Raw genomic sequence first — 144,179 nt, forward strand, 5'->3', positions numbered from 1 at the left:
ACATAAATGCCGTAAGAAAGAAGTATATTTTCTTACAAAACCTGAATATATTGATGAATTATTGTCCATAGCATAAAGTTGAGGGTGTTTGAACAGTGAAAACAGAAAGCATTCATAGTTATTCAACCCTGAATACTTAGGACATTTCAGTTCTTTTTACAGCAGCCGTATTCAGCCAATAAAAAATCAAATGCTTTTGGTTATTGGACTGAAAAAAATCAAATTCTCCAAACTTTTAGCACTTGATGTTCCCTCAGTATTTGCTCTCAGCTATAGCTCATTAAATAAGCTGATCCACCACTTAGTCTATAAAATGAAACAAAGAAAAAGGACATTTTTTCCCCCAAAGTAGATGGCATCAAACTGAAAAGCACTTAAGTCTGGATTGTTAACACATTTTTCAGGCACATAGTGGGTATTCTGTGGAATAGATACACATCGTTAATCTGGAAATTTTTCAACAACAATCCAATTGGAACTTCCTTGGGGAGGAGTGCTAGAGTCATGAACATTAACTGATAACTGGATGAGATTGAAGAAAGATTATGTAAAAGTGAAGTGAAGCTGGACAAATTTGGTATTTTGAAAAGGCATGACTTGCATTTATTTAATAGTTTTCATTGGATTCTATTTCATTTCACTTAAAAAGAACAGTGCTAGACATTATCCTAGGCATTTTGTAAATAGAGTATACCCATAGAAATAGAGAATACAAACCACTCTATGAAATAGGCATTATCACATATCCCCATATTAAAGATAATAAACTGGGGCACAATGCTTACAGAGCTTGCCTAAACATACAGCACCATAAGCAACACAGTTAGAACTTGAACACAGCCTTGAGTTTATGCTCTTAGCCACTCCACGCCATTACGTCTTGCCTCTTTCTAAAAGGATGTTAAATGAGGAGTTGAGAGTTTAGTAAAGTGTCCGAAGGAATTTGAAGTGTATTGACCAATAGATAGTAGTCCAGGCATTCACACCACCCATCTCTGCAACTTTTCCTTATATCTCAGACCCTATTAGATAAAATGTAAATCTAAGGTCCTCCAAATTTTGACCATAGGAAAACTCATGTGTGCTGATTCATTCATTTTTTACCAAATTTCTGAGAGGTAATATTGGTAACATTATTCATTTTCAGTTACAATTATTATTTTTACTTTATGCCCAAAACCAAAGGAAGGGTTTTCAGCAGTTGTTGGGTCTTAATCAAGCCAAGAAGGTATTTTAGCAATAGCTCTGCAATTTTCTCTAATCAGAGAGCTTGGCTGAAAAGCTAGGTTTCAGTAGTAAACTCCACTGTCCTTACCTTAGGAATCTAAATTTATTATTAGTTATTTGTATGATCTGGGGGAACAAAACTACTGAAAAAATTTCAAATCTGACTAATTGTGGATTGACAATCACTATCCCATTACAGAAAAAATAAAATTCAATCATTCAAAATAAATAATTTTCAAACACCCACTAAAAACTGGGCTTATCATAGTGATCTATACACTCTATCAAAGCCCCAGTTGATGGATTACAGTGATAGAAAAGTCACACTGACTAAGGGTAGGCTTGCACAGACAATTAATGTAATTGCTGTCAATGACTTGTACACCTATAAAAAGCTGCATTGGCAAAAGTTGTGTGATGTATTTATAACAATGACAGAAAAAAAAAAAGTAGATACTGAGGGTGCTTATGTACAACAAAAACCTCACGGGATTTGCTTCCTTGGTTTGGAGATTTTCTTAGGCTAGTTTCCCTAGAGAAGCAAAACCAGTAAAGTGTATAAGTATGTAGAGAGATTTATATAAGGAAATGGCTCACACTATGGAAGAGGCTGGAAAGTTCCAAGGACGTGTGTTAGGCTGGAGGCTTCTCCTGATTCACATAGCCTCGGGGGCTGGGAAACTCAAGATGGGCAAGTCAGACAGCAGGGCTCTGGCTTACAGACTGCAAAGACCAATGAATCCCAAGATCAGCAGGTAAGCTGCTAGCTCAAGTCCCAAGAACTGGAGGTCAGACAAACAGGAGCCAACTATAGGATCCAGAGTGAGCAAAAGCCCAGCAGACTTGCCAGAAAGTCCACCTATACTGAATGCAGGCCACACCCTAAGGAAATTCCCTTTCAGCTCATTGGTACTCAAAGCAAATCCCATCGCGGAGACAATCATATTCTATCAAATCTCATCATAGAGGTGATCACACCATTATATGACAGCCAAGCTATATCGTAGCTGCCAAACCACTGAGAATCATATCCCAGCCAAATTGACACAAAAACTTAATGATCACATAGGTTTAGGGTCATGGTTTTATGGAACATCCCAGTTAATTGGCCTAATAACATGTTTAGTTCTTCTGTTCCACCTCCGAGTTTGTTGCGTAATGCCTGAGGTCTTAAAGCCTTGCAAGTGGCCATCCTAGGCACATCAGTCAGTCTCTACCTGGAGCAACAGAGAAAGGAGAGTCAGAAATAGGAGGAAGAAATGGAATGTGTGGTTAATTGCCTCCATGAACAACTGCCTCCTTTGCCATGAGACCAGAAGAACTGGATGGTGTCTGGCTACCATTACTGAACATTTGGATAAAAGATTATATAGAAGAATCTTGTTCAAAAGGGGAAAAATATAGACCATAATTTCAAAATCTCATGGACACGAGACCTTCTGGAGTCATGGAAGCTGGATGAAGCCCTGAAACCATTGCCCTTAGATAATCTTTAAACCTTAAGCCAAAAGTATCCCCTGAAGTTTTCTTAAAAGCAAACAATAGTTTCACTAGTAAAGAATGTATGCCTTGAGCATTGTACTTTTCTAAGATATGTTTATATAGATCAAATTGGCAACAGCAACTCAAAAGATTAAATAGGAAACTTAGAGGACAGTGAGTTCATGTTAACGAGGAAGAAACAACTCCAAAGGAGGATGAGAATGGTTGTACAACTTGAAGAATATACTCAGTGTCACTGAATCGTACTTGAAAAAACTGTTGAATTGGTGTAGGTTCTGCTATGTATAGTCTCAACAACAACAATAAAAAATAAAGTAATATATATTTTCTAAAAAAAAGTTGACTTATTTACAGAAATTGACATGCTAGTACTAAAATTCATATGGAAATACGAGGGTCTCAGAATAGCCAAAACAATCTTTAAAAAGAGGAACAAAGTTAGAAGATTCATGCTTGCTAATATCAACTTTACTGCAAAGCTGCAGTAATCAACACAATATAGTGCTAGCATAAGTATAGACATATAGATCAATGAAATTGAATTAAAAGTTCAGAAATAAGCCCTCATAATTACAATCAACTGATTTTTAACAAGGGTGCCAGGACAATTTAATAAAGAAAGATAGCCTTTTCAACAAATGGTGGTGGGACAACTGAACATCCACATGCAAAAGAATGAAGGTGGACATTTACTTCACACTGCACACGACATGCAAAAATTAACTCAAAAAGTCAAATGTCTAAATGTAAGGGTTAAAACTACAAAACTCATAGAGAAAAACTTAGTAGCAAATCTTCATAACCTTGGATTAGGCATTGGTTTCCTAAATATGACACCGAAAGTACAAGCAACAAAAGGAATAATAGATAAAGTGAACATCATCAAAATTAAAAACATCTGTGCCTTAAAAAACACCTTCAAGAAAATGAAAGGGGGGCAGGGCCAACATGGCTTGTCTAGGTGGACGCTAACTCGGATCCCTCTTGCAATAAAGACTCCGAAAAACAAGTGAATCGATCACATACATGACAGTCTATGAATCCTGACCATCAAACACGGATCTAAAGAGTTGACCTGAGTGACAGGTGAGTGAAAAGCTGCACCCTCAACCAACGACTGCTTCTGGAACCCATGACCCACTCCACAGCCTTGAGCCCTCACGGTTCCCTGGTGCAGAGTGGCAGGGCTGATAGCAGCTTGCTGAGGCTGGGCAGGCACTAGACACAGCCCTAACCCCTAGCCCCCTGGGGTAACCTCCATAGAGACTCAGCCAGCACAAGCAGATTGCACATTAACGGGGCTAACAAGAGAACAAAGAAGCAACCATGGGGAAGCAGCGACTGTTTTCGGAGCCTGGACCCAGCACCCCAGTCAGAAAACCTTGGCACCAGGTTTTGGACTGAGCGCAGGGGAGCTGAGCATGGCATCCTGAGATGGCACAAACACGGGACACAGCCTTAGCCCCCTGAAGGTACCTCGGGGGAAGCCCAGCCAGTGCACACAGGCAGTGCAGTGACGCAGCTGACAGGAGGAGAAGTCACCAGGAGGCAGCAACTAGTTTTGAAGCAGGGAGTGCGGCATCCCAGCGGGGAAACTGTGGTGCTGGGCTTTGGACCGGGAGCAGAGGAACTGACCACGGCTTCTGAGACAGCACAGGCACAGGACGCGGGCCTGACCCCCAGGGGCAATCTCGACCCAGCCAACACACAGGCTACCTGCCCCTCGGGAATCTCAGATAAAATAGTCTTCACCAAGCAAGATAAGTAACTTTGTCTATATTCCTGGATGCTACTCTCTCCTACCTATCTGATCCCTCCCCTCCCTTTCCCAGGCAGCTTCATTAACATTGGAATTTCCTGGGCCAGAGAGTGAAGAGCTTTGCGGTTTTTTTTGTTTGTTTGTTTTGTCTTTTCCTAACCCATTCTCCTGGCCCGAGAGAAGCAGCTACAAAAAACCCAGGACCAAGAATCCTTCCCTGACTTCCCGAAATTGGACTTAAAATACAGAACCAGCTTCAGCCAAGCATATGAGATCCACAGTCTTGGGCTTTCATCCCTACAGGGAACAAGGTGGCTATTATGATGCAAAGGCAATTCTGATAGTGATCTGACTGTAATTGTATTAGCAGATTACTGGAAAGACAAGTTTCCCAGGTCTGATATCTCTGCGTATTCAACAGAGCCCTCACTGACCCACAACGGGGAACTGAGGGCTGAAGCTCCACCCAAACCACCTAACCTCCTGCCACAGGGGCCTGAGGATAGTGACATCTGCCAATCTGTAGAGGAACGTGCATTGGGTGCCTAAGGTACAGCTGCAGAGCTCACCCACCAAAGTGCTTTAGGGATAGAGACACACCTACCTCACTGGCATGTAGGGGAAGCCTGTCAGCATCCTGCCCCCCGGAATGTGACCACCTGCTGCTACTAGAATCCGGTGCACAAAACTATCACCAATACTCCTCTAAGCGAATAGGTGACAGTCTACCCCACACACTTGGTGACCCAAAATCAGATTCTACTCAAGAATAGTGAATGGACTCTTAGGCTTATATTTCTGGTAACTGCCCAAACTAGCTGGTAAGAGGACTTAAGTGATTCAAAGGCTACAGCAATCAAGACAGGGCAATCTAGTAGCCCAACTGCGTATACTGAAAGAAAACAAAACAAGATAAGACTCAGTGAGCACATATAAGATAAATCATTACAATACCTTATAGATGGCTTGGAGACAGCAGTCGATATCAAACCACATAAAGAAGCAGACCATGATTGCTTCTACAACTCCCCAAATTAAAGAATCAAAAGCTTTCCCAAATGAAGATACAATCCTGGAATTGCCAGATGCAGAATATAAAAAAACTAATTTACAGAATGCTTCAAGACATCAGGGATGACCCCAACAATGAAATAAGGTAATCTACAGAAAAAGCCAAGGAACACACTGATAAAGCAGTTGAAGAAATCAAAAAGATTATTCAAGAACATAGTGGAAAAATTAATAAGCTACAAGACTCCATAGAGAGACAGCATTCAGAAATCCAAAAGATTAAGAGTAAAATTACAGAATTAGACAACTCAAAAGGAAGTCAGAGGAGCAGAATTGAGGACTTGGAATGCAGAGTGGGGGAGCTGGAGGATAAGGCAATTGACACCAATATAGTTGAAGAAAAATCAGATAAAAGAATTAAAAAAAATGAAGAAACCCTAAGAATCATGTGGGACTCTGTCAAGAAGAATAACTTGCGTGTGATTGGAGTTCCAGAACAAGGAGGGATAACAGAAAATACAGAGAGAATAGTTGAAGATCTGTTGGCAGAAAGTTTCCCTGACACCATGAAAGACGAAACGATATCTATCCAAGATGCTCATTGAACCCCATATAAGATTGAGCCAAAAAGAAAATCACCAAGACATATTATCATCAAACTTGCCAAAACCAAAGATAAAGAGAAAATTTTAAAAGCAGCCAGGGATAAAAGAAAGGTCTCCTACAAAGGAGAATCAATAAGAATAAGTTCAGACTACTCAGCAGAAACCATGCAGTCAAGAAGGCAATGGGATGACATATATAGAGCCCTGAAGGAGAAAAACTGCCAGCCAAGGATCATATATCCAGCAAAACTCTCTCTCAAATATGAAGGCAAAATTAAAACATTTACAGATAAACACAAGCTTAGAGAATTTGCAAAAACCAAACCAAAGCTACAAGAAATACTAAAGGAAATTGGTCAGAAAATCAATAGTGTCAGATAATGACACAACACAAGGTCACAAAGCAGAACATCCTGATATCAACTCAAATAAGGAAATCACAAAAACAAATTAAGATTAATTTTAAAAAGAAAAAAAATGCTCAAAACAGGGAATCATTGAAGTCATTATGTAAAAGATCACAATAATCAAAAAGAGGGACTAAATACAGGAGGCATAGAACTGCCATATGGAGGGGAAAACAAGGTGATATAGGATGGTACAAGTTAGGTTTTTACTTAGAAAAATAGGGGTAAATATTAAGGTAACCACAAAGAGGTATAACAACTCCATAACTCAAAATAAAAACCAAGAAAAACATAATGACTCAGCAAACAGAAATTCAACTACTATGAAAATGAGGAACACACAATTTACAAAGAAAAACATCTCAGCACAAAAAAGTAAGTGGAAAAATGAAATTGTCAACAACACACACAAAAAGGCATCAAAATGACAGCACTGAACACATACTTATCTATAATTACACTGAATGTAAATGGACTAAATGCACCAATAAGGAGACACAGAGTCTCAGACTGGATAAAGAAACACGATCTGTCTATATGCTGCCTACAAGAGACACACCTTAGACTTAGAGACACAAACAAACTAAAACTCAAAGGATGGAAAAAAATATATCAAGCAAACAACTATCAAAAAAGAGCAGGAGTAGCAATATTAATTTCTGACAAAATAGACTTCAAAGTTAAATCCAACACAAAGGATAAAGAAGGACACTACATAATGATTAAAGGGACAATTGATCGGGAAGACATAACCATATTAAATATTTATACACCCAATGACAGGGTTGCAAGATACATAAAACAAATTTTAACAGAACTGAAAAGTGAGATAGACACCTCAACAATTACAATAGGAGACTTCAACACCCCACTTTTGGAGAAGGATAGGACTTCCAGTAAGAAGCCCAATAGAGACACAGAAGACCTAATTGCTACAATCAATCAACTTGACCTCATAGACCTATACAGAACACTCCACCAAACAGCTGCAAAGTATACTTTTTTTTCTAGTGCACATGGAACATTCTCTAGAATAGATCACATATTAGGTCATAAAACAAACCTTTGCAGAATCCAAAACATCGAAATATTACAAAGATCTTTTCAGACCACAAGGCCATAAAAGTGGAAATCAATAACAGAAAAGTCAGGGAAATCAAACACTTGGAAACTGAACAATACCCTGCTCAAAAAAGACTGGGTTATAGAAGGCATTAAGCAGGCAATAAAGCAATTCATAGAATGCAACGAGAATGAAAATACTTCCTATCAAAACCTCTGGGACACAGCAAAAGCAGTGCTCAGAGGCCAATTCATATCGATAAATGCACACATACAAAAAGAAGAAAGAGCCAAAATCAGAGAACTGTCCCTACAACTTGAACAAATAGAAAGCGAGCAACAAAAGAATCCATCAGGCACCAGAAGAAAACAAATAATAAAAATTAGAGCTGAACTAAATGAAATAGAGGACAGAAAAACAATTGAAAGAATTAACAAAGCCGAAAGCTGTTTCTTCAAAAAAATTAACAAAATTGATAAACCATTGGCCAGATTGACTAAAGAAATACAGGAAAGGAAACAAAAAACCCAAATAAGACACAAGATGGGCCACATCACAACAGACCCAACTGAAATTAAAAGAATCATATCAGATTATTACGAAAAATTGTACTCTAACAAATTTGCAAACCTAAAAAAAAAAGAAATGGATGAATTCCTAGAAAAACACTACCTACCTAAACTAAGACAATCAGAAGTAGAACAACTAAATAGACCCATAACAAAAAAAGACATCGAAAAGGTAACCCAAAACTTCCCAACAAAAAAAAGCCCTGGCCCAGAAGGCTTCACTGCAGACTTCTATCAAACTTTCAGAGAAGAGTTAACACCACTACTACTAAAGGTACTTCAAAGCATAGAAAATGATGGAATACTACCTAACTCATTCTATGAAGCCACCATATTCCTGATACCAAAACCAGGTAAAGACACCACAAAAAAAGAAAATTACAGACCTATATCCCTCATGAACATAGATGCAAAAGTCCTTAACAAAATCCTAGGCAATAGAATGCAACAACATATCAAAAAAATAATCCACCATGACCAAGTGGGATTTATACCAGGTATGCATTTTATGCAGGGTTTTTATGCAGGGTTGGTTTAATATTAGAAAAACTATTAATGTAACCCACCATATAAATAAAATAAAAGACAAAAACCACATGATCTTATCTATTGATGCAGGCAAGACATTTGACAAAGTCCAACACCCATTCATGATAAAAACTCTCACCAAAATAGGAATTGAAGGAAAATTCCTCAACATAATAAAGGTATCTATACAAAGCCAACAGCCAACATCATTCTAAACAGAGAGAGCCTGAAAGCATTTCCCTTGAGAACGGGAACCAGACAAGGATGCCCTTTATCACCGCTCTTATTCAACATTCTGCTAGAGGTCCTAGCCAGAGCAATTAGGCTAGACAAAGAAATAAAGGGCATCCGGATTGGCAAGGAAGAAGTAAAATTATCTCTATTTGCAGATGACATCATCTTATACACAGAAAACCCTAAGGAATCCTCCAGAAAACTACTGAAACTAATAGAAGAGTTGGGCAGAGTCTCAGGTTACAAGGTAAACATACAAAAATCACTTGGATTCCTCTACATCAACAAAAAGAACATCCAAGAGGAAATCACCAAATCAATACCATTCACAGTAGCCCCCAAGAAGATAAAATACTTAGGAATAAATCTTACCAAAGATGTAAAAGACCTATACAAAGAAAACTACAAAGTACTAGTGCAAGAAACTTAAAGGGACCTACATAAGTGGAAAAACATACCTTGCTCATGGATAGGAAGACTTAACATAATAAAAATGTCTATTCTACCAAAAGCCATCTATACATACAATGCACTTCCGATCCAAATTCCAATGACACTTTTTAAAGTGATGGAGAAACAAATCACCAACTTAATATGGAAGGGAAAGAAGCCTCGGATAAGCAAGGCATTACTGAAAAAGAAGAAGAAAGTGGGAGGCCTCACTCTACCTGATTTTAGAACCTATTATACAGCCACAGTAGTCAAAACAGCTTGATACTGGTACAACAACAGGCACATAGACCAATGAAACATTATTGAGAACCCAGATATAAATCCATCCACATATGAGCAGCTGATATTTGACAAAGGCCCAGTGTCAGTTAATTGGAGAAAAGACAGCCTTTTTAACAAATGGTGCTGACATAACTGGATATTCATTTGCAAAAAAATGAAACAGGACCCATACCTCACACCATGCACAAAAAGTAACTCCAAGTGGATCAAAGACCTAAACATAAAGACTAAAATGATAAAGATCATGGAAGAAAAAATAGGACAACGTTAAGAGCCCTAATACAAGGCATAAACAGAATACGAAACATTACCAAAAATGACGAAGAGAAACCAGATAACTGGGAGCTCCTAAAAATCAAACACCTATGCTCATTTAAAGACGTCACCAAAAGAGTAAAAAGACCACCTACAGATTGGGAAAGAATTTTCAGCTATGACATCTCTGACCAGCGCCTGATCTCTAAAATCTATATGATTCTGTTAAAACTCAACCACAAAAAGACAAACAACCCAATCAAAAAGTGGGCAAAGGATATGAGCACGCACTTCAGTAAAGAAAATATTCAGGCAGCTAACAGACACATGAGAAAATGCTCTCGATCATTAGTCATTAGAGAAATGCAAATTAAAACTACGACGAGATTTCATCTCACTCCAACAAGGCTGGGATTAATCTAAAAAACACAAAATAATAAATGTTGGAGGGGCTGCGGAGAGATTGGAACTCTTATACACTGCTGGTGGGAATGTAAAATGGTACAACCACTTTGGAAATTTATCTTCCGTTTTCTTAAAAAGTTAGAAATAGAACTACCATACAACCCAGAAATTCCACTTCTTGGAATATACCCTAGAGAAATAAGAGCCTTCACACGAACAGATATATGCACACCCATGTTTATTGCAGCACTGTTTACAATAGCAAAAAGATGGAAGCAACCAAGGTGTCCATCAATAGAGGAATGGTTAAATAAATTATGGTACATTCACACAATGGAATACTACACATCGATAAAGAACAGTGACGAATCTGTGAAACATTTCATAACATGTAGGAACCTGGAAGGCATTACGCTGAGTGAAATTAGTCAGAGGCAAAAGGACAAATACTGTATAAGACCACTATTATAAGTTCTTGAGAAATAGTATAAACTGAGAAGAACACATTCTTTTGTGGTTACGAGAGAGGGAGGGAGGGAGGGTGGGAGAGGGTTATTTACTGATTAGTTAGTAGATGAGAACTACTTTAGGTGAAGGGAAGGACAATACTCAATACACGGAAGGTCAGCTCAACTGGACTGGACCAAAAGCAAGAAGTTTCCGGGATAAACTGAATACTTCGAAGGTCAGCGGAGCAAGGGTAGGGGTTTGGGGACTATGGCTTAAGGGGACTTCTAAGTCAATTGGCATAATAAACTCTATTATGAAAACAATCTGCATCCCACTTTGAAGAGTGGCGTTTGGGGTCTTAAATGCTAACAAGTGGCCATCTAAGATGCATCAGTTGGTCTCAACCCACCTGGATCAAAGGAGAATGAAGAACACCAAGGCCACACGATAACTATGAGCCCGAAACAGAAAGGGCCACATGAACCAGAGACTTACATCATCCTGAGACCAGAAGAGCTAGATGGTGCCCGGCCACAACCGATGACTGCCCTGACAGGGAGCACAACAGAGAACTCCTGAGGGAGCAGGAGAACAGTGGGATGCAGACCCCAAATTCTCATAAAAAGACCAGACTTAATGGTCTGACTGAGACTAAAAGAATCCCGGAGGTCATGGTCCCCAAACCTTCTGTTGGCCCAGGACAGGAACCATTCCCGAAGACTACTCATCAGACATGGAAGGGACTGGACAATGGGTAGGAGAGAGATGCTGATGAAGAGTGAGCTACTTGTATCAGGTGGACACTTGAGACTGTGTTGGCATCTCCTGTCTGGAGGGGAGATAGGAGGGTAGAGAGGGTTAGAAACTGGCAAAACGGTCACGAAAGGAGAGACTGGAAGAAGGGAGCGGGTTGACTCATTAGGGGCAGAGTAAATGGGAGTATGCTATAAGGTGTATATAAGCTTATATGTGACAGACTGACTTGATTTGTAAACTTTCACTTAAAGCACAATAAAAATTATTTTAAAAAATTAAATAAATAAAGAGATAAACTACAAAAAAGGAAAATGAAAGGACAGCTCATAGCTTGGGAGAAAAAAGGTAACAATATGTGACAGACTGACTTGATTTGTAAACTTTCACTTAAAGCACAATAAAAATTATTAAAAAAAATTAAATAAATAAAGAGATAAACTACAAAAAAGGAAAATGAAAGGACAGCTCATAGCTTGGGAGAAAAAAGGTAACAAATCATACCATAAGTCTCCCAAATTCCCTACAATCATTTTATACTCACTTCTCTAAAAGTCTGGATGACTCTAGATTTTTCAGCATGAGGACAAAAATCCGTTGCAGTCAAATCGAATTCCAACTCATAGCGACCCTATATAGGACAGAGTAGAACTGACCCATAGGGTTTCTAAGGCTGTAATCTTCAAGGAAGCAGACTGCCACTCTCCCGTGGAGCTGTTGGTGGGTTCCAACTGCAAACCTTTTGCTTAGCAGCCAAGAGCTTAACAGCTGTGCCATCAGGGATTCTTTACATGGGGACAGACCTGTTTATATGTTGCCCTTTGAGCCTCAGATGTCTTATATAAATGCTGGGGAAATCTCTCCACTTTTACTTACCTGATATATATATATATATTTTTTAATTTCATTTTTCTGCACTAGTTTCTCATGTGCTTCAGTAGTTCTCTTATCCTCCTCAGAGCCACAAAATAAAATGTATATCTTAATTTCACAACCAAAGAGTGGTGGGGAGGAGGCCAGAAGAATCACATGTGCTCATTTTTACATAGCATACAGTGCTAGAACCAGCAGCAAAGCAAATTCATCTGCTCAATTGTATAATCTTTTTCAGGTATTAGTACCTTACTTGTTAAAAACAAATGGTTCAAGGTTCTTTCCTGGAAGTTGGTAGAAGTGGGACCTGCATGGGAACATTTATTTAAATTTTTCAAATAGTTTGAAAGAATTGAAGCATAAATAAAAAGCTCAGTGTCAAAGGTCTGTGTTTTCCAAGCATGTCTGGAGAAATGCTCAGACATACAGAATTACAAGGATGCCTGCTCATTTAGGGTGTCTGTGAAAATCAAAGAACAGTGGAAACCATTAATTGTCCGAGAAACAATGTTGCCTTTGAAAATCTCTTCATCACAAAGTCATGCCCCTCCTATAGATGAAAAAAGCCAACCTGGGCATTATGGTGAAGCTCAAATGTCTTGCATTTTCAGTACAAAGCTAGAAGACATTATTTCAGTAAAAACATTTAAAACGATGAAAGTTAGCCTTCCAAAAGAGTTTATAAGAATAATTTGCTCATTTGACAAATATTTGTAGAGTCACTACTCTGTGCAAAGCAGCCCACAAAACAAGGGAAACATACTCAGAAGGACATTTAAAAGACACCAAGAGGTAAATGACATAAAAAAAAAAAAAAGTAATTTTGTAAGAGTTCTTAGAGGGAAGGAGTATGCTCCTCTCAGTAGATATGATCAGACAGGCTTTGCCAACACTGTGTATCTCATGTGTCCAGCTTGATCACAGATGAATATACCACCCATGGAATGGTTGATGCCAGTAGGTATATGTACCCCATTCTTAGTAGTTATGACTGCCTGGAAGTTTGTGGCACAACATGCCTGAATATGCAATGCAGGTAGACAGGCAATGCATACAGTTTTAGACATGGTGCATTTATGAAGAATATGCTAATGTGGTGGATCAGACAGACATGCAGGCAGAAGAGAGACCTGGACTGGACAAATAGACTTAAGAGTTATCGAATGTGTTTCAACGTAGGTGAACCCATCAGCATGGATGCCATTCCCTGGGAAAGCATGTCATGTGGAAAGAGAAGAAAGAAAATGTGGACAGATGGGAGACACTAGCATGTGGTATGCAGTCGGAAAAAGAAGGCTGTGACTAAGACTGTGCAGTATTCAGAAAGATGGGAAAGAGGTGACACAGAGGCCAAGTGAGAAAGCACTGTCAAGAAATGAGGATTATGGACAGGAGTTACAGAGGGTCAAAGATGTCAGAGAAGGAAATCGAGATAAGGATGAGAGGGTATACACTGGGATCGGTCACTGGGCTGTTTTTAGCCACAGTGGCAAGACCAAATTCAGCTCAGGACAGAGAAGAGAGGGTTGACAAGTGAGTATACAGCAAGAGAAAGAGACTTGTTAGAAATGTGACAGGAAAAGGAAGAAGAGAGAGGGTACTGTAGGTGAAGGAGCATGTGAGTTTGTGGGAGACTTGAGCATGCCAATAGAACATGAAAGAGCCACTAGGGAAAGACTGTAGATACTGCAGAAGGAGGATAATCTAAGAAATAATGTCCCTGGAGAGACAAGAGGAGATGGGTTCCAGGTGATATGTGGGAGACTAGCTTGTATGTGTGAAAGCAAGAGAGATCGAGGGTGGGCAAGAAGATGAAAGAATTCCTGACCTAAGGCTTTGGTTTTCTTCAGTAAAATAAGAAGTGGGGTTGTCTTCTCTGAATGAAGAGTAGCTAAAATAGGGTACCAAAAAAAAAAAAGTTTTAAAATACCTAGTGTGAAGTAAGTGGGAAGGAAGTACCTCAAGCCAGACAGGGAGAAGGATTACAGAGCAGAACTGAGGAATCAGTTGAGCCTCTGAATTTATTATGTCACCAAATAATTAATTGATTGTTTTAGTAAATATTAATTGAGTGCTTCCTATGTCCTGGGTAGTGTTGGTGTTGAGGATTCAATGAGGCTTAATGAAGATTCAGATAAACAAGCAGACAATTGTCACTGAGATATGGATAAGATACAAAAGTCTACCTTGAAGGAAGAAGAAAACTTCCAGGATACGCAAAGGCCAGACAAAAGAGTCAGGGAAAGCTTAGCTGAGGATGTGAAGCCCAAGCTGAGCTCTGATTGGTAAGTAAGTAGGAGTTAGCCAGGAAGACAAGTGTTACTCCCGGGTAGATTTCCCAAGTCACACAAACATGCAAAAAAAGCTAGGTATATGGCATTACAAGCCATACCAATATTTTAGTGGTTGTTGGAAAGTACAAGCAGACTTTCTATTTGAACTAATGTATTTGTTTGCTGTGTGCACATAAATATGTGAAAGACACTAAATATTTAATATTTAGCTGGTTGGCAAATAGGGAAACAAAATATTTATAATGATCTACGAAAACTACATAGTTTCAAGGACAAGCAACTTTGAAGTCATCTCCTTGTTTTGATTCCCAGGAGATCATCTAGTTTCATGAAAGCAAAGAAGGGAAGGATTGGAATACAATGTGCTCTTTCCACTTCCTTTGCTCACTCACCAGCACATTTTGCCCCTCACCTGCTCAGAAAGCCAACAAGCCAGGAAACTGCTGGGCCGGGGACCAAGAACTGGCATCCACTTGAACCCTTGGACAGGAGTCAGACCAATTAAAGGTTGTAGAGACACTGCAGGTTGTTTGAAAATATTAAGTAGGTCAAATCATCCTGTGAAACGTAGGTTGCCAACTTCTTTATTAGTAAGAAGACCATTTATTCAATTATTCATGCACTCGACATCTGTTTCTTGAGTTCAAGGCAGTTTGATGGAGACTTTGGGTCTGACCAAAATCATTCAGAGGCTCTGTCCTCTAGGGGAGATAGACACAAAAGGGCAACACAGGACAGCAGTGTCATGGGTCATACAACACTAATTTCACAATCACAGCTTAAACAGCCCATTGACATTTTTTTGGATACTTATACTGGCAGCAAAGGTCAGGAGTGATGAAACAAATGCAGCAAGACATTGTTCTCAGCCGGGAACGAGAATTTCTAGGCCAGGATCCACTTGCTGAGCTGGCCTATGACACTATATATAGTTTAAGTATTTCAAAACCATGCTTCAAGAAATTCAAATATCACACCACTTTTTTTTTTTTTTTAACCATACATAGAAAAAATTTAGTTAAAATCACAGTGATTCCCTGTGTGAAGGGAGCATTAAAGGCTAACCTAACTGGGATCAATGGAAGTCATCTGCTAATCGAGAAGCAGGCAAAATACCAAAGCGTGCCATGAGGCAAGTAGAAAGATGAAGCATCATAAGGGGCTTTAGAGATCAGGCAGGTCCCTGCCACACAACGTGTGGTCTTAGCAGAGCATTGGCAATCAGGCTGACAAGTCCAGGTAACTTCTCCGTGAACAAGATGAGCTGTAGCAGGGGCACAGATAGTGATGAGGATTCTAAGTACGAAAATGATCACTCCCAGAGTCACAAGAAAGGGCTAGGGCTGAGGTTCTTCCATCCTGCAGGTGGATGCTATTGACAAAGCCTGAAGGTAGTGCCTAAGATACACAAACCGGAGAGCCTAGTGAACATGCTGGTACCTATTGCCATTGAATCAATTTTAACTCGTGGCAGCGCCACGTGTTAAAGAATAGGATTGCTTTATAGGGTTTTCTTAGCTGTAATCTTTACAGAAGCAGATCGCCAGGCCTATTTTCCACAGTGCTGCTGGGTGGATTCTAAGTACCAATCTTTAGGTTAGTAGTAGTCAAGTGCAAGTCACTTGTGCCACCCAGGGACCTATGGGAACATACTGGTAGCAGAACCTAAATGATACCATGGGGCATAGAAGAGCAGGTAGCATAGCTTCATTGATGACCAGAAGAAGGGGAAAGGGACCAGCAGTCAAAACTATTCCTATCTGTTCCTACCTGGTCTAGATTGAAGGAAGAAATCTTCACTGCCACCAGGTAATGATTCCTTCCAGCCAGGATAAGTACCCTTCCTGGCATCCCCACAGCATACTGAATTGACCCCTCTCAGAGCACGCACAGGATTATAGTTGTCAGCTGACCTATATATGCTCTTGGCTAGACTATAGCCCAGGAGACTATTTCCATTTCCCAGCATAGAGCTTAGCATATAGGTACTCATTAAATGTTTGCTGAATGAGACAATAAGTGAATGATTTACTGTCAGGTTTTGTTGGAGTAGAAGCTATAAACACATGAGTAGCAAAGCATTAGTTCAGAAGGACAGAGCAGAGCCTGTAATGAATATTTGCCTTTCATTCATCATTTAAACCACCCCCTTTTCCTTTGAGGGGTTCCCAGTTTCCTCTGTAGAACTCACCACTTTTGAGTCATGGAAGGAGGCAGAGCCCACCTACAATTAAAGATGGCCAATCTGCCAATCTCCCTTGCAGCTAGGTCATGGTCACGTGACCTAAGTTCCGTGAATTAAATGCACCCATCCCCCTGACTTCATGATGCCAGAAGCAGGGACAGAAAATAAAAAATCACTGTGGTGTTGGTGACAGCTGCAGGAGGACTTAATGCTTGAGGCAGCAGTGAGCAGTGGAAGAGAGTGCCCACAGCAACTACTTGGTGCGCCTGAGTCTCCAGCCCTCCCAGCGATTCTGTGAGCTACCCAACATCCTTTTTTAGAGATTTCTTTTTAGCTTAAATCAGCCAGAGTCAGTTTCTGTAACCTGCAACTTAGAACCCTGACTGAAGTAGGGCTGAATCCTGGGGGACAAGGTTAGAACTTTCCGATATTATTTGCAGGCAGCAGGGAACCATTTATGATTTTCAAGGGGATTGTGACAATCACAGAAGTGCTCTAAGAAGATCAAACTGGTGGCGGCATGTAGCGTGAACTGGAGGAAGATGAGTCTAGAAGAAGAGAGAACAGGTAGAAAGTGTAGCCCCAATACAGGTGAGAAGTAATGAAGTATTGAGGGACTGAGCTAGGGAATTTGTAACTACTTAGGTCATGGGCAAACAGAAATAGATCTGTTTCTAATTCCTTCTCCAGTTTCCCCCAGGGCCTTTGGTCTAGTCAGGGAAAATTTTTTCCTCAGTGGAAAACTATGCATAGCTTATTTTGCAACTCTGTAAGTTATAGACTACTGATAAAAAATAGCAATGCAAAATAATTCTTGCCTATACACACACACATACCAGTTCCCATAGAGTTGATTCCAATTCACGTAAATTCTGTCTAGTAGAGGTTCAACTGACTTCCTTCCAAATGTGGAACAAGCCAGATTTGCCTCCATTTGCACCTTCATTTTATCATTTCTGATCTATAAATGTGATCTTTAAAAAAATTCTTCCTTGAAATGGTTGAAACAGCTCACCAGTTTCCTCACTAATGAATTAAAATATATAACGTGTTCATTTTTATGTGTGTATGACAGTCATGATTTTACCTTCATTAGAAAATTATCTTTTAACAGTCTTCATTTCTTTCTTTGTAAATTGTTTCTGGAAACAAAAGCTCCAAAATGCATAGGTTGGCATTTAGTGCTGGGGAAAGTTTCCATCTAGTTAGAATTCACCTCAAAGGAGTCACTTGCCAAGAGCAAATTCCAGTGTTTTGAAAGCTAAGTACAAATAGAATAACAAAGGCCTGGTGCCATCTCTGCCTTCCAGAAGGACTCTGAGAGTTCGCAGTTCGACCTCATTTTCATTTTCCACTTTTTTTTTTTTTAGCCTAATCTTCAAAATAGTGCTTTTCTAATTGAAGAAAAATCAACATCATATTAGGTGGCAGAAAAGGAATCTTGACTTCTTTCATTTTATGTTGAGGGAGTTGCCAAAAAGAAATGGATATCTACTTTTTAAGAAGTGAAATCAGGCAAATATTTATTTTCCACAAAGCTGACTTATTCACAGTATAAAGTATTTGATACCCACTGTCCTAAGTGCATAGAAGATCCATGTGGAAATGTGTAAGGGATTAAAATCATTGCATCATTGCGTATCCAATAGAATTCAAAGTAGATCTCAATTCATATGAATGGTTGGATGGGTGATTATGTTTATAGGGTCAGTCTTAAGGCTGCAAGCCAAATACCTTTCAGTGGACTGACTACAAAGAAGTGACCGAATTCTGTGGTTGTATTAAAATTTTTCTATATGGAATACTGCTTAAAATAAGTGGACCATCAGCTGGAAGTAAGAAATCTTCAGGTCCTGTAACTATTTCATTGAAATGGAATTGGATTTGTACCACAATCGTAAAATGTAGTCTCGAAGAGCAAGATTCCCTTCTATGAGTTCATGAATACTGATCTATTTTTTACACAGATATATCTCAGAAGCTAACATTCGGAAATGTGCTCACGCAATATGTCACAATATGTTGTTTAACAAAAATATAGAAAAAAGTCATATCTGCCACAAATGAGGAATGTCATTAATGTGTCAGCTGCAAGTTGTTCACAGGCTTCTGACTCGGCAGTTGGCTGAAAAGATCCACTTATTTAAGCAATTCCTCACTATTAGATTTTGCTTGTTGCTCTTGGCTTCAGCACAAAACTGCTTTCAAAAGCAGGTGACAAAAGGAATTCCATAAAGGCCCAAATATACGACCTTATTTCAAGTCATTCGTAACTTCACAGATTATTGGTAGAAAGTGTTCTGCAAAGACCATTAATGGAAAGGCTGACGAGAAAGGACTTGTGTAGTTTTCTTAACCCACTGAATGAAAGGTTCACAGAATGAACCACGGCATCCATAAAGCAAGGGCTCCCGAGCCAGGCCGCCTGGTAGCGAATTATGACTCCACCACCTCCTTGCTGTTTGAGCAAATTATTTAAGCCTGTGTCTTCGTTACTCATCGGTAAATTAAGGAAACCATCAATACCTACCTACCAGAGTTGTTATGAACAGTGAACACGTACAACGCTTAGAATAAAGTCTGTTACACTGTAATGATATACAAGTGTTTGCTGATATTTTTATGACTATTCAGTGGCTAAATAAAGGCATTCCTTCACATTACAATGGTTCTGGCTATTTTTCAATGTGAGGAGAAGAGGGGGCAAGTCCAACAGCTGGAGAAGAACAAGATGACCGACTATTCACTTCTCTATTCTGATGTGCCCTCTCTCCCCTCCACATTTCCCACATTTCTGGGAAAAGTGCCTGCTATGAGAACAATTTGTTTGCAGGAGCTTCCCATAAAAGTAATGAGATGCGAGTGGGATGGTACCGAGTCTGAGCCTACTCTTCAAGGGAAATTTTCTGATTCATACTTGGCTCAGTGGGATTTAAGCAATTCCAAGGACTTTGGCAGGGGTGTGACTGGATTTTTTTCCTGCTACTTTTGGCCAATATGTGTGGATAAAATGTGGATAAAAGCATAATTAATGCAGATATCATCTTCTCATACCTCCCTTGCTAGATAATTGCAAGTCTGGGTGAAGCACTTGCTGTTTCGGGCTTATCTTCAAGAATCATCAGTCCTGGAAGAAGTAGGCAGAGCTCCTGCTCCAGGAACAGGCTGCAGAGGGTTAGCATTCCAATGAATAACCCACGATCACATTCTACAAGGAAACGGGCAATGCCTCAAAGGATTCCATTACTCCAAACAGGAGGAGTTGAGGAGGCTTGGGAGGAATTCACCCAGAGCATGAATGGGTCACATAACTTCTTGTAACTTGCAACACAACCTTTGTTTAACATTCAAATAAGATTATAGAGATAAAAAGAGAGAGGAGAGAAAGAGAGGGAAAAACTTAAGTAAGTTACGGTGAAGACAGCCTCAAGGTCAAAATTGTAATATTAAATGAATCTTACAAGATTTTATAAACTCTAATTTATTGTCTATGTGCAACTGACATTTTAACTCTTGGTTTAATACCAGACACTTCAAAGTATTCTTGTAGAAGAATGGTTGATAACCCTCTTACACAGTATAATTGGAATTCAGCATGTTAGAACATTTGGTTTCTGAAAGATTTTTGTAAATGTTAATAGCTGTCTTTTAAAATGGTGTAAGTGTGAAATGCTGTGAAAAGCAAAGGTTTAAATGTCGCTCTGTCTATAATTTTCATATTGTAAAAACTGAATAAGTTTTTAAAAATGGAAAACCTAAAGGCCTGTTGCAAGTTTGAAGATACCAACTCATTTATTCTTCCCTTTTGAAATGGATATGACATTTAACCAAATGAGCCAAATTTAGAATTGAAGGTAATCTGTTTTTTCTAAAATTTACTATTGAACATTCAGCCTAAACTGAAAAGCAATTACATTTACGGAGTTCCCTGCTTCTTTCCACGTTGCGTGAGATTATGATTAAACATCCGTCTTCAAGGCGTGCACCCGAGGAGCCACCCAGTACAGACAGTCAGTACCATCTTAGCTTTCCTCCTTGACTCCAGGCAGTCCGAGTGAGGTAAATTCAGGCTCTGAGTGTAGGGGCAGCCCTAGTTTTATTCATGCCCTGGGTGACTGATAATTTGGCGGTTAGAAAAATGCAAGATATCTTTTCTTTGTTTTCTTTTCCTCTCTGGTTAGCTTTCTCTTCCTTTTAAATGTTTACAGTTCAAGGGAAAGTTTTCATTTTCCTTCATTACCTCTACTTGGGAATCTGAATTCTGCATCATATCCAGGACTTAGCAGTCTGAGTATATAGGTCAAATCTGCACATCCTACAAACAAGAAAATAAATACATCTGATTCACTCAGAGTAGGGTCTCAACATTACCGCTCAAACCCCACTTTTGCCTAAGTACTATTATAGGCACTAGCCAACGGGTGCTTACTCGTGCAGACCCCATGTTTGTCAGGATAAAACTGTGCTCCATAGGGTTTTTTAATGGCTCATTTTTTGAAAATAGGTTTCCAGGCCTTTCTTCCAAGGCACCTTCGGTTAGACTTGAACTACCAACATTTTTTGGTTAGCAGCCAAATGATTTAAGCATTTGTACCACCCAAAGACTCCGTTATAGGCACTAGTGTAGTTCTAAAGCATGGTGTGTTGGTTATGGGGGTGCCACTAGAAATATGTCACCAAAGGTTTTAGAGGAATCAATTAATAAAAATGTATATGAGACGACATTCAAGGATTTTCATATACTATATCACATTCATTAGCATGTTTCCATGTATTTTGCTGATTATAAGAGGAAGAGGCCCAGGTACAGCTGGAACACCAGGAAGAGTACACAGTTCCTACCTTAACTTACTCTGTTCCTGTAAGCAAGTACTCTGCATCTCTGCACACTATGTCTTGTATGGCACACAGGAGAAAGCCGGTTGGGTACTGCTGGTTTAACATACACGAAGACTATTTCACAGACTTGTTTGTAGCATTTATTGACCCTACCTCAGCCTTTAATTCTGTGAACAGAAACCAGCTTTAGCTTCCGTCGCTATCAGGGGCAGAGTCAGAAGGAGCAGTACTGGCCAAAGCAACTATTTCCGCTGGGATAAATTGGGGATATATGTTGTCTGGTGGTCTTTCATTTTAGTTGGTACTTTAATAATATGGTACCACTTTGACCTAGTAAACTGGATACTCTGTCTGCTCCCTTTGCATAGAGAATAAAACAAACAAGTAAACATTCTTCTATCTGGAAATGGGATTGTGTGTGTGTCATAACTTGACCAAAGCCAAACCAAACCTGTTGCTGTCGAGTCCGATTCATAATGACTTTATAGGACAGAGTAGAGCTGTCCTGCAGGCTTTCCAAGGAGTGGCTGGTACATTTGAACCGCTGACCTTTTGGTAGGCAGCTAAGCTCTTAGCCACTGTGCCACGAGGGCTCCTTGAGAGGGCTTTACTAGATGATTAGCCCTATGCAGCAGCTGTCAAACTTTAGCATGCATCAGAATCACCTTCAAGGCTTGTTAGATGCAAATTGCTGAGTCTCCACCCCCGAGTTTCTCCCTCAGAAGATCTAGGGTGGGGCAGGGAAATCTACATTTGTAACAATTTCTCAGAGGGTGCTCTTCCATGCTTTGAAAACCACTGAAATAGCCTGGCTTTCCAGCACCAAAGTCAACACTTAACTGGGTTATAGCAAACACTCCTAAATAGCAAACTCAGAAGTTACCTAGGAGCATATTTTACATCCTGCTCTTCTTAGTTTACTACAAAGATAAGTTACTAAAAACTAAACGTTCTCTAGATGATTTACAAAGATCATTTCTAATGGATGTTGCTTAAAAACTTTCCCAGTTGCTTAAAACTTTCCGAGTGAAATTTTTATGGACATGCTCTACTGAGGCCTTGATTATCCATTCACTGCAATTTTTTTTTTTCCTAAAAAACAAAACTAACAACTTCCATTTGTTAATCTTTTTACAACGTTAATGGCTCTGTGATTCATGGTTCCCATCGGATTACCACATTCAACCCTCACCGCAACTCTCCGAGGAAGCTTTATCATTCCTATCTGAAGGGCCTGAGGCCATGCTGAGGGAGAAAAAAGGACATTGGGAAATACTGCTTGAGGTACTCTAAAAGTTAACCTTGGATTAAGCCAGACCATCAGGGAGTATTATCACTCACTGACAGACTCCTTTTATTCCTCTGTGCTTCGGCATTAAGGAATCAGCCACATTGAGAGACCTCGTCAGAAACAACCAGGAAATTCATTTGCTGCTTTCCTGTAATGAGGTTGTTAAGGACATTATTTACTTCACTAGGAAGTGTCCTCTTCGAGAGGACCTACTGTAGAAATTTCCCTCATGTCTCAGTGCCAGGAAGAGTTGTGTTTCTCCTGAACACTGGGTGTAAATCATGAATCCAGACACGTCCTTCTTCAGCAAGTATATAAATAGATCCTGGCTTCACTTTTATTTTTTCATCCTCTGACATCTACATAATTTGAATGCTCTCAACGGTGAATATGGCTGAGACAATCTGAGGAAACTGATCATACACTTTGTTAACTTAGTTGAACGTGTTCCAGTAGGCAGATACACCGTTCCCACTGAAATGGAAAACAATAGAAGGAGGTGGGAGTAACTACGAGTTGAGAAACAAATGACTAGGGACCTGCGTAAACTGAAAGGGCTAAGTAGAACTTGAGAACTTCTAATTTATTTGGAAAGACTTTGTAAACTATCATTATTGCACTGTTGCTCTTACCATTTGTGTGTTCTTTCATTCCTATTCTCCTTTACTTACCTGTCACCTTTGCTCACAAAAAAGGAGGGGGAGGAGGTCCTTGAAGCTCCAATCTATTTGTAGTTAAGAGGCCAGAATTATTACTGTTCCTTGATTATCTTGCCAACAAATAATAAATATTTGATTTGGGGTAGAGTGACAGGAGGGAAAAACACCCTGGTTGATTTTGCATAGGGCTGTACACCACAGAATGAGCTTAAACATAAAATCCAAATGTGTTTAGTCAACATAGTTTTCTAAACTACTTAAGAAAGCTTATCTATTTTTCTCTTAAAATATGTGAGAACAGCTTCCAGCAGCTTGTTGTCCAGCTATTCTTGTCTTGGAGGAAAAGCAATAAATAAAAGGAGAAGCTCCCCACAATGTACTTATTAATTATAGAGGGGAAATAGCATCTTCAAGTGGGGAACCCTGGCTGTGCCACCTTACCCATGTTAACAACGCCAATAGCATGATGCACAGGCATCTTGTGTCTCCTAGTATGACACAATGAAAAGGACACACCACCACTTACCTTGTATTTCTGCAAAACAAACAAAAAAGCATATGTCATGGATTGAATTGTGTCCCCCCAAAATATGTGTCAACTTGGCTAGGCCATGATTGCCACTATTGTGTGGTTGTCCTCCATTTTCTAATGTGTTGTAAATCCTAGCCTCTGTCCCTGTGGTCATGGTCCCATTTAGGATTGAGGTGTCCATCATGTTAACGAGGGAGGATTAGGTCATGTTAATGAGGATTAGGGTGGAATCTAACACCTTTACTCAGATCACAGCCCTTATCTAATATACGGAAACCCCGGTGTCACAGTGGTTAAGAGCTAGGGCTGCTAACCAAAAGGTCGGCAGTTCGAATCCACCAGGTACAACTTGGAAACTCTATGGGGCAGTTCTACTCTGTCCTATAGGGTCGCTATGAGTTGGAATCGACTTGATGGCAATGGATTGGTTGGTTGGTTGGTAGGTTATCTGATATAAGGGGGGTTTCCCTGGAATGTGTCATCCATCACCTTTTATCTTCCAAGAGATAAAAGGAGAGAGAAGCAAGCAGAAAGGGAAGGATCTAGGACCACCAAGAAAAAAACAAGGGGTGGTGTGCATCCTTTGGACCTGGGGTCCCTGGGCTGAGAACCTCTTAGACCCAGGGGAAGACAAATGGAGATTTCCAAGGAGAGCAGGGCCCATAGATGTTGAAAGGAGACAAGGACCTTCCCTCACTGCCTACAGAGAGAGACAGAATTCCCCAAGAGATGGTGCCCTGAATTCAGACTTTCACCCTCCTAAACCCTGAGAAAATAAATTTCTCTTGCGGTTTTTCTGTTATAGCAGCACTAGATAACTGAGAGTGTATATCCTGAATCTAATCATAATGAAACATCAGATAAACCCAAAATGAGGACTATTCTACAAAAGAAATGACCTATACTCTTCAAAAAAGGTAACGTCATGAAAGACAAAGAAAGGTTCAAGAACAGCCCCAGATTAAAGGAGACTTTTTTTTTTTTTTACCAGTACTAGTACCGGTTGAGTCAATTCCAACTCGTGGTGATCTCATGTGCGTCAGAGTACAGCTGTGCTCCACAGGGTTTTTGGTGGCTAATTTTTCTGAAGTAGATCACCAGGTCTTTCTTCTCAGGAATGTTTGGATGGACTTGAACATGCGCCTTTCAGTTAGTTGCTGAATATGTTGACAGTTTGTACCACCCAGGGACTCCTAAAGGAGACTAAAGAGTTACAAAAACTAAATATAATGCAAGATTCCACACTGAATTTTGAACCAGGGAAATAATTATATAAAGAACATTATTGGGGCAATTGGCAAAGTTTGAATAAAGTCTGTAGATTAGATAGTGGTATTGTATCAATGTTCAATTTCCTGATTTTGATCATTGGACCATGTTATATAAGTGAATATCCTTGTTCTTAGGAAATACACACTGAGGTATTTAGTGGCAGAGAGACACTATGTCAATAACTTACTCTGAAATGGTTCAGAAAAATATAATCAAAATATGCTTTGTGTGTATATAAAAGGAGGGAATATGAAACCTCATGGTGCAGAACTGGTGAATCTGAAAGCAAGGTACGCAGTCGTTCTTTGTACTATTATTGTAATTTTTCTGAGTGTTTGAAATTATTACAAAATTTTGATTAAAAAAACAACAAGAAAAAGGAAATAGCCACAGAGTGTTCTTTTCCAAAGCAATAGTGGGTGAAGTGTATTTGTGATGTGGCAAAGCACATAGCTGCAAAATAAGGTCATAAAAGCATAGTCATTTTTAAAGCATGATGCCTATTGGAAACCACTTCCTTTCATGCATAGACTTGACTAAATCCTTTTTTAAAAAAATTGAAGCATAAAAGTTTATTATTCACACCACAGAGTTGTCATGTGGCAGCAATGTGATGCACTCCATCTTTAAAACATGTTTAGACCTCAAAGAGCCCTTTCCCCTGCTCTCTAAAAAACATCAGAACGTACCAGAACATAGGAGGTACCAGCTGGAGTCATATATTCTGTTTTCTCTGACAAGGGTGGTGCCATTAGATTCCAACAGGCCCGTGTGAATACACAGCAAGCCTTAGCTCTGATTTTTATTGTGGAGCTTGATAGAAAAGAACATTTGTTCCTTTTCATTCTTGAATGTTTTCCTGGTGACATTTCTCAATCTGCAGGCTTGGGGGTGGGGTGTGTGTGTGTGTGTGTAAACTGCTTTCTTTTCCCTCAAAGAGATCATCTAGTAACCTTGAAATCTGCACTGGCATTTTGCTGGCAGGAAGGGAAGCTCTCTCTTCTCATTTGCAAAATGAATAACAATTTGATCATCCTTAAACTTCTAAAAGGTTAATTATGCTTTCTCCATGAGTACTGAATAAAAACCTGTTTTATCTCTGCCCAAATGAAACCCACAGGGCTCACCATCCCTCGCACTCTGCCAGGAGACCAAGTCCTTCCGGCTGTCAATTAACCACTATCAAGTCCTAGATCTGTGTGAGCTGCAGTAGATTTTCTCATCCAAAAACTATGACAGCCCTCATTTGCTGAAGCTGTGTGGTGACTTTAAAAAGTTCTCAGCAGGAAAGTGTTCTCTGGCTGCAGGCATGATGGAAAGAAAAGGGAACCAAGAGGACTGAGCTAGAGAGAAAGAGAAAGATAAAAAGGTGTTGGATTACTGAAGCTTCATTTCACTTCAAAGGTTTCCACACCAAAACGAAACAAAAAAATGCACAAAGATAATAAAGACAACCACCATTAAAATTAAAATCAAATTTATAGGATTTAAGCTCTACTGCATTTGAAAGTGTCGAATACGCGCTGACCTGCCAGTCCTGAGGAAGGTACACGTCTTTATGCTGAGCTGTAATAACAGCTGTGGGTCAACATTTGCAGTAGGGGTGCTTGACAGATCGTGTATGGAGAAAGTTAAACATCTACCTTTCCCCCTTTACAATTTCCAAACTCTTACTATTTCTTGGCCATAAACAGCCTCTTTAGTTATAAGCCTGAAACCATATCTTAAAAAGCAAGTCCAAGAGAGTTACATTTCATTTTTATTACAAGAAAACCTAATCTTTTAAAGGAAAGTAATGGCAGGGGAGTGGGAGGAGGTGTTCCTGCCTTCTACCTCATACCCATGGTTCTATTTTAACAACCTTAAATTTATAACTTGTACAATTTTACATAAGTCAAACAACCATGACTATATGTACAAATAAAAACGGATGAAAACGTGGGACAAGCAATCTTTTTTCCAGAGGAAACTTGTTACTGTAAACAGCTCAGATGCTTTAACACCAATGTATTTGTCAAGACACTTTGCAGAACCTGATCTTTTGACCAGCCTGAAGTGTGGTACTATATAGTGTATTAAAAAGCTCTCTGTGTGGCTTTAAGTAGCCCTGGCGGCTCAAAGAGTTAAGCACTCAACTGTTAACTGAAAGGTTGGTGGTTGGAACTCAGCCAGCAGCTCCTCAGGAGAAAGACCTGGCAACCTGCTTCTATAAAGATTACAGCCAAGAAAACTCAGTGGGGCAGCTCAACTCTATCACATTTGGTTGCTAGGAGTTGGGATTGACTCGAGGGCACCTAACAATACCAACAGAAGTCTTTACCTCAAGTTCACTATGCAACAGAGTCAATACAGGTGGGGATGGAACAACACGTCTCTTGTGTCTACAGCAACATTTCTGTCCCTCTGTATGACAGTCTAAGGAAGACTAAAACTTTCAAATGACCGAAAGGCACTAATGCGAAGTATACAGTCTTTAGTGCAATAATTGTGTTAACCAGGCTATTATACATGAGGTGAGAAGTAGAAACTTGACTTACATATTTTGGACATTAGTATGCTTGGACTCCGTTCTAAGATCTTTTTCGTTTGTTGTCCTTCAATTATTTGAAAGTTTGTCAGAAGAATTCGAAACTTTAGAAAATAGGGCATGAAACTGAATCCATCCTCTTTAGAAATTTCTTCTACCAAAGACGTAGAGTTTAGATCCAAATTAAGGAATTAGCATGGGTAATGACTGACTATCTTCCTCTTCAGCTAGGATTTTACATTTTTTTAGAATGGCTATCATGTGGGAGGGGTAGCTGACAAGGGTTCCATGTGTAACCTCATTTGTGCCTCTTTTTTCTCTGTCCTGGGAATGTTTTGCACTGCCCACCATCAGTGTACTCTAGGAAACTACCCCTCTCTCTTCCTTTCCTCCACCCTCCAACCCACTGTTCTCCTCGTGAGCAAGATAATCATGTGTTCTGCTCCCAAGTAATAAAAACTTTTCTAGGGATGGGCACATGATCCAAGGAGGGTCAGTCTACAGACTGGCTACTTGACCAGTGACCTATGATCTAGGTTTTAGATTGCAAAGATGAGCTGAACTAATTGAGTTCTTTTCTTAGGAAGTGGGAATCAGTAAATAACAACTGAATCCTATACCCACTGAAACAGAAGGGAAAGGTTGTATTGACAATGCCATGAGATAGAATCAGGTTTGGAACGGGCATCATGAGCCAAGGTCACATGCAGAGCTATGAGTGAGCAGAGAAAATTGAATATTAGAGAAAAATGGATCAGATGCACAAAGAGAAGTAGAAACATCACATGAGAACGAGATCATATAGCCCATGAGGAAGATGTCAGAGTCTCTTGCAAGAGCTGCCTTTGTTCCTAAGACTTGCCATTGCAAGGTCTCTCCCTGTGCTTCTTCACCAATAGACCTTTTTGTTGAATTAGCTGGAGTGGGTCTCTATTCCTTGCAGTTTAATGAGCCTGACTGAAGCTTTCTTGCTTTTTCTTCTGTATCTACCTCCTTCCAATGTCTCTCATTAGTCTTCTAAGCCAGGTTCTTTCTTTTTTCCTCTTTGTCTTCCCCTTACTAATGCCTGATGCATATTGCTAGGCCCTGGTCCTAAAGATGATCCTAGAAAACTGAAGAGAAATAATGCAGTGGTTTTTATTTTTTTTCTTTTTTAGAGGCTTTATTGTTGTTAGGTGCCATCGAGTCAGTTGTGACTCATAGCGACCCTATGCACAACAGAACAAAACACTGCCTGGTCCTGCGCCATCCTTACAATCGTTGTTATGCTTGAGCTCATTGTTGCAGCCACTGTGTCAATCTACCTCGTTGAGGGTCTTCCTCTTTTCCGCTGACCCTGTACTCTCCCAAGCATGATGTCCTTCTCCAGGGACTGACCCCTCTTGACAACATGTCCAAAGTGTGTAAGATGCAGTCTTGCCATCCTTACCTCTAAGGGGAGCATGCTGGCCGCACTTCTTCCAAGACAGATTTGTTCGTTCTTTTGGCAGTCCATGGTATATTCAATATTCTTCCCCAACACCACAATTCAAAGGCGTCAACTCTTCTTCGGTCTTCCTTATTCATTGTCCAGCTTTCACATGCATATGATGCTATTGAAAATACCATGGCTTGGGTCAGGCACACCTTAGTCTTCAGGGTGACATCTTTGCTCTTCAACACTTTGAAGAGGTCCTTTGCAGCAGATTTGCCCAATGCAATGCGTCTTTTGATTTCTTGACTGCTGCTTTCATGGCTGTTGATTGTGGATCCAAGTAAAAAGAAATCCTTGACAACTTCAATCTTTTCTCTGTTTATCATGATGTTGCTCATGGGTCTAGTTGTGAGGATTCTTGTTTTCTTTATGTTGAGGTGTAATCCATACCGAAGACTGTGGTCTTTGATCTTCATCAGGAAGTGCTTCAAGTTCTCTTCACTTTCAGCAAGCAAGTTTGTGTCATCTGCATAACGCAGGTTGTTAATGAGTCTTCCTCCAATCCTGATGCCCCGTTCTTCTTCATATAGTCCAGATTCCCAGATTATTTGTTCAGCATACAGATTAAATAGTTATGGTGAAAGAATACAACACTGACGTACACCTTTCCTGATTTTAAACCAATCAGTATCCCCTTGTTCTGTCCGAACAACTGCCTCTTGATCCATGTAAAGGTTCCTCATGAGCACAATTAAGTGTTCTGGAATTCCCATTCTTCACAGTGTTATCCATAGTTTGTTACGATTCACACGGTCGAATGCTTTTGCATAGTCAATAAAACACAGGTAAACATCCTTCTGGTATTCTCTGCTTTCAGCCAGAATCCATCGGACATCAGCAATGATATCTCTGGTTCCACATCCTCTTCTGAAACCAGCCTGAATTTCTGGCACTTCCCTGTCGATATGCTGCTGCAGCCGTTTTTGAATGATCTTCAGCAAAATTTTGCTTGTGTGTCATATTAACAATAAAAAAAAACAATATTGTTCTATAATTTCCACATTTGGTTGGATCACCCTTCTTGGGAATAGGCATAAATATGGATCTCTTCCAGTCAGTTGGCCAGGAAGCTGTCTTCCATATTTCTTGGCATAGATGAGTGAGCACCTCCAGCGCTGTATCTGTTTGTTGAAACATCTCAATTGATATTCCATCAATCCCTGGAGCCTTGTTTTTCGCCAGTGCCTTCAGAGCAGCTTGGACTTCTTCCTTCAGTACCATTGGTTCCTGATCATATGCCACTTCTTCACATGGTTGAATATGGACTAATTCTTTTTGGTATAATGACTCCGTATATTCCTTCCGTCTTCTTTTGATGCTTCCTGCGTCATTTAATATTTTCCCCATGGAATCCTTCACTATTGCAACTCAAAACTTGAATTTTTTCTTCAGTTCTTTCAGCTTGAGAAATGCTGAGCATATTCTTCCCTTTTGGTTTTCCATCTCCAGCTCTTTGCATGTCATTATAATACTTTACTTTGTCTTCTCCAGAGGCCCTTTGAAATCTTCTGTTCAGTTCTTTTACTTCATCAATTCTTCCTTTTGCTTTAGCTGCTTGATGCTCAAGAGTAAGTTTCAGATCTCCTCTGACATCGATCTTGGTGTTTTCTTTCTTTCCTGTCTTTTCAATGACCTCTTGCTTTCTTCATGGATGATGTCCTTGATGTCATTCTACAACTCGTCTGGTCTTCGGTCACTAGTGTTCAATGTGTCAAATCTAGTCTTCAGATGGTCTCTAAATTCAGGTGGGATATACTCAAGGTCATATTTTGGTTCTCATGGACTTGCTCTGATTTTCTTCAGTTTCATCTTGAACTTGCATATGAGCAATTGATGGTCTGTTGGTCTGTTCCACAGTCGGCCCCTGGCCTTGCTCTGAGTGATGATATTAAGCTTTTCCATTATCTCTTTCCACAGATGTAGTCAATTTGATTTCTGTGTGTTCCATCTGGCAAGGTCCATGTGTACAGTCATCATTTATGTTGGTCAAAGAAGGCATTTGCAATGAAGAAGTTTTGGTATTGCAAAATTCTGTCATTCTATCTCCGGCATTATTTCTATCACCAAGGCCATATTTTCCAACTACTGATCCTTCTTCTTTGTTTCCAACTTTTGCATTCCAATCCCCAGTAATCATCAATGCATCTTAATTGCATGTTTGATCAATTTCAGACTGTAGCAGCTGATAAAAATCTTCTATTTCTTCATCTTTGGCCCTAGTGGTTGGTGCATAAATTTGAATAATAGTCGTATTAACTAGTCTTCCTTGTAGGCATATGGATATTATCCTACCACTGACAGCGTTGTACTTCAGGATAGGTTTTGCAACGTTCTTTTTGATGATGAATGCGACATTCCTCTTCGAGTTGTCATTCCCAGCATAGTAGACTATATGATCATCCAATTCAAAATGGCCAATGCCAGCCATTTCAGCTCACTAATGCCTAGGATATCGATGTTTATGCATTCCATTTCATTTTTGACGATTTCCAATTTTCCTAGATTCATACTTCATACACTCCAGGTTCTGATTATTAATGGATGTTTGCAGCTGTTTCTTCTCATTTTGAGTCATGCCACATCAGCAAATGAAGGTCCCAGAAGCTTTACTCCATCCATATCATTAAGGTCGACTCTACTTTGAGGAAGCAGCTCTTCCCCGGTCATCTTTTGGGTGCCTTCCTACCTGGGGGGGCTCATCTTCCAGCACTATATCAGACAATGTTCCGCTGTTATTCATAAGGTTTTCACTGGCTAATGCTTTTCAGAAGTAGACTGCCAGGTCCTTCTTCCTAGTCTGTCTTAGTCTGGAAGCTCATCTGAAACCTGTCCTCCATGGGTGACCCTGCTGGTATCTGAATACGGGTGGCATAGCTTCCAGCATCACAGCAACACACAAGCCTCCACGGCATGACGAACTGACAGACACGTCTCTTTCTCACTCCTGCTCCCTTCTCCTTGCCTGAGCTCAGGTTCTTGGCACGTAAGCCTGCAGGTCTCCAGCCTGCTACCTGATTTAAAGGCTTTATCGATATATAATTCATATACTATGAATTCAGAAATATAAAGTGTACGATTCAGAGGTTTTTAGTATATTCAGAGAGATGTACAACTATCACTACTGACTTATTTTAGAACATTTTCATCATCCCAAAAAAATCCTGTACCACTAGCAGTCACTCCTCATTTGCCCTCCCCTGGCAACGATTAATCTACTTTGTCTCTATGGATTTTCCTATTCTCACCTGTTCATACACATGGAATCATGCTAATATGTGGTCTTTTGGAGCTGGCTTCTTTCACTTAGCATCATGTTTTCAAGGTTCAGCCATGATGTAGCAGGTACCAATATGTATTCCATCATACCGTTTAATATTTCATTTTAAGGATATACCATTTTGTTCATCCATTCATCAGTCCAAGGACATTTGGGCTATTTCCACTTTGGGCTCTTATGAATAATGCTGCTATGAACATTTGTGTACAGGTTTGTGTGCATTTGTTTTCAATTCTCTTGGGCATATGTTATCATGTATACGTGTATGTGTGTACACATACATGCACATACATAATCGATAAGTTATATGGTGTAATACAATGTATTTAGCTGTCCTTTTGCTCCATTTTCCTTTTTTCTGTCATTTTTTTAAGGCTTTCTATAAATTGTGTTGCTATCTTTGTTCTTTATATTCTCTTTGTGTGTTGATGCTTTCAGTATACCTCTTTTATTTTTCTCTTCTCAGGTTGGTTTCTACTCAATTATTTTAATTAATTTTTTAAAAAAAGTCTTAAATTGTTTCCCATATCTTTTATTGCATTCTTTTTACCATTCCTTTCTTTTCTGTCCCTGTCTCTGATGTTTAAGACCTGTTTCAACTGAAGGAAATAAGGCTCATGAGGAATATAATCACATGAAGTTGTTCTATAGAATAAGAACTTCAGAAACAGAAGGACATATATTCAGGGGTTCATAGACAGAAGATAATAATAGCTTATATTTATATGACCATTGTGGTCATGTTTTTATTCCTGTATTTGTCAAGTCTGACCAAAAAACTTAATGTTGACCTGCAGTCTCTTCTATCCACCCATCCAAATAAGCTGCAAATATAATGTGACTCCCAGGTAATTGCTGCAGCACTGCTGTAGGGTATGTCACCATCAGCAGCACTAACCCTTTGCCTCGGGCACCACATGGACAGTGACAGGAGAAATCACCCTGACGAGATAAAGAACTGTAAATGGATTGAGGGAGGCCTTTGACTTGTCCCAGCCCCACTGCCTCCCAACAGGACATGCCGCTGTCTTATCCACACTGGAAACTCAAATCTGAAGCTGAGAAACACCAATTTTGCTCAGGGAGATGATTCAGTATTTTCCAAGTTTTTGACAGCTGACCAATTAAAAACCAGACGACACTGTTAACAAGCCCTAAATAAGCCAGGATTTAGAGAGATAGAAGACACCAAAGCAAGCACTCTCTGGCCATGTTCAGCATGCTCATTTGAAGAGAAATTCAACGATAATTACAGTGATGAGGACGACGTCGATGACTTCAAGAATACTGGAGAAGATTCCAGTCATTAACTGGAAGGCAGCAAATTCAGTTTCTTCTAAATATTTCCAGTTAGCCTTCCATTTACTCCAGTATTTTTTGGTCTTCAAAATTCTGAAATCTTATCCAATTCCAATTAATGATATGAATCCTGCCCAATATCCCTAAAATCTTCATCATCTTCTTCACCGGCATAATCAGCAAAGAATATTTCTCACACTTGTACGAAGAATGGCTGTATATTAGATGAAGTAATGTGGCTGATTTACACGCAACTTAAAAAGCATAGTTTCATCAACTTTTAGTCAAACCTAATAGTTCATACCATTGAAAGTCTAACATTACCGAGATATTTATTAACAAGTCCTTTGCTAAGGTTTCCGATCTGTGAAGGGGGAAGCTGGGATGTTTCAAATGAGAAAACCACACAAACTCATATTCCTCAAATTTATTAAGGCTACCATTTTATCAGATTTTTTGGGTGGTGTAAATAGTTAAGCACCCAACTACTATCCTAATGTTTGGCGGTTTGAACCCACCCAGAAGACAGGCCTGGCAATCTGCTTCTGAAATGTAACAGCCTTGAAAACCTTATGGAGCGTAGTTTTACTCTTCAACACATGGGGTCACCATGACTCGGAACCAACATGACAGCAACTAACAACAACAACCACCATTTTGTAAAAGCTATTAGAGGCTTTTTCAGGACTAAGAGTGACATAAAGAAGCCTGAGGCCAAAATCAATTAGTATTATGGTTAACTTACAATTCTGACAAATATTCAGTGTTTCAGGCAATAGGATCATTTGAGAATATGGTGGACATGAACAGTAATGGTTTTTGTTTTGGGGTGTGTGTGTGGGCTCTTTATTAGCCGACACACCAAACCTCTTCCTAAATAAGGAGCTAGAGCCATTGTCAATCAGGGATTTTCCGCCAGTGAGTGCATCCTTTTTGTGTGATCAGACTTCAGTGAGCCAGGTCTAAAGCAGCCAGTGCTGGTGCTGCTGGACTTTGGAGATGAGTTGCTAGAAAGTGCACAGCAGAGGAGTTTCAGATAACAGCATGATGTAAATTGCTACCATACTCATCACTTACCAGAACCATGCTGACTTCAGCAGAAGGGACAGGAGTGACATTGCAGACACTGTGACTTGAACCCCACCCCCTCAGAAAAACATAGCTGATGAAGCAATGATGGCAGGAGCAACACACAGAGACCCAGCAATATACGTGAGGCCAATCAAGAAGCATTTGCAGGGGTTCTCAGTTTCATTTCTCAAAATTTATAGCTAGCCCATGTAAAATATTTATAATAGAAGCTTGGGCCATTTTGAGGGAGTGATGAGAAGCGGCACTGTGACCATTTCATTTTGTTCTTATCAGGTATGAAATCACCAGAAATGAAAGCTTTCTTGGTAGCAGTGTTAATAGCAAAATGACCCGTACAACAAAAACAGTTCAAGGGCTAGTCCATTCATTTTCTATGCCAAATAACCCTTCCACCAACACTCTTGCTTTCTTCCCCAGAGCCTGCGGTGTTGAAATCAGGGAAGCCCCTGGGGTTATACTATGCCAGAACACTGGGACAGACCATGTCTAAATGATCTCAGGCATAGAAATTCCATGAAGTACTGGCATTTTTACAAATATCCAAATTTGTTTTGATTATGTATTTTAAATTTTTATCTGGATTCAGGGCTTCATGTAAGTATAACATTTGCCAGGAGGCAGAGTCCCCTAATGATGGTGAAATAGAGTTGGGCAACTCTACAAGGGTCTCAACTTCTGTCTCAAACAGGGAGCTCGTACCCAGACTTAACCCCCACTTGACAAAAGTCTGACTTTGTTTACATCATTCGCAAATATTTATTGAACACCTCCTATGGGTCAGGGATTGACTAGGTGCTGGGGATAAGATGATTAACAAAACAAACATGATCCTTGCCCTCATGTTGCCAATATTTACTTGTATGTGTATGTGGGGGTGGGAGTGGGGAGAGGAGGTTAAGCAATATCAACCAAGTGCCACTCAAAATATATATTTATAAATAAAAAACATTGTTATGAAGAAAAAGAAGTAGCTATGAATCAATGAGCATTAAAGAAGAACTTGCTTGACTGGACAGGGAAGACCACACGGGGAATGGAACCAGAAGCTGACTACTTCTTACCCCTTCTCTATTAGTGGTATAGTCCATGCCACCATCACTCTGTTGCTGGGACCATGGCAAGAGCCCTCTAAGTAAACTTTCTGACTCACATCCTTATCCTTCTACTAGCTCATCTCCACACAGCAGCCAGAGGGAGCCTCTTAAAATGTAAGGCAGGTAATTTTGCTCCCCTCCTGGGTAAAGTCCAAAGTCCTTTCATGGCCTTCATGTCTCTAGACTATCCAGTCCCTTGTTCACTTCCACCATTGTCATCATCTACCACTGTGTTTCAAGGAACCCTGGAGGCAAAACTGTTAAGCGCTCTGCAGATAACCAAAAGGTTGGCAGTTCAAACCCATCCAGTGGCTCCACCAGAGAAAAAACCTGGTGATCTGTTCCTATAAAGAATAGAGCCTAGAAAACCTATGGGGCAGTCCTACTGTGTCACGTGGCTTTACTATGAATAGAAATCAAGTCAAAGGCGTCCAACAACAACACTGTGTTTCAGTCACACTGTCCTCCTTGCTGTTCCTCAAAATGCTAGGCCTAACCCTGCCTGAAAAGCAAAAACAAAACCAAATCCATTGCCGCTGAGTTGATTCCAACTTATAGCAATCCTATAGAACAGAGTAGAGCTGCCCTATAGTTACGGAAGGAGTCCTGGTATGGCAGCAATTAAACACTGAAGTGCCAACTGAAAGGTCGGTGGTTCGAATCCACCGGTCACTCCATGGGAGAAATCTGTGACAGTCTGTTTTGTTAAAGATTTATAGCCTTGGAAACTCTATGTGGCAGTTCTACTCTGTTTTACAGGGTCACTGTGAGTCAGATTTCAAAGGGGGCTCGAGAAGACAAAGTAAAAGTATTATGACAATATGTGCAAAGACCTGGAGATAGAATACCAAAGGGAAGAACACACTCAGTTCTCAAGCTGAAAGAACTGAAGAAAAACTCAAGCCTCGAGTTCCAATATTGAAAGATTCTGGGGAAAACATTAAATAACTCAGGAAGCATCAAAAGAAGATGGAAGGAATACACAGAGTCATGTCAAAAAGAATTGGTCAACATTCAACCATTTCAGGAGGTAGCATATGATCAGGAGCCAATGGTACTGAAGGAAGTAGTACAAGCTGCATTTAAGCCACTGGTGGAAAACAGGGTTCTAGGAATTGATGGAATATCAAACATCACTTGAGTGAGATGTTTCAACAAATGCATGCAGCACTAGAAGTGCTCACTTGTCTATGCCAAGAAATTTGGAAGACAGCTCTCTGGTCAACTGACTGAAGGGATCCATATTTATGCCTATTCCAAAGAAAGGCGATCCAACCAAATGTGGAAATTATTGAACAATATCATTAATATCACACACAGGTAAAATTTTGCTGAAGATCATTCAAAAGTGGTTGTAGCACTATATCCACAGGGAACTGCCAGAAATTCTAGGTGGACTCGGAAGAAGACATGGAACCAGGGATATCATTGCTGATGTCAGCTCAATCTTAGTTGAAAGCAGAGAATATCAGAAAGATGTTTACCTGTGTTTTATTGACTACGCAAAGGCATTTAACTGTGTGGATCATAACAAATTATGGATAACATTGTGAAGGATGGGAATTCCAGAACACCTAATTGTACTTTTGAGGAACCTGTACATAGATCAAGAGGCAGTCGTTCGAACAGATCAAGGGATATGGCGTGGTTTAAAGTTAGGAAAGGTGTGTGTCAGGGTTATCTCCTTTCACAATACCTATTCAATCTGTATGCTGCGCAAATAACCCTAGAAGCTGGACTATAGGCAGAAGAACACAGCATTCAGATTGGAGAAAGACTCATTAACAACCTGCACTATGCAGATGACACAACATTGCTTGCTGAAAGTGAAGAGGACTTGAAGCACTTACTGATGAAAATCAAAGACCACAGCCTTCAGTACGGATTACATCCCAACATAAAGAAAACAAGAATCCTCACGACTGGACCAATAAGCAACATCATGATAAATGGAGAAAAGATTTGAAATTGTCAAGGACTTCATTTTCCTTGGATCTACAATCAACACCCATGGAAGCAGCAGTCAAGAAATCAAACAACATATTGTATTGGGCAATGTGCTTCAAAAGACCTCTTTAAAGTGTTGGAAAGCAAAGATGACACCTTGAAGACTAAGGTGCACCTGACCCAAGCCATGGTATTTTCAACTGCCTCATATGCATGCAAAGGCTGGATGATGAATAAGGAAGACTGAAGAAGAATTGACACCTTTGAATTACAGTGATAGCAAAGAATATTGCATATTTCACGGACTGCCAAAAGAACAAACAAATCTGTCTTAGAAGAAGCACAATCTGAATGCTCATTAAAAGCAAAGATGGCAAGACTTAGTTTCACTTACTTTGGACATGTTATCAGGAGGGATCAGTCCCTGGAGGATATAATGCTTGGTAGACGGTCAGCAAAAAAGAAGAAGACCCTGAACACAGTGGCTGCAACAATGGGCTCAAGCATAATGATTGCGAAAGAAAATGGTGTAGGACCAGCAGTGTTTTCGTCTGTTGTGCATAGGGTTCTTGTGCCTCGAAATAGACTCAACAGCTCCTAACAACAATACAAAGGAAAGGGAAGGTACTGAGAAGGGAGAAGTCAGCTCATGCTGCTCAGCAAGGCATTTAAGAGACAACAAATACCATGCTTTAGGAAACATTCTGTTTAAATTTCATGATTGTTGCTTATGCTTCGTTTTCCTGATAAGATCAAATGAAAAACTTCTGACTTTGCAAAAGCCATGAAAGTTGGTTGGGAGAGAAGTAAAGTCAATTTAGCCTGAATCAGAACAAAGTTTATAATCTCAACACCTTTTATATAATCTATGCTATTTTCAGGCTCTTATTAAGTTTAAAATGCCATTTTTTCTGATGAAAATGAATGAAAACATGGTGCAATGAATTGTAATCATTTTATTTAACACGTTGTTCTCTGGGCGTGTCTGTTCACTGAACAAATATTATAGAGCACCCACTAAATACCAGGCCCTGGGTTAAAGTCCTGGGGACGCATGCTTTGGAAAGACATCCTGGTCTAACGGGGAATTCGGGTAGGGACATCAAAGTTTTCAGGAGTGACTGGTGACAAGCGCTATGTCAGGTAAACACCATGTGACATGGAAGTGGACTCAAACCTAGAGAGGATGAGGAAACACTTCCTGAACCTCAAAGTAAGAGTAAACATCAAAAGGATGTCAAGCTAGGTAACACCGTCTCTTACCTCTCAGTCAATTCACCACATATATTTTGTATCCACTACACGCAGAGGCTTACAAAAGATTCAGCAAGAGGGATTAAAAAGTAAAGAAAAAAAAAACCAAATGCATTATTTGAACTTCACAGCCCTTTGGTTGTTATTGCACAAATAATTACCACCTTCACTATTATCAGCTGACATTCATTGACTGTCTGCTTGTACTAGGCATTATACAAACTACTTTCATTTGTTGTTGTTGTCGGGTGCCATTGAATCGTAGCAACTCATAGCAACCCTATGTGCAACAGAAAGAAAAGCTACCTGGTCCTGAGCCATCCTTACAATTGTTGCTATGTTTAAGCCCATTGTTGCAGCCACCGTGTCAATCCATCTCATTGAGGTCTTCCTCTTTTTTGATGATCCTCTATTTACCAAGCATGATGTCCTCCTCAGGGACTTGTCCTTCCTGATAACACGTCCACAGTAAGTGTCATCCTCGCTTCTAAGGAGTATTCTGGCTGTACTTCTTCCAAGGCAAATTTGTTTGATCTTTTGGCAGCTGGTGTTGTATTCAATATTCTTCTCCAACACCATAATTCAAATGCATCAATTCTTCGGTCTTCCTTTTTCATTGTCCAGCTTTCACATGCATATGAAGCAATTGAAAACACTATGGCTTGGGTCAGGCGTACATTTCTTGACCACTGCTTTCATGGGCATTGACTGTGAATCCAAGTAAAATTAAATCCTTGACAACTTCAATATTTTCTTCATTTATCATTATGTTGTTTATTGGTCCAGTTGTGAGGATTTTTATTTTCTTTCATGCATTACCCTAATTAAATCTCACAATATCCTTATACCAAAATAAAAAAAAAAAACACCAAACCCAGTATATCCTTATACGTAGATACAAATACCATAAACCCTGTTTTACAGAAAAATTAACTGAGGCTAGAGTCCCTAGGTGGTGACAATGATTAAGGTACTCAGCTACTAACCAAAAGGTTGAGGTTCGAGTGCACCTCAGAAGAACTGAAAACCCTATGGAGCGCAGACCCCTATGGGGTCTCTATGAGTTGGAATAGAAGACAGGAACTGGTTTTTGGTTTAACTGAAGCTGAGAGAACCACATAGCAAGTGGCAAGGCCATGATTTGATTCTGAATAAAACTTGTTGCCACTTTGCTTCATTGATCTTCATTATTACCAACAATTAGAGGCCCTAGGTCAGTCTTTGAGCTGCTAGACTTTGATAGCTTTCCTACTTATTTTTTACCGTTAATATAACCAATTGCCATCATACCAACTCATGGCAACTCCATGTGTGTCAGAGTAGAACTGGGCTCCAAAGGGTTTTCAATGGCTGAGTTTTTGGAGGTAGATCACCAGACCTTCCTTTTGAGGTGCCTCTTGGTGGGCTCAAATCTCCACCCTTTCAGTTAGCACCAAGCACATCAACCATTTGCACCTCCCTGGGAGTTTGGGACTCCATTTACTATTAGTATAGACAGTTTTTTGTTTTTTTTTTTAATCACTCTCTCCACCTGAAGTTACCATTAAAATGAATAAGTTCTAAAAATGTGTGAAGTCTGTTAAGAAATCACTGAGTGTCAGGTACTGTACTAGAACCCCAAACACTGGAGTCAATCTCAGGCTCCACAATCTTGGTGGTCTTATTCAACTACCTGGGCCACAGCACAACAAATGGACATTCTGCCTAGAAGTCACATAACATATAGTGGAACCTATATATTATGACTTGCATTATGATTATTTTAATAGGATTTCTTTTCTTTCTTCAAAGTTTTTTAGAGAACTGGTTTAGAAAAAAAAAATAAATGAACAAAGCAAAATTAGTGGTGGTTGTGACCAACTTCTAAGACAACAGTAATTCAATACCTGGATTTCTTTAACAACGATGAAAATGTCATCTACTGCATTTATATTTTTATAAAGATAAGTAATATGCATTTACTGTGAATAACTCCAATAATATAGAGAGTGTAACAGGCAAAGTAAAAGCACTGAAATCCCCCTACTCCCTGACAACTACCATTAACATTCATTTATGTACAACATTCTGTATGCATAAACAAAATTTTAATAGTGTACTTGCTTTTTTCTCTGTAAATAATGTTTATAGTTAAGTATCTACATGAATTTTCACTTTTGCAAAGGAATATGGAATATCTATATCAGCCAGCAGCTCCTGATGATGTTTCAGGAAACTTCCCTCCATAAATCCAATTAGAAGTAGAATAAACACTGTGACACAAATACAATGATGTCCTGTTGTAAGCATCTTGGTGTTTAGTCGTAATCCGTTCCATATTTTTCTCTTGCGTACATATACATTGGGTCCCTAATTAAAATGGTCCTTTTTTGTATCCCCTCCATAGGTTTGATCAGTGTTGAATTAAATTGGATTCCATTGATTTATTGCAATGAACTGAATTGAGTTGAATTAAAGAGTGCCAAATGGGAACTGTCAAACAGTTGTTAAAACATCTATCTGCTCCTGTGGCGCTGTGGTGCCTTCAGCCTCATGGACTTAGCAATAAAATAAAAAACTTGGAATCCTTTAAGATAGCAAACGCTCTTGAAGTCCCAGCGAACAATGCACTGTTTTACCCAACGTCCAAAAATAAATAAAGTACGCCGCCACTACTCTCTCAGTAGTTGAATAAATCAGAGAATGATAATTTTTTATTATGATTTTCTTGATAGGTATATATATTATCTTTATTCTTAGAATACTACTCCATCACGTCTTCTTCTATATTTGAAATTCTATCCCTTCTAGAAATAGCAGATAACCAATAAATATTTTAAATACTGGAATATACTGTTGGGAGAATTCAGAAAATCTGGAATAAAATAGCCTAGTTGTTCTGCCTACTACAGTTTCTCATTGATGGGTCACCGAAGGTCAGTGAACACAGAGATTCTTTGGAATTCTGACTCTTTGGGGGAGTACCAAGAGGATGTCATCACTCCCTCTGAAACAAAAGGGCCCCCTGTGCCTAGTAATTGCCACTAATTGTCCCTAACATGGCATTCTTTATCCAGCTGCGAGGATTTGGAGGATATTTTTCACTATCTTTCACTGGTTTGACATTTTTCATTCCTTCCACAAATAGAAACCAGAGCTCTTTAATACACGTCATGATCAGGCTACTGGAATGTACCCTACAAACGGATCTACACTTGAAGAGATCTCTGATAATCTTTTTTTTTTTTTAATTTATGCATATTTCTTATTTTTATTGTACATTAGGGTGGAAGTTTGCAGAGCACATTTGATTCCCATTCGATAGCTTGTACATAAATTGTTTTATGGCCTTGGTTTCATTCCCCACAATGAGTCAAATCTCTCCCCATTACTGCCCTGGGTTCCCGTTTCCTTTCGTCCTGATTTTCTACCCCCTTCCTGCCTTCTCATCTTTGCTTTTGGGCAAATACTGCCCTTTTGATCTCATTTAATTGATTGTTCTAAGGATCACATTCCTTTTGCGTGTTATTGTTTATTTTATGGGTTTGTCTATCGTTTGGCTGAAAAGTGGTCTCAGGGAATGGCTTCAGCACCAGGTCAGAAGGATGCCTTAGGCCCATAGTCTTGGGGGTTCCTCCAGCCTCTATCAGACCAGTAAGTCTGCTCTTTTTTGGAATTTGATTTTTTGTTCTACATTTTTCTTCTACTCTGTCCAGGACCCTCTGTTGTGATTCCAGTCAGAGCAGTTGGTCCTAATGATCTTTTGAAATAAACAACTAACCAATATGGCAGAAGGGCGAGTATCCTATCTGAAAAGCAGTTCCAATAAATGGAATGAAGCCTGGCAGCAAAAAAGATAAATTAGGGGCTTTTCATCTATAGAATCAAGATAAACAAAAGCATTGGAGAAAACTTAAACCACTATGGCTGGCTACTGGCCACCATCTGGCTTCCATAAATCCCTTGGAAGCAGAGAAAGCATTTCAGGTGCTAAATGGGACAAGGGTTACAGCCCATATGTTGAAATCAAGGGTTTTACAAACAGCCACACCCTCGATTACTTTTATTTGCAAATGGCATCGGCAGCTACTGGCTTTCAGTAGTAACTCTCTCCTTATTTAGTAACTGAATCCTGATTTTATTCGAGTGTAACAATGAAACTCTACTTTTCCGCCTCCCTTCAGTCATATGTTGCCATGTGATGAAGTTCTGACCAATCATACGTAAACCAAAGTGTTGTATAGTATTTACAGAAGGGCAGGGAGTGAGAACTTTCTTCCGTCTTTCCCCATCCTGCAGTACAGAACATGAAAATGCAAGCCTTCCTAGGGAAGGTGGAAAACTAGAAGGATCCATGCCAGTCCTTGACTCACTACCTCCAGGTTTACTTTACTTAAGAGAATTAAACTTTTATATTGCTGTCGTGTGCCTTGAATCAATTCTTACTCATAACAACTCTATAGGACAAAGAGTAGAACTGCCCTACAGGGTTTCCAAGGCTGTAGTCTTAATCAGAACAGATTGTTAGGTCTTTTCTCAGGCAGCGTGGCTGGTGGGTTCAGCTGGTGAGTACAAACCTCTGACCTTTCCTTTAGCAGCCCAGTGCTTAACCATTGTGCCACGAGGGCTCCTTAAAACTTTTATATTAACCCATTATTATTTGAGGGTTCACTGTTATTTGCGGTTGTAGCTAATCGCAAATAATACAGATTAGAAAGAAACACAGATTTATGTAATGCCTAAGATACACTCACACTACAGAGGGATCAGCCAAGGTTGTTTACACGGGCTAATGGAAATGAGTTCAACCTAAGCGCCTGAGTCAGAGAGAGGGCAAGGATGTGACAGTGGGGCAGGGGGTGTCATGCCCAAAGGCCAGAGAAGACAGTCACTGTACTTGCCCCCAACTGGGCTTGAACACAGCCTCAACAATCTTCTGCATTCAGGGATTCGGGCCACCACTACCAGTTCCTTGGGCTGGACATATGTACAAAGGCTCTATGTGTTTCTCAACCTTTTATTCTATGAAATGTCTGACAGACATAAAAACTGCAAGCCCTCGCCCTTGAAATAATGATACATCCCTGGAGGGCTGGTTACCCACGCCCCCTTCCCCCAATGCCCATTGAGAATACTAGTCCAGAGCTCGCATCAGCTGCCTAGGTGCTGCTGAAGGTACTCATTAAGGGGTTTTACTCTTTGTGTCTAAGGCAGCTCCCAAATCTTGTATAGGGCAGCTCCCAACTCTTTTTTTTTTTTTTTCCTACTTCGAGAAACAGATCAGATGATATTCATAATGTGAAACACCCATGGGTAGGCCCAGAGTGAGAAGAAATTCCCAGCTTGCTAACTCTGACACCATCATTTTCCATTCCACATGAGAAAGCATATAGGAGTTGCAGTGAGAATGGCATTATTACAAGACATGTAAAGATGTGAAGACTTTGACTTTGCCTTAATATATCAAAATATTAAATCACATCAAATTTTCCTAAACAGCTACTCTTAGTTGAAGATTATTTGTAACAGCCCTCATGAAAACAGTCAAAACAGGCTGGGACATCTCCAACAAAGCCACTCATTTATAAAATTCTACCCTTGCTTATAATAAACTGAAGACTCCAGACTCTACTCAACAATTGCCAAGCCTGACAGAGGCTTTCAATATAGAAAACCACTCACCAGGTAAATAGCCAAGCACACTCCCCCATGCAGATGAGCCCTGAATCAAACTGTCTTTAATGATAATAATGAGAACGCTGATCAGAGCCAATTATTTCCAGCTTCGTAATTCGTATATTAACTAAATATCTCCATAATTAAGCCAGTTAGCCTAGGGAAATACCATTCATTAAAGGCTCTAGTGTATTTTGTTTCTGAATTTTCTGCTGTACAATATTTCTGCATAGGAAGTAAACTTGTCTGCGAGTAACAGAAAGCTAAAAAGAGGTAGCATAAACAAATGTGAGGTTTTATTATTATTTTAAGGTAACCAGAAGTTTGAAGATAAGCAGTTCAGAGCTGTTACTGTGGCTCCAACTAGTAGGGATCCAGGCTGTTTCTATCTCTCTGTTCAGCACATCCAGGGTGAGTTCACCATCTTTGGGAGCTCAAGATGACTGTTCTATTCCAAATTCATAATCCCATTTCAAGTAAGAGGAAGAAGGGAAAGGCAAAGGGCAGAAGCAACTACCACCTGAGTCAGCTTCCTTTTTAAAGAGCTTGGCAAGAAGATCAACCCAACAACTCCACTTACATATCAGTGACCCCCCCCGCCACACACACACACTATCAAATGACCACTTCTGGCTACAAGGTTTGGGGGATGACAAATGGAAGAATAATGAGAAATAGAGTTTTTTAGCAGGGCAAATTCCTTGCCCCAACCAAAATCAGAGTTCTGTTAGGAAGGTAGTTGTTACTGTTAGGTGCCCTCAAGTCCATTCTGACTCATAGCGACCCCATGTATAACAGAATGAAATGCAGGTGATCTTCTGCCATTCACACAACCATTGCTATGTTTGAGCCCATTGTTACAGCCACTGTGTCAATCCGTCTCATTGAGAATCTTCCTCTTTTTCATCGACCTTCTTCTTTATCAAGTGTGATGACGTTCTCTGGGGTCTGATCTTTGCTGATAACATGTACAAAGTATGTGAGAAGCAGTCTCACCATCCTGGCTTCTAAGAGCATTCTGGCTGTACTTCCTCCATGACAGATTTGTTCATTCTTCTGGCAATCCATGGTATACTCAATATTCTCCACCAACACCCCTATAATTCAAATACACTGATTCTTCTTTGGATTACATCTCAACATAAAGAAAACAAAAAGTCTCACAACTGGACCAATAAGCAACATGATAAATGGAGAAAATACTGAAGTTGTCAAGGATTTCATTTTACTTGGATCCACAATCAACACCCACGGATGCAGTAGTCAAGAAGTCAACACACTGCATCGGGCAAATCTACTGCAAAATATCTCTTCAAAGTGTTTAAAAGCAAAGATGTCACCTTAAGGACTAAAGTGTGCCTGACCCATGCTACCATATTTTCAACCACCTCATATGCATGTGAAAGCCAGTCGGTGAATAAGGGAGACCAAAGAAGAATTGATGCCTTTGAATTAGGGAGGAAGGTGGGGGAATTGAAATGGGGTTTGCAGCTAGCAGCACCAGTTAGCTCCTATTACTGGGAAGGGAAAAGAAAGATCATATGAAGAAATGCTGAAAGCTCTTTTAAAAACCACAACAAAAAGTCCATGTTTGAGGCCACCAACAGAAGTTATTAAAGCCCTATTTGTAAAACAACCCATACTATGGAGCTAAATGCTTGTCTCTCTTTAGAACTAGAGCCAAGAGTTGGAATCTATGTCTGTATGGAGTGCTGCCTGACATAAAAGAGAGGAACCTAGTAAACAATCCAACTGCCTTTAGCAATGGAACAAATGTGAAGAATGTTATTTTTCTTTTTGCAAAGATGAAAGAAAACTAAAATGTAATTCTTACTATATGAAACCTTTTTTTAAATTTTTTTGTCCCAAAGCAACCTTGCTATTGTTTTTAAATTTCTGTTTTCTCCAACAACTTTTTATGACAAAAAAAAAAGATTCCAAAAACGTTCCAGAATAGAGGGGTTTTTTATATTTATTCTTCACTTAATGTTCTGATCAGTTGGACCCTTCTTTACAAGTCTAACTGTGAGGCTTTTTATTTGTTAGTAATGGAAACCCAGCTTGACATCTGACAATCAAGCTCAACCCTCTCTGCTTTACACGTCAACAACAAGTGGAGCTCTTCTGGAATTAGCACTTTGCTGTCAGTTTTGCTAATGATGTTTGCGGCAAAGAGGAACACAATCCACTCTTCTGGGAATATGATATATTGACTCTGCGGAGCTGACAACAGTAAAATGTTGGTTTAATGCCAGATTTACCTTTCAGAGATGGGATAAGTTCTAAACATCTGAAAAAAAAAAATGAATAGGGCTTAAGCCTATTTCGGGGCCCTAGTGGACAGTTGTTAAGGGCTCAGGGTGCTAACTAAAAGGTCGGCAGTTCAAATATGCTCTTTGGAAACCCTATCGGGCAGTTCTACTCTGTCCTATAGGATTGCTGTGAGTTGGAATCAACTCATTGGCAACAGGTTTGGGTTTTTTTCTTTTTTGGTAACCCAATATTAAGGGTTACTGGTGGTGCAGTGATTAAAGAGCTCAGCTGTCAACCAAAAGATCTGTGTTTCAAATCCACTAGCCACGCTCCATGGAAGAAAGATGTGGCAATCTGCTTCCACAAAGATTTACAGCCTTGGAAACCCTATGGGGCAGTTCCACCTGTCCTATAGGAGCACTATGAGTCAGAATTGACTCAAGGGCAGTGGGTCTGGTTTTTATGATTTAACCCTTTATTAGCAAATTGTGAGAAGCTGAATTTAAAAGTTGGCTTTATAAAAGATAACTTTATAAATTATTATTTAAACAATACAAAATATAATTATTAATCATCAGAAAATTTTCGTTCTAGGTGACAGAGAAATGAACAGAAATATTTTGTCCTTATAGAGCATTTTCCCTTCCAAAATAAAAGTGAGAGATAAATCACAAATACTTAACCATGATTTCTGAAATGATCCTTAAAAATGATTATCCTATTTTTTAAACAAATTGGCAAAGTGGTCGAAAATATTAAGTCAAAGTTACATACTTTCATCATATCTTTTATGGAAAAATGAACCATCTCCTCACGATCTTTGGATCCCACACTGTGCTTTGTCAGGATAAAGCACCATATACTAAATGGATTGTTTTCTTATCATGCGAGCATAGGTCTAAGAATTAGAACTTGCTTTCTTATTAGAATTTCTAACTGCCAACTTGCCATTGAAACAACTCAGGATGTACTGTTTTTCCTTGAATCTTTGCTCCAAAGCATGCCGAACATGTTTGCCCAAAATGCAGAAATGCAATTAGCACAAACACAACCAGCTCTGGAAAAAGGATACCAGCGCCCTAGGTTCTTAAACTTCTACATAGTCTATACACTGAAATAAACACATCCCTAATTTTTTTCCCCTTTATCGTAGAAGTTTCATAAATCTAAAATGCAAAGTACTTAAGTGGATTGAGACTATATTTCAAATTTTAATGTTAGATCAGTTTGATATGACAAAAGCACTACTTTCTTGGAAACATTCTGTTAAAAGGCGTATCAAATACAGTTTTTGAAAGAATAAAACAGTCATAAAGTCCTGTCAATCTTTTCACCTGGAGCAAAGATATTCTAACATATTTTTAAATAGTGAAGCTGAGTACTGATGTTCAGTGCCTATGTGAAAAAAGAAAACGTCAGAAACGTTAGAAACAAATTTCAATACTAGTGAGTAGCAGAGCAAGAGCATAATAGAGGAAACTCATCTCTGGAACTTAACAGGTGAGTGGCTTTGGGAGAATTAAGTAAAGTCTTTGTCATCTAGTATCCTCATCCATAAAATGTTGGTGTTATTAGTTGCCGTTCAGTAGGCTCTGACTCACGGCAACCTTATGAATAACAGAACAAAATGTTCCCCAGTCCTGTGTCGTCTTCGTGATCGCTGGTACACTCAAGCCCATTTTTGTGGCTCTTATGCCAATTCATCACATAGAGGGTTTCCCTTATTTCACTGACCAAACATGATTTTACCAACATGATGTCCTTTTCTAGGAATTGGTCTTTCCTGTTGACATGTCCAAAGTAAGTAAGCCAAAGTCTCACCATCCTGGTTTTTAAGGAGCATTCTTGCTGTATTTCTTTTAAGACTGATTTGCTGGTTCTTCTGGCAGTCCATGGTATATTCAGTAATCTTTGCCAATTGATGGATGACTTGAATGCATCATATGCATACGGAGCAATTAAAAAAAACATGTCTTGAGTCAGGCAAATCTTAGTCACCAGAAAAACCTCTAATTACAGGATTAACAAGTCTTCATTCCAGCTCCCATCCAAAATAAAATTGGCAGTAATCAACTCAGGACATCAATTCTCCAAAGTTATATGATGGTTCATGTTGCCCCAGGGCCCAATCAGAGTTTGAGGGTCTTTCTTTGTTGTTGAAATGTTTACTTTTTAAACTCTGAAATTCCTTTTCCCAGTTGCAGGGAAGGGGAAACTGACAAGATATTCACTTGAAAGTATTTTTGTTTTTTAAAAGAAATAATCAACAGAAAGATGAGTAAGTCAAGGCATAATCCTCGAAGGTTACAAACTTTCTGAAAAGAAAACTGTGTTCTCCTGTAATATCACCCTAAGTGTTGTGAGAGTTGGTGGTATATTAGGTGCATGGAGTCAGTTTTGACTCGTAACAATCCTACGTACAAAAACACTGTCTGGTCCAGCACCATCCTCACAATCTTTGCTATGTTTGAGCCCATGGTTATAGGCACTGTGTCAACCCATCTTGTTGAGGGTCTTCCTCTTTTTCTCTAACCCTTTACCTAGCATGATGTCCTTCTCAAAGACTGGTCCCTCCTGATAACTTGTCCAAAGTACACAAGACAAAGTTTCCTATCCTCCCTTCTAAGGTACATACTGGCTGTACTTCTTCCAAGACAGATTTGTTTCTTCTTCTGGCAGTCCATGGTATATTCAATATTCTTTGCCAACACTAATTCAAATACATCAATTCTTTGATCTTCCTTATTCATTGTCCAGCTTTCCTGTGCATAGGAGGCTATTGGAAATACTATGGTTTAGGTCAGGTGCACCTTAGTCCTCAAGGTGACATCCTTGCTTTTTAACACTTTAAAGAGGTCTTTGTAGCAGATTTGCCCAATGCAATGCATCATTTGATTTCTTGACTGCTGCTTCCACGGGTGTTGATTGTGGATCCAAGTAAATGAAAGCCTTGACAACTTTAATATCTACTCCATTTATCGTGTTGTTACTTATTGATCCAGTTGTGAGGATTTTTGTTCTCTTTATGTTAAGGTGTAATCCATACTGAAGGCTGTAGTCTTTGATCTTCATCAGTAAGTGCTTCAAGTCCTCTTCACTTTCAGCAAGCAAAGTTGGGTCATCTGCATATTGCAGGTTGTTAATTAGTATTGCTGAAATCCTGATGCTTCTTTCTTCTTCATATTATACTCCAGCTTCTCAAATTATGTGCTGGCATACAGATTGAATAAATATGGTGAAAGGACACAACCCTAATGCAAACTTCCCTGATTTTAAACCATGCAGTATCCCCTTGTGCTGTTCAATCAACTGCTTCTTGATCCACATACAGGTTCCATATAAGTACAATTAAGAGTTCTGGAATTCCCATTCTTCTCAATGTTATTCAAATTTGGTATGATCCACATAGTCAAATGCCTTTGCATAGTCAATAAAACACAAGTAAACATCTTTCTGGTATTCCCTGCTTTTAGCCAGGGTCCATTTGACATCAGCAATGATATCCCTCATGCCATATCCTCTTCTGAATTTGGCTTGAATTTCTAGCAATTTCTTGTCAATGTAGTGCTGCAACTATTTTTGAATTATCTTCAGCAAAATTTTACCTGTGTGTGATGTTAATGATATAGTTCAATAATTTCTGCATTCTGTTGGATCACCTCTTTTGAAATGGGCACAAATATGGGTCTCTTCCTGTGGATTAGCTAGGCAGCTGTCTTCCAAATTTCTTGGAATAGACAAGTGAGAATTTCCAACGTTGCATCCATTTGTTCAAACATCTAAATTGGTTACTCCAACAATTCCTGAAGCCTTCCTTTTCACTAACAACTTCAGTGCAGGTTGGACTTCTTCTTTCAGTACCATTGGTTCTTGATCATATGCTACTTCCTGAAATGGCTGAGCCTCAACCAGTTCTTGGCACAGTAACTCTGTGTATTCCTTCCTCTTCCTTTTGATATTTCCTGCGTCATTCAATATTTTGCCCATAGAATCCTTCAATATTGCAACTTGAGGCTTAAATTTTTTCTTCAGTTCTTTCAGCTTGAGAAATGCCAAGCATATTCTTCCCTTTTGGTGTTCTAACTCCAGGTCTTTGCACATTTCATTATAGTACTTTAATTTGTCTTCTCGAGCCACCCTTTGGAATATTGTGTTCAGCTCTTTTACACGATCATTTCTTCAGTTTGCTTTAGCTACTTACATTCAAGAGCAAGTTTCAGAGTGTTTTCTGACATCTATTCTCCCTTTCTTTCTTTTCTGTCTCTTTAATGACCTCTTGTTTTCTTCATGTATGATGTCCTTGATGTCATCCTACAACTTGTGTGGTCTTCAGTCATTAGTGTTCAATGCATCATATCTATTCTTGAAATAGTCTCTAAATTCTGGTGGCATATACTCAAGGTTGTGCTTTGGCTCTTGTGGTCTTGTTTTAATTTTCTTCAGCTTCAACTCGAACTTCCACATGAGCAATTGATGATCTGTTCTGCAGTTGGCCCCTGGCTTTGTCCTGATGCTGATATTGATCTTCTCCGTTACCTCTTTCCACGTATGTAGTTGATTTGATTCCTATGTATTCCATGTAAAGTCACCATTTATGTTGTTGAGAAAGGTATTTCCAATGAATAGGTCATTGGTCTTGCAAAATTCTATTATACAACCTCCTGTGTTGTTTCTATCACCAAGGCCATGTTTTCCAAGTACTGATCCTTCTTCTTTGTTTCCATCTTTAGTGTTCAAACCCCCAGTAATTATCAACGCATCTTTACTGCATGTTTGATCAATTTCAGACTGTAGAAGTTGGTAAAAATCTTCATTTTTTTCATCTTTGGCATTAATAGTTGGTGGATAAATTTGAATAACAGTCATATTAACTGGTCTTCCTTGTATGCATATGGATATTACCCTATCACTGACAGCGTTGTACTTTAGGGTAGATCTTGAAATGTTCTTTATGATACTGAATGCAACGCCATTCCTCTTCAATTTGTCATTCCTGGCATAGTAGAGTGTATGATTGTCCAATTCAAAATGCCCAGTACCAGTCTTTTTCTTCTCACTTCTGCCTAGGATATCATTCGTAAAGTGTTCCATTTAATTTTTGATACCCTCCAATTTTTCTAGATTCATGCTTTGTACATTCCACATTTCAAATACTAATGGATGTTTGCAGCTATTTCTTCTCCTTGTGAGTCATGCCACAGCAGCTAATGAAGGTCCCAGAAACTTCACCCTATCCACATCATTAAGGCCTACTCTACTTTGAGAAGGCAGCTCTTTCTCAGTTGTATTTTGAATGCCTTCCTTTTTTTTTTTTTTCTAGAGCTTGGCTACTAATCAAAAGGTTGGCAGTTTGAATCCTTCAGTTGCTCCTTGGAAATATTATGGGGTAATTCTACTCTGTCTTATAGGGTTACTATGAATCAGAATCAACTCAAAGGCAAAAATTTTTTTTTTAATTCCAACCTGAGGGGCTCAGCTTCCAGCACTATATGAATGTTTCACTACTATTCATAAGATTTGTTTTTCAGAAGTAGATACCCAAGTCCTTCTCCCAAGTCTGTCTTAGTCTGAAAGTTCCACTGAAACCTGTCCACCTTAGATGACCCTGCTGGTATTTGAAATACTGGTGGCATAGCTTCAAATATCATAGCAACACACAGGCCACCACAACAGGAGAAACTGACAGACAAGTAGTGGGGCAGTATATTATAAGATGTTATTTTACGAAATTGTCCACTGACTTGCTCTTCTTAAATTCAGTTTAGCTAAGAGAATCTCAAGAAGTATGTTAGCCAAGTAAAATTTTTCAAATTACACTTTTACACACATAGGATAGCTTGTGTGTTTGTCTAAATCATGCAGTGAACATCTTCAACTCTTCTCCACAGTTACTGATTCATGTCTGAGGGTTAGATTACCCAGTTTGGATGACTACTTGGTTTAAATAAGTTACATAATTGCAAACTTTCCACTTCATTTCTGTTGAGTAAACACAGTTTGTGAAGTCTGTGGTTTTGTATTACTACCGAGCCCACTCTCTGTCCTGGCACAGACACCACTGATACCCTGTCTCCCAAGTCTGGCAGAGCTTCGGGGGGGGCAGGATCTGCCCAAAGTGTTAAAACAAACAAAGGCAGCTGCTTTTCTGTGCTTTGGCACACGCAGCAAGTTACTCTACTTTAAGCCTTTTGCATACTGTGATTGGTGAGCTCCCTCACAGGAAGTAGGTAAGAAGCAGTCTGATTGGAGCAGAAAGTTAAAGTAGGCCATTAACCTGAGGTTCTGGATACTCAGATTGCTGATGTACGTAGATAATTCCATTCCTGCTAAATTTGATTATGCTGATAGTTTATCTGCCTGCCTAGCCTTCGAGCCACAATCTAGTGGTGACACTTTAATCTCTGTGTACCTCAGCTTCTTTGTTTGTTAAATGGGGATTAAAATAAAACTACCTCATAGATGCATCACCCATCGGTCAGTTTGTCTTACTGTGGCAGTTTGTGTGTTTCCATGATGCTGGAAGCTATGCCTCTGATATTTCTAATACCTGCAGGGTCACCCACGATGGACAGGTTATAGAGGAGCTTCCAGACTAAGACAGACAAGGAAGAAAAGCCTGACAATCCACTTCTGAAAATTACCCAATGAAAACCTTATGAATCAGAACAGAGTATTGTCCAATATAGTGCTGGAAGATGAGTCCCCTTGGTTGAAAGGCACTGAAAATACACCATGATCACAACACTGGACTCAAACGTACCAATGATCATGAAGATGACACAGGATAAGGCAACATTTCATGTTGTTGTACCTAAGGCCGCCATGAATCGGAGCTGACTCAACAGCAACTGATAACAACTTCATAGGGGTCCTGTGAGGATTAAATGAATCAATACACTCAGGATCCTCAGATCTGTGCCCGGCACTCTGGGAGCTCTCGGTAAATGTTTACTATTATTATTATTCCCTTATGGTAACCTACTTCCATAGTTTGTCCCAATGTGTTGGTTTTACATGGGATGCCCACATGTGTGTCCTGATTCTGGGCCCCTAATGTGGCCAAGGCCCCTCACTTGCCTCATTCTTTTTAGGCTTTATATTCCTGAGTCTTGAGTAACTTTCAAATTAGTGCTTATCCTTCTTATTACACTCTCCCAGACCTCTACGCTGCTTCCATGACCAGCTATCCACACAGTCCCAGCACCAACAACGTTCACGGTTTGCTCTGGATAAAAAGCTCTCTTACAGCCTTGACTGAGGGAAGAACAGCAGTAGCACCTGTGGCTTAGAACTCACCTGCTGGTCAACCTTCCTGATCTTAGGACGATGAGAATTCCGGAGCCTTACATGAACCCTTGTGCCCCTCTCCCTCCAGGTCCTACTATATAATGACTGTGGAGTTTGAGCAATGAATCTCGCCCAGAATCATACAGGATGTCAGTAACAGAGCCAGAAATCAGGGCCAGTTTGTGACTTTCCCATGGTTATGTTCTACCCACTCAACGATAATGCTAAACAAACAACAAAAAGACACCACAGACATTTCATCAGCCTGTCTCTTCTGTCAAATTGCATTATTCTCAAATTGTGTAAGCCTTACGTAAACAACATCACTTCACACATGGGGTTCCATAGGTACGTTTTCTGTGTGCTTCTCACACAGCAGGTTTTCTATGGATGGGTATATAAAAAGGGCCAAGATTTCAGACTTAAGAAAACACTTAAAGGGCAGCCGTCCAGCAGAATTATAGTCATTTTCTGCCCTGAGGCACAGGAGCATAAGCTCTTTCCAGCTGGCCTGTCATAGGTGGTGCTCATTACCAAGTGCTTAGAATCAGATCCCTTACCTTCTCTGCTGATTCACTGAGACCTACAGGGTGAGAGGTTTTACTTTTTTTTTTTTTTTTTTAACAATTGTATTTTTCTCGTTGCAAATATACACAGCAGAACATACATCAATTCTACAATTTCTACATGTACAATTCAGTGACACTGATTACATTTTTCAAGTTGTGCAACTATCCTCACCCTCCTTTTCCTCCCCATTAACATAAACTAGCTGCCCCTCTAAAGCTTCCTATCTAAACTTTCAGGTCGCTTTTGTCAATTTGATCCCATATAGATGTTTGTTTGCTTTTTAAAATAATACTAGGCTCAAGGCAGACATCCCTTACTAACAAAGTTAAATGCCTTGCTTTTAGGGCATAGTGTTTTAAACTTTTTTTGCTGCCATGTACTTCTTTGTTCTTCTTCTCATTTTGTCACTTTTCTGCTCTCTCACCTTCTCATTTCTTATTTGGAATAACCGTTATCTCTCACTATCCCTTCAACCCACTCCCTTCCTCTCTTTTAAGTAACCTATAATATTGCAAGTTCACACGTGTTTATTTGCAGTTATTATTTCTAAGGAAGGAAAGTTTCTTTGAAAGCTTTCTAAAACACCCCAATTCATTACATAAAAATGGTCCTCCTATCTGACGTGTATTTTTAAGATTACGGAATTTTTACAGAATTTCGTGGAAAAGATAGAGTCTTTTTTCTGCTAGTTACTAGCTAAAAATCAATGAATTAGATTTCACTATAATAAAATGAAAGCATTTACTTGATTGCTAAATAATTCAGAGTAGACTCACTAAGGTATATTGCCACAATTTAATATGTCAGAGCATAAAATGAAGATGCTAAAACTCTGACCAAGGACAGCTTTAGTATCCAGGAGCAGGTATTATAATTTATATATATTATGCTGCTTAAGACATTATGTTAAAAGATAGACTTTCCTACTTCCAATTTCTTCTCTATCCAATCCATCTAACCCACAGTTGCCAACTTAATCTTCCAGAAACACCGCTTTATACGCAATACACTCCTTTCAAAAGCTGGGGCTTACTGTAACTAAGGGGATTGCTTCTCCAGAGAGCATCAAAATCCCCTAGAGGGCTTATTAAAACAGACTGCTGGGCCCCACCCTAGAGTTTCTGATCCAGCAAGACTGGGGTGGGGCCTGTGAAATTACATTTATAACAAGTTTCTAGGTGATACTAGGGGCCATTGGTGGTTCAGTAGAATTCTCATCTTCCATGCACAAACCCTACCCAGTTTAGATCCAGGCCAAAGTACCTCATATGCATCCACCAACCATCCATCAGTGAAGGCTTGTGTGTTCTTATGATGTTGAACAGATTTCACAAGAGCTTCCAGACTAGGATAGACTAGGAAGAAAGGCCTGGAGATATACTTATGAAAATAAACCAGTGAAGACCCTATGGGTCACAGCGGTCCAATTCCAATTCACAACCTGATCATGGGGATGGTGCAAGACCAGGCAGCTGCCCTTGAGTTGGCCCTCAACTCATGGCAACGCTGTGCACAAAGGAAGGAACTCCTACCTAGTCCTGTGCCAACACCATGATTGGTTGTGAATTGGACTCTTGTGATCCGTAAAACATATTTAATAACAACCTTTGCTATGAAATTCAATTCCACCACTTCCATGAAATCTCCAATAGGACTTAAGAATTTCTCCCATTTCTGATAATAATAACAACATTGTTTTCCCTCTGCCATTTATTTGTCCATGGTAGTATAGACTACCTTATATAGTCATTTGTCGCTCCATAAATGTAATCAAATAAACTAGTTGGCAGCATAATCTAACCAATAAGTTTGAAGATCTTAGACTGGGTATATATAGCAAAAGTAAAATTAACTGCTCTTTTCGTTTTTGTTTCTTTTTCTAATACCCACGTTCATGGTCAATTACTAAGTAGACTATAGATTACATTAGCAGTCCTCCAGGTAGAATCAGGTGACTATATGGCAATCCACTGATTGGGCTAAGCAAAGATCTTTTACTGATCCATCAATATGGATTTATGATGTTTATCCAGCACTTTTTTTACATAACATGACATAAATAATAAAACTGATTTCCATAGTCATAAACTAATTAATCACATTGTGTTTCTGATGGATAGGTCACTACATCTTCATTTCCCAATTTGCTGTGTATATAAGACCAGAGGTGGATTTATTAAGCTAATGAAGCTTATTCTTCAGGCTCATCACTTGCATGAAATGGGCCCCTTCCATGGCTTGGTGAGGAGCCCGAATACTGAGTTATTACGGTCATATGTACCTATTTTTAATTTAACTTTATTTCTTGTAAAAATATACACAGCAAAGGATACATCATTTCAACAAATTCTACATTTAGTGTCATTGTTTACGTGCTTCAAGTTGTGTGACCCATTCTTGCTATCCTTTTTCACGTTATTCCACCACCATTAACACAAACTCACTGTCCCCTAGGCTTGTCATCTAACTTTTTTTTTTTTAATTTTTATTTTGCTTTAAGTGGAAGTTTACTAATCAAGTCAGTCTGTCATACAAAAATTTATACACACCTTGCTATACACTCCTAATTGCTCCCTCCCTAATGAGACAGCACATTCCCTCCCTCCACTCTCTCTCCTTGTGTCCATTCGGGCAGCTTCTGGCCCCCTCTGCCCTCTCATCTCGCCTCCAGACAGGACATGCCAACACAGTCTCATGTGTCTACTTGATCCAAGAAGCCCATTCTTCACCAGTAACATTTTCCATCCCATATTCCAACCCAATTCCTGTCTGAAGAGTTGGCCCCGGGAATGGTTCCTGTCTTGGGCCAACAGAAGGTCTGGGGACCATGACCTCCAGGGTCCTTCCAGTCCCAATATGACCATTAAGTCTTGTCTTTTTATAAGAATTTGGGGTCTGCATCCCACTGCTCTCCTGCTCCCTCAGGGGTTCTCTGTTGTGTTGTCTGTCAGGGCAGTCATCGTTTGTGGCTGGGCGCCGTCTAGTTCTTCTGGTCTTGGGCTGGTTTATGTGGTCCTTTCTGTCTCTTAACCTCATAGTTACCTTGTGTCTTTGGTATTCTTCATTCTTCCTTGCTCCAGGTGGGTTGAGACCAATTGATGCATCTTAGATGGATGCTTGCTAGCGTTTAAGACCTGAGATGCCACTCTCAAAAGTGGGATGCAAGATGTTTTCTTAATAGGTTTTATTATGCTAATTGACTTAGATGTCCCCTGAAGCCATGGTCCCCAAACCCCTGCCCCTGCTTCACTGGCCTTTGAAGCATTCAGTTTATTCAGGAAACTTTTTTGCTTTTGGTTTAGTCCAGTTGTGTTGGTGGTCATGTATTTTTGTGAATTTTACAAGAGTAAAATATTTTTTAAATCTTTTCTTAAAGAAGTTCTCCAAAATTGGATAACCATCAAACCCTACATAGCCTGTGTCTGGCGTGGACATGATTCATGTTTACACATCAAAAAGTCACGAAAGGACAAATATTGCACGGGACCACTATTATAAGAACTCAGGAAAAGATTTACACACAGAAAAAAGCATTCTTTGATGGTTACAAGGGTGGGTAGGGAGGCAGAAGGGAAATCATTAGATAGTAGACAAGTATCAACTTCTGTGAAGGGAAGGACAGCACACAATACAGGGGAAGTCAGCAAAGCTGGATCAAAGCAAAAGCACAGAAGTTTGCTAGACACAATCAAACACTTTCAGAGACCAAGTAGTTGGGGAGGGGGCCTGGGAACCATAGTCTTGGGGGACATCTAGGTCAATTTGCATAACATAGTTTGTAAAGAAACTGTTTTACATCCCACTTTGGTGAGTAGTGTCTGGGGTCTTAAAAGCTTTTGAGTGGCCGTCAAAGATACATCTATTAGTCACATTCCACCCAGAGCAAAGGAGAATGAAGAAAATCAAAGACACAATGAAAATACTAGCTCAAAGCACTAAAGGACCACATGAACCAGAGACTCCACCAGCCTGAGACCAGAAGAACTAGATGGTGAATGGCTGCCACCAATGACCGCCCTGACACGGAACACAACAGAGAGTTTCAGACAGAGCAGGAGAAAAATGTAGAACATTATTCAAATTCATGTAAAAAGATCAGACTTTCTGGTCTGACAGGGACCGGAGGAACCCCCGAAACTATGGCCACCAGAGGCTCTGCTAACCTAGAACTGAGGCCATTCCCGAAGCCCACTTTTCAGACAAGGATTAGACGGGTCCGTAAAACCAAAAATTAATGCACACGAAGAACATGTTTCTTAGTTCAATCAAATATATGAGACCGAATGGGCTGCCCTGGCTAAAAGTGTGATGAGAAGACAGGAAGGGACAGGAACTGGACAAATGGACATAGGAACCTGGAGTGGAAAGAGGAACATGCTGTCACATTGTGGGGATGGCAATCAATGTCACAGAACAATGTAGGTATAGATTTTTGAATGAGAAATTAAATTGAGCTGTAAACTTCCACCTAAAGCACAATTAAAAAAAAAAAAATGAGTAAGGCAACCAAGTCAAAAGCAAAATTTGGAGCCTGGAAATAAATGATCGCCCTTTCCCAATTATATGTTTTGCGTTGAATCCACAAATTCGGATATGACTATTTGTTATATACAATTCTTGTTAGGTGCCATCGAGGCAATTCCAACTCATAGCAGCCCTGTGTACACCAGAACAAAACATTGCCCAGCCCTGCACCATCCTCATAATCCTTGTTGTGCTTGAGCTCGTTGTTGCAGCCACTGTATCGATCCATCTCTTGAGGGTCTTCCTCTTTTTCACTGACCCTCTAATTTACCAAGCATGATCTCCTTCTTCAGGGACTGATCTCTCCTGATAACATGTCCAAAGTATGTGAGACGAAGTCTTCCCTTCTTTACTTCTAAGGAGCATTCTGGCTGTACTTCTTCCAAGGCAGATTTGTTCATTCTTTGGGAAGTCCATGGTACATTCAATATTCTTCAGCAACACCATAATTCAAAGGTATCATTTCTTCTTCGGTCTTTGTTATTCATTTTTCAGCTTTTGCATGTATATGAGGTAATTTTAAATACCATGGCTGGGATCAGGCACACCTTAGTCCTCAAAGTGACATCTTTACTTTTTGACACTTTAAAGAGGTCTTTTGTAGCAGATTTGCCTGATGCAATAGGTCGTTTGAATTCTTGACTGCTGCTTCCATGGGTGTTGATTGTGAATCCAAGTAAAATGAAGCCCTTGTCAACTTCAATATTTTCTTTGTTTATCATGATATTGCTTATAGGTCCACTTGTGAGGATAATTATAAATAACTATACTATATCTGTAGAGCTTTTAAATCAAATGAAGATACACATTTTGCTATTTGAAATTTGACAACCATCTTATTCATTTGTGAAAATGGATAATATTAACTTGCATTCTCATTGATTTGATGTGATTTATATTATAAAACAACACTACTTGAAATACAGGTAATTACAATTTTAACAGCAGTTATCTTTGCAAATCAATGTGGATCCTGTATAGGGAAAAAAGTTCTTTCGGGAATTATTATAAAGTTCTGAAGATGACCTGAAAGAAACATTTGAATGATGCTGCATCATCAAAGGGAGGAGCAAAAGGAAGTTAAAATCTCTAATTTTTATAACCAGTTTGAAGAACTAAAAATCTTAAACCAATCGTTGAACCATTGCATGTGTGCATAATTAGAATATGTGATGTGAAGGAGTCGTGTTTCACTAGCAACTATTACTCAACTCACTTGCTGCCATACCTAGGTGGAAGGTTTAGAAATATCTGAAAAGCACAAGTTAGGAAAGATAACATTGAGCCTTTTAAGTTTACGGTCGGAGAAGATTTACAGATACTGGAGTATGTCTAATGCGTACACAAATTTATTTCAAAAATAAAAACTAGCGTTTTCTTTGAAAGCAATTCACTGTGAGCAATTTATCACAAATAGCTTCTGGCACTTGACCAATTCCTTTCAGAGACTTGCTTTAAAACAAATGGCCGTTAAAATCTTACAATGTCACAATAGAAAATTCTTGCTATGAATCATTCTTAATGAAAAATTTGCTTAAATTATTGTATTCATTGAGAGAGATTGCTAAACTTCATTTCATAAACAAAGCCATTTTCATAAGCAGTAAATCACAATTTAGATTTTGCTTTCATCAAAAACTTTTTGCTTTCCCATGTGTGATGTCCTAATTGTTTTTCTTTAAGCAGTAAATAATTTCTAAAAACAAAGATTTACATTTTTTAACCCTCGTTTCTTGAAGAAATGATGGAGATGAAGTGAAATTTACATTATTAGGTACATATTAAAAGTAAGGCTTACAGTCTTAAAGCCAAGAAACACAAAATGTCCTAATATGGGTGAAGTCTGCACAATTTGATCAAGGTAAATGAAGACACTAAGAAGTATGCAAGAATAAGGGACAATTTTGGTAAATGCTGTAACATACACAATTTGGCAATAATAGTAACAACCAAAAAATAAATGTGAAGTTACATAGGCAGATATGTATGCATATATGTGTATAGGAAGGCATATGTGAGTACACGCATGTGCACGTACAGGTCTATCTGTAGGCATATGTATATACATGTTTATGTGTGCTGTATATATATTCATATATATAATAAATACATAGGGGGCACAGAGACTTCCTAGACATATCCGAACACCTCACAAGATTGGTTTACTGGATTAAAATGCTTAGGACCATAGTCTCATGGGACAACTCAGTCAATTGCCATAACATAGTTCATAAAGATAATGTTCTACATCCTAGTTTGGTGCTTAGCGTCTGGGGTCTTAAAAGCTTGCGAGCTTCCATCTAAGGCACAACTATTAGCCTTTATTCATCTGGAGCAAAAGAGAATGAAGGACACCAAAGACTCAAAGAAGAGACTAGTCCACAGGACTGATAGCCCACACAAACCACTGCCTCTTCTAGCCTGAGACCAGAAGGACTAGATGATATCTGGCTACTACCACCAACCATTCTGACCAGGGACACGATAGAAGTTTCCACATAGAAAGGAAGAAAAATGTAGAACAAAAGTCAAATTCCTCAAAAAGGCCAGACTTGCTGGACCAATAGAGACTAGAAGAAGCTCCAAGACTATCACCCTAAGATGCCCTTTGAACTTGGATCTGAAGCCGTTCCCAGAGATCACCTTCTACCCAAATAATAGATTTGTTTATAAAATAAACAATATCACCCATAAGGAATGTACTCCCTTAAACAATCAACTGTATGGGACCAAACACTCAACATTTATTGAAAAATATCAATGAGAAGGCACGGAGGGGCTGGGAAGCTAGATCAATGGAAACAGGGCGAACAGAATGGAAATAATGAGAATGCTGATACTTTGTGAAAATTGCAACCAAAGTCATGGAACAATTTGCATAAAAATTTTTTAATGGGAACCTAATTTGCTGTGTAAACTTTCACTTAAAACACAATAAAAATATTTTGAAAAAAGAAACACAAAATATAAAAGTTAGGGCTCCTAAAGTGTTTAGTAAAGCCTATTGTAATTTAAATTAAGTGGACACTGTTAAATAATCACTAAGTGATTCCTAGCACTGAAAAATCTCTCTGTAGATGCTGTTTGAACAAACGACACACAGATATGTAAATTATGAGGAATGAAATTATATTATGACAATTTTGAGATGTTGGCCATATTAAACAAACTTAAGAGTCTAACACATTGACAATTGGAAGACTTTTTCTTCAACTGATTGCCCCAATTGCTACATGTAATACTAATGTTTTGCACAGCAGGAAAAATAGTTAATATAAAAAGAAATAATTTAAAAAGAAAATGTTAACAATGAAGATGTTCTGTATGATCTCAGTTTTGGAAAAAAAAAATTGTTTCTTTCTCTCTCTCATATACATAACCAAAGAGTAAATCCTAGAAGAATAAATGCCAAAATATAAGCAGTAGCCATTTTTGGAGTGTTAGGTTTCTAAGTGAATTTTATTTTCTTCCTTTTGTTACATCATAATTTGTAAAATGATCTTTTAAATAAAACATTTAAAAATCTACCTTACAGTGGCAAACGATTTCCAGTTACGTAGATCAGTTTCTAATAGGAGAGACTAGTATTGAGTCGGAATCGACTCAACAGCACTGGGTTACTGCATAGTATTGAGGCTGATTTTCTACTTTGCCAACTAAGCAATTTCCCTTCTTGCACTCCACCCCCCAATTCAGTGTAGCCTTTTACTGGAATATTTATGTCAATAAGTAAGAACACATATTCTGTTAAAAAATAAAAGCAGAGAGATTTATTGAAGATTCAACACAGTTTGAACTAGGGACACATCCAATCTCGCAAAGTGAAACCAAATGTTCCAAAATAGTGGAGTTACAGAGGTATTTTTATGAGGTAAAATACAACATTTTGATTGGAAGGTGCACGATTAGGTAAGCAGGAACCGGGACAACTCAAAGCAGGGGCATTACAGTGATTGGTTAGCAATATGAATGTGGGCTGTTTACAGTGATTGGTTGGAAACACAAAAGTGGTCTATTTGGATTGATTAGTTTAAATACACGCCTAAGGGAGGATTTTGCAGGGTGGTGTGAGGGGATTCCTGAAAAGGGCCTTGTGTCAAGTCCCTCTTTCAGGAACATTCTTTAGTTTAACCAGAGAAAAATGTTTCCTTTGTTATATACTTAAGTTCGGCTAAGGGTTTGAAAGTTGCAGAGAAAATCCTTTGTTATGTACTTAAGTTTGACTATTTCAGGGGAAATAAGCACAAGCTAAGATGGGGTCATGGCTCAGGCCCAGGCCAATCATTCTGATATAAATCAGGCACCTCAATTTTGGAAGTCTCACACAGGTCTGAGTGCAGTTTAGAGTCACTAATCAACTAAGTAACCATGTATTAAAGTAGAAGAGGAGGAAAAAGAACAATAAGAATAACAACAACAAGAATACCCATGCCTCATCACCAGGGAGTTTGAGTTCGTTAGTCTGCGTTTGCACCTGGGCATCAGAATTTATCAAACAAACAATAACAACTCTCCACAAGAAGTAATAATTGTGAATTTGAGGCTTCCCACCCTCACACACACCTCAGGTAAGTACAGATGTGATAGCATTTAAATGTGGGGCCTTAGCATTTAAATGTGGGGCCTTAGATATGTTAAATATACAGGAAAAAATTGGAGGATATTTCCTGCATATGATGATGGTTTTAAAAAAAAATGTTAATTATGTACCTGAAAGGCCTGCCATATTCACTAGAGTGGGCAATCTCTGAAGGGGGTTGAACAAATTGAAGAGGAAGAGCTGAGTCAGGCTCAAACAGAAATAGAATGGCCCTAGATGGAGCTGAGTAAACACCACCCAGGATTCCTGTGAACAAGTCCCCAAAAGCACAGGTGTTGGGACTATATATTGGAAATTTCAGTGTCTTCCGATATCAAATGGTTTGTCCTATTTTCCCTTTAAAGACGTAATCAATAGACACACCATTTTCTTTCCAAAAATATAGTCTGTGTAGTGCTTGTCTCCATTGAGATTTGTGTTTGAATTTCAAACGGGGGGCTGTAGGGCTTAGTCAGGAAAAGATCCCATTTGTCCTGGGTCCTGTAGGAATAAAACAGATGGCACAGGCTACAAAGATGGTGGAAGTGTACACTAGCAAAAATAAGTATCAAGAGCAGTGGCTTTTAGCATGGTGCCTGGCACCTGTATTCAACTATTTTTTTCCCTCTCCCCCAAGATTCAAGTTCAGTTACTCTGTGATGGAGCTTAACAGCTTCCTAGTTGTGGCACCACTAGGGAGCTTGCTAGAAAGGCAGAATGTCAGGTCCCAATCCAGAACTACTGAAGTACCGTCCGCATTTTAACAAAATCCCCAGGTAATTGGTGTGCACATTAAGTTTTGAATAATATTGCTTTAGAAGATGAGTGTGTGACTTGGAATGGGAGTTAACAGCAGGGAAAGCTTTTAGGGACTATATGTTTAAAGCTTTAAGCCTTTGTTAATTAGGAGAACAAAATACGTTTGCTCCTGATCCACCACACCAGTATTTACTATAAACATCCCCATCATCCCACACTGGAATACAGTCGGGACTTCACATGAATGTACGGATTTACCATTTCAGGCAGGCTGAGGCCAGGGTCCAGGAGCCAGCAAACATGGTGGTAGTTCAACAGAGTTCATCTCTGATTTTCGAACAGAGGCTGCTGTCTTTCTGTGCCACCAAGGCTCCTTCATTACCTCAAATGGGTGCCAGCATAGGGGGAGAAATATGGACAACAACTTGAGCAACTGACCAGGCAAACATTGTGCAGAAACATTTGCCAAAGAGATGTAGACATGGATGGCAGAGGAAAGATAAATTTTGGTGACTCTTTCCCTAATTTGGATCCCTGGTGGCACAGCGGTTAAGAGTTCAGCTGCTAACCAAAAGGTCAGCAGTTCTAATCCACCAGCTACTCCTTGGAAACCCTATGGGGCAGTTCTACTCTGTCCTATAGGGTTGCCATGCGTCGGAATCGACTCGACAGCAACCGATCCCCAATTCAATTCCCAATGACTACTATGTGAACTCGTGCTGCTTACTTCATCTTCCCGTGCTTAAATGTGTTCAACTGTAAACTGTAAATAAATGCTCATCTTGCAGGATTGTTATGAGAATTCAACGAGAATAATGTTTGCCAAGCAAAGCCTCTACCTAGCACGTAGAAGATGCTCAATCATGTTAATTCCTTCCCTCCCCCTCAACTTGGAAATGTTTCAAAACCCACTTGAAATATTCCAGGCTGTATACAGACCTGAAAGTCCACATCTAAATCAAATAAGTTGGATAAGAAGATGGTCAATAATGCTGACGTTTAGCCGAAGTATCAGACAAATTTGAAAGTACAGATTCAGTCTTGGTGGATTTTGTGTCTCACAGCTTCTTATTTCAAGTAAGCAAGAGCCTTTTGTGGTAATCTCTCACATGAGCAATGGGCACAGATTGTCTTTGGTCTAAACCAAACGAGAAATTGCTTAAGTAAAGGTAGTGGCTGTATGAATCATGAACCGCTTTCTCAGATAACAGCCATTAAGTAAGTCTGTGTACAAATTTGACAATTTTTATTTCATTGCCTTTTGACAGCCCTTTTAAGAAGGGTTTAAGAGAACAAGATCTGATCTGTACAAGATCAGCTTTCAAAAATTCATCACTGAATATTTGTTGACCTTGCTCCCTCTGATAGCTGAAGAACTAAGATAATGCCCTTCAAATGGAGATAAATTACAATCTTTAAAAGATTATCACGGTCTTAATCGAGTTTGCTCCAGCAGCTGAACAGCCTGTGACCTTGTTAGTTACACAACAAACCTATCTGTTAGTGTGTGCTTGTATAGGTAGTAGGGTAGAACCTTTAATCTAAATGTTTTCTATATACAGAAGGATAGATTTATTTCAGTTAATGCTTTTGGAGATAAAACAGCAGATTTGGTTAATTTATAAGGAGTACACCAAGCTATTTCAGATACGTAGTATAATTTTTTTTAATTTTTTGACACAATTTTAGAAATACAAAAAAAGTTGAAAGAATAATACAAGGACTATTTGAATACCCCTTACTCAAATTCCTCAAATGCTAACATTTTATAGATGTGTGCTATAATTTAAAAGAAAACCAAAAACCAAACCCATTGCCGTTAAGTCGATTCCAATTCACAGCGACCCTATAGGACAAAGTAGAACTGCCCATAGTTTCCAAGGAGCGGCTGGTAGATTTGAACTGCCGATTTTTGGTAAGCAACGAATTCTTAAGAGGAAAATAAACCCGGGTTTAGTAATTAGGCACTGTCTTATATAATTCTGTGCTAGTGTGATCATGCACATATGATAAAGCCATGGGATTTCACAAACAAAATCATTCAGGAGAATGTTAGAGAATCCACATTCTTAATTTATCTGAAAGAAATCACTCATCAGTTTTTATACATAAATGTAACTAATTACAAGTATATGAACAGATTCCAACATATGGGCCAATTTATGACAGCCGCAATTACTACATCTTGGGAAATTAACGTACTTTTATCCTGAATATGATGTCACAATGCCATGGAGATCAGGGCGTCATGCGTTCCAGGATGTCAGCAGATCTGCAGTTCCGCCGTAGTGCCAACGTTCAATAGAAGAGAGGGAGAGTTTGAATAGTATTAATTATTAAATGGTAACATTTAATGCTTGATCCTTATCATCTGTGCCAAGAGAAAACATCTGTGGGTGCTTCGAATAGGCAGATTTGGAACATCCATGCAGATTTTTTGGGTTTTGATTAAGCCTTCCAGGGACAAGGTAATTTGGAAAACTCGGCATTTATTCTTCCACTTAAAACCTTACCTCTCTGGAAATAGATGCCCCTTGGTACCTAGAAGGACTTTATGACTTACCCCACGTGGCCGAGAAGAAAAGGAGAAGAGTTCAATTCCCACTTCTGCCTTGTCAGGACTATTTGAAATGGGCTCAGTGTCAAAAAAAAAAAAAAAAATCATTGCGTGAAAGAAAACACAGTATCACTGCATCGTCCACTGTAAAGGCTGCCATCTGTATGACAATATCCATTCATTCTGCTCCCTGCCACCCCTCCCTTTCTGTTTTAATATGCTTTTGTAAGTGTTCCTGACATTCTGTTTATCCTTCTTTTAAACATTCTGCCAAGATTATGTCAGAAAATGAGAAGAAAAGAAAAAAAAGTCCATTTTTCACTTCCTGAATCTGTTACAAGGCAAACAATTTGCTGCCATTCTCAAAACACTAAGATCTTTTCAAGACAGTGAAAATTCTCATCTCAAGTAAGTTGCTGGGCAAAAATTAGAACTGGGGTAAATGTGAAAGGAACAAAAAATTTCACATAAATGATGCTACTTGAATGAAATTGGGTTTGTAATTGGTATTCTAGTCTCTCCATTGCTTAAATCACAAACAATTTTAAGGAAAAACACGTTTTCCCTCTCCTCCACAAAATTAGACACATATGTAAACCCCTCATGCCATTCTTTTGAAATAAATGCATTAGCAAAAGGTGAGACTTTTGGACAAAGTGTTTTTATAACTTCATAAATGCAATCCAGAATTTTCTTAGTAAAATCTTAGATTTGATTGGTTGCAAACAGTTGACAAGGAAGTCTTCCCTTTCCCTCTCTGGAGCACATTCAAGATCCCCAGGGCTCTGGAATTGCAGCAGCAGAACCACATACTAATTTCGTTAGACGTGGATGACTTGCTAAGGGATGGATGCCCCGAATGTACTGCTTAGACATTCTGTAGTGAAAATGCTGCAACTTATCAACAAGAGGAAGTCTATTAAGAAGTCAAAGAAAGGCATCTTTCACAAGCGAGTCCAAAGACTGCTTTTACACTTGAGACTTAATTCACCATTCTAAGTCTGATCTCCATATCATCAGATGTCTCGTTGTTGCTTTTCATTAGCTAGATTGGTTGGGTCCCTCCACCTATTTCTGACCTTCCCTTGATCCCTTTCCCTTCTAATATTTGAGTCCTGCCTTTTCTTTCCATGATGTGGGTAGGCCTTAGAAGATAGAAAACTTCAAGCAGAATGATTAGAAGTATTCATTAATTTTTATATAATCTGTGCATAATATTTATAAATCCACAACCAAAATGTAGAACTATTTTGCAGCAGTATCTCAACTAAAGAAGCACAGACAAAAAAGTAATTCCTAATTTTACTGATGTCCTTCTCAAACATTTAAGAGCCTCCAATAATGTAGTTCTCATTGATTCTTTTTTAAAATTTCCTACTGTCATGTTTATTTCCTAAGCCTGTAAATTTCTGGGAGCCATTCATTCATGGCTCCAATGTTAAGCTCTCTGTCATCACACATATCTTGTTGTTGTCATTTTTGTCACTTCATTTTCATCACTTCATTTTCTCCTCCTTCATACTATTTCTTGTCCCATGTGATGTGCTCCCAATACATTAACCCCTTCCCCAACAGAGTGTCCTAGGACATGGTTCTTCTGCCCTAGCTTGTTGCACAAAAAATATTTATATGGCTTTTGTTTTTGCTACACTAGCTCGGCTTCTAACCAAAAGGTTGACCGTTTGAGTTCACCAGCTGCTCCTTGGAAACCCTAAGGGGCAGTTCCACTCTGTTCTTTAGGGTTGCTATGAGTTGGAATTGACTCAACAGCAACGGTTTTTTTGTTTTTTACTACACTACTCTACCTGTTAGTGGGGGTCTCAAGTGGAGCTACACTGATTGTAAAAAACTGTTTCTCTAGCTCTCCCTTCCATCTGCTACTACAAACCCTAGAGCCTCATGCAAGGTTCCTGGGTGGCACAGACAGTTGCACTCAATTACTAACCTAAAGGTTGACAGTTCAAACCCACTCAGCAGCAATGTGGAAGAAAACCCTGACGATTTGCTTCCATAAAGATTACAGCCAAGAAAACCCTATGAAGCAGTTCCACTTTGTAATGTATGGGGTTACCATGAGTTGGAGTCTATTCGATAGCAATGGGTTTGGTTTTTTGGTTAAAGCCCCATACAAAGCCTACCACTTAACCCTGGGAATCCTTAAGGATTGTTTCTAAAGTCCTTATAAACCAACAAGACTTGATATCAAATGTAGGTTATAATTATATGGTTAGCCCATATACCTGTGGGATCTTAAGCATGCTACTTCTTGACCTCCCTGGGTCTAGGTTCTTATACTTGTAAACCAGGGATAATAATTGTACCAACTTCCTGAACGTGTTGTGTAGATTAAGTGAGATAATGCACGTAGATGGCCTGGTACAAGACAAAGTCCAAGTCTGTACTTAGTCACTCACTGGTGATGGCAGGGAACATTGCTCAAGTGCTCTGAGCCTCAGTCACTCTAACTATAAAAAAAGGGAATAATAATTCTCACCAATCTTTACTGAAGAGTTTTTGGGTGGAACAAATGAAGTTATAAACGTGAACAATTCTGGCACATAAGAAGCATTTAGGAAATGTGGGAATCTGTGCTCTTTTTTCTCCCTTTCCCTCACACTGGTGGGGGTGGTGGAGTGAAAGGAAAGAAACAGACCATCAGGGTAGTTATTTTAATAAGAAGAAAAGCCAACTGTAAGTGGCATCTCCAAAGAAGAATTCCGATAGTGTCTTTGGATTGGCTCTGGATCTTGTTAAGCTGTTGTCCAATAAATACAGTTTTCAGAAGTATTGACGTTGTGAACCATAAAAAATCTATTTATAGATAGAATTGGTAAAATCATATCAACATTTTTATCAGTTCAACCAGCCTAAGTCTTCTTCCCTCCCTCCCTCCCTTCTTTCTTTCCTTCTTGCCACCATTTCTTCCCATCCCCTCCCTCTCCATATTATTATATTGCTCTGATGTCATGACTGGAATGACAGCTCTGATAATTCTGAAAAGGGAGGGGTCCAGTCTGCTCAGGGTGATTCATCATACTCTAAACTTGGCATGTCAGAGAGTACTATAAAAGTATGTTCCTGGACACTGTGGCAGGTTTCACTAACAGTCGGGATAGATTGCTGGGAAAAAAAAAAAAAAAAACAGAAAATATGCAGCAGAGAAGCAGGGTAATGGGTGTTTGTGAGCAATTCAGTAAATTGCAATGATCTACAAGACCTGGTTGGTGGCTGTAGTCAGAGCTATAATTTCACATGTGGTGACCACAAGACCACCAAAGTATGGCAGGGGAGCCAAGTCAGGGAATTATGTGACAGGAACATAGCCATGTCATCAGCCATTTATTCAGTGACCTTGTGTTTACCACAGTCACCTGGGAGAGGAGCAGCCAGGCATCTCACTGGCTTTGGAGGCCTGGGAGGCCCAGGAATCACCCAGAGATGGAAACTACAAATGGTCCAGAGTCAGAAGGCTGCCCAGATGATGCCAGCCACTTGCACAGCAAAAAGACAGTCCAATGGTGGATTGCAAGTCAAAAAAACTTTCCAGAGGATAAATAACGGCCAAATATGTTTAAGTTGTAACACGTATAAAGCTTTAGAGTCATCAGTCCTCAGTGTGAATCCACCTCTGACATGCACTTGAGTGGCCTTGGGAAAATTACTTCTTTAAGCTTTCATGCCTCAACTGAAAAGTGGAGATAAAGATAACCTACTTTGCAGGCCTGTTGTGAGACTTAACAGAAGAATGAATCAAAGCACCCTGGGATATAACACTAAAAAAAAACACTAGAAAATAGATTATTCCTTCCTTTCTTTCTTTTTCCCTTCCTCCTTCCTTCTGCCCTTCTACTTCTTCCCTGATTGCCTACAAAATCAGTTTCTCAAGACAAACAAGAAAAAGAATTCACATTGCATATAAAAAAAAATCTACTTATTGGTCACATAGCATCAAGGAACAAATGGTACTTTCCTTAGTAAAAGCTAGTAAGGGGACACTGGCAATTTCTCTTAGATACCTCTAGATTTCTGAAACTGGTGATCATTTGTATGTAGCTCTCTCTCCACTTGTCACTGGGTAAAATATACTCCTTACTGTGAACAAGAGCTAGCCTACAGCTTATAGAGTGTGTATATTATAGATAGATAGATAGACAGACAGATGGATAGATAGATAAGTAGGCAGGTAGGTAGATACATAGAATATAAACCAAAAACCAGTTACCGTTGAGTCAATTCCAACTCATGGTAACCCCATGTGTTGCAGAATAAAACTGTGTTCCGTAGGGTTTTCTTTTGGAAACAGATCACCAGGCCTTCCTTCTGAGGTACCTCCAAGGTGCCTCTTGGTGGGTTCAAACCACGAACCTTTCAGTTAATAGTTGAGCATTTAACTATTTACACCATCCAGTGTGTGTGTGTGTGTACCCTCTAGACCAGTGGTAATATTATATATACACTCTGAAGATGCTGAATGATGATTTGTGATGGACCAAGATTAGACTGAAGAGGAATAAAGAAATTATTAAAACGGCAAGTTAATAGTCACTAAGTTATCTGGGGATCATAAAGCTAGGGGGAAAAAAGAAAGAAAAGACAAGTTGAATGGCCAAGAGGTTAGTGAAAATACCTGAAAGCAGGGAATGAATTGAGCCCTTATGTGAGGGATTTAGACTTAAAGAAGATAGATTACTTAGGAAAATTTCAGCTTCAAGTAACAGAAAACTCAGCTCAAAGTTGCTTAAACAATGGATTTATTGGCTCATATATCAGAAAATCCAGATATAGTGAGGGCTTCAGCATCATCAGATCCTGTGGGCCAATATATCAACATAGGTCTAGGTTCTTTTCATCTTTCTGCTGGACTGTCAAGAGTGTCGGCTACACGCTAAGGCTCATTCCACTTTAGTCACAGGCCAGCCACAGTGGTATCAGCTACACGTGCTTTCTCCTTCACATTTGGTAGCAGAGAGAAACTGGCTTCTCAGAGTTCAAAAACCTCCCACAAATCTGTCTTCACCTTATATTAAGTAGAATTGGGTCACACAGCCATTTCTGAAGAGAGAAGGAACTTACCTCTAGACTAATCAGACCCGTGCCTGGAGCTGTGTGGGGCTCAGCTTCCCCTGAGGAATTTGGGCTGTGTCAAAGAGCTTAGGTATCTGAACAGAATAAGGTTTATTAGGAAGGAGAAAGTGCGAATGGGTCCAAGTTAGGCAATCAATCACGTATACTATACAAGAAAAAGCTAAAAACCAAACCTGTTGCCACTGAGTCAATTCTGACTCGTGGCAACCCCATGTGTTACAGATAGAACTGCTCCATGGGGTTTTCTTGGCTGCAATATTTTTGGAAGTACATCATCAGGTCTTTCTTCTGTGGTACCACTGAGTGGGCTAGAACTGCCAACTTTTAGGTTAATAGTCAAGCACAAAACATTCACACTACCCAGGGACCATTACAGAAGACTAAAAAGGTAAGATTTACAAATTGCGTTTAGTTCAACTCTCAGATTTTTCAAATGTGGCAATAATGTCATATAGTGAACTACTGGCAAAGTCATACCTAGACACCATAATACTTAAGTCCAGGTCATCTGTTTTTGTTGTCGTTGTTTTAACTATACTATACTACTTCTTGGAAACCCTGGCGGTGTAGTGGTTAAGTGCTACGGCTGCTAATCAAGAGGTCAGCAGTTCGAATCTGCCAGGTGCTCCTTGGAAACTCTATGGGGCACTTCTAATCTGTCCTATAGGGTCTCTATGAGTCGGAATCGACTCGACAGCAGTGGGTTTTGTTTGTTACACTACTTCTTAAGCAAGAAATACAAAACCTTCTCACCCTGACAAGTACGTATAATATGCACTTTGCAATTCTAAAGTCTAATATACCTGGTAATTTTCCAATCCCATGCATCATATAGTGTAGCCACTACAGTGCAAGGCCCTGGGAATTTTGTCACACCACCAAGATCAATGGATCTTAACCTGGTCAGGCAATAGCATCACCTGGGAAGCTTATTAAAAATACACATATACTAATTTCAGTAGGTCTGAAGTGAGGCTTAGACGTCTATATAATGTTGATTCTCGTTATTTATGGTAATTATGTTCTATAAAGTCTCCTGGAATACTGAACTAATGAATACTGAACCCTCATTCCTAAGAGAAATACAGAGTTAGCTTCTTGTGAGCCTCTGGTCACAACATTTTCATAAACCGATCAACAAATAGCCTTGTTTTGTATGTGTTTCTGTTTAAAGATGTCTTACTTAATATATGTTGATTCATTAACATTGAACTCAGGTTGAACAGCATATAACTCATACCAGAACATAGTTTATCTAACATAGATATTTTCTCAATAAGGCACATCATAGCTTTCTTGCACTAAGTAACATTCAACAGCACTTCAGTAATATGCTTAAGGACCATCTTAAACAACACCATCACTGGTAAAAAGCACAAAAATGAAAAAAATATGGCACTAAATAGACTGTAAAAAGGATACTTGATTACAGAATGAAAACTGAAACAAGAAGACAGAGCATCACCTTGTTCAGTCTCGGCTGAGATCGTGGCAATATGCAACTCAAATTTTTCACCGCTCTGCACATGTCTACAAATAACTGCAAAAGTGCTCTGAGTATTGATTTGGGGATTACAAATAAATCTTAGCAAGTAAGGAAATTTGCAAATAAGGAATCTGCAAATAATGAGGATCTACTGTATTTTTTAAGTTTTTTTTTTAGGTGAGAGGGACTAGAGGACTGGAAGAGTAAAGGCTGGGATGGGAGTGAATATTATATTCACTGTGTACTTTCTATAGGGCTTGAATTTTTTTTTTCAGTGCATATATTGTTCCCTACCCTTTCCCCCTCCCTTTTTTTAGGCATCTAGTGTTTCTGAAGTACAGATAGGACTGAGAACTCTTAATCTATATCGTCAAACATCAAGCCTTGGATTGGACACTCCAGAGAAATAAAATATGTGGAATCATTTTTCTGAGTCATATTTGAGTTTATTGCTTCTTTAATGAAAACTCTGAGGCCAATAAGTGGGTCAGGCTTAACCTTTGACTCAAATTCTTGGACTCATTTTTTCCCTTTCCTGTATATATCAGAGTCCCAAATATGTCCTATTTCTTGAAAAAAAGAAATGTAGACAACCAGAGAGTTTTGTTGAGAGACAAAGGAAAGGAGAATTGCACGGGAAGTTGAAAGAGGAAGCATGGGAATTGTTTGTAACCGAAATCAGCTCGATGCTGCTCTTCATTAGTCCACTGACACAGTGGGTCTCGAATGACAGAGACCAGAGTGCAACTAGGTTGTTTATTTTATGATCTCATTGTGGGTGTACTTTCCAAAGTCTATTCTAAGTGATCAGAGGTGCTGCACCTCTTTGAGTTAAAACTCTAAGAACCGGGCATCACTAACAGGGTATTTTAAAACTCTTCTCACTAATTTAAAGAGATTAAAAGGTTGATGGAGAGAGATGTATTTAGAAATTGTTAAAATGGTTAATGGTGTTTTCAGAAAAGGATATCATTTGCTGGTTACTTTTGTAGCTCGTTATGGTTTTTGTTTTGTATTGTTTTGGTTTTTGCTAGTTATGGTTTGATGAAAATTGACCACAAAGGAAATTCAGCGCAGCTTAATATCCATTGTCTTAAGAATAGACCAGACTACATGTGGGCGTAGCTGTTACTTTCTGTTATTTGTGCTTCACACAGAATATTTTTTATCTGTATATAAATTATCTGGGAAATCTCTATGAATATGAGAATAATTCCTCCTATTAGCCCAACCTCTTACCATGTCTTACCACGTCTTTAACAATTTACTTAAAATCTTTTAGATCCAAATTGCCCCTCTGTCTGTATAGCTCCATTGAATTTTCTTCCAGGAGGGCTGGAATAGCAATCGGGCATTCTTCAGCAGCTCCAAGTTTAGGGGAAAGAGCTTGTCTGTTGGCGAGAAGCAAATGCCAGGGAGTTTTCCTGTGGAAGAGCTCAGATGTCTCACCCATGGAATTTGTGCAATATAATGTGTGACGCAGTCTAAGGAAACACTGAACTGAGTCACTGGCACCAAATTTCCAGCAGTTCCCTTAAAGGGACTAAGGTTCATTCAGGATAGACAAAAGATAGAGATTAGTACCAAGACCTGATAAGAGAAGTTAGAAGAAGGGAGACCAACGTTTTGCTATGGCCATTTTCCCTATGAAGCATTGAGAAGAAGGAATCCAAATTTCCTGTTTCCCAAGTTTTTCTTTACCCATTCACCCGGGCCTTAAATTTCTGAATATTCCAAATATGACTAGTCTTAAGAGCAGATCAACTTCAAAAAAAAAAAAAAAAAAACAGAATACCTGTTTTTAATTAGGCAAAATTTGATATTTAGTATTCTACATTGCATTAATAATTAAAGTTTTTTTTCTATAGTTCAAAGAAGGAGGAAGAGAACTAAAATGTATTGAGTTTCTACTGTACATCAGATACATGTTGAATTTTTATATGCCATCTCATTTAATTCTTATAACCATCCTGCAAAATAATTACATTGTATAATTTAATATTAATCCCCACATAGTATCTTCTTTGTTCCAAGGACTCTTGCAAGCACTAGAGACTTTGTGATCCTTCCAGGAACTCAGTCTGGTGGGAAGACAACATGGGAATGATTAATTACAATACAAGCAGAAAAAATGTCATAATAGATATATGAATAGAAGGCTGTGGGAACATACATTTTGAAATTTAAATCTGTTTAATATGTGCACCAATCAGAACAGCTGACTTCCACAAAGACAAATTTTGACATAGTTGTAAAGGATTCCAATCGTTTCATACAATCAACTCATTAAAAAAAAAAAAAAAAGATGGACAATTAAATAAGAACATAGTGGTTTTAATTCTAAAGCAACTTTGAGAAAGTTTCTGAATCTCTAGTACTCTTTTTATCTAATAAAGTGACTTGAAATGCTTTAAAGAGACTTCATTTATTCCTTCATACTCTTGCATTATTTGAAAACTAATTTAAAATAGCTTACAAAAATACAATAGCACAGAGTAAATAAAAACACTCAGTAGCAAAATAACTAACTGTGTATACATCAATTTCCTCCTAATATCCATTTCCTGCTCCCCACAAATAACTGTTTCCTTTTCCCTGGTTTCAGTCCTTTGTTTCACTGTGGCTGACCTGATGTGCTGAGTTTTCTTTCGGAATTGAGTGACTTGCTCAGGTCTCAGACTACCCTGGCTTGTCTCCACACAGGGGCGTCGCCTCTCCCACAAGCACAATTAAGCCTCCAAAGTACTAAGGCAGGAACTTTTGTCTTGAACAAATCTGTTTATCAGAGAGTAATTGGATTGGATGTAGGGCAGCTTCAACAAACAGGATATTCCATCTCAAATTTATGGCCGCTTGGCACACACAAGTATGCCTCCAAAGGAAGCGAGTGATTCTCAAGAACACCATTATGGCACGTCACCCACCACCCGTCACCCACCCATGGCATTTCCTGGTTGAAGTACGACAATGAGTGCCTTTTTTAATTTGTGCAGCTTTTGGATTATTAATATTAGGGTGGGAAATCATCAGTATTCTTAATTTAAAGAGGAAACCTTTGGACAGGAGTCTGCAGCTGTAAATCAATAGTAATGATTTCGTCTGAATTATGATATTTTTACCTGACTCTGAAATTAGATTTTTTTTTCCTTTTCATTTTTGAGCTTTTGAATTTGACTTAACATACTGACTCTGTCAAGTTCCTGCGGTGAATTGATAATGAAATTAGGAGAGACAGGGTCCATTGACTTAGAAGACCTATGTCATTAGTTAAGTCTTCTCTCTGTTTCTCCACCTGGCTTGACACCTGCTTATTCACTTTGGTTTTGGCACTTGCCTCTGACACTAACACTTAAGAGAGCAGAGCCCAGAATGGAGATGAGGACGTAGCATGGTAAATAGGTATTATCGAAAGAAAGACAGAGGTGAAAATCAATACTTCCATTAACATCTAGAAGCAGACTTTTCAAAAACATTTATATATTTAGCTGACAGTAATATACCCAAAAGACAGTTCCCTTAAGGGTCACAAATTAGGTAAATATCACTACAGTGTTATTTTTTCTCCCCATTTTGCTAAGAACTTTTGCCAACAGAATTAAAAAAAAAAAAAAAAAAGCACTGCCTTGCAAAATTATTCAAATATAGGGTGCACTTTTCAAGAAAGTTGATATGATAAAATTCCAGTGCTATACAACAAAATTATTAGTAATTTACAAGACATGTAGCCCCTTGAAGTTTGTTGGAATGGATATTAATTTGTATGTATATATCTAAGGTCATTACTTTCATAATCTTTATAGACTGAGATGCTTTATTGCAGTGAATTACAATTATCTGTTTTTGTTTTGTTCATTAGTTATCCTAACTCTCATTTTTAAATCTAGGTTTAATTCCTGTCTTCTGCACTCCCTGGCTTCATGACTTGAGGAAGTCAATCAACTTATATAAAACTCAGTGTCCCCATGTGTTAAAATGGTATTGTGAAGAATAAATGATTAAAAAAAACAAAAAATAAACCTGTTGCCATCGAGTCAATTCCAACTCATAGCAACCCTGTAGGGCAGAGTAGAACTGCCCCACAGAGTTTCCAGGGAGTGCCTGGCGGAATTGAACTGCAGACCTTTTGGTTAGCAGCTATAGCACTTAATCACTATGCCACCAGGGTTTCCAAATAATTGACAGGTACGTACAAATGCCTAGCACAGTGCCTGGCGCACAGTAGAGTCTCAAAAGATCTTAGTCCTCCATTCCTTTGTCCTTTGTTTTCCATTTCTCCTGGGTTGGTTCTCTTGCCTCCTCTGCTTTACTGTCTCCTATTGTACACCTTCAGAGGAACACCTCTGTGTAAAGGAGACCACAGAAGGCTGATGGTGTTCAATCACTTTGGATAGGGGATTCACCTGGTATCCTTCCCTCCAGTGTAAGGAGGCTGAGTACCTCCCCAGAGGCTGCCTCTGTCTCTGCTCCTCTGGCATTGTTTGATATGCCTGTGCACAGAGCCCAAAGTTCAGTGTGATCACCCACAATCATTAGACAGTATGGGGTTTGGAGCACCTCTTGCCTCCGGGGGTAGAAGCTTTCAACTAGGCAGATAAAGAAATGTGGACTGTCAGCTTTGACTTGATTACTCTAAACTTGATTCTGCTCTTCAAAAAAGGCCAGGTTTAGAACACATGCTGAGAACCTTGGGGGGAAAGGAAAGCTTCTTAGAATTCAAATGAGCAAAAGATAGGAATAACGAGAAGTATCTGATGTGCATTCTAGACTATGCAAAAGCAAGTTTCAAAAAGTTCAAAGAGAAGGTATATTTGAACCCAGAGCAGTCTTCTCAAAGGGTATATATAGGTCCAGAAGGAGTAGAAAATGAAATTATAACTATATAATAAAAATCTCCCCTATATGGTGGAAAGAAAAAAAATAAGGAAATCAGTATCGTTGCTTGGAGAACTCTCTGTTGAGCTCAGATTTTCAAAAGCATGTTTGAAAGATGAAAGTACATGTAGCCGAGAACAAAATCAATGTGATGAAACAAACCTAGAAGAATAGTATCACAGAGAATAAAGTCTGAAATGAGCACAATGATGCTGAAAAAATAAGAGTATAACAAAAAATGACTTTTACCAAAGTACAGAGCAAAGAACAAGGAACTGCTAGTCACATTTCTTCTAAGAGATTATGATGTAATGTTAACAAGACAAAGAGAAAATAGAATTACTCAACACTCATTTTGCTCTGTCTTCTCCACCAAGAAGAATGACCTTCAGACTGAAAATATAAAAATGCCTGGCAGATGTGCCTATAGGCTGAAGACAGAAGGCATTTACTGAGAGGCAGAATGGGGACACTTGAGTGATTTTACATGGAGGAAGGCAGCAATGTGAAGGATCATAGAGGTGGGAGACTGGAGGTCAGGAGCTGAGAAACCATGTGATGGTCCATATAAGACAAGATGAAGGACTGAACTGAGGTAGTGGCAGAAGGGGCACAGAAAGGAAGTATTATGAATTAAATTGTGTCTGCCCAAAATGTGTTCAATTTCTGGCACTTGTACCTGTAGATATGAGACTGTTCGGAAATAGGAATTTTCTTTTATTAATGAAGCCATACCAGTGTAGGGTATATATTAAACCTAATCACTTCTGAGTTATAAAAAGATTAGAATAGACACACACACATGCAAACACACGCACGGGGATAGATATCATGTCAGGATCACCTACAAGCCAAGGAACACCAAGGAACCAAGGGATGCCTGGGGCTACCATCAAGGCTGAGACCCCAATTTGGACTTTTAGCCTCCAGAATTGTGAGAAAATAAATTCACTTTCTTTGAAGCCACCCACTTGTGGTATTTGTGTTATAGCAGCACTAGATCGACTCAATGGCAGTGGGTAGGTGACTAAAACAGAAAGGTATACTGGAGACTGGCCGAGAAGGTAGAATTGACAAAATAATCCATTGCAAAGCTCTAGAAAAGCTTTGAATATGCTGTTTGCAATGGGCATAAAGAAGGAGATTTCACACAGAGTTTGTAGAAGCAGAAAGCAAACAGGAGGGGTGCGGAAGAATGGCGTACATAAGTATATAAGCCTAGTCATGGAGGTGAAGAATCAGATGCAGGACCTAGCAAGCATCTGGATTTGCCAGAATCACAGGCTATGTCCAGGGAAATAGCTAGATACAAATGGCCATGGAGGGAGGGATAAAATAGGTCCAAAACGTTTACTAAAAAAAAAATAAATAAAAGGGTTACTACCTACCAGAAATTCTAGAATGAGGGCTCCAAACCTGATGAAGAGCTGGGACGAATTAAAAAAAAAATAAAGGTGACAGAGCCATTCATGTATCTCCACCCTCTGTAGTTGCCACGTGTAATCCTTAAGGTTGTGTGTCCACTTGACTGGGCCATGATTCTCAGAGGTCTGGCAGTTATGATGTAGTTTGGCCGTTGTATAATGATGTAATCACTTTCATGATGAGATCTGATGTAATGTAATCACCTCCATAATGAGATCTGCTGTGAGTAGCCAATCAGTTGAAAGGGAGTTTTCCTTGGGGATGTGGCCTGCATGCAATATATGTGAGCTTTCTGGCAAAGCTCACTGTTTTTGCTTTGCCCTGGGTCCTACATTCAGCTCATCGGCATCTGACCTCCAGTTCTGGGGACCTGGGCTAGAGCCTACAGTCTTACCTGCTGATCTTAGATTCTTCAGCCTTTGCAGCCATGAGCCAGCAGCCTGCCATCTGGCCTGTGGATTTGGGGTTTGTTGTCAGCCCTTGCAGCCACATGAGTCAGAAGAAGCCTCCAGCCTGATGCCTGACACCTGGCTTACAGACTTGGAACTTGCCAGCCTCTATAACCATGTGAGCCATTCCTTGAGATAAATCTAGCTTGCTCTCTTTCTCTGTATATATATATAATATACACTTCACTGCTTTTGCTTCTCTAGAGAACCCAGCCTAAGACACCATGTAATTATAAAACATGGCTCAAACCTGGAGGAATCAAGCATTTTGTGAATTTCCCTGTGTTTTATATGGAGCTGATCAATGAACAGTAAGAATGTTGAATATAGACGACAGTACACAAGGCAGAATATCTAGGTTACTTAATTGCTTAATTATGGAGTGTTAATGCTAGTAAAGAAAGTTTTGTGTTGCTACCAGATCTCATAATGAGGCCTGCTAAGGTAGACTGAGGGGTAGGAAGGTCAGGGAAGGCTTCCCCAAGTAAGTAAGTGTCATGTGAGCTGAGAACTGAAGATGAGTAGGACTTAGCCTGGGCAAGTATTACATACAATTGAAGTGTAAGGATTTCATTCAGATCTGTGTGCCTCATTTTAAAGAGGTGCGTGGCCAAACTGAAGCTTGCAGATAGGAGGATGATCTGCATGGTGAGAGGCCTAGAAATTCTGCTGTACGAGGAACCAGAGATGGATAGCTAGATGTCACCAAGATAGCAGAAGGGCTGTTTCACTGCACATGAAGGAATTAGTCACTGTAGCCTTAGAGGAAGAATTTGATCCAATCTGAGGCCATCTAGCATAGAAGTCAAGCTCAGAGGCTCCAGACTCAAATACCTGGGTTTGAATGCTGGCTCTGCCAAATGTGTGACCTTGGGCAAGTTGTTTAAACTCCCTATGCCTCCATTATCTCATATGTAAAATAATAATAATGCTTATCTCATAGGATTGCTGGGAGGCTTAAATGAATACATACATACATATATATATATATATATATATATATATATATATATATATATATATATATATATATATATACACACCAAGTGTTTAAAACAGTGCCTGGCACATAGAATAGTCACTTAATACATGTTGGCTGTTATTATTACCCAGTGAATAAAAGCTATAATAAAGTAAATGAATATGTATCAATATAAAAGACTTTCAGCAATTTAAATTGTTAAGCAATCTGAGTAACTATAAAAATTCCTAAAGTGTTTAAACAGAGATTAGATGACCATCTGGAAGAAACCATGAGCAGCTGATACCTGTCTTGTGTGGATAGATGAGCTGGATGTCATCTAAACTTTCTTGAGTTTCAGATTCCATGAATCCATGTATACAAATTGCGTATTCTAAGTGTACTCCATTTGAACTAATAGATGTTTTCCTGGTAGTAAATTATTTATTAAATGTTCGGTGGAACTTCCCTTGTTCAGTTGAAGATACCTATTTCATAGCTTCACAAGGCCACAGGCCATAAATTAGGACATGGCTGTGTATTTCAATTTGTGTTGAGTCAAATCCCAAGGAAAGCTTTGTTTTCAGTCTATAATGTGAAAACAAAGAACATAGGATTTTTAAATGGCCTTCATCCCAAAATGTGAAATAAGTGTTAATTTACGGTCAAAATTTCCACATGTATTTCTTAAACATTTCTTTGTCATTAATGAACTAGTTGCACTTTAAGTCAGCAATGAGCGGTATGAACAAGTTAGGAAATACCGATTTTGTTTTGTTTTTTTCTTCAAGGTCTTTCTTCAAAATTCATGATCTAAATGAGAACACTGACAAAATGTGAATTATCTGAGCTCTCAAAATGCATAAAACAATCAAAGGAGATTATGAAAGGAACATTGGCCCATTTTACTGAGAATTCAGCCAGGCTGATTTGCTCAGTGGTTAAAGAGTAACAGCAACTACATTAAACACCAGAATGGTCAGTGCAATTAATGCAATTAAGGTAATTAGTCCTGGCAGCTGTAAGGTCAAATAGAGGTAGCTTTGTAACAACAATCTGCCACTGCAAAATTACTGACATTTCCAACTAAATTATATTCTCTAAATTGTTGCCTTAATGCTAAATAAATAAAGTTATGCTAATGCAGGGACTGATTACAGATTGAAATTAGCACAATTGCTTGTTATACAGTCTGCTAGGGTTAACATTTTTTAAAAACATAATTAATGGCCTTTGCTTACTGTCTCTGGTTATAGATCCTGCAGCTCATTTGCATTCTTTTGCAATACGCTGACAGTGCTAAATGTCTAAGAAGAAAGATCTCAGCTACAGGGGGAAAATACGTTTTTCCCCTCATCAAGCTAAGGCTTGTTATGGTTTCAGTACAGTGTCGATGACCAGGAAGAGAATGGATAAGAATGAGGCTAGACTCCGTTTTTCTTTTCAGTCTCGAGATCCAAGCTTTTTCTGGAGTCAATGTGAAATGTAATTGCTCTTTTGACCTCTATCTTCTCTCTCCCCAGGTCTGAGGAAGAGCTACACTGGTTGATTATTGCAGGAATGAAAGGCACTCTGACCTTGTCGACCGAACGCCTTGCTGCTTTCAATGTTGCCCATTATACTGAAGCCAGGCAACTCCTGGAGAGAGGCAGAATCTATAGGAGAGCAGCTCCTCGGGCAACCTGCCAGAAAAGGCTTCATCAGCAGCAGTTGAGACATGGGAAACAGCTCAGGCAGCGAAGGAAACAGCAAGGGAAAAAAAAAAAGAGTATATCAAAATATTGTTAGCACAGTCTAAAGAGCTCTTGGGCATCTATGCTATAGAGCGCCTTTGCTAATGCTGCCTCGTGTCATCCGCCTGAAGATCAACCTGGGAATACTTGCTGAGGAAGGAAGCAGTAACCAGGACGTGGAGATACTGATTTCCTAAAACAGGTGGTCATTCATGCAAAAAGATTTGTGATAATATTCCCAGGTAAATAGGAATGTCATGTGATTTTTCTAGCAGAAAGTAGTTTGGGATATTGAGTTACAACAATTGTTCTAGATTATAAATTATTCACTACAAACTTGGTTGGATTATTTTTAGAATGTACGGTTCACGTACATGAGGATTAGGGTTCAGCTCATATTGAAAACAACACACTGTCTCCTTCAAGCTTGTCAGTTAAAGGAGGCTTTGTTTAAAATCAGCTGTGGTTACTTTACATAGATCTGCTAATTCTGCTCCAATCAAGTCTATTCAAGAAAATTTTATCGAGCATTTATTACATGCCTAGGCATTGTGGGAAACATAAATGACCTGTGAATTGTGCCTATGAATTAATGAGACTGGCTGACCAATCAGACACAGAAGTGCTGCCATTCGCTTTATCATCCTGTTTCATTCATTGGTCATTGTTCTTACCCTCCAGGGCAAAGAAGGGAGAGAAATGTCACTAAGGTGCTGCTGGGAGTGAGGCATGGTATTCTTTAAATTCAGACTTTCATTTAAGTCTTTGAATGTTGGTGAGGTTCGTGTTTGTTTGTTTTTAATTTTTATTGTGCTTTAAGTGAAAGTTTACAAATCAAGTCAGTCTCTCACACAAAAACTTATATATACTTTGCTACATACTCCCAAATGCTCTCGCCCTAATGAGACAGCCAGCCAGCTGCCTCCCTTCACTCTCTTTTGGTGTCCATTCCACCAGCTTCTAACCCCCTCTACCCTCTCATCTCTCCTCCAGACAGGAGATGTCAACATAGTCTCAAGTGACCATCTGATCTAAGAAGCTTGAGTTTGGTGTTTTTATCCCACTTCAGGAAGAGTAGATTTACTGCAGTAATGAAGGCTTTGGAGTCTTGGAATGAACCAAATTTGAGTTCAAACCCAATTGTGTTACTACCTAAAATCTGTGCAATCTTAGAAAAAAAATCTCCATTTCTCTTGGCTCTAGTTTTCTCTATCTTGTAGTGAAAAGGACTAGGTGAACTTAAGACATTTTTGCCCAGCTCTGTGATTGTTGGGCAATCAGACATCCCAGACTTGCTGGGACATCACACCCCCTAATGCTGTGGCCCATTGTTCCTCCTATAAGTACATCCGTACTCCTCAAATATTGAATTCACAATCAACATTTCGATTATGTTGAAAACCTAATCACCTTATCTATAAATAAAAAGAGTCACCAGAAGTAGAAAAAGAATGATGAGTAAAGGCTAGAGAGAAGGGTGTTAAAAGATTAAAAAAAAAAAAAGGAAAACCCTGACTCTCCTACAGATTTTAAAATGAACGTGAGTTAAAATTTTGATTCCACAAAGAGGGAACGAGGCAGATGTTTTAAATGGCTCAAATGAGAATCAGAAGAAGAGACACATTTATATATTAGGAATATTGAAATGACTTGCAAATGAAGCAAAACTGGTTTTTTCAGAGGCCTGTGAGGAAAGCCAACTGAACGTCTCTACAGACAGGAAGAATTTGCATGTCTTTCCTACTGGCAGTGCTGGGTATCCTACCGGGCTGTAAACAGGCTCAAAGACGATGAAAGGCTCGAATCGGATGACTAGAACAGTAGGCCGTATGCAGACAATGCATACTTTCCCTTTGATGTATATTTTTTGTTTTCTACAGTGGAAATAGCTTCATGTGAAATATGGCATTTCACTCTCATTTCTAATTCTTCAGTGAATAGCTGAGAAAAGATCTCAGTGGAGCCTGAGCATGAGTGAGGATTTTACCTGGAAAGGTTTTCAAATTAGACTCACCACCTCCACCCTGCATCAAGGATTCTAATAAACGCACTGAAAAATGAAAAATGAATGACCTCTTCAACTGCCTTTTGAGGCTGAAGTTATGTTTGGAGGCCTAGAATGTCAGCCGTGCTACGGCTGCTAACCAAAGGGTCGGCAGTTCGAATCCGCCAGGCGCTCCTAGGAAACTGTGCGGCAGCTCTACTCTGTCCTATAGAGTCGCTATGAATCAGAATCGACTCGACGGCACTAGGGTAGGGTTACAGTATTTACAGGTGCAGTATTTCTTCCTGATCCTTTGAGGAGCCTTTGGTGACTTTTCTCGGATGTGGTTTAAGGGTTACGAAACAATTTAGAGTTTAGTTCACCAAGGGCTAAGGACCAGCCTGCACACTTAAGGCACGGAAAAGTCAAAGGAAAGGTGACAGGTTTTTTTTTTAATTAAAAAGAGGCAAGACTAGGATAAGGAAGCCTAGAAAGAAAGAATAAGACAGGTAACAACTGGTGCAGAGCGACCCAAGGATGCCCCCCCACCGCCACCCCAAAGCTACTTTGTTAATAAAAACACCATTTTAAACACAGACACAGACCCATTAAGTAGGACTAAAAAGCTTTGCTGCTTTGTGAGTTCCCAACTTCACTAGGAATCTAATTTGGTCATATTTTTAAAGAACTTATCTAAGCGTACCTATTCTAGTTCCATTATAATGAGTATGAAATGCTGTAATACACATGGTTTCTGCAATTTCACACTTTGGGTTTTTTCCTGTCACATTTCCCTCCCTACACAAAAGTTGAAAATAGGGAAAATGGTAAGTTGAATGCCTAAACTGAAGTATTTTCTATTTTAATTTATTGGAAAAAATAAATGTCCTGTTCTAAATAAAAAATAGCCATTTAGAGTGATGACAAGGAAAATATGTGAAAATTCAAGCTTAGCTCAACAGCTAAAAGAAAAATGAAAGAAACATGGAGAACATTGTGCGGAGTTCAGTGATGATTGTGGCAATCACTATAGTTAGAAAACTTGGATAGAGGAAAGAAGGCATAGGGCCAGGGCACAGTAGGCCTTCAACTGGTAAAGCTTTATAACCTTCCAAAATGTTAATCTAGAGTCATTCTTGAAATAAAATTTGAAGAAACTTGGTAAGTCTCACCCTCAAAAATCAATCAACTCAAAAGGGGAAACAATGCAACCTTGACTGAGCCTTCAGGAAGTCTGCACACCAGGAGAAAAAGGAAGGTGTCTTCTTTCTCCTGTGTTTTGTACATGACATACCACAGCTGCCCAGCAGACTCCCTGTTCTCAGTGAAGTCATTGTGTTTGGACAAGTCAAAAGGGGTTAAACCAACTAACACTGTGAAACAAATGAAAGAATGCTACTTGAGCCTCAGTGAAGTCAAAGTTTCAAATAAATTGTTTGGTCCCAAAGAATAGTTTCTTTCTTTTCATTGCTTTAACCTAAGGGATGAAGAAAAATAAATCAATGTCAGATTAAAAATTCTAGTAGCTCCATACAATATACTAAAAAAATGAAAATAATGTTTTGCTTGTGAGGAGAAGAGGAAGCCAATAAAACACATAGAAGCTTCCTTCTAACAGTACAAGTTGTTTAAAAAGGGACTTCAGAGGTATGATTCCTCTTTTGATCTCCCCCAAGGTGTTCAGAATGTACCAAAACTGCCCTGCTTTTCTGATGTCAAGTTTTAAATAGTATCATGCACATAACTTCCACGTGTTTAAAAGCCCATTCAATGATTTAAACAAAGGCAGGTTAGCAGGAATGGGCTGGGAGCACACTACTAAATAAAGCAAGATAATCGCTGTCATGTAAATTATCCCCTCTGTGTAGTGTGAGAACAATGAGATAAAAGGTTTGTCCTGACAAAGTTTGAGTAAGTAGAAGAGGTGGAATTGATTCAGAATACCCCTAAATTCTCCATCCACAGACTTTCCGGTTCATTTGCATCTGGAGAGTTTTTCCGTGGCGTATTCACTTGCTAGTGAGATAGTGTTTCCCTGCATGATCAGATAAGGGAGGGATAGAATTACTACTGATGAAAGGAGGTAGCACAAGGGCAAGAAAGCAAAGCAGCCTTTCCTTTTCTCACCTAATCTGCATGGACCTTAATTTCAACCATCTCATTTTTTTTCCTCTCATGTGAAGATAGGGCCATTTTTCAAAGCTAAGTTACCAATAACCCTGTTATTAAGCTTCTCATTAATAAACTGAGGGCAATTTAACAGAACCGTCAGTCAGGAAGCATCACTGTTTTCCAGATATTATGGAAATAAGAAACAATATAGTTTTTTGTCCTTAGAAAAAAATCTGAGTAAAAAGTTAGAAAGCTGCCATTCAAAGAAATGTTTGAATTAATGATAGGTGTAACAGCATGTTACCGATGGCACAGCAATAAGAAGAACATGGAAATATAGGCTACATTTAAGGAGTAGAGGTGACTTGTTATCCTGTGCTGTCTTTAGGTAAATGTAGGGATTTACCCAGAGCCTTTGATGAAATTTAATACTCCCTGTTGTTACTGTGGAAACCCTGGTGGTGTAGTGGTTAAGAGTTATAGCTGCTAACCAAAAGGTCAGTATTGGGAGGCGGAGCCAAGATGGCGGACTAGGCAGACGCTACCTCGGACCCCTCTTACAACAAAGACACGGAAGAACAAGTGAATCGATCACATACATAACAATCTACGAACCCTGAACAACAAACACAGATTTAGAGACGGAGAACGAACTAATACGGGGAAGCAGCGATTGTTTCCAGAGCCTGGAGCCAGCGTACCAGTCAGGTACGGCACAAGCACAGAGAGCTGCTCCACCCCCCTGAACTAACCCCGGGAGGGGGACCAGCCAGTTCCGCGGGCGGCGAGGGACACAGCCGGTAGGAGAAGTCCCCGGGAGGCAGTGACTCGTCTTGGAACGGGGAGAGCAGCGTCCCAGCCGGGGAACCATCCCACCGGGATTTGGACTGGATGCAGGTACGGCATAAACACGGAGAGCTGCTCCACCCCCCTGAACTAACCCCGGGAGGGGGCTCAGCCAGGTCGCGGGCGGCGTGGGACACAGCCGGTAGGAGAAGTCCCCGGGAGGCAGCGACTGGTATTGGAGCGGGGAGAACAGCATTCAAGCCGGTACACTCGGTCACAGCACAAGCACGGGGAGCTGCTCCACCCACCTGAACGAACCCCAGGAGGGGGCCCAACTGGTTCGCGGAGGCGGTACAGCAACGCGGCTGGAGGGACGAGAAGTCCCCGGGAGGCAGTGACTGATTTTGGAGTCGAGAGTGCACCGTCCCAGTAGGGGAGCCTTGACACTGGGCATGGGGCTGGAAGCGGAGGATCTGACCGTGACTCCAGCGGGCCAGACCCCCCGGGGGCAATCTCCACACAGCCAGCACACATAGGCGACGCGCCCCGTGGGAATCTCAGATATAATAGTCATTCCAAGCAAGACAAGCAACTCTGGCTATATTCTGAGGTGCTACTCTCCTATCTCTCTGTTCCCTCTCCCACCCTCCCCAGGCAGCTTCATTAACATCCGAATAGCCTGAGCCAGAGGGAGAACTCTGATAGGGATCTGACTGCATTTTTTTTTTAGCGGATTTTCTGGAAAAACTAGTTTCCCAGTGATGGCTCGGAGACAACAATCCATATCAAACCACTTAAAGAAGCAGACCATGACAGCTTCTCCAAGCCCCCAAACAAAAGAATCAAAATCTCTCCCAAATGAAGATACAATCCTGGAATTATCAGATACAGAATATAAAAAACTAATTTACAGAATGCTTAAAGATATCACAAATGTATCACAAATGAAATAAGGCAAACTGCAGAAAAAGCCAAGGAACACACTGATAAAACTGTTGAAGAAGTCAAAAAGATTATTCAAGAACATAGTGGAAAAATTAATAAGTTGCAAGAATCCATAGAGAGACAGCATGTAGAAATCCAAAAGATTAACAACAAAATTACAGAATTAGATAACGCAATAGCAAGTCAGAGGAGCAGACTCGAGCAATTAGAATGCAGACTGGGACATCTGGAGGACCAGGGAATCAACACCAACATAGCTGAAAAAAAATCAGATAAAAGAATTAAAAAAAATGAAGAAACCCTAAGAATCATGTGGCACTCTATCAAGAAGGATAACCTGCGGGTGATTGGAGTCCCAGAACAGGGAGGGGGGACAGAAAACACAGAGAAAATAGTTGAAGAACTCCTGACAAAAGGTCAGTAGTTGGAATCCACCAGATGTTTCTTGGAAGCCCTACGGGGCAGTTCTACTCTGTCCTCTAGGGTCGCTAAGAGTCAGAATCGACTCAACAGCACTGGGTTTGTTTTTTTGGTTTGGTCGTTATTTTTGTAGCCCCTGAGTTAATGTGCTTGGATGCTAACAGAAAGGTCAGAGGTGCGAGTCCACCTAGAGGCACCTCAGAAGAAAGGCCTGACATTCTACTTCCAAAAAGCAGCCAGTGAAAACTCTATGACATAATCACAGTTCTACTCTGACACACGTGTGATCTCCATGAGTAAGACTCCACTCTATGGCAACAGGTTTGGTTGTTAGCTGCAATCCAGTCAGTCCCCAACTCATGATGACCCCGTGTTCTCCAGTTCTGGACCATCACCATGACTGGTTGCAGGTCAGACCATTGTGATCCACAGGGTTTTCACTGGCTGATTTTTGGAAATAGAGCTCCAGGCCTTTCTTCCTGGTCTGTCTTTGTCTGGAAGCTCTGCTGAAGCCTGTTCAGCATTATAGCAATATGAAAGCCTCCACTGACAGATGAGTGATGACTATAAATTAGGTGCATTGGCTGGGATCTAACTAGGTCTCCTTCATGGAAGGCAAGAATTCTTCTACTGAAACATCACTGCTCCCTAATACTCCCCAGGGCCAAAGACTGGAAAGACAACACCAGGTACTGGAGCCAGGAAGCAGAACGGGAGAGTTGTCACGAGCTCAGGCATCTCTGGCATGCAAACTAGACCATTAACGCGGCACTCTTTTTCCTTTTCTGCAAACTGGTTAAAGTCTTCAGAACAGGAAATCTGTCCTTTTAGGAAAAGGTGACAAACCAACAGCATGATGGTCGGCATCTAACTGGTATATGTACCTAAAAAAAAAAAAAAAAATTGTTGAGTCGATTCTGACTCAGTGGCCCTATAGGACAGAGTAGAAATGCCCCATAGGGTTTCCAAGGAGTGGCTGGAAGATTCAAACTGTTGACCTTTTGGTTAGCAGCCAAGCTCTTAACCGCTGTGCCACCAGGGCTTCTCTGATTGGTATAGGTAACATAAAGACCAAGTACACACATTTTCATATAAAGAGAAGGGTACAGTAATATAGAATGAAGAAAAACAATTTTGCTTTGATTTACCTAGGAAATTTTTTTAAAGGTAGCTTGGAAGGGCGAAGCACTTGACTGAATGACCTAAGAGGGGAAGGCTTAATCTTATTTCATCTACTGCCTGCTTCCCTTTGGGTCAAGTCCTTCCCTAGGATCTAGAACTCTGGAGCTAGCAACATCCCAAAGTTGAAGTCACTCTGCTCTTGGTGGCTCAGAAAAACCCGTAGTTCTCTGAGTCAGATAATGATATACTCTCACTTCCCGGCACCAGCCCATGGTAGTTAAGCATTATTTGGTATTGAAATCTGCCAGGCTGGATAATGACACCCCAGGCCTTGTCACACATGAAGAGCAAAAGCAACTCTGAAATATTCACAGTCTCATAAAGAAAACAGCGGCATCCACTACACAACTGATACAAGGGAAATGTAGTTCCTACAATAGGAAAATTTCCCCAAGACTAGGTGAGAATATAACAGCAACAACCCTAAAAATGAGAATATAATTACAAAAGAACCTCTCCCCTCTGCATTCAAAATTTATTCATTCTTCAAAGCCTTCAGAACATATCTAAGTTAAAATAAACACAAACAAAAGCAGCATTGAACTACCACCTGTACTGGCCATGTTTTAATCATGAACTCTTACAACACTAAGCCCGAACTAGGGCAGTGGCAGAGGAGATGGAAAGAAGTGAATAGAGGAACAACTGACAAAGATGGATTGGATATGGGTGCAAGGGGCATTGATAGGAAAGAGTGTTATCAGAGAAAATCTCTAAATTTCTGAATTGAATGATGGTGCCTTCTATTGAGATAGGAACTTGGACAGTGACTAGGTTTGGAGGAGAAGGACCATGATGGGGAAAAGTCAGAAAAGAGGAACATCCTGGAAATAGAGAAACGGGAACAAGTAACAGAACCCAGAAGAGATAGTAAGGAGTTGGCTTGGTGCATATAGGTTGAAGGGCTAATTTTAGAATACTCCTTCCTCTAAACTAGGAAACTCTTATCTCTAAACTAGAAAACTAACATTTACTGAGTACTTTACATGCACCAGGCATTATACTTCATACTTTCTCATTTTAGAATGCTGTCTCAGGCTAGGTTCTCTAGAGAAGCAAAAACATATGAATATCAGTATTTGTTGTTGTTGTTGTTAGGTGCTGTCGAGTTGGTTCCGACTCATAGCGACCCTATGCACAACAGAACAAAACACTGCCCAATCCCGCGCCATCCTTACAATCATTGTTATCCTTCAGCTCATTGTCGCAGCCACTGTGTCAATCCACTTTGTTGAGGGTCTTCCTCTTTTCTGCTGACCCTGTACTCTCCCAAGCATGATGTCCTTTTCCAAGGACTGATCCCCCCTGACAACATGTCCAAACTGTGTAACACACAGTCTCGCCATCCTTGCCTCTAAGGAGCATTCTGGCTGCACTACTTCCAATACAGATTTGTTTGTTCTTTTGGCAGTCCGTGGTGTATTCAATATTCTTCGCCAGCACCACATTTCAAAGGCGTCAATTCTTCTTCAGTCTTCCTTATTCATTGTCCAGCTTTCACATGCCTATGATGTCATTGAAAATACCATGGCTTGGGTCAGGAGCACCTTAGTCTTCAGGGTGACATCTTTGCTCTTCGACACTTTGAAGAGGTCCTTTGCAGCAGATTTGCCCAATGCAATGCGTCTTTTGATTTCTTGACTGCTGCTTTCATGGCTGTTGATTGTGGATCCAAGTAAAATGAAATCCTTGACAACTTCAATCTTTTCTCTGTTTATCATGATGTTGCTCATGGGTCTAGTTGTGAGGATTCTTGTTTTCTTTATGTTGAGGTGTAATCCATGCTGAAGGTGGTGGTCTTTGATCTTCATTAGTAAGTGCTTCAAGGCCTCTTCACTTTCAGCAAGCAAAGTTGTCTGATCTGCATAACACAGGTTGTTAATGAGTCTTCCTCCAATCCTGATGCCCCGTCGTTCTTCATATAGTCCAGCTTCTCAGATTATTTGTTCAGCATACAGATTAAATAGGTATGGTGAAAGAATACAACCCTGATGCACACCTTTCCTGACTTTAAAGCAATCAGTATCCCCTTGTTCTGGCCGAACAACTGACTCTTGTCTATGTAAAGGTTCCTCATGAGCACAATTAAGTGTTCTGGAATTCCCATTCTTCGCAGTGTTATCCATAGTTTGTTATGATCCACACAGTCGAATGCCTTTTCATAGTCAATAAAACACAGGTATACATCCTTCTGGTATTCTCTGCTTTCAGCCAGGATCCATCTGACATCAGCAATGATATCCCTGGTTCCACGTCCTCTTCTGAAACCTGCCCGAATTTCTGGCAGTTCCCTGTCGATATACTGCTGCAGCCGTTTTTGAATGATCTTCAGCAAAATTTCGCTTGTGTGTGATATTAGTGATATTGTTCTATAATTTCCACATTCGGTTGGATCACCTTTCTTGGGAATAGGCATAAATATGGATCTCTTCCAATCATTTGGCCAGGAAGCTGTCTTCCATATTTCTTGGCATAGACAAGTGAGTACCTCCAGCACTGCATCTGTTTGTTGAAACATCTCAATTGATATTCCATCAATTCCTGGAGCCTTGTTTTTTGCCAGTGCCTTCAGAGCAGCTTAGACTTCTTCCTTCAGTACCATCGGTTCCTGATCATATGCCACCTCTTGACATGGTTGAATATCGACTAATTCTTTTTGGTATAATGACTCTGTATATTCCTTCCATCTCCTTTTGATGCTTCCTGCATCGTTTAATATTTCCCGCATGGAATCCTTCACTATTGCAACTCAAAACTTGAATTTTTTTCTTCAGTTCTTTCAGCTTGAGAAACTCCGAGCATGTTCTTCCCTTTTGGTTTTCCATCTCCAGCTCTTTGCACGTGTCATTATAATACTTTACTTTGTCTTCTCGAAAGGCCCTTTGAAATCTTCTGTTCAGTTATTTTATTTCATCTTTTCTTCCTTTTGCTTTAGCTGCTTGAAGTTCCAGAGTAAGCTTCAGAGCCTCCTCTGACATCCATCTTGGTGTTTTCTTTCTTTCCTGTCTTTTCAGTGACCTCTTGCTTACTTCATCAAATCTATTCTTGAGATGTTCTCTAAATTCAGGTGGAATATACTCAATGTCATACTTTGGCTCTCATGGACTTGCTCTAATTTTCTTCAGTTTCAGCTTGAACTTGCATATGAGCAATTGATGGTCTGTTCCACAGTCGGCCCCTGGCCTTGTTATGATTGTTGATATTGAGCTTTTCCATTGTCTCTTTCCACAGATGTAGTCAATTTGATTTCCGTGTGTTCCATCTGGCAAGGTCCATGTGTATAGTTGCCGTTTATGTTGGTGAAAGAAGGTGTTTGCAGTGAAGAGGTCATTGGTCTTGCAAAATTCTATCATTTGATTTCTAGCATTGTTTCTATCACCAAGGCCGTATTTTCCAACTACTGATCCTTCTTCTTTATTTCCAACTTTTGCATTCCAATCGCCAGTAATTATCAATGCAACTTAATTGCATGTTCGATCAATTTCAGACTGCAGGAGCTGATAAAAATCTTCTATTTCTTCATCTTTGGCCCTAGTGGTTGGTGTGTAAATTTGAATAATAGTCTTATTAACTGGTCTTCCTTGTAGGTGTATGGATATTATCCTATCACTAATAGCATTGTACTTCAGGATAGATTTTGAAACATTCTTTTTGACAATGAATGCGACACCATTCCTCTTCGAGTTGTCATTCCCAGCATAGTAGACTATATGATTGTCCGATTCAAAACGGCCAATGCCAGCCATTTCAGCTCACTAATGCCTAGGACATCAATGTTTATGTGTTCCATTTCATTTTTGGTGATTTCCAGTTTTCCTAGATTCATACTTCGTACATTCCAGGTTCTGATTATTAATGGATGTTTGCAGCTATTTCTTCTCATTTTGAGTCATGCCACATCAGCAAATGAAGGTCCCGAGAGCTTTACTCCATCCACATCATTAAGGTCGACTCTACTTTGAGGAGGCAGCTCTTCCCCAGTCATCTTTTGAGTGCCGTCCAACCTGGTGGGCTCATCTTCCAGCACTGTATCAGACAATGTTCTGCTGCTATTCATAAGGTTTTCACTGGCTAATGCTTTTCAATAGACTGCCTGGTACTTCTTCCTAGTCTGTCTTAGTCTGGAAGCTCATCTGAAACCTGTCCTCCATGGGTGACCCTGCTGGTATCTGAATACTGGTGGCATAGCTTCCAGCATCGCAGCAACACACAAGCCCCCACAGTACAACAAACTGACAGACACATGGGGGAAATATCGGTATAGAGATATTTGTGTAGAGGAAATGGCTCACACAGTTGTAGAGGCTGGAATGTCCCAAAGCTGTGGAGCAGGCTGGAGGCTTCTCCTGATTCACGTAGCCGCAAAGGCTGGCAAACCCAAGATCAGCAGATTGGACAGCAGAGCTCTTTTTCACAGGCTGCAAAGATTGATGAATTCCAAGATTGGCAGGCAAGACCGCTGGTAAGCTGCTAGCCCAAGTCCCAGAAACTACAGGTCAGATGGACAGGAGCCAGCTGCAGAATCCAGAGTGATCAAAAGCCTGAGAGCTCTCCAGAGAGTCCATTTATATTGGGCCACAAGCCCAAGGAAACTCCTTTTCAACTGATTGTGTACTCATAGCAGATCCCATCATAGAGATGATCACCTTATATCAAATCTCATCATAGACGTGATCACATCATCATAGGACTGCCAGACTACATTGTAAGTGCCAAACCACTGAGAATCACAGCCCTGCCACATTGACACACAACCTTAACAATCACAGATGTGTGAATGTATGCGTGGAGAGAAGGCTATCATAGGATAGACTTTATTTTCCTCTGTGACTACAGGACAAGGGCACTGGCTGAGATTTTAAGAAACAGAGTGAAATTAAAAACATTTGGGGTTATGCACTGGAGATGATCAAAGGGAGGTGACTAGAGATTAAAAAAAGGAATGCCAAATAGAATTGAGAACTGGAAACATATATGTCAATGTCTTAATTTTTGTTAGACACACTAAATGTCACACTGTCATAATCCAGGGTCTCTAACAACTAAAACAGAAGAAAAATAAAAGTTATATTTTATGATTGCTTATATATTTTAAAGCTAGGCAGAAAAAATCTGAGAATATAGCAGTAGCTAGCAAATTTCTGAGTCACTGCCTGAAAATACCCAGGATTCTTAAATGGATGTCCTTCCCAGGTCAATAGGTTAAACACAAAGCTGTGTTAGATTGGTTTAGATACCTGCGGTATTCCCAAGGGTTTAATTCTACAAATTAACAGCACTGGGAGACAGGATTATCGTACAACGCCAGGAGCTCTCTTAACAGGTGTCTTGTGAATCTCTGAGTTGCAATGCAAATGAATAAAAGCAACTGTAGTCAAATTTCCTGACAATGTTACATATTCCATCAAAGTTAGTTACAACAAACTCTCTTGTAGTAGCCAGTTGAACAAGTAGCTTTATTGAATTTAACAAACATCAGGAGGGTACCCCTAGGTGTAAGGCACTATGCTTGGCACTGGGGGAGAGGAGTGATGATGATATGATGATGTGATAGGAGCTAGCCTTAATGGAGGGCTTGCTACACTCCAAGCACTGTTTTAAACTCCCCACATCCCACAATTGTCTGACCTGATTGTTCAGCTGGATAAGTGCTCACAACATGTTATGAGGTAGTCTCTCCCCCACGGTACAGAAGAGGAAAATGAGGCATGCTGATCGCTCTTTCTGCCCATCTGAGGCTCAAGGCAGTGAAAACCGAGTCTTCAGGAAGAACAACCTGTTCTTCCCACTTGCCTTTCCTACTCTCACTGTAAAAGTGTTAGTATGGAAAGTGAGCTCAGAAGTCCCCAGGGATATAAAGTGGACTCAGGTTAAGTCTAGGTGTGGAGAAGATAGATCAATTCTTTATTATCATATCAAATCATATGTCATGTGAAATCATAAAGATTATCATAAAGATATATTTAGAAATGCCACAGCCTTGTTAAAAAAAAAAAAAAAAAACTTTTGATTGTCGATTGTATTGGTTAATGGGTAGCTTCTGAAGCCAGCTGAGGCTGCCTTACACGCACTATCACCTTTTTTAAAGCCTAAAAATGGCTGATGGTAGTGTCAATGCTTCTGATGAGAATATGGGACTGAGAGCATACAAAGGCACATATGAAACATTTCGATGTGATCATTCACCTTTTATTTGAGTCTCTTCTTAAAAGAAAAAAAGTAAATAAATAAGCAAGTTTTGTCTACTGAAAAAATCACAAAACATTGTATATTTATGTTCTGAGATAGTTTTAGGATCTTCACTACTACCAGGCTTTTTAAGAACTATTTCCATATTGGAAGCATGCTTTCATTAAAACATCTGGGTACCATTTCATATCATCGCTGATACTGGATTTCCCTTAACTTCACCAAAAACATGTCAGCTACCACTCTCAGCCATAAGGGTATATACACATTTGTTAAACCATCTTTGAAGAAAAGCTTGTACATTTCTTTAAAAAGTGTTTATGTTTAGTTTATTAACATTATTTAAATAGTAGCATAACCAGTGTTGATTTGCGGCCATTACCTTGGAAACATTTCAACATTATTATAACTCAGCTCTACCTTCCAGTTTTATCTCTGAAATTAATGCTTTTAGGCTCAATTTATGCCTGTCAACAAATAATGATCATAGATGTGAGCTGGCTCATAATCCAGAGGTACTAGGTTACAATGTGTTACCATGGAAACTGTGTTTTATTGGATTTTCTCTTCTTGATTTAAGGCATTTGACAATCATAGCAACTGTTTGCCAGTCTTCCTACATCATAAAAAATTCAAAAACACAAACAACCCAAATAGAAAAAAAAAAAAAAAAAGAAGGAAAAAAAAAATCCTATACAGTTCTTGGGCCTCACTGGAAACATAAAAAAGAAATGACAGCCTTATATTTAACATGAACCTTTTGTGAATAGTTTATCTCTCAGAAAGTCTAGGAGTGTTGGAAAATTCAATCAGTGGTTAGTCATCGAATGGACCTGTCTGCCTGTGGTTCATTTTGTTTATTGCATCATATATCTTTTATGATCACTGGGACTTTAGCCTGAAACAGCATTTTCTTTAACAAGGGCCATGTTTCCTTTAACGTTGTTTATTGCATCTGAAACATTACTCTTTGAAATCATGGTACATTTTCCATGGAGCAAAGGTCCGCAACAGAATCCTGCATCAATGTGTTTATTCAGGATCTAGAGTTAAAAACAAAACACAAAACAAAAAACCCTCTTCCAGGTCATGTAACATTAATCACTTCGCCAGTGTTCAGCTTAGGTCATTGCCACATTCCTAGCAGTATTAAGGCAAGTCAAGATTAATCACATACATTAAACCTTGGAAGGGGAGCACGTGAAACGGATCTCAAATTAGACATTTCTGAAAAGACAGAGAAGGGACTGTAGCAAAATGGGTTGACTTTACTGCAGCTTGTCTTGCATACAACTTCCTTGCTTTTACTACATGTTGTCAGTCCAACCACTGTGAATCTGTAGGCTTTCTTTTCCCTGTTTCTGGGAATTTGTAGGTTAATTGTAAGGTCTTTCTGAGCATTTAAAACGAAGACTCATGCAACAAACATTTTTGTTAGAACATACAAAACATCAGGTACCAGCTAGAAACTGTCCATGCAAAGATGAATGAGACACAGTCCTCCAACTCCTGCCTCCCTCAAGAAGTCCAGGACCCACGCAGGAAGACAGATCCCAGGCATGTACCACGTGAAGAGGATTTTGTGGGAGTGTAGAGAGGGAGTGATGGTGATGGGTAGTAAGAAAAGACTTTACTAAAGTTAACTTCAGAGGTGGAGAAAGGTGAGAAAGGCAACCAGGCAGAGGGAACACCATAAATAAAGGCCTAGTAAGTGTCCACAGACTAAGAAGTGGTCTGGTGGGGCTGGAGCAGAAGGATCTGGTGGGAGAGCTGATAGCAGCTGCAGAAGATGAAATCAGACAGTAAGTTGGATCTATGCTGCAAAAGATTCTGAACACAGACATTCTAAAAGCAATGAGAAGTCTGTGAAGAGTTTTAAGTCAGAAAATTAGAATGATCAAATTGTATCAGAGACTTGCAGGTAATGGTAGTTTAGTGATAAAATTCTTGCCTTCCATGTTGGTTCAATTCCCAGTCAATGTTCCTCGTGTGCAGCTACCACCTATCAGTGGAGACATGCCTGTTGATATGATGATAAACAGGTTAAGCAGAGCTTCCAAAATAAAATGGACTAGAAGGAAAAGCCTGGGGCTCTACTCCCAAAAATCAGCCAGTGAAAACCCTCTACATCACAATGATCCAACTGCAACCAATCGTGGGGCTAGCTCAGGACTGGGCAGTGTTTCATTCTGTTGTTATGGTGTCTTCATGGGTCAGGGTCAACTCAAGGGCATCTAATAACAATTTAGAAACCAAAACCAAATCCATTGCTATTGAGTCAATTCTGACTCATAGCGACCCCACAGGACTGAGTAGAACTGCCCCATAGAGTTTCCAAGGAGTGGCTGGTGGATTTGAACTCCTGACCTTTTGGTTAGCAGCCATAGCACTTAAACACTGTGCCACCAGGGTTCCCACAATTAGAGACTTACTATAATTTGGAATGAGGACAGGTTGGGTGGCTGACTACTGGTTAAAGACTAGAATCACTGTCTACCGAGAGGAGGATTGTACAGTCATCCAGAGGGGCAGCGATGACAGTTTAAAATTGACCATAGAATGAGGAACCATATTGCAGAACCATATGTGGCAAGACTAATCAGCTAAGTTCCTGAGGGGATCTGGAGATTAGATGGAGAAACAGAAATCTAAGGTGAGAGTCAAAGGGTCTAGCTGGGTAGAATAAACCCAAAAAATCCATTGCCATCAAGTCAATTCTGACTCTTAGCGACCCTATAGGACAGAATAGAACTGCTCCATAGAGTTTCCAAGCAGTGCTTGGTGGATTTGAACTGCTGACCTTTTGGTTAGCAGCCATAGCACTTAACTTATTCTGCACCACCTGGGTAGAATAGACAGATGATAATACCATTAACTAAGGGACCATTCAACTGGTGACTTCCATTAGGATGTTGGAAATAGTATTACAACACTGAGAAAAGACAATAAAACAGGGAGAAAATGATAAATTATCACTTTTATTGGCTTGAAACAACTCACGTTTATTACCTTCTGGAGGTCAAAAGTCCAAAAAAAGTGAGCAGAGCTGAGTTCCTTCTAGAGGCTCTAGATTAGACTGTCTCCTGGTCTTTTCTAGCTTCAAGTGTCTGCCCACATTCCTTGGCTCATGGCCCTCTTCCAGCAATTGCATCACTTCAACCTCTCCTCCCATTGTCACATTTCCTTCTTTCCCTCTGGTTCCATCTTCATGTAGCCCTTCCTGACTCTGACTTACCTGCCTCTCTCTTATAAAGACCCATGTGATTATATTGGGCTGACCTAAATAACACAAAGTACTCTGACCATCTCAAGGTCCTTAACTTAATTACATCTGCCAAGTCCCTTCTGCCATATAAGTTAACATATTTACAGATTCCAGGGATTAGGATAGAAGCACATATTTAAATATGCATATTATGAACATTTAAAGCTACAGTGGCTCAAAATAATGCTAGCCTTTTATGTGAAATATTACTCCCTAAATATGAGCCTACTACCATCTTAAATACAATTTGTGGTATTTTATAAAAATATATTACATATATTGATATATATTATATTTTAAAATATATATTACATATTTATAAATATATTTTTATATTTACATTTAAATATACAATTTAAATATAATAGGGGCCATTATTCAGTGAGGCATCCTAGATACCACAGTGAAATATCTTAGAACCCTTGAAATTAGAGAATTTTAAGAAGGAGAAAATGGTCAACCGTGACAAATACGGCCAAGAACTTGAGTAGGCTGAGGACTGAGACATCGTACAGAGATAAACTAATTTCTATTTGTTTAATAATTTTTTTAATAATATTTTATTACATTTTTGGTGAAAGTTTACAGAGCAAGTTAGGTTCCCATTTGACAATTTCCACACAAATCGATCAGTGACATTAGCTACATTTTTCACAATTGTGTCAATGTTCTCTTTAATTGTGTTTTGGTTGTTCCATTTCCACAGCCCTTGTTTCCCCACCCCCTTATCTTCTCATCTTTGCTTTATTTTTGGACTTATACAGATGGGGGAGGGGGGATTTGGTAAATCTAATGATATGTCACTCTGCTTTTCTGCTAAAAGGTGATCTCAGGGAAGAGTTTTGGTTCAAGATTTAAAGGGTGTCTCAGGGCAATAGTCTGAGGGAGTCCTCTGATCTCAGGTGGTCCAGTTAGTCTTGCCTTTTTTAAGGATTTGAATTTTATTCTACATTTTTCTCCCATTCTATGTAGGATTATCTATTGTGACCCAGGTCAGATATGTGATAATTTTTACATTGAGAGAAAACATCAGAGGTTTGCAGAATTTTTATGTTTTCCTCTATCTAAAAAAGTAAATTTGGCATGTAAGATAATAATTTCTTATAAGCAGAAAAAATTTAAGAATAAACATTAGATGAAAAATATTTTGCCACTGGTTGCTTATATATAATGCAAACTATATTTAAGACGCTAGTGGGCTCATATTTAGAGAGTAATGTTTCACATAAGAGGCTAACATTATTATGAACCATTGCAGCTTTAAATGTTCATAATATGCATATTTAAATGAGTGCTTATATTGTATGTGGCAGATTTACATAGCTCCCATGTCAACCATCATACACTTCCATTAAAGATATATTTATTTTTAAAAACACATTTTATACTCCTATAAAAAGGGGAAGTTAAATCATAAAAATATGCACGAAGTTAGTGTTTACAGTCTAATACTCACAAAAGAGTCATCAGAGTTGTTGGTTGTCTTTCCTGTGTTGAGTGTGGAGAGAAAACCCAGCTAAGACCTTATTTTATGCTCATGAAACTTTACATTGAGAGAACTGAATTTTCCTTCAAACTTAAAAATATAAGATACAAAAATATCATCTTCTAGTGGAGCAGAAGGGTGAAGTTGTGTTCATCTATGCTTGGCCTCACCTTAATATTGAAAATTTCAGAATTGGTTATCATCCAGCCATAAGAAGCTGTGAGAAAACTCCCTACTATATGTAGACCTTCTAAATACCATTTTTGGGGTGTTTATAAATTCTAATTAAGTCTCTATTTACTCATACAATCATTCATTCATTCAATAACTACTTGCTGAGCAGCCATAATGGGCCAGATTCCGTGAGTGAATTGAAAATGAGACACAGTCTCTGAACTCAAGCAGTTAATACTCTTGGAGAAAGATGAGATAAATTCTCAGGTTGCTATTATGATTGGCTGCAGTGCCTGCATTCTTCCCAACTCCAGGGGAAGCCATTCACAAACAGGCTACAGTATAACCCTGGAGCAACCCAATTGGTATATCCATCTCCCTAGCTACAGTGATTACTCCAGAGATGGGCATGTGGCTCACTCAGCCAAAAAGGTGTTTGCTGGGACTTCTGGGAAAAAGAAGTTCCCTGTCTCTTCCTGAGAGCTACTAAAGGGAGACCTCAATCATCCTTCAGGTGATGAGGTGAGGAGATGTGAGGTTGGGACTTGTTTTAGGTGTTTTGCCACAAGGAGCAACGAACCTGGAGTTGTTAAGGTCTTTCTTGTGGAGCCTGAAGAGGAAGACAGCAGTGCAGCAGGCAGAATGGAGGGAAGCAGAAACCAGGTCCTGAGTGATGCCATGGGAACATTAGATCAAGCCTCTCCCAAAAGCTAGAACTATCTCAGTTGCATGAGCCTATGAATTCCATTTTTTCTTAAGCCAGGTTGAGTGGCGTTTCCTGTTGTAATTGCAAGAATCCCAACACTAATATCTCCCCTATATCTCATTTTTGTGACTATTCAGGTATCTGCTGGTCCATGTTCTTCTTGAAGTGTATTCCAACTGAGGGTAAAATGGAGCCTAGTGGAGTCATTGAGAGAATGTGTTAAGTTCGTTCTCTTTGAGAGCTTGACTTCTAAGCACAGAGGTGGAGCTCACTGCATTCCAATCAGTGGTGTCACTAGAGGACTGTGGGGGGTGTGGAACACACCTAGTGATACTGTCAGAGGGCGTGACAAAAAAATGACTGTAAAATTTTTGTACAGTGTTTCAGTAGAAATTTAGTGTTGTTTATAAAAATATCCCTGTACTTAGTTATAACAACAAAAACATTTTTCATAAGGCCAGCTTACATGTCTCAATATACCCACAAGGCTAAGCTTCTGTGCTAAGTTTACTTTTTGAATTTCTAGTGCCCTCTGGTCAGAGCTGTCATTATTGTTGTTGTTAGGTGCCATTGAATCGGTTCCAAATCACAGTGACCCCATGTACAGCAGAATGAACTGCTGCCCAATCCTGCATTATCCTCAAAATCATTGCTGTGTTTGGGCCCATTGTTGCAGCCACATGTCAATCCATCTCATCAACCATCTCATTAAGGGTCTTCTGCTTTTTCACTGACCTTCTACTTTACCAAGCATGATGTCCTTCTCCAGGGATTGGTTCCTTCTCCAGGGATTGGTTCCTCCTGATAAAATTTCTAAAGTATGTGAGACGAAGTCTTGTCGTTCCTCCTTCTAAGGAACATTCTGGCTATTCTTCTTCCAAGATAAATTTATTCATTCTTCTGGCAATCCATAGTATATTCATTATTCTTTGCCACACATGCAAATTCAAAGGCATCAATTATTCTTCCATTTTCCTTATTCATTGCCCACCTTTCACACACATATGAGGCAATCAAAAACTCCATGGCTTGGGTCAGGCATACCTTAGTCCTCAAGGTGACATCTTTGCTGTTTAGCACTTTAAAAGAGGTCTTTTGGAGCCTATTTGCCCAATGCAACGCATCATTTGATTTCTTGACTACTGCTTCCATGAGTGTTGATTGTGGATCCAGGTAAAATGAAATCCTTGACAATTTCAATCTTTTCTCCGTTTATCATGATGTTGCTTATTAGTCCAGTTGTGAGGATTTTTGTTTTCTTTATGTTGAGGTGTAATCCATACTGAAGGCTGTGGTCTTTGATCTTCATCAGGAAGTGCTTCAAGTCCTCTTCACTTTCAGCAAGAAAGCTTGTGCCATCGCATATAGCAGGTTGTTAATGGTTTTCCTCCAATCCTGATGACCCGTTCTTCACATAGTCCAGCTTCTGAGTTATTTGCTCAGCATACAGATTGAGTAAGCGTGGTGAAATGATGCAACCCTGATGCACACCTTTCCTGAATTTAAACCATGCAGTACCCCATTCTTCTGTTCCAATGACTGCCTCTTGATCTATGTACAAGTTCCACATGAGTGCAATTGTCTTCTGAAATTTCCATTCTTCACAATGTTATCCGTAATTTTTCATGATCCACAGAGTCGAATGCTTTACATAGACAATAAAACACAGGTAAACATCTTTCTGGTGCTCTCTGCTTTCAGCCAAAGATCTATCTGATATCAGCAATGATATCCCCAAGCTTAAATTTCTCAGTTTCCTGTCAGAGCACTGCTGCAACCATATTTGAATTATCTTCAGGAAAATTTTACTTGCCTGTGATAGTAATGATATCATTCAGTAATTTTTGCATTTATTGGATCACCTTTCTTTGTAATGGGCACAAATAGGGGTCTCTTCCAGTCAGTTGGTCAGGTAGCTGCCTTCCAAATTTCCTGGCATAGGCAAGTGAGAGGTTCCAGGGTTATATCCATTTGTTGAAACATCTCAGTTGGTATTCTATCAATTCCTGGAGACTTGTTTTTCACCAATGTATCAGTGCAGGTTGGACTTCTTCCTTCAATACCTCTGATTCTTAATCATATGCTACCTCCTGAAATGGTTGAACATTGACCTATTCTTTTTGGTACAGTGACTCTGTGCATTCCTTACATCTGCTTTTGATGCTTCCTGTGTCGTTCAATATTTTCCACCTAGAACCCTTCAATATTGCAACTGAAAGCTTAAATTTTTTCTTCAGTTCTTTCAGCTTGAGAAATGCTGACCATGTTCTTCCCTTTTGGTTTTCTAATTCCAAGTCTTTGCACATTTCATTATAATACTTTACTTTTCTTCTCAAGCCACCCTTTGAAATCTTCTATTCAGCTGTTGTACTTCATCATTTCTACCATTCATTTTAGCTACTCTACATTCAAGAGTAAGTTTCAGAGTCTCTTCTGACATCCATTTAGGGCTTTTCTTTCCTTCCTCTCTTTTTAATGACCTCTTGCTTTCTTTGTGTATGATATTCTTGATATCATCCCAAAACTCATCTGGTTTTTGGTCATTACTGTTCAATGCATCAAGTCTATTCTTAAGATGGTCTCTAAATTTAGGTGGGATATGCTCAAGGTCTTTCTTTTGCTCTTGTGGACTTGTTTTAATTTTCTTCAGCTTCAACTTTTTTTTTTTCAACTTGAACTTATGTAGGAGTAACTGATGGTCTGTTCCACAATTGGCCCCTGGCCTTGTTCTGACTGTGGATATTGAGCTTCTCTATCATCTTTTTCTACAGATGTAGTCGATTTGATTCCACATGTATAGCCACCATTTATGTTGTTGGAAAAATGCATCTGCAATGAATAAGCCATTCGTCTTGCAAAATTCTATCTCCTGAGTGGTTTCTATGACCAAGGCTACCTTTTCCAACTATTGATCCTTCTTCTTTGTTTCCAACTTTTGCATTCCAATCACCAATAATTATCAATGCATCTTGATTGTATGTTTGATCAATTTCAGACTACAGAAGTTGGTGAAGATCTTTAATTTCTTCCTCTTTAGCATTTGCAGTTAGTGCATAAACTTGAATAATAGTCATATTAACTTGTCTTCATTGTAGGTGTATGGATCTTATCCTATTCATCGACTGTGTTGTACTTCAGGATGAATCTTGAAAGGTTCTTTTTGACAGCAAATATGACACCATTGCTCTTCAATTTGTCATTCCCAGTGTAGTAGACCATATCGTTGTCCAATTCAAAATGGCCAATACCAGTCAATTTCAGCTCATTAATGTCTAGGATATCCATCTTCAAGTGTTCCAGTTCATTTTTGACAACTTCATACATTCTAGGTTCCAATTATTAATGGATGTTTGCAGCTGTTTCTTCTCATTTTGAGTCATGCCACATTAGCAAATGAAGGTCCTGAAAGTCATTTTTTTTTTTTTTTGATGACACCATTAGTTTTTTTTAATTGTGCTTTGAATGAACATTTACAGAGCAAATTAGTTTCTTATTAAACAATTAATGTACATTTGTTTTGTGACATTGGTTGCCAACCCCACAATGTGTTAACACTCTCCCCTTCTCGACATTTGGTTTCCCATTGTCAGCTTTCCTGTCCCCTCCTGCCTTCTTGTCCTTGCCCTTGGGTTGGTGTGCCCATTTAGTCTCATTTCGTTTTCTAATCTTTGGCCGAGGGATAAACCTCAGGATTAACTTCAGTACTGAGTTAAAAGGGTGTCTGGTGGCCATACTCTTGGGGAAGATCCCAAAAGTTAGCTCCATCCATGTCATTAAGGTCAACTCTACTTTGATGAATCGGTTCTTCCCCAATCACATTTTGAGTGTCTTCTAACCTGAGGGGCTCATCTTCGGGCACTGTATGAGACAACGTTCCACTGCTATTCATAAGATTTTTGCTGGCCCATGTTTTTAGAAGTAGATTGCCAGGTTCTTCTTCCTAATCTGTCTTAGTCTAGAAGCACCACTGAAATCTGTCTACCATTGGTGACTGTCATGGATTGAATTATGTCCCCCCAAAAATATGTGTATCAACTTGGTTAGGCCATGATTCCCAGTATTGTGTGGTTGTCCTCCATTTTGTGATTGTAATTTTATGTTGCAAGGATTAGGGTGGGATTGTAACACCACCCTTACTCAGGTCACTTCCCTGATCCAAGGTAAAGGGAGTTTCCCTGGAGTACAGCCTGTACCACCTTTTATCTCTCAAGAGATAAAAGGAAAGGGAAGTAAGCAGAGAGTTGGGGACCTCATACCACCAAGAAAGCGGCACTAGGAGCACAGTGCATCCTTTGGACACAGAATCCCTGTGCCTGAGAATCTCCTCTGCCAGGGGAAGATTGAGGAAAAAGAAGGACCTTCCTACCAAGCCAACAGAGAGAGAAAGCCTGCCCCTGGAGCTGACACCCTGAATTTGGACTTGTAACCAACTAGACTATGAGAAAATATATTTCTCTTTGTTAAAGCCATCCACTTGTGGTATTTCTGTTACGGCAGCACTATATACTAAGACAGTGACCATGCTGGTATTTGAAATACTGAAGGAGTAATACACGGGAATTACAATTTACAAATAACATTAGCATAAAAAACACTACTAAGGATTCTTTATGGTCTGGTACGGGAGGAGGTCCACAGGGGGAGTGACGCCTTGAGTTTTTGCACTGGGTGACACCAACCCTAGTGACCCCACTGATTCTAATCCATCAATTCTCATTCAACCTCTTGGGGAGATGAAGGCAAAGTGAATGGAATATTAAAAAGGAGTATTTAGCATTCAACACTGGTCTTCCCATTCATAATTTCAGACTTAACAGTATTCTCCTAGATTAGGAGACTGATCTTTTTTTTTTTTTTTAATGTCTCCAGGAACACCTAGGGAAGTGCTCAGGATTATGTGATCATTAATAAAAATTTGCTTTTAAATGTATCCCTCTTCTCCACCTCAAAAAAAAAAAAAAAAAAAGTTTAACTTCTGCTAACCTAAAAATAACATGTAAATATCGGATTAATTTTTTTTTCTAATTAGAACATGTTCAGGAACTGACATATATTGATGGCCCACAAGGGAACAGGCAATGTACTAGGCATTTTACAGACATTACAGTATATAATGCAACAACCTTAACAGTAGACTACCCTCAAAGACCCAGAGTCGTAAGATCACACAGCACCACTGTTGAGCTCTCTGTGAGTCAGAGCTCATGCTTTTCCCATTTCTCCGCATTGCAATTATTCAGATACTCCAAACCAAAGAAGAATAGTTTAAGGGCAAGCCTATTTTTGGCCTAATGGAGTTTAATTTGTGCTGATATAAAAACTAGTTCACACTACCTGGGTTTACTTAAATCTCTGGCAAGAGGCTGTCCCCCAGAAACCCACTGGGTGGTACAGCCTAGCCTGGTAATTCAATCTTTCTGTCAACAAGCCAGAGTTCACTACACACTAACACACACACACACGCAAATTGCCGTTTGTCTGAACCCCTGCTGCTCTTTGTACACAGTAGATGCTCAGTAAACATGTATTGAATACATGGTAAACTTGGCTTTTCAGAAAGGACATAGACACCTTAAGAAACGAGTCTTCATGAACTTCTATGAGCACATTTTAGCAGCTTTTAGTACCAGTGGCAATTTTAGGGAAAAGACGGAATTTTCTTCTGTCTCTCCTATCCTCTACAATCTCTTCACATTCCCTCTTCTTATTCCTACTAGAAATAAATTACACAAAATTACTTTTTGGTTTCAGGATGCTTCTCATTACCATAGAGCTCAAGACACCCCCTGATCCCTTGTGTAGCCATTCTAGCTACACAAAAGGAACCCTGCCCAGCAGCCCCAAGAGAGAAAAGGACAAGACAAGGGGTTGCCTTGAGTCAGGGACTGACTCCACAGCAGCTAACAAGACAACATAGGGCAAGCACTTCCAAGCCCTAAGTCTGTGTGGTTGTTAGTCGGCTTCTAAAACAGGATGGCAAAGGCTTTCTAGCAAAGACATTTTGTTTTCTAGAGGCAGAGAAAAGTGGGTCAGAATTTTTTTTTCTGAATCTATGGCCAACGTATCCTTTTTAAAAAAAAAAAAAAATTTTATTGTGCTTTAAGTGAAAGTTTACAAATCAAGTCAGTCTGTCACACATAAGCCAATATACACCTTACTACATACTCCCATTTACTCTCCCCTAATGAGTCAGCCCGCTCCCTCCCTCCAGTATCTCCTTTCGTGACCATTTTGCCAGTTTCTAACCCTCTCTACCCTCCTATCTCCCCTCCAGACAGGAGATGCCAACACAGTCTCAAGTGTCCACCTGGTACAAGTAGCTCACTCTTCATCAGCATCTCTCTCCTACCCATTGTCCAGTCCTTTCCGTGTCTGATGAGTTGTCTTCAGGAATGGTTCCTGTCCTGGGCCAACAGAAGGTTTGGGGACCATGGCCGCCAGGATTCCTCTAGTCTCAGTCAGACCATTAAGTCTGGTCTTTTTATGAGAGTTTGGGGTCCGCATCTGACTGTTCTCCTGCTCCCTCAGGGGTTCTCTGTTGTGCTCCCTGTCACGGCAGTCATCACCAACCTATCTTTTGACTGGTTTGGTTGATTTGGTTTATAAGACATCACTCAATTTTGCTGACAAACTGCATTGCCATATATCCAGTTCTTCTGAGCAAACTGTTTCCCTAAGTTTGAACCTTTGCTAAATGTGCAGTCATGCACTCTTCACTCACACAGAGTTGAACCTCACGGATGGCTCTGGGAAGTAGTGTATGTACTGGCAAGTAGTGTATGTACAGACAGTGCATTAGCTGACCTCAGCTGAAATCCCAGCTCCAACACTTTGCTTCCTGTGAGATTATTTACAACTCTCTGAACCTCCCTCTAGCAGTCATTTATTTATTGCTGTGTAACAAACCAGCCCCAAATTTAGTGAGCTTAAAGCAAGAACCATACTATTTTTATTTGCTCAAGACTCTGTGTGTCAGGATTTTGGGCAAAGCCCAACGATGGTCTCTCCTGGGGTCATGCGTACAGATGTAGTCACACACTGGCTCAATCAGCTAAGTCTGCCTGGTCTAAGATAGTCTCACTCCCCTGTCTGTCTGGAGCACCTTGATTCTCCTCCTGATGACCACTCTAGCAGGCTAACTTGGGCTCATTCACATGACAGTCTCAGGGTTCCAACTGCAGCCAAAGAGAACAACTCTGTTTGTATCACATTTGCTAATGTCCCTTGGGCCAAAGCAAGCATCTCGTAGCCAAGCCCAGATTCAAAGGATGAACAAATAAACTCTACCTCTTGATGGGGGAAAAGAAAAGACATATTGGAAAGGCTATGAGTATAGAGATGGAAGGAATTATTACCACTCTATTGCAAATAAGCTCCCTCCTTTCATTTATGAAATGGGGATAACCGTATTTGGAAAGTAATATTATTGTGAAAACTAAAGTAATGCCCCCTAATTTGTTGTCTAAGCTACTAGGGCATAGAAATGGAAAGAATATGGGCTGAGGTACATTCATTTCTTGTTATAAAAAATCCTGATTGCTCAGGTGAGGTCAGTATTTATCTCAGGCAGCAATGGGGACTTCTGACAGATTACACATAAGTTAAATGACATGATCTGAATTTGTTTGGAGAACTATTCCTACAGGTATATATAGAAAGATTAGGGACTGGGAGTGGGGAGAAGCATGACATGGACGGGTATAAGGAAGAAAATGGAACGGGGTAATGCAAAGAAATGTTGGGGGCAGTATGTTGATCAAAAGGTCATGCTTACTGATGCAACAGTGTAAGGTAAAGGAAAGGAGAGAATCAGAGGTGACCTTTTGTGTCTCCACTCTGGGTGTCTAAAATTCTGGTAGTTCCATAAACAGAATGAGAAACAGGAAAAAGAAGGGTTTATTTGGTAGGATAATAGGGCAGATGTGTGGAGGAGATAAGGAGATCTTGAGACTTCGAAGTAGACCCTCTTTAAAGAAAAGTCCAAAGTATTAAGTTGACATTTGGAAAGATTTCAAGTTTGGTTGTAGCCTATCTCTAGTTTTATTTTCCGTATAGGAAGACGTCTTATCAGGGCAACAATGTTTTATTGTATAGACTCCTTTCTCAGAGGACAGATTTGTTAAAAAAAAAAAAAAAAGTGTGTGTGAAATTTGATAGATTTAAGATTTTTTTAGTATAGTGCACCCCCATGTGTCTGTCAGTTTGTCATGCTGTAGGAGCTAGCGTGTTGCTGTGATGCTGAAAGCTATGCGACTGGTATTCAGATACCAGCAGGGTCACCCACAGAGGACGGGTTTCAGCTGAGCTTCCAGACTAAGACAGACTAGGAAGAAGGACCCAGCAGTCTACTTCTGAAAAGAATTAGCCAGTGAAAACTTTATGAATAGCAACAGAACATTGTCCGATATAGTGTGGGAAGATGAGCCCCCAGCTTGGAAGGCACTTAAAAGACAACTGGGGAAGAGCTGCCTTCTCAAAGTAGAGTCAATCTGAATAACATGAAGGGGGTAAAGCTTTTGGACCTTCATTTGCTGATGTGGCATGACTCAACATAAGAAGAAATGGCTACAAACATTCAGTAATAATCAGAGCCTGGAATGTACAAAGTATGACTTTACGAAAATTGGAAATCATCAAAAATGAAATGAAATGCATAAAGATCAATATCCTAGGCATCAGTGAGCTGAAATGGACTGCTACTGGCCATTTTGAACTGGACAATTATATTGTCTACTATGCTGGAAATGACAACTTAAAGAAGAATGGTGTTGCATTCATTGTCAAAAAGAACATTTCAAGATCTATCCTGAAGTACAATGTCCTTAGTGATAGGATAATATCCATATGCCTACAAGAAAGACTAGTTAATACGATTATTATTTAAATTTAGGCATCAACCACTAAGGCCAAAGATGAAGAAATTGAAGATTTTTACCAGCTTCTGCAGTCTGAAATTGATTGAACATGCAATCAGGATGCACTGATAATTACTGGTGATTGGAATGCGCCAGTTGGAAACAAAGAAGAAGGATAGGTAGTTGGAAAATATGGCCTTGGTGATAGAAACAATGACAGAGATCGAATAATAGAATTTTGCAAGACCAACGACTTCTTCTTTGCAAATACCTTTTTTCACCAACATAAACGTCAACTATACACATGGACCTTGACAGAAGGAATACACAGGAATCAAATCGACTACATCTGTGGAAAGAGAAGATGGAAAAACTCAATACTATCAGTCAGAACAAGGCCAAGGGCTGACTGTGGAACAGACCATCAATTGCTCATATGCAAGTTCAGGTTGAAACTGAAGAAAATCAGAGCCAGTCCATGAGAGCCAAAGTATGACCCTGAGTATATCCCACCTGAATTTAGAGAACATCTCAAGAATAGGTTTGATGCATCAAACACTAATGACCGAAGACCAGATGAGCTGTGGAATGACATCAAGGATATCATACATGAAGAAAGCAAGAGGTCATTGAAAAGACAGGAAAGAAAGAAAAGACCAAGATGGATGTCAGAGGAGACTCTGAAGCTTGCTCTGGAAGTTCAAGCAGCTAAAGCAAAAGGAAGAAAAGATGAAGTAAAATAACTGAACAGAAGATTTCAAAAGACGACTCGAGAAGACAAGATAAAGTATTATAATGATATGTACAAAGACCTGGAGATATAAAACCAAAAGGGAAGAACACGCTCGGTGTTTCTCAAGCTGAAAGAACTAAAGAAAAAATTCAAGCCTTTATTTGCAGTAAGGAAGGATTCTATGGTGATAATATTAAATAATGTAGGAACCATCAAAAGAAGACGGAAGGAATATACAGAGTCATTATACCAAAAAGGATTAGACGGTGTTCAACCATTTCAAGACGTAGCTTATGATCATACTGAAGGAAGAAGTCCAAGCTGCATTAAAGGCATGGCTAAAAAACAAGTCTCCAGGAATTGACAGAATATCAGTTGAAATGTTTCAGCAAACGGATACAGCCCTGGAAGTGCTCACTTGTCTATGCCAGGAAATTTGGAAGACAGCTACCTGGAAAACCGACTGGAAGAGAATATGCCTATTCCCAAGAAAGGCAATCCAACCAAATTCAGAAATTATTGGACAATATCATTAATATCACACGCAAGCAAAATTTTCCTGAAGATCTTTCAAAATGGGCTGCAGCAGTATATTGACAGGGAACTGCCAGATATTCTGGCTGGATTCAGAAGAGGACGTGGAACCAGGGATATCATTGCCGATGTCAGACGGATTCTGGCTGAAAGCAGAGAATACCAGAAGGATGTTTATCTGTGTTTTATTGACTATGCAAAGGCATTCGACTGTGTGGATCATAACCAATTATGGATAACATTACGAAGAATAGTAATTCCAGAACACTTAATTGTGCTCATGAGGAACCTGTACATAGATCAAGAGGCAGTAGTTCAGACTGAACAGGGGGTTACTGGGTGGTTTAAAGTCAGGAAGGGTGTGTGTAAGGGTTGTATCCTTTCACCATACCTATTCAGTCTGTATGCTGAGCAAATAATCTGAGAAGTTGGACAATATGAAGAAGAACAGGGCATCAGATTGGAGGAAGACTCATTAACAACCTGCGTTATGCAGATGACACAACCTTGCTTGCTGAAAGTGAAGAGGACTTGAAGCACTTCCTGATGAAAATCAAAGACCGCAGCCTTCAGTATGGATTACACCTCAACATAAAGAAAACAAAAATCCTCACAACTGGACCAAGAAGCCACATCATGATAAAAGGACAAAAGATTGAAGTTGTCAAGGATTTCATTTTACTTGGATCCACGATCAACGCCCATGGAAGCAGCAGTCATGAAATCAAAAGACCCATTGCATTGGGCAAACCTGCTGCAAAGGATCTCTTTAAAGTGTTGAAAACCAAGGATGTCACCTTGAAGACTAAAGTGCGCCTGACCCAAGCCATGGTATTTTCAATCGCATCATACGCATGTGAAAGCTGGACAATGAATAAGGAAGATCGAAGAAGAATTGGCGCCTTTGAATTGTGGTATTGTCGAAGAATACTAAATATACTGTGGACTGCCAAAAGAATGAACAAGCCTGTCTTGGAAGTACAACTAGAACGCTCCTTAGAAGCAAAGATGGTGAGACTGCTTCTTATATACTTTGAACATGTTGTCAGGAGGGATCAGTCCCTGGAGAAGGACATCATGCTTGGTAAAGTTCAGGGTCAGTGGAAAAGAGGAAGACCCCCAATGAGATGGATTGACACAGTGGTTACAACAATGGGCTCAAGCATAACAATGATTGTAAGGGTGGCGCAGGGACCGGGCAGTGTTTCGTTCTGTGGTACATAGGGTCGCTATGAATTGGAATCAACTCGACAACACCTAATAACAATAACAATATAGAGCAAGGCATTTATAAAATTGCTTACCCATGTGCTTTTTGACCTGAAGTCATTCCTTTCCTTTTCCTTCTATCCAATGGCTTTCTCATACAGTAATCGTAGGTTTGCAGGTTCTGTTGGTAAAGTAGCTAAAAACAGACCAGCATGCACCCTATGACCCTGCTATCCCCATAAGACTTTCCCAATGCCACTATAGTCAGGCCCCCATCAAACTTCCCTTGGATTATGGCTCAGGCCTCTTACCTCGTCTCCTCACTGTCCATCTTGTCCTCTACCTCCCCACCAATCCATCCTCTACATGAAAGTCAAACTGATATTTTACAAACATTACTCAGATAATATCACTTCCTTCTCAGTAACTTCCATCAGTTTCCCTTTCCAACTTAGAATGAAATCTAAACTCCTAAACATGGTCTAATGATTCTGATTAATTTTATCCGTGCCTCCATCACTGGTCACTCCTTTCTCCTTGCTCCCTGTACGTCAGTCACCTTGCCCTGTTTCTATTTCTCCAATACATCAAAACCTCATTCCTGCCTTGTGGCCTTTGCATATGTTGTTCCTTCTACCTAAAATGCTTTGCCCCTCGATTGTAACATTGCTGACTTCTAGCCATTCCAGTTGCAGCATCAATGTCCTGTCTTCAGAAAGACATTCCCAGGTCTCTCTATCAATTGTCGACTGCCCTACCTTTTCCCCGTGCCTCCCTCATACATTATCCTGTTTTAGTTTTCTTGGTAGCAAGTATTCAAAATCAGCTTCCTTATTTACATATTTCCTTGTTTATGATCTGTTTTCATCCACTAGATTATAAATAACACGAGACAGACCAAGGACTTTGGTTTTTCACTCTCTCCCCAGTACATATATGGCTAAAGAAATATTTGCTGGATGAATGAATGTAGTCCAAGTCCCTTCAAAATTCCTCCTGTGAAATGTTTCCATACTTTTCGTTCTATTTATCCATATCTAGATGCATTTTTTTTTTTCATGATGGCTTGTAAATGTTCTCTAGTATGTATGCAGTCTTTCCGGTGTATTCAATGGCAATTAGAGACAATTAGAGGATAGAAGTATCTCTTGATCTAGTTACTTCGCTTTTATTAATGCAGGCTAAGATCAAACTTCTTGGCTCATATGAAACTTATAAGTTTTTTTTTTTCTATAAACTACTATTAATTGAAATCTTATTCTTACCCCATTCCAAAATTGTCACTAAAATCAACAAAAATATCATAAAATATGTAACGCTTGTCCTTGTTCAATTTTATCTTCTCATTTTCTAGTTCATAGTCCTAATTTGTCAAGATTTGCAGAACCCACATTATGTTACCAGATACATTTGCTTGCCTTCCCAGTTTTGTGCCCATTTCAAATTTGATAAACATACTTCCTCTACTGTCAGCAAAGTATATGCCAAAAATGCTGGGCAGGAAAATCATAGTATGGAGACCTGCATTATAATACCAGAAATCTCCCTCTGGATTTAGCCAAACATCCACTCAACTCTTTTACTCTCCAGTTTTCACACTTCCACTCAACTCTTCTATTCTCTAGCTTTCATACTTCTACTCTTTCTGAGAATGTCATTGGCAATTTATCGTACGTCTTGCTGAAATTAAGGTGTCAAAGGTCTGCAGCATTCTCTTATTCTGCCTATCTATTTACCCAATCTTATTTTAAAAAATGAAAAGAAATTACTTTGTCATGAATTGTTTTCATCTTCCTGTTGACTGCTCTGCAGCCTTACCTACAACCGGACCCATCTTTTTCGCCTTATCTTTTTTTACCAATGAGGCAAACATTTCTAATTCAGTCAGAGCTCCATCCTTCTGCTAGAATGCCCCTTATTATCTCTTTGTATCTTCTTGCAGATGCTCTTCTGCAACATCAGTCTCCTTCATTGCATCATAGCCATCACCACCAAAGCACTGCTTCTTAAATTTGATCATGTTTCAGGATCACCCAGAGGGCTTGTTAAAACACAAATTGCTGCATCTCACTCCCAGAGCTTCTCATTCAACGGGTCTGGGGTGTGAGCCAAGAATTTGCATTTCTAACAAGATCTCAGGAGATGCTGCTGCTGCTGCCCTGGGGACCATACTTTGAGAACCACTGACCTATTATAGCCCATCTTTAAAAAAAAAAAAGAAAATTACCCCTGATCTTACAAACACCTACAAAAATAGTGCCTCATTTCCCATTTCCCTTTCATAGAACTCTTCCTCACCTCCCACTCACTCTCACACCACTAAGTCATCTTTAGTAAATTCACCAATGGTTTACTTGTTGCTAAATGCAAAGGTCAGGTCTCTGACCCACTTTTATTCTTTCTTTTCAGCCACATTAAGAATTTCTTTCTTAAAATGTTTTTCTTCCACTACTGGTTTCTATGATGTTATTGTTAAAAAATGGTTTGTATCTTAACTAACAGATTGCCTCTTTTCTGTTTTGCCAGCTTCTTCTACTCTACCCAACCATTACATACAGGAGTGCTGTAGATCTTCGTTCTCTACTTTCTATCTTATTCTCTCGGTAGGTGATTGTCATGGATTGAATTGCATCCTTCCAAAAAATCTGTCAGCTTGGCTAGATCATGATTCCCAGTATTGTATGATTGTCTACCATTTTGTCATCTGATGTGATTTCCCTATGTGTTCTAAATCCTGTCACTATGATGTTAATAAGATGGATTAGCAGCAGTTATATTGATGAGGGAAACCCTGGTGGGGCAGTGGTTAAGAGCTGTGGCTGCTAACCAAAAAAGTCAGCAGTTCAAATCCACCAGGTGCTCCTTGGAAACCCTGTAGTGTGGTTCTACTCTGTCCTATAGAGTGGCTATGAGTCGGAGTTGCCTCAACAGTAACAGCTTTGGTTCTTTGTTGTTTTTTTTTTTTTTTTAATTTTAATGAGCTCTACGAGATCAGATAGTGTCTTAAGCCAATCTCTGGTGAGATATAAAAGAGAAAAGCGAGAAGAAAGACATGGGAACCTCACACCACCAAGAAAGCAGTGCTGGGAGCAGAGCGTGTCCTTTGGACGTGAGGTTCCTGCGGGGCGAAGTTCCTAGTCCAAGGGAATATTGATGACAAGGGCCTCCCTTTAGCGCCAACATAGAAAGAGAAAGACTTGTAGCCTACTAGACTGTGAGAGAATAAATTTCTCTTTGTTGAAGCCATTTACTTGTGGTGTTTCTGTTATAGCAGCACTAGGTAACCAAGACAGTGATCTTATCTAGTTCCATGATTTACAATACCATGACTCCCACATTTATACATATAGACAAGACGTCTTCTTTGAGCTTTAGACACATATCCAATTGCCTACTTGGCATCTCTACTTGGATGCCACTCAAGCATATCAAATTTAGAATTTTTTTTTACATTCAAAATCAAGCTCCCCCCCCCCCCCCCCGCCGCCGAAAGCGTCTTTCTGATAGGCAGAATAATAACTTCCCAAAGATGTCTATGTCCTAATTCCTGGACCCTCGCACCTTGCATGCAAAAGGGTCTTTGCAGATGTGGTTAAGGTTAACGGTCTTGAAATGGAAAGATTGTCCTGGATTTTTGCATGGGTCCAATATAATCACAGATATGACATCAAAAGAAGAGGTGACATCAGAAGAGAAAACCAGAGAGATGGCAGCATGATTATCCAGGTGGGCCTCAGTCTAATCCTTAAAATCAGACAACCCGGCTCCAGTCAGAGGGAGCTGTGACTAGAGAAAGAGGAGATGTGATAGTTACCAGCTTTAAAGACGGAGAACTGGGACATGAGCCAAGGCATACAGGTCTCTAGAAGCAGGGAATTGCAAAGAAACTGATTACCCTTTAGAGCTTCCAGGAAGGAACACGGCCTTGATATACCTTGATTTCAGCCTGATGAGATTCACATCGGACTTCTGACCTATACAACTATGTTGTTGTTGTTAGGTGCCACTGAGTCGGTTCCAACTCAGAGCTACACTATATACAATTGAATAAAACTCTGCCGGATCCTGCGCCAGCCTCACGATCATTGCTATGCTTGAGTCCATTGTTTCAGTCCCTGTATTAATCCATATCTTGAGGGACTTCCTCTTTTTCATTGACCCTCCTCTTTACCAAGCATGAGGTCTGTCATGGATTGAATTATGTCCCCTCCAAAATGTGTGTATCAGTTGGGCTGGGCCGTGATTCCTGGTATTGTGTGGTTTTCCCATAGTTGTAAATCCTGACTCTATAATGTTAATTTAATGAGGAAAGATGGGCTGCAGTTGCTTTAGTGAGGCAGGATTCAATCTACAATATTGGATTGTGTCCTGAGGCAATCTCTTGAGATATAAAAAAAGAAGTGAGCAGAGAGAGAGGGGGGCCTCATGCTACCAAGAAAGCAGTGCCAGGAGCAGAGCATGTCCTTTGGACCCATGGTCCCTGCGTGAGTAAGCTCCTAGTCGGGGGGAAGACTGATGAGAAGGCTGACAGAGAGAGAAAGCTTCCCCTGGAGCTGACACCCTGAATTTGGACGTTAGCCTATTTTACTGTGAAGAAATTAATTTCTCTTTGTTAAAGCCATCCACTTGTGCTATTTCTGTTATAGCAGTACTAGATGACTAAGATAATGTCCTTATCCCAGGACTCGTCCCTCCTGATAACATGTCCAAAGTACAGGAAAAAAAGTCTCACCATCTACCTGTCTAAGGAGCATTCTGGCTGTACTTCTTCCAAGACAGACTTGTTCAGTCTTTTGGCAGTACATGGTATAGTCGATATTCTTCACCAACACCACAATTCAAAGGCATCAATTCTTCTTTGGTCCTCTTATTCACTGTCCAGCTTTCACATGTGTAGGATGCATTTGAAAACACCATGGCTTGGGTCACGTGCACGTTAGTCTTTAAAGTGACATCTTTGCTTTTTAACACTAGAAAGAGGTCTTTTGCAGCCGATTTGCCCAATGTAATTGGTATTTTGATTTCTTGACTGCTGCTTCCATGGGTGTTGATTATGGATCCAGGTAAAATGAAATCCTTGACAACTTCAATCTTTTCCCAGTTTTGTCATGATGTCGTTTATTGGACCAGTTGTGTGGATTTTTGTTTTATTTATGTTGAGGTGTAATCCATACTGAAGGTTATAGTCTTTGATCTTCATCAGTAAGTTCTTCGAATCCTCTTTACTTTCACCAAGCAAGGTTGTCATCTGCATAATCCAGGTTGTTAATGAATCTTCCTTCAATCCTGATGCCATGTTCTTCTTCATATAGTGCAGCCTCTTGGATTATTTGCTCAGCATACAGATTGAATAGGTATGGTGAAAGGATACGACCCTGATGCACACTTTGTTCTGTTTGAATGACTGCCTTTTGATCTATGTACAGATTCTTCATGAGCACAGTTAAGTGTTCTAGAATTCCCATTCTTCACAATTTTATCCATAATTTGTTATGATCCACACAGTTGAATGCCTTTGCATAGTCAATAAAACACAGGTAAACATCTTTCTGGCATTCTCTGCTTTTATCCAAGATTCATTTGACATCAGCAATGATCTTCCTCGTGTCACATCCTCTTCTAAATCTGGCTTGAATTTCTGGCAGTTCCCTGTCGATGTACTGATGGAACCGTTTTTGAATGATCTTCAACAAAATTTTGCTTGTGTGTTATATTAATGATATTGTTCAATAATTTCCGCGTTAGGTTGAGTCACCTTTCTTTGGAATAGACATAAATATGGATCTCTTCCAGTCAGTTGGCCAGGTAGTTTTCTTCCAAATTTCTTGGCATAGACAAGTGAGCGCTTCCAGCACTGCACCAGTTTGTTGAATCATCCTATTTGGTGTTCTGTTAATTCTTGGAGCCTTGTTTTTTGGCAATCCCTTCAGTGCAGCTTGGACTTCTTCCTTCAGTACCATCGGTTCTTAATCATATGCTACCTCATGAAAGGACTGAACATCAACCAGTTCTTTTTTGGCACAGTAACTCTGCGTATTCCTTCCATTTTCTTTTGATGGTTCAAGCGTTGTTCAGTATTTTGCCCACAGAATCCTTCATTATTGCAACTGGAGGTTTGAATTTTTTCTTCAGTTCTTTCAGCTTGAGAAATGCCAAACATATTCTTCCCTTTTGGTTTTCTAACTCCAGGTCTTTGCACATTTCATTATAATGCTTCACTTTGTCTTCTCGAGCAGCCCTTTGAAATCTTCTGTTCAGCTCTTTTACTTCATCACTTCTTCCATTTGCTTTAGCTACTGTATGTTCAAGAGCAAGTTTCAGAGTCTCTCCTGACATCCATTTTGGTCTTTTGTTTTCCATCTTCTTAATGACCTCTTGCTTTCTTTATGTATGATATCCTTGATCCACAACTCATCTGGTCTTCAGTCATTAGTGTTTACTGTGTCAAATCTATTCTTGAGATTCAGGTGTGATAAATTAAGATCATGCTTTTGCTCTCATGGACTGGTTCTACTTTTCTTCAGCTTCAGCTTGAACTGGCATATGAGCAATTGATGGTCTGTTCTGCTATCAGTCCCTGGTCTTGTTCTGACTGATGGCATTTAGCTTTTCCATTGTCTCTTTCCACAGATGTAGTCTATTTGATTTTTGTGTATTCCATCTGGTGAGGTCCACGTGTATAGTAGCTGTTTATGTGTTGAGAAAGGGTATTTGCAGTAAAGAAGTCATTTCTGAACATGGCCTACAAGATCTTACATAGCCTGGTTCCAGCTGACCTTTCTGACTTCACCTTGTACATTTTACACCCCACTCACATTAGGTACCATTTTACACTCCTTTCAATTCCTTTAACATGCCAAGTTCAAGGCTTTTGTTTATGCTATTCTCTCTGCCTGTAGTTTTCTTCCCATGTATGATTTCTTATTTTTGTAGTCTGAACTCAATTATCATCTCCTCAAAAATGTTTTGACTGATCTCTCCAGCTAAAGTAACACATGTCACTGGCTAGTCATTGTCACGTAACCCTGTTTGTAATTATCTAGTTTGTTTTTGTTTCCCCAGCTAGAATGCAGCTCGATGATGCTTGCCTAGCTGGTTCAACATTACATCACCAGTCTGTACCATAGTGGTTGACAACAGAGTTGGCAAGAAACAGATGCTTCTTGAAGGCATGAATGAATGATTGAGTGAATGATAAAATCACATTTTTTTTAATCAAGGTGAAAGTCACATAATATAAAATTACCCATGTTGAAGTGAACAATTGAATGGCATTTACTACATTCACAATGTTGTGCAACCACCAGTCTATCTAGTTTCAAAATATTTCCATTGTTCCCAAACAAAACCATGCCCCCCTCCTCCCAGTCTCCGGCAAACACCAATCTGCTTTCTGTTCCTATGGATTTATCTATTCTGGATATTTCATATAAATGAAATCTCACAACATGTGAACTCTTGTGTCTGGCTTCTTCCATTTAACAAAGTGTTTTTGAGGTTTACCTACATTGTAGCGTGTATCAGTACTTCATTCCTTTTTTATGGCTGAATATTATTCATTGTATGAATATATCATATTTATTTATCCATTCGTCAGTTGATGGACATTTGGGTTGTGTCTGCCTTTTGTCTATTGTGAATAGTGCTGCTGTAAACGTTCACCCACATTTGTTTTCCCAACCAACTACCAGCCAGTTGACTGTCCTTGGAAACCCTATGGGGCAGTTCTTCTCTGTCCTTGCTGTGAGTCAGAATCGACCAGACAACAATGGGTTTGGTTTTTCAGTTTTGTTACCAGCCAGTTGCCAAAGAGTTGGTTCTGATTAATGGCGATCGCATGTGTGTCAGAGTAGAACTGTGCTCATAGGGTTTTCAATGACTGGTTTTTCCAAAGTAGATTACCAGGCCTTTCGTCCAAGGCATCTCTCGGAAGACTCAGGTGGCCAACCTTTCAGATAACAACTGAGTGCCTTAACTGTTTGCACCACCTAGGGACTTCAATTTTTTTAAGAGTTCACAAACCCGAATTTGGAATTTGGAATGTAGTCCTCATTCAGTTCTTCCTTGTTTTTCATTTTCCACCATGCCTCTCGTCTCCCACAATTTATCAGAGACATTGAATGGCTTTATGATCATATCTGCATAATTATCATAGAATAGCAAATCAATATTTTAGTCTGTGGTTTCATACAGCAGGTCCAAACTTAATCAAGCTGGAGACAGAACCAGGAGTATGTGGAAAGGGATGAAGGGGAAGGGCGGGAGATGTAGTTAAACTATGACTTTTTAAAAACATGCACATTACAAGATAATCAATTTATTCATCCAGTGATGAACTCTCTCTTTCCCTCAGAAATGCTAGTAGCTCCCAAAGCTTTCTGAGTTAGGCAGGTGGAGTCCCCTGATGGTATGTTCAATGCCATCTCCAGTGTTAGAAAGTTTTAATCTGCAATTAGGTATATATTAAGCCATTAAAATATCATTGCATTTTAATGATTTGAATCTATGAAAACATGTAAATTAGTAATGGCTTATTAAACTTTGTAGTTTCTGGGGTTATTGTTAAAAGAGATCTGTACATATAAAACGTTAGCAGGAAAAAGATTTTGTGTATTTTATTACATCATTCTTCAGTGAGGATGACAACAATGAAGATGTTCATGCAATTAATAATTTTAAGGAATAAGTACATCAGCTATTATGAATAGAAATGATTTCCAGGAAAGCTGAGTGTGAACAGTTGTTTAGGTCTAAGCACTTTATCTTGATCCCTGGCACTCTGTTTTGTGCTTTGGAAAGCTCTACTCAATTCAAAACATCAATTTGGAAAAGGCTTTCTCCCTGGAATCCTCCTGAAAGCCTGTAGTTATGGTGGTTGCTTAAATATTATTTCCATAGCTACGCTGGCTTCTAGCCACAGCTGAAATGCATATCAACAAGCTTGGCGTGAAAACAGGACAGGAGAAAAAAGAGGGGACAGAGGACACTAATTTGCCTTCTTCAGAGTAGGAGGTATAATGTCTTTATACTGTAATAATTAAAAGAAAAACAATTACTGAAACCTTATCTGGACCGTGCAGCTGTACTTCCTCCTTTTGCATTAGCAGTGTTTCTAAGGTTATGACATACCATGAAAATTGGGAGTTTTATTCCTTTTCCTATGATTTGATTGAAACAGACAGCTACATTTTGTGTATATATAATTAGGCAGTAAAATACGCTTTGAAGGCAGGTTTCCATTTAGTATGTGAGTCACACACACAACAGCCTTTCATTCAACAGCCAAAGACTGATCTTTTTAATGCCTCAACTCGCTCAACATGTTTTCTGAACGCTACATCTTGCACTGAGGGGAGAAAAAAAAGGGAATGAAAAAAATCAGCTTTTAGCCCATATTTCTCTTTTTTTTCACCTTCTTTCCAAAAGAAAAACAATCAGAAAGGCCAGTCTAGGAAGTCTTTGGTGATTTAACCTTACGATAAACTGATTTTTATCGTCCTTTTTCCAGATTGTGGTCCAGGGCACCAGTGAATGCTGCACCAGTTCTTGGCGTATCTAATCCCTCTCATAAAAGGCCATTGTGGCAGTAAAACTGAGACCAATGCCTTTTTCATTCTCCACCTCTCGGCTCTCCAAACTAGTGCCACTGGGTCTCCTCATCGTGTTTTTCTTTTCAGATGCATAGTTTCTCCCTTTAACAAGGTTATAAAAAGGGGGGCCGGCGGGGGAGGGGAGGGGAAAGGAATACAATCCTGTTTTCTTAATGCTGTCCCTATATGTAGCACTGATTTTTTTTTCCCTAAAGAAGCGCTTTAACATGGTGCTGCTGTTTGAGATGCAGCCTGTTTTTATGAAAGAGATTTTCCTCTGAGATTTTGTGAGTACAATAAGAACGAACCTGGGCGTATTTTTTTCAAGTAACAGGAATCAAGCTGATGGACTTTGCATCATCGTGCCTTATCCAATTAACAAGCAGTCACCTACTAATTCTCTATCTTTTCATCTCACTGGATACCATTTGCTACCTCGGGTCCCATTTTGGCACATCCAAAGTTAGAGAGAATTAATATCAAGCTACTTGGCTGATTTATGCACCCGATAGTTTGTAGGATGTCTCTCATCTGAAGACCGCAAAGGGCCTTACAAATATTATCACATTAAGTTCCAACATAAAGGGCACAGGAATGCCATAGTCATGTAAATCTAAGTTTCTAGAGTGATTAGTGCCTTGGTAACCAAGAGAGATGAACTGGGTTCTCATTTTTGATGTGAAAGTCGATGTCCATGCAGGAATTTCAATTTCCAATGCAGGCCCCATCACAGAATAAACCACTCAGTATTCAATTTACCTCCTGGGATGTCCCCCTGGGGAGGCTGCTCCCCAAGATGAAGGGCTTTACATGACAGGCAGGTGTATATACTTCTTCAATTGGCCTAATCTAATAAAGCCGGACATGATTTATATGTGCAAAATGTGGCCGTGTTAAATAATTCAGAATGAAACTGCCTTTTCTAGTTGAGCTACAAATAGATGTCAATCTGCATTCGATGGCACCTACATCCCCACAGGGACTTTTGGACCAACTGAAAGAAAAATTCATTCTTTGTGCTGGTTCTGATGTAGAACCCTGAGGACAGCTCTCGTGTACTGAAACCCAATGAAACCTGTCCAAGTGGAGAACACTTGCTGGTTCTGTTTTGCGTGTAGGAGGAGTAGCTTCCATTTGAAGAGTGTGATGCCCATCAGGGTTTCCATGCAAATCTGATAGAGAGACTTCTCTCACTGTCAGAGGTATGTATGTATACGTAATCAGGGCCCCACACTGTAATAATTAGCTTTGCCTACCACTCCTCCTTTTTGCTGTCTTTCTCATCCCTCCTGACATTTCTCCCCCCTTCCTACCTCACAACCTCTCGCCACAACCCTAATCTTATTCGCCCAAACTGTGAGCTTTTAAAGGTTTTTTTTTTTCCCCCATCAGTGTAATATCTTGAGTCAAATTTCTACAACACCTTATCTAAAATAAGGTCACAAGGTTTACACTCATCCCTTTCATATTAACCACATAGGCACAACGGGAGCCTCAGTTTGTAAAAACAAGGTCTCTACATTGAACTTCAGTGATGGTTTGCATTTACAGGATAAAGCATAACAGGTATTATTTCACAACTGGAGCCTCTTTGCTTATGAAAATGAAATGGCGACATTATGAAAATGATCCAGCCAATATCACTCATTTCTTGATGATAACTTCAGAATGCCAGTTTGTATTATCTACTTGTCAGCCTAGTTTTATCGATGGATATGATAAAATAAGGGAAAAGTGTGTCCTGTGCCGTTGTTAGTGAACTAACCAGACCACCAAAACCAAAACCAAACCCAGTGCCATCGAGTCGATTCCAACTCACAGTGACCCTATAGGACAGAGTAGAACTGCCCCATAGAGTTTTCAAGGAGCGCCTGGCAGACTCGAACTGCTGTCCCTTTGGTTAGCACCCGTAGCACTTAACTACTACGCCACCAGGGTTTCCAAACAGACTACAGCAGTCAGTTATTTCATCAATCTTTAACAGCTGATGGGGGTCCCAGCATTGTGTTACCCTGAAAGGGGATGGAGCCAGTGACCAAGCAGAGTGGAAAATGCTGAGCGAACTGCACTCCCGGGCATTCCATGGACACATGGAACCAAGACATGGGTTTTCTGGGTCTGGCCCTATTTCACAAGAGTGTTGCTTAGTTAATATTCCATTTAATGCAAGTATAGTTTCAGTCCCCCCACGTGTATATCAGTTTGTCGTACTGTGGGGGCTTGTGCGTTGCTGTGATGCTGGAAGCTATGCCACCAGTTTCGGATACCAGCAGGGTCACCCATGAAGGACAGATTTCAGCTGAGCTTCCAGACTAAGACAGACTAGGAAGAAGGACCCAGCAGTCTACTTCTGAAAAGCATTAGCCAGTGAAAACCTTATGAATAGCAGTAGAACATTGTCTGAATTAGTGCTGGAAGATGAGGCCCCTGGGTTGGAAGGCACTCAAAAGAAGACTGGGGAAGAACTGCCTCCTCAAAGTAGAGTCGACCTTAATGATGTGGATGGAGTAAAACTTCTGGGACCTTCCTTTGCTGATGTGGCACGACTCAAAATGAGAAGAAACAGCTGGAAACATCCATTAATAATCGGAACATGGAATGTACGAAGTATGAATCTAGGAAAATTGGACATCGTCAAAAATGAAATGGAACACATAAATATCGATATCTTAGGCATTAGTGAGCTGAAATGGACTGGTATAGGCCATTTTGAATCGGACAATCAAGTAGTCTACTATGCTGGGAATAACAACTCGAAGAGGAATGGTGTTGCATTCCTCGTCAAAAAGAACATTTCAAGATCTATCCTGAAGTACAACGCTGTCAGTGATAGGATAATATCCATACGCCTACAAGGAAGACCAGTTAATACGACTATTATTCAAATTTACGCACCAACCACTAGGGCCAAAGATGAAGAAATAGAAGATTTTTATTAGCTCCTGCAGTCTGAAATTGATCGAACATGCAATCAAGATGCATTGATAATTACTGGCGATGGGAATGAGAAAGATGGAAACAAAGAAGAAGGATCAGTAGTTGGAAAATATGGCCTTGGCGTTGGAAACAATGCCCCAGATGGAATGATAGAATTTCGCAAGACCGATGACTTCTTCATTGCAAATACCTTCTTTCACCAACATAAACGGCGGATATACGCATGGACTTTGCCAGATGGAACACACAGAAATCAAATTGACACCATCTGTGGAAAGGCATGATGAAAAAGCTTAATATCGTCGGTCAGAACAAGGCCGGGGGCTGGCTGACTGTGGAACAGACCATCAATTGCTCTATATGCAAGTTCAAGCTGAAACTGAAGAAAATCAGAGCAAGTCCACAAGAGCCAAAATATGGCCTTGAATATATCCCACCTGAATTTAGAGAACATCTCAAGAATAGATTTGACGCATTGAACGCTAGTGACCAAAGAGCAGACGAGTTGTGGGATGACATCAAGGACATCATCCATGAAGAAAGCAAGAGGTCATTGAAAAGACAGGAAAGAAAGAAAAGGCCAAGATGGATGTCAGAGGAGGCTCTGAAACTTGCTCTTGAGCATCGAGCAGCTAAAGAAAAAGGAAGAATTGATGAAGTAAAAGAACTGAACAGAAGATTTCAAAGGGCCTCTCAAGAAGCAAAATAAAGTATTATAATGACATGTGCAAAGAGCTGGAGATGGAAAGCCAAAAGGGAAGAATATGCTCGGCGTTTCTCAAGCTGAAAGAACTGAAGAAAAAATTCAAGCTCTGAGTTGCAATAGTGAAGGATTCCATGGGGAAAATATTAATCGATGCAGGAAGCATCAAAAGGAGATGGAAGGAATACACAGAGTCATTATATCAAAAAGAATTAGTCGATATTCAACCATGTCAAGAGGTGGCATATGATCAGGAACCGATGGTACTGAAAGAAGTCCAAGCTGCTCTGAAGGCATTGGCGAAAAACAAGGCTCCAGGAATTGATGGAATATCAATTGAGATGTTTCAACAAACAGATGCAGTGCTGGAGGTGCTCACTTGTCTATGCCAAGAAATATGGAAGACAGCTTCCTGGCCAAATGATTGGAAGAGATCCATATTTATGCGTATTCCCAAGAAAGGTGATCCAACCGAATGTGGAAATTATAGAACAGTGGGTATCATTAATATCACACGCAAGCAAAATTTTGCTGAAGATCATTCAGCAGGAGTATATCGACAGGGAACTGCCAGAAATCCAGGCCGGTTTCAGAAGAGGATGTGGAACTAGGGATACCATGGCTGATGTCAGATGGATCCTGGCTGAAAGCAGAGAATACCAGAAGGATGTTTACCTGTGTTTTATTGATTATGCAAAGGCATTTGACTGTGTGGATCATAACAAACTATGGATAACACTGTGAAGAATGTGAATTACAGAACACTTAATTGTGCTTGTGAGGAACCTTTACATGGATCAAGAGGCAGTTGTTCGGACAGAACAAGGGGATACTGGTTAGTTTAAAGTCAGGAAAGGTGTGTGTCAGGGTTGTATTCTTTCACCATACCTATTTAATCTGTATGCTGAACAAATAATACAAGAAGCTGAACTATATGAAGAATAACAGGGCATCAGGATTGGAGGAAGACTCATTAACAACCTGCGTTATGCAGATGACACAAACTTGCTTGCTGAAAGTGAAGAGAAATTGAAGCACTTCCTGATGAAGATCAAAGACCACAGCCTTCAGTATGGATTACACCTCAACATAAAGAAAACAAAAATCCTCACAACTGGACCAAGAAGCCACATCATGATAAACGGACAAAAGATTGAAGTTGTCAAGGATTTCATTTTACTTAGATCCACGATCAACAGCCATGGAAGCAGCAGTCATGAAATCAAAAGACTCATTGCATTGGGCAAACCTGCTGCAAAGGATCTCTTTAAAGTGTTGAAAACCAAAGATGCCACCTTGAAGACGAAAGTGTGCCTGACCCAAGCCATGATATTTTCAATTGCCTCATATGCATGTGAAAGCTGGACAATGAATAAGGAAGACCGAAGAAGAGTTGACGCTTTTGAATTGTGGCGTTGCAAAGAATACTGAATGTACCATGGACTGCCAAAAGAATGAACAAATCCGTCTTGGAACAAGTACGGCCAGAAGGCTCCTTAGAGGCAGGGATGGCGAAACTGCGTCTTACATACTTTGGACATTTCATCAGGAGGGATTAGTCCCTGGAGAAGGGCATCATGCTTGGCAGAGTACAGGGTCAGCAGAAAAGAGGAAGACCCTCAATGAGGTGGATTGACACAGTGGCTGCAACAATGAGCTCAAGCGTAACAAGGATTGTAAGGATGGCGCAGGACTGGGCAGTGTTTCCTTCTGTTGTGCATAGGGTCGCTATGAGTTGGAACCGACTCGACGGCACCTAACAATAACAACAACATAGTTCCGGTGTTTATTTGAACTCTTATTTTGAGGAATACTCTACAGTTATAAAAGGGAGATAGATTTTCCTCAGCCATTTTTAATGAAGGGGGCAATCAGAGTGTTAAAATATTTCTTCCTGTCCCGTCATGTCCTGCATATTTTCCTCATGGCACTTGTTATTATCTGAAATTACCATATTTATTCATCTGTTTACTATTTCTCAGCTTTGGTAGGATATAAACTCTGTCACTGACAGCAAGGGTATTGATATCCCCAATGCCTAAAACAGAGGCTGGCACACTGTAGGTGCTCAATAAATAGTTGTTGAAAGAATTAATTCATAAATGAACGTTGGTAATACAGTGAATGCCCTGAAATAGCTTTTCTTAAACATATATCAAAATTTGATAGATTTCTGATTCTATAATTCTATAAATATTTAAGTGGCATAGAAATAACTGATCATTTTATTTTGATTGTTGCTTGGTATAAGTATCAATTCCACTACAGTTAATTGCAATCCAATGTTCAGTGGCCATCTACTGCCACTTTATTACATCTACACTACCACGAAAAATCATATAGACATGAATGATGCTAGATGCTAACGTGAGCTATAATTTTGAAACAAAGTTTAGATGTAGGTTCTGGGTAGTTCATTGCATTCAATTAATTGATAATTTATGTAAGCCATATACTGCACCATTATCAAACTAGTTTATGGACCAAAGTCAAGTGTTGCTAAATCCAGCAAGATACTTTCTCATCTCCTAAAATGTCCTCTTACTCTTCTCCCAGCTTTGGAGACCATAGAGCGTGGTGGTTAAGAACGTGGACATTGAATTTATGCAGGCTATGCTCCAGCTCCTACCTCAATGGGCTTGAGCATGAGAGAGAGATTTTAAAAAGACAGTATGTATATAACACTTAGCACCATGCCTGGCACATAGCACTCATTATAAGTTAGGTGTTATTATTATTGCTATCATTATTCTTTTATTATTATTTCCAAGCTCATTTTGACTAGCAAGTCTTCACCTCTGGTATCTACTCTTTACATTTACATTGTCTCCAGTTTATGATCTCCTTTCAGCTAGCCTATTCTTCCCTTTCTAATTTGTTTGGCCCTGTTCTTTATTGGAATGGATTGTTCAACCAATCTGGCTGACCATGAGTCTCATGTAGTCACCTGGCCCTACCTGATGCAGTATTGTCCATCCTGCATGTCTGGAATCCCAGGTTCTTAATCCAGCCACCACTTTGAGCCCATCTCTTACTTCGGACTTGACAAATGGCTTCAAAGCTAGCTTTGAATAGTCAAAATATTAGAATAACCTTGACAACATGTAGACGTGTGATCTGGACAAAACACAAGCAAGCTGAGTTTTCATGTTCTCACCTGAAAACTTAAGGGAGTGGGATGAGAATAATTTCTAAACTCAATTCCAACTAAAATTGTCTGATTCTTATGATGCAAAAATTTTCTTTACTTTATTACTGCATTTTTTACTATAGCAAGACATTTAACCTCACTGTAGTTTTGTCAGAAGCCCTGGTGGTGCAGCAGTTGGCGGTTCAAACCCACCAGCTGCTCTGTGGGAGAAAGATGTGGCAGTCTGCTCCTGTCAAGATTTCCAGCCTTGGAAACCCTACAGGGCAGTTCTACTCTCCCCATAGGGTCGCTATGAGTCAGAATCGGCTCGACAGCAACGGAATAATTTTATCAAATGTTAGACTAACTCATCTAGATTTCAGATTGTAAATTTGTTGTTACACCTGTATCTCAGCATCTCTCATAGCTATCAGTTTCTAAAATACTCTTAGGCTTATATGTGTAGAACTATTTTGACTCCTCTGTGGAGCCCTGGTGGTATACTGGTTAAGAGCTTGGCTGCTAACCAAAAGGTTGGCAGTTCGAATCCACCAGCTGCTCCTTGGAGACCCTAAGGGGCAGTTCTACTCCATCCTATAGAGTCGCTATGAATCAGAATCAACTTGATGGCAACAGGTTTGGTTTTTTGGTTTTATCAATTCATATTGAAAATACTATTTCAGTATGTAATATTAGCAAATTTACTCTGCTTGTTTGTATAATCCACAGCAGTCAAGATGGGGCATCATCCAACTACATAATTATTTGGTAGTTTTGCTAGTCTCCACACAAAATAAAAATGCATTACATATGCAGATTATTTTCTGTTTTTAAAGTACATTCACATTCAAGTACATTAACTCCTTTGACCCTCACGACAACTAATGAGGTAAGTGGAACAAGCCATATTGTCCCAATTTATAACAAGGAAAACTAGGGCAGAACAAAAAACTGAAGTAATTTGCCCTAGGCAACGCAGTTGATTAGAGACAACTAGGACAAGAACCCAGGATTCTAACTGTGAATCCAGGGTTCTTTCCATGGTGCCTGCCCCCATTCTCGGCCAGCTTACTCACCCCACTAAATGGCAGTCATCAAATCGTCCACTGCTGTAAGAGACCTTTCCTATTGCTTTTGCTTGGGCAAAATTAGTCAAAGATCCAGCTACATAAATAAAAATGTGTACGTATATGTGCTTATGTATATATGAAAAGTTGATATAAAAGTTGTTAGATGTGCTGTGTTTCTGGAGATAATAAAAATCCTGGCTACATTTGGCTTTGGTGCACCATTTCTTTCTCTGGTATGGGCCCTGGTGGAAACCCTCTAATAATCAGTTAAAAATGACAAGCAAATTCTAGGATTCTAGAGCACAGTGAGTAGCATTGCTGCTTATGGGAAGCAGTGAAAAACCAGTTAACGTTTGAACTGTAAAGTTCTTTCCGGTACACCCCTGAAAGTACTGCTAGGTCAGATGTTTACTCTTGCTGGTTTACACTCACCTTCCCAATTTTACTACTTAACCTCATGGACGTTGATTGGTATTAATCTCTTTCGGCTTCAAGAAGCCAAGATATTTTGAAATTTTGCCCTTTCTTCAATCTTTCATCACTGATCTCTTTCTCAGTAGTAAATCCACATGTCATAGAAATTGTCCTTTCGTTTCCTTTGATTTGCAAATTTTCTAAAACCAAGCTTCATTTGTATATTATTCAAACAATCTACTGCAAGTCTAGTCACAGCTTAAGCCCTGTGAAGGAAATATAAAAGAAGAGGAAAGTTTCATCTGTCCACCTGAAGTCCTTCACTCTATCTTGAAAGAGAAGGTACACATAGGAAAGACTAAGGAAAAATCAGTGACAACCTATAGAAAACTAGATCTTATGGTATACAGTGCAAAGAAATCAAGGGAAATAAAAAAATTATTTGGGCTAGTATTTCTCACCATAGAAACCATGGTGGGTTTAGGCTTGCTTTTAACCTTGAAAGAATTATATGATTTGGACTGCAGAAAACAGTGAAAAAAAAGGGATGGTAAATTATAGGTGTAGTGATATGATCTTGTTTTTAAGAAGATAGCACTGAGTCATGGGGGAAGCGGTGGGGGGAAGCTCTGAACTCATATAGACCTGGTTTGAAATTCAAGTTTGGTGTCTTTCTAACTACAATAATAGTGGCTATCATTTGGATGCTTATTTTGTTCCAGGGTATTAAGTTGCATGCATTATTTTATTTAATCCTTCAGACAGCCTTGCTTGCCTGGCAGGATGCCTAGTACATAGGAAGAGCTTAAAAAAAAGTTTGTTAAATAAATGAATGAATACTAGCGTATGGGTCTTACATTATAAGGAAACTGAGGCTCAGAGAAGTTGAATTACTTGCACAAGGCCACACAGCTAACAAAGAATATAATTAGAATTTGAAAAAAATCTGTCTGATTTAAAAATGGGGATAAAGGTACTTTTCTGAGTTGGTATGTGGGTTAATGAAATACTCTGACTAAGGCTTAATACAATGGCTGGCACACAAAGAGTGCTTAAATAAATATTAGAACAAGACATGTCACAGAGATAAACTGATATGGGATGAGTGAAGAACAACAAGGAGAGCAGTAGCACAACTATTTTTGATCTTCAACAGTTTAAAGCAACGTGTTTAGAGTTGATGAAACTTTAAACGACCCATTTAAAGCAAATATCTGATGGGATGTTTGCATTCTGGCTCAGGCATAGCCAGTGTTAGTTTTTCTGTAGAAATAATTTTAATCCCAAGCATTTCCCTGGAATAGTGTCTATTTTTCACATTTAGGTAGTGGTTTAGAAATACTTTGCATCATGATAAAAGATGTTATTCGATAGTCCCAATTCATATATTACCTTCACAATGCTCCAGTGTTTTGAATTGATTAAAAAAATTTGGGGAACCAACCTAAATATTTGCTAGTTGGAGAACTGATACAATAAATTATAGCACTTTCGTGCTAAAAACATTAAAAAAAAAAAAAAAATGGCTGCCACAAAAAGAATAAAATAATTTTATATGTCCTGAGGTGGAAAGATATTTGTCATATGTTTTTAAATGAACAGATAATTGCATAAAATGTTATATAGTGTAATTTCAGATTTTTTTCAGGAAACAAACTCTACATGTGATGTATATGCTTGTAAATACATGGAAAAAAGGTATGGAATAGCATATGGTAAACTATTGAGAGAAGTTTCTACTGGGGAAGGGAGTGTGTTTAGGAGATTTGAAAGTAAGCTTATTCCTTTTTGCCCTACGTAAACCAAAACCAAACCCATTGCCATCGAGTTGATTCTGACTCATAGTGACCGCATAGGACAGAGTAGAACCAGCCCATAGAGTTTCCAAGGAGTACCTGGTGGATTCCAGCTGCCAACCTCTTGGCTAGTAGTCGCAGCACTTAACCACTGCACCAACAGGGTTTCCTTGCTCTACATATATCTGTATTTTATTTTTTACTTTTTGAGATGCACATAATTTTTTTTAACATGATTATGTTTATTTCTTCAACTTTAAAACCCAATGGGGAATTCATCAAAATAGTAGAATATGTTATTGTTGTTGTCAGGTTTTATCAAGTCTGTCCTGACTCATAGTGATCCTGTGTACAACAGAACAAAGCACTATCTGGTCCTGCGCCATCCTCACAATCGTTGCTATGTTTGAGCCTCTTGTTGCAGCCATTGTGTCATTTCATTTCATTGAGGGAATTCTGCTTTATCACTGACCCTCTGCTATACCAAGCATGATGTCCTTCTCCAGGGATTGATGGTCCCTCCTGATAACATGTCCAAAGCGCGTGAGACAAAGTCTCCCTATCCTCCCTTCTAAAGAGCATACTGACTGTACTTCTTCCAAGACAGATGTGTTCGCTTTTCTGGCAGTCCATGGTATATTCAATATTCTTCACCAACACCATGATTCAGAGCCATCAATTCTTCGGTCTTCCTTATTCATTGTCCAGCTTTTACATGCATATGAGGTGATTGAAAATATCACGGCTTAGATCAGGTTCACCTTAGTCCTTGTCTTAGTTATCTAGTGCTGCTATACAGAAATATCATGAGTGGATGGCTTTAGCAAACACAAATTTATTCTCTCACAGTTTAGGAAGGTAGAAGTCCAAATTCAGGGCACCGGCTCTAGAGAAAGGCTTTTCTTTCTATTGGCTCTGGGGGAAATGTCCTTGTCATCAATATTCCAATGGTCTAAGAGCTTCTCAGTGCAGGGACCCCAGGTCAAAAGGACTGTCTCCACTCCTGGTTCTTTTTGCTTGGTGGAAATGAGGTCCCTCTCTTTCCTGCTTAATTCTTTCTTTTATATCTCAAAAGAGATTGACTCAAGATATGGCCTAATCCTGTAGATTGTGTCCTGACTCATTAATACCATAGAGGTTAGGATTCACAACACATAGGAAAATTACATCAGATCTCAAAATGGTGGACAACCACACAATACTGGGAATCACGGCCTAGCCGAGTTGACACTGATTTTGGGGGAACACGATTCAATCCATAACATCCCATCCTTTGGCCCCCCAAAATTCATGTCCTTGCCACATGTAAAACACTTTCACCTCATCATATCATCCCAAAAGTCTTAAATCAACTCCAAGTCCAAATTCCCTCTGGGGCAAAATTCCTCTTCATTGGTGAAGTCTAGGATGCAAGTTATCTGCTTCCAAAGTACAATGGTAGAACAGGCACAAGGTAGACATTTCCAAATGGGAGAAATTAGAGGGAAAAAAGGAAAAACAGGCACTGAACAAGTCAAAACACCAACAGAACAATTTACATCAGCTCTCAAGTCTTGAAAATAATCCTCTTTTCTCTGAGACCTTCTAGGCAGTGGCCCTGCCCTCCAGACTCTGGGTGTTGGCCAAGCTCTCTGGATTCTGGATGGAGGCCCCTCTGCCCTGGCTTCAGCTACGACGTCTAGGCCCACTGAAATGGCAACTTTATTCCTTCGGTGGCCCCTTCTCCTAGTCCATCTAGTGGCGATCCCAATCCCTTGTCTCCGGCAGGCCCTGTTCTTTTAGAGAACACAAAATGGAAGACAACCACATGATATTGGGAATTGTGGCCTTGCCAAGGTGACACACATTGTGGGGGGACACAATCCAATTCATAACAGTCCTCAAAATGACATCTTTGCTTTTTAACAGTTTAAAGAGAACATTTGCAGAAGAAAGCATACCCATGCAGCTCCCTTTGTATCCAAATCTCCATTGAAATGACAGAAAATAACCTTTAAGAGCGCTAAAAACAACAAGAGCAAACATCAGAGGATCATATATTTTGAGAAATACGTGGAAGACAGAAACTAGTGGAGAAAAACATGGATAGAAGAAAGTTACTGCAAAGGTATTATCAGCAATCCCAACAATGCCCTAACATGTATAAATTTCAGTAGGGGTCCCAGTGTAATCCTCAGGACACCTAGAGAAACCACATTTGGAAAAGCTGCACTAATAAGGCCTGTCTTCTTGCTCCTTTGCTGCATCAGCTGAACAGTAGGAAAGAATGGCTTCCTACCTTCAGATTATTGCCCTAACTCCTTTCTATGAAAAACAGGAAACAGTGACAGTGAGTTCAAACTGGAGAGGAAGGGAAAAAAATTAAAAAAATAAAAGGAAAGGAGGGCAGTTGAGTTCAGCATTTGCTACTAGAATAAAACCTTGAATAGGAGTCTCTGAAGTGGTAGTTAATACAACTGAGCCCAGGGGGCAACTGCCCAGTTAACTTATAAGTGCCAAGAGGGGCTCTCATACCCAGAAGACAAGCCAGGACAGCACCCTACTAGAACCAAGTGTCAAATCAAGAAGAAGATACAAGGGGAAGATTCGTCCAAAGGACTAATGGACCACACTACTCCACCAGACTGAGTCCAGTACAGCTAGGTGGTGCCCAGCTACCACAACTGACTACTTTGACAGGGATCAAAATAGAGGGTCCCAGGCAGAGCTGGAGAAAAATGTAGAACAAAATTCTAACTCTTAAAAGAAAAGCTAGACTTGCTAGCCTGACAGAGACTGGAGAAACCCTGAGAGTATGATCCCCAGGCACCCTTTCAGCTCAGTAATGAAGTCACTCCTGAGGCCCATCCTTCGGCCAAAGATTGGACAGGCCCATAAAATAAAACAAGACTAAAGGGGCACACCAGCCCAGGGGCAAGGACTAGAAGGCAGGAGGGAACAGGAAACCCAAGATTGAGAAGGGAGAGGGTTGACATGTCATGGGGTTGCTAACCAATGTCATAAAACAATATGTGTTCTAACCGTTTAATGAAAAACTAGTTTGTTTTATAAAACTTCACCTAAAGTACTATAAAAAAAAAATCAAGAAGATGAGATATCATCAAACATTTGAAGAAAACCAACACCTTGGAAAATAGGCTCAAAATTGACAAAGCAGAAGAACTAAGCCCTGAGGAAATAGTCTCAGATAACAGAATCATGTACTTAAATTAGGGAAAATTAATATTGTGAAATATTCAATTCAAGAGAATATTGTATACATGAGAGAGTAGGCTGATATGAAAAAGAAGCAATGACAGTTTCTGGAAATAAAAATCTTCCATAGATAGAAGAAATAGCAGAACGGATATGCTTATGACCCAATTAACAGCGAGAAGATGGAACCCAGCGAACAGAACGTAGGGCAAAAGGACAAAAACATGGAAAGTATGAGAAAGTAGTTAGGAAACAGAGAAGACATACACAGAAGTTTTAACATGTATTCAATAAGACTTTCAGAAAGGCAGAACAGAGATGATGGAAGAAAGAACCAAAAAAACCCCAAACCTACTGCCTCCAAGTCAAATTCCAACTCATACTGACCCTATAGAAAGAACAGCATCACAAAAATAAGATGCAGCTGGAACTCATTCACGTGGCCCCTTGTGTTCTCATGCTGCATAGCAAGGATAGAGGCCAGAACCTGAAGGAAATGGTCTTCCTGCCATTCTCACTCCAGAGCCCTCTGTGATAAAGCTTAACATTTGCCATGTTAAGAAATGTTACAGAGTCCAGCTCCAGTAATACAAAGCAGAGCAAAGAAGGGTAGATTTGGAGCTGAGAGCCAATAGGTTGATAACTGACAAGTAAGACTTTTTTTTTTTTAAAGCTTAACCCTCCCCCACATATCCTTTAATATGTCAAAATACTTTAGCACTAAGTTAAGTTTTTGTTTAGATCTTAAGAAAGGAAGGAAAAAAGAAAGAAAGAAAAGAAGGAAAAATTCCAGAACTAGAGACAAATAAAACAAACCAACTGCTCTCATTCCAACTCCTGGTGACTCTATGTGTTACCGGGGTTTTCAATGACTTTTCAGGCTTGAACTTATTTGACCCCTGCTGAATTTGGAATTGTCGGCTACTCTTTCCTTCTCAAGGGTATCCCTTAGTTTTGTTTTTAAAATCTCTTTGCTCGTTCACTCAAGCCCTAATAATTTCTGCTCCTTACTTGGATGTTGGTGTTCCCCTGGGATTCTGTTTTTGAACCTATCTTCTGTTTGTTGGCATTAACGTTTGTTTCAGTCAACATGTTTTCACTCATAAAGACCTATCTTTCAATGGATTTTTACTCATAAAGACCTCTCCCTGATCTGGTTAGTTTATTTAATTTGGCTGTAGAATATTCTTGTAGAATTTGCACTTTCTAATTTGAGGGTTTCTATATCCAGAGTTGGCTTTTTACACGTCTTTTGTTATCTTTTCTCCACTGAATATGCTTTTAGGGCATCCTGCTCTGGCAGTTGGTTTGAATATATCTCAACATACCCTGAACTACGTGTTTAATCATTCTTTTCCCCTACATTTTTTTGAAAATTCTCACATGTATAAGTCCAATATTTGTTCATTAATTTGACATATGTTTTTGAGCATTACAATTCCTAAGAACTCTGCAAAGTGCTTATGATATAATTTATTTACTATCTGGACTTTTTTTTTTTTTTTTGCATATATCAGTAAAAGACTGTAAGTTAACTTATAAGAGATTCAAGAGTTTTCCATGGTCCTACAAGGAGCCCTGGTGGCCCAATTGTTAAGCACTTAGCCGTTAACAGAAAGATTGGTGGTTTGAACCTCCCAGCCATTCCGTGGGAGAAAGATGTGGCAGCCTGCTTCTGTAAAGATTTACAGCATTGGAAACCCCACGGTTTCTACTCTGTCCTACAGAGTCATTATGAGTCAGAGTCTACTCCACTGGTGACGCCTCTGCCTTATAATAAAGCCCAAACTCCTCTTTTATAGGGGATGCAGGGAGCCCTACAATCCAGGCTAACTGAGATCACCCTTTGGGTGGATACATTATGACAAGATGTCCCATCCTAAGGCTGACACAGCACAGAGCCAGGGCACATACGTTGTTGGTGAGCGGAATGTGAACTGAACTTCAGCTTCCTTTTTTCCTTTAGCAGAATACCCCTGTGCCAGTTCACAATGGCTCTGTCTGCGATAAGACTTCGTCTTATAGTCTGACCACCATTCCTCACCTTCAGGACTCCTAGGATCTAGCCAAGCTGGGTTAGTGCCCACTACTACCCCATCTTTTTTGTCTCCATACCTACGTTCATTGTGTTTCCTCAGCTTTGTGTGTCCTTCCTTCCATCTTCATCCTTATGTGGTACAATAATTTAACCTACTTCCTCCCAGAGCCTGTATGGATTCCATAGATAAAGTTAGCTTTTCCTCTTCTCCAAAGCAATGCTTTTTGTACTTCTTATAAATCACATTCTTCTCAGAGTTTGGCAAGTGTCTTAGTTCACCTAGGAAACTTGAAGTAGCTCAAGGGCAGAAATGATGCCTATTCCTTTTACTATCTTCTTCTGTGAACCTAGCATAACACAATAGAGGTTACTTGAATTACTAAGTAAATGAATATTCTAGAACTCAGTCACAGGAAATGAGTTAATATTTGTAAAATGTGCCTTGCACAGAGTAAGTGCTATACAGGTGTTTGTTAAATAAAATGAAAAGTTGACAGGAGGTGGGTGAGGATTTGGAATGACTATTGTCATTATAATTAATGATAATTGTATCTCTAATTTATTAATAGACTCGGAGACACTTTCCTTTTTTATCACCAGACTTTTAGTGATGTGGAACCATGGATAGAAACATTGCTTTCTTTTTATACTCTGTTCCTTTTTCTAATTACGTATCATTTCTCTCACAGTGATGGTTAAATCTCATTATATTTAATGATTTATCCATTCTCTGCTATAACAATTTTATCAGTGACTCCTTGTGTTATAATCTCATTATTTCACAAAATTATACCCTATTTGTTAAGAATAGTAACTGTTACCCTGATTTCATCTTCTTCAATGCTCTTTTTAATGCCAATGTCATAGCCCTCTTTGTGAAAAGATTAAATATTTTTTCTCATTTGGTCTAATTCTTTTGAATGTTGCTTACATTTTATAGTGTCTTTCACTGTATGCTGCTATTCTACTTAAAGACTTTAACCGTGCCTGGACTATTGGCTTCATTTCTACGACTCTATTTCCTTGAATAAGATGGAAAAGTTGAAGAAATCTAAATTACCAAGCATTTCTTCTTTCTTCCAATATATAATATAATGAAATATTGACTCTTCAGTCCTTATATTCTATTGAGTATATTTCTTAATGGAATTGATTTTTAACCTCTTAATTGAAATACAGTTTGTGTAAGGAAGTTATACTGTCCAAAAGAGTCTTTTTAAGTGCATGTTGATGATGTAGATAGCACATTACAGACTTTCACCACATGTGACTTAACAAGTAAATTTGACATAAAACAAACAAATGAACAAAAAAGGGGTAGGATTGAGGTATAATCTAAAGCTTATTTGTATACACAGCGATGTCATTTTGGACAATTTTACCGTATTGTATTAATGCAAAAAATACTCCAATGCCAAGGGATAGATTGTGTCTCTGAGTAGTCCCTTCCTTCCCCAAGACCAGGAAAGTTTTCTTTCTTTCACTTTTTAATATAGAAAATTTCAAATGCACACAAGTATACATACACATAGATACAAATATATGTTAATAAAAAAATATGTTAAAAAAATATACGTTAGCTTTTTACATATAAATAGATGTAGAAAGAATAATATTGCATACATTGATATATATTACGCACATGTGTGCATTATGATTCCAAGAGAAACAATTTTAAAATAATTTGTGCTTTAGGTGAAAGTTTACCCCTCAAGTTAGCTTCTAATTCAAAAATTTATACACATATTGTTTTGTGACATTGGTTGCAATCTCCACAACGTGACAGCATTCTCCCCCTTTTCACCCCAAGTTCGCTGTGTCAGTTCCTCCAGTTCCCTTCCCCTCCTGCCTTCTCATCTTGTTTTTGGGCAGGAGTTGCCCATTTAGTCTCCTATACTTGACTGAACTAAGAAGCATGCTCCCCGTGCATGTTATTGTTTGTTTTATAAGCCTGTCTAAAGACTTTGTTTGAAATGTGGGCTTCGGGAGTGGTTTCAGTTCTGAGTTAGCAGAGTGTCTGGGGCCCATAGTCTCAGGAGTTCTTCCAGTCTCTGTCAGACCAGTAAATCTGGTCTTTTTTTGTGATTTTGAATTTTGTTCTATACTTTTCTCTTGCTCTATCTGGGACTCTCTGTTGTGATGCCTGTTACAGTGGTTGGTGGTAGTAGCTGGGCACCATCTAGTTCTTTTGGTCTCAGGCTGGTGGAGTCTCTGGTTTATGTAGTCCTTTAGTTCTTTGGGCTAATATTTTCCCTATGTCTTTGGTTTCTCATTCTCCATTACTGGGGGTGGGATGGGACCAGTGGATGTATCTTAGAAGGCCATTCGAAAGCTTTTACGACCCCAGATGCTACTCACCAAAGTAGGATATAGAACATTTTCTTTATGAACTATGTTATGCCAATTGACCTAGATGTCCCCCAAATAACACAAAACAATTTTAATGAAAAAGATTGAATTAAAAAACTTTTAATACTGAAAAGCTGTCATGTCAGATTATTTTTAGGGGCAAAGGGGGCAATGTATTTTTTTCATAATTGAAAAAATTGAGTTTTTCTGTAATAAAAAAATTGCCTGCATCACCAGTCTCAACAACGACCAGTCTGATGTAATATTTAGCCTCATTCCACTACCTATTATGGTAGCATTATTTTTTGAATGCTTAAAACTTTTCAGTTGAGTGATAACAAGAAACAGATTTTTTTTTTTTTTAGTTCCAAGTCTTAGGACCAGACACAACAAATTTTCTCACACAATTTGCATATATCTGATCGGATGTGTCAAATGATGTGCCTTCTGCTTGGCATAGTATTGATATCTGGTGGAAAACGACCACGATTGTTTTTCTTTTATAGAAAAAAGGTAAATTCATTCTTTCAGAAAGAGAAGTCATCAAGCACCTGCTTATGTTCCTATGCTCAACAAAATGAGTGGCATGGTTGTCAGGAGCCACATTTTGGTGGCGCCCTAGTGAAGTGGTTAAGCATACAGACCCAAGCTAGGTTCCTAAATTAATCTTGGGCTCACCAACATTTGGCTTCTACACATGGGTAAGTTACCTACCCTTTCTTAGCCTCAGTTTTCTCATCTGATGATAATACTACTTATCTCCTGGAGCTGCTCTGAAGATTAAATGAATTAATACATGTAAAGAATTAAGAAGAGCTTCTGGAACATGGTAAGTCACACACATATTTCCTATTATAATTCACTTTCTTGGATTACAAGGCTGTTTTAAGCTTGAAAGAACTGTATATCTTTAAGACACCAGTGGGTCTTCTGAGATAACAATGTAAATTTTTAAAGCAATTTTTTAGTTATGGAAAAAATGCAACCTTTTCAGTTACGAAAAAAAAAATTCATTGTTTCCTTTGCCCCTAAAAATGATCTGACAGGGCTACTTTCAGTATTAAGTTAAAAATTAAAAAATTTTTTTCATTAAAGAAAAAACCTCAGAGAAAAAAAAATTCTTTGTCGGGGTGGATGTTTAAAAATTGTAAAATTAAAACGTATGTTAGAACTATTCTTTTAACTTTTGTGCGATTCCTCTAAAATCTAAAGACACGCCATGATAACCCAAATAAACAGAAAACATTAAAATATGGTTAGAAGAAATGTCCCTTTATATTCAAATCTATTCTTAGCAGATCCCCAACATGACCACTATGTTTTAAAAAAATACAAAATACAAAATGCTTCTCTGGATGACTTTAAGAATCTTCCAAAAAAATAAAAAAGGAACAAAGTAAAGAAAAGCAAAGGTGATTTAAATATTTTTGGAACAAGAGGGTCCAAAGAGCAGGATGGTCTGCAGTGTGTGTGTTGAGCTTTTGAAACCTTAACATACTGGCCCAGGAATCAGCCAATCAGAAGGCTGAGAACCACATTTCCATAAAGATGATTGGCTGGTGGACTGAAGGTTCAGCTGAGCTGTGAAAGGATGGGAAGGAAGGAAATGCTGGACTGAGATAACAGCAAAACAACTTTCTGTTCTTTATTGCATATCCTTCAAATGATTGTAGTGATTCATCCTTTAGGAAAGCTTGTTTTGAAAACAAAAGAGGCACAGTTGCTCACAACAAAAGTGGTATTCAACACCCCAAAAGCTAAATATAATGGTTGTCTTAGTTTTCTTTAAAATCAACTTTAGTCCCCTGATTTCTTTTAACCAAATAGGGTTAGACTTCCTAGGAGATTCATAAGGATTTGATTTAAATTATAAATTAGACAGGGGTTGTTATCTTTGGTAAACATCTTTGCTTTATTAATCTCTGTCAGCTTTGTGAAATGTGTACAAATAGAATATAATTCATAAAATGTGAAAAAATTCTTAAATTCAAACATCAAAAAGCATATGAAATACTTTCACAATTAAGAGAATTCTGCCACTCTCCAAAAAGAAGCTGTTTCAGGCACTTTTTTTTTTTTTTTTTTTGCTGTTACACATGTCTGAAAGTTAGAGATAAATTTACTAACATATTTGGTATTGTTCCCACAAATTTTTACATGCATATAAAAATCCACCGTCATTAAGTAGTAGAGATTTTTAAAGATAACAGGGGGGACAGAGAAAGGTGAAGAAAAAGATGGAGCGGAAAGTAATGGCTGTATCTGCTCCCTATTCACCTTCTCCTCCTTAGTAAAAAAAAAAAAAAAATAGTATCTTGTTTTTATTTATTATTGTTTTTAAATTTAAATAGAATAGTGTCAAGATTTCACCACAAGTTCTTAAATTTAGTTTTACAAACATTCTTTCCAGAGACCATCTTTCTGGAAATGAGAATAGCTCTATAACACAGATTAAGCAGAAGTATTTTGCAGTCTCTCCCAGTGACCATATCTTGGCTAGCTAACAGACCAGCCATTCAGAAGCAATTTTCTTCAGGCTGAAATTATGTGCTGACCGTAGCAGATCACTTCCCATAATAACCCTTCCCCCACCCAACGTTAAATACAATCTGTCTCCTACTCACTGTAATAACGTGCAAATGACTGTAATTTTGCAGACAAGAAACAGCCCAAAGTGAAACGTGTCTAAACAGAGGTCGATTTGAAAAATCAGGGCTATTACCTAAATCTGTAAAATACATATTGTAATAAAACCAGCAACAGCACTCT

The sequence above is a fragment of the Loxodonta africana genome, chromosome 2, assembly GCF_030014295.1.
Source record: "Loxodonta africana isolate mLoxAfr1 chromosome 2, mLoxAfr1.hap2, whole genome shotgun sequence".
NCBI lineage: Eukaryota > Metazoa > Chordata > Mammalia > Proboscidea > Elephantidae > Loxodonta > Loxodonta africana.